This window comes from Mirounga leonina, unplaced genomic scaffold, assembly GCF_011800145.1.
Source record: "Mirounga leonina isolate KUSES-001 unplaced genomic scaffold, KU_Mleo_1.0 Mir_129, whole genome shotgun sequence".
Taxonomy (NCBI): domain Eukaryota; kingdom Metazoa; phylum Chordata; class Mammalia; order Carnivora; family Phocidae; genus Mirounga; species Mirounga leonina.
Window position 1 is genome coordinate 10564771 of NW_023270323.1, and position 144179 is coordinate 10708949.

A 144179-nucleotide genomic window follows, 5' to 3' on the forward strand; every position below is an offset into this window, starting at 1 on the left:
TTTATAATTACTTGTTTGGAGGGGCACCTATAATTACTTGGTTGGAGGGGCACCTGGGCGGCTCAGCCTGTTAAGCATCTGACTCTCAATTTCAGCTCAGTTCATGACCTTGGGGTTGTGAAATAGAGCCCTGCATTGGGCTCTGCACTGGCCATGGAGGCTGCTTAAGATTCTCTCTGCCTTTCCTTCTGCCCCCCGACTCTGGTGTGTGCATTCTCTCTCTAACTCTCTTAACTTTTTGCATACACAAAAAATAATAATTACTTGGTTGGAAATTTGATTTAATTGGCACTATACTTCTTATTTCTATTATATTTTAACAATCCTTAGAGGTTAGTATACTTGACACTTCCTTGGCTGGGCCTCTACTAGTCCTTCTCAACCGTACATTAGAACTACCAATGGAGCTTTTTAAATGTATACATGCCATTGTCCCATCCCTGGAAGTTCTAATTCAGGAGGCCAGGGGTATGGCCTGAGGGTGTATCTTTTTTTTTTTTAATTGCGATACAGTTGACACATAAAGTTACATTAGTTTCAGGTGTGCAATAGAGGGATTCAACAAGTCTATATGTTACCATTCTGCTCACCACAAGTGTAGCTACCATCTGTCACCATACAGCGCTATTACAATACCATTGACTATATTCCTTACACTGTATCTTTTATCCCTGTGACTTATTCGTTCCATAACTGGAGGCCTGTATCTCCCACCCTCCTTCACCCATTTTGCCCATCTCCCCACCCCCTCCACTCTGGCAACCATCAGTTCTCTATCCTGCTTTTTGTTTGTTCATTTGTTTTGTTTTTTAGATTCCGCATATAAGTGAAACCATACAGTATCTTTTTAAAGCTTCACAGGTGATGCTGATGCCCTACCAGGGTTGAGAACCATCCTACAGTCTTATTAAATGGTTTCTCTAATCCCCCAGCTCTGACATTATTTGTTTATATTACTACTCTGGCTATTTTCTAAAAGTGTGTTTTGCTTTGTTTTTTACAGAAGACATAGATGAAAATCTCCTGTTTTGAATTATGATTTGAAAGAACTCATACATTCCAGCATCCTCCTGTGTTTCTGACCACTCCTGAAATTATATGCAGCCACAATACTTGTAGATTTATATTTAGTAAAATGTTTGCATGTCTGAGAAGACAATGAGAGTAATTGCTTGCTAACAGTTTATGCTTGCTAACAGTGTATGCACCAAGCATTTAACATTAACTTCGGTAATAAAAGTTTAAATAAAGTCAACATATGCAAAATACTGTGTACTATTTGTGAACAGGAGTTTAACTCATCACTCTCTGCATCCATTTATGAGATACTAATTATAAAACTTGAAGAAAATACTACATTTTGTTCATATTATCATGTACACTTCAAGAAGATGGAATAATGCTCTTTTGTTGTTAATGTGTATTATTTTCAGTATCTTAACGTCCTAATAAAAATCTAAATGCTTACTCAAGCTTATTTCCAGTCATTTATTTAAACAACTGTATGTGAAAGACCAACTCAGGATTCACGCTTCAAATCAAATTATAATTGTGCTTCCTAGATCCTACTACTTTTAAAAAGAAAAAAAAAAGTGTGAGTGTGGTTGGGGAAGATGTTTCCTATGGGAAACAAATATTCAGTTGCTAAATAGTAGATGCTTATTAATGTCCTTTGTCGTAATGTAAATTTAAACAGAAAAAATAAATAAATTCAAGTGCTTTCTACTAAATTCAATTTAATATATGGATGACTATGCACTCCTCAATACAACTAATTCTAATTGTTGTGCAGCTGTCCATGTGTGTTGGGAGAAGGGGGGCCTTGCAAAATTTCTACACATTTTACGTCCTCAAAATAAAAGTAATGTAAAGATAACATAGACAGTAGAAAGCTCTGAAGTGCCTTAATGTCCAAGGTGGTCAGAGATAAATATTACTACTGTAAATTGATAGCAAGAAATCAGTCATAAGAGAAAATTTGTGTTTTCATTTGAACTCTTTCTTCTTTGATAACAATACAGTAAAGGCTAGATTGCAAAAATAATAAGAAACCATAATAGAGCTTTTTCCAAGGTCTGAACTAAGGCATAAAAGAACCTGGCACCTTCTATATTCTATTTAATAATATTTAAAAGAAAATAAAATGTTTTTGTTACGTATTTTCCTATCTGAAAGATATCAATGCAATTATCTTTATTTTTTCAAATAATCAAAAATGTATTGTTGTGTTAAGAGCTTTGTCTGTTGTAGTCACTGAGAGAATGTGCCCCCAAAGAATTTCATCTAAAGGAACTTATGGAAAAGTGTGCTTTTTATCAGAATAATTTTCTCTGATTAACTTCAAAATTGTATTACCTATTTTCTTAGCTCTGTGAGTCACTTCTTAACCAGATCATATCACACCAGTCATTTCTAAATAATTAAGTTCAATTTGAATAATCAAAATCTAAGTATTATATATAATTTTTTCCAACTAGGGAAATGATTTTAGAAATTAATCCAAAATTCAGAATGTTTTTATTTGTAGCTGCAAAGAAATGTCATGAGAAGTCTTAACTAATTAGTTATAAATTTATGAATTTGTTAGGAACAGTGAAATTATATTTGGAGGTATTAATTAGAACTAAATTACCATTTTAAATGTTTTAGAATAGTGAAAAGTGATTTTAATTATAAAGACACTACCTGTTTATTAAAATGTTTTATTTGAAAATAAGTTCATTTTGGAATGATAAATATTATTTAATAATAGAAAATTTTAGAACCTTAAATTTTCTGTCCACTAAGTCTCCCTTGTATATTGCTGCCCTAGATGATATATTGTGGATGTACTTTAATATTCTTGGTAGTCACAATTTTTAATTGTGGTTTGTTTGTAATAAAGACATTGCTCTAATCCCAACCAAGGAGATGAAGTTATTTTCTCAGTCATCAGTCTTTAAGCCCTATCTCTGTGTGAGATACTTTAGAAAAAGTTCGACTTCTAGTCTGAAACCATTTATTCAGTTTAGCTTTAAATCTTGTGACTCATACTGCCCATGACCATAAAGGCATTAGTAATATGGCTTAAATACTAGATAGGCGTACAGATTCTAGAAGATCACACTGCTCCTTGACTTCTTTGCTCCGAGGGCCATTTGAAGCAAAGGTAATTAAAAAGACATACGGTATATTCTGGGCTGATTCTATTGCACTAGGTAAAAGAAGGTAAAATTTTCTCGTGTTGGGTAATTTATGATTTCTAGCAAGCCCACTTATCAAAGAAGAAAATTCAAGGGTTTCGATCCTGAAGGAAGAAAAGTCCAAAGGAGAAACCTGAAAAAGAAGAGAAAGGTAGGTGAGTTGCCTAATTCAGGCAAAGTAAAATAGCATGAAGATAAGTCATAGTTGAGTTTAAAATATATATAAAATAGTTGAAGAGTGACTTTTATAAAGAGATTATACCTTGCTTCAGATGCTGGTGACAAGTCTTATGAAGAATGTGATGAATTTGATTTTCTTTCAAAATTCAATTCCAGAGTACAGTGGTTTGGTTTGAAACCCACATGGTAAGTTAATTTGAATTAAATGTGATTTAAGACCATAAAAATGCTTGCTTTCAGAATCTGCTGGCCAGTAAAGACCACGCTGATTTCCTTTCTTGAATTTACTCATATTTACTAGTATTGTGCTATTCTCTACCAATCCACTGTGCCTTACAAGATTTTTCCCCTATCGTTTTCTTCTTGAGAAATTATAATTGTCAGTAACAGCATCCAGACTATGTGAAAGTCTAGTAAGTCTCATGTGGGTAGAAGCTTGAGGTGGATTTATTTGTATATTATATAAGAAATCTCATTTGAGGGGTACCTGGGTTAAGCATCTGCCTTCGGCCCAGGACATGATCCCAGGGTCCTGGGTTCGAGCCCTGTATCAGGCTTTCTGCTCAGTGGGGAATCTGCTTCTCTCTCTCTCTCTCTTTCTCTCCCTCTCTCTCTCCCTCCCTCCCCACTGCTCGTTTTCTCTCAAATAAATAAAATATTAAATAAAAAAAAAAAGAAATCTTGGGGCACCTGGGTGGCTCAGTCGTTAAGCGTCTGCCTTCGGCTCAGATCATGATCCCCCGGTCCTGGGATCGAGCCCCACATCGGGCTCCCTGCTCCGCGGGAAGCCTTCTTCTCCCTCTCCCACTCCCCCTGCTTGTGTTCCCTCTCTCGCTGTGTCTCTCTCTGTCAAATAAATAAATAAAATCTTTAAAAAAAAAAAAAAATCTCATTTGAGCCAGTGGTGGTATGTCTGCAATACTAAGCATGATGCAACACTGGTGTTTAAAGATTGGTGGGTAGAGGTCACAAATTCAAATAACTTCAGGGACCAAACAGCTATAGGTTAAACTGTGAGATTATATATATTTTTTTAAAGATTTTATTTATTTATTTATTTGAGAGAGAGAGAATGAGAGACAGAGAGCATGAGAAGGAGGAAGGTCAGAGGGAGAAGCAGACTCCCTGCCGAGCAGGGAGCCCGATGCGGGACTCGATCCCGGGACTCCAGGATCATGACCTGAGCCGAAGGCAGTCGCCTAACCAACTGAGCCATCCAGGCGCCCTAAACTGTGAGATTATAAGGAAGAGTAGGAATTGTATGCAATGTTATGAGCCCAAGAATGTATGTCTTGTCTGAAGGCATTCAAAGTTTTTTAAAGCACTGTTCTAGGCTTACAAAACCTAAATCTGGAGGCAGAATTTAGCTTGACCACTATTTCAACAGCTCTAAGTAAACAGCCTATTTACAACAGAAATAGGACTTAGAAAAAACTAAAAATGATCTTCTAACCCTTCAATTCCAGACTCTTCCTTCAGAATGCAATTTCTCATCTTGGCTGGCCTTTTGAGCATTGCCACTGCTCTGCCGATCCCTGTGAGTACACCTCCTCCATTGTCCACTCCATTTCCATTCTGGAGACAGTATTTCTGGGCTAGGAAGCCTTTCCTGTATCTTTTCATTTCACAAAAGAGAAAGGTAGAGTCCAGGAAAGTTGTAGAATCAGGAATTTATCACTTGTCCTCACCCAGTAGTCTTCCCAGGACCAATCTCAGTCCCACGTGCCATCTGCTAACTGGGTGACCTTGAGCAAGGAGCTGACCCATGGCTTCTCAGTCTGTAAAATGAGTCATAAGAATGATCTCAGAGTAGTGCAAAGATAACAAAAATACATCTGAAGCACATAAGAGTCCTGACTGGAAAATAGGAAGCTCTCAAGTAAATTTAGCCAGATGGAACCCTATTCCACAGTGACCTAAGTCTTAAGTATGCAGTTTTTTGTTGTTGTTGTTGTTGTTTTTAAAGATTTTATTTATTTATTTGAGACAGAGAGAATGAGAGACAGAGAGCATGGGAGGGAGGAGGGTCAGAGGGAGAAGCAGACTCCCTGCCAAGCAGGGAGCCCGATGCGGGACTCGATCCCAGGACTCCAGGATCATGACCTGAGCCGAAGGCAGTCGCTTAACCAACTGAGCCACCCAGGCGCCCTAAGTATGCAGTTTGAATTGAGTTTCATTTATGATATCTTTACCCCAGTCCATCTCACGTTGACTACAGCCATGCCTTCCGCATCTATACCAATGAGATCTAGGAGTGTCATCTGTATCAGCTACAATCTGAATAAGTAGGACACCCAGTAGACAAGAAATCCTCTTTCCTGCACGTTTTGTAACCAAGGAGCTTTCAAAGTGAGGGAGCTTTCAAAATTTGTGTTTGGGGATACAAAATTTAAATTTACAGTACTATACTCCCTTCACTTTGAACTTCTAAACACTGAGAACTAAATTGAGAACACTGTTGATTCGAAGATAAAGAGGCATGCAACATGTAATTACTCTTAAGAAACGTAAATGAAAACATTCCGAAGTAAGTTTAAAGGCAAAAAGTACACCTTCTAAATCACTGAACAAAATTAATTCGACATTTCCCCATTAGATAGGCAACGCTTTTCATTTCAGAAGTGAAGGTACAGGGGCGCCTGGGTGGCTCAGTCATTAAGCTTCTGCCTTCGGCTCAGGTCATGGTCCCAGGGAACTGGGATCGAGCCCCGCATCAGGCTCTCTGCTTGGCGGGGACCCTGCTTCTCCCTCTCCCACTGCCCCTGCTTGTGTTCCCTCTCTCGCTGTCTCTCTCTATGTCAAATAAATAAATAAAATCTTAAAAAAGAAGAAGAAGAAGAAGTGAAGGTGCACCACTGGTGGGCATACTGCCGAATAGTGGCCTGTTACCTATTCTCATAAAATCTCTTTGTAACGAATACTGTATTGGCATATGTTGCTTCACCTTGTTGCTGTTGTTGTTTTACAAGCTTGAACAATTTGGAGGAAGTACCAGTGAACAGGTAAACTTCTCGTATTTTCAAATACGGTGCTCATCATTTTTAAAGTTTACAGTTGTCTGAAATAACTGACATCATGTTTCTTTTTACAGAGATTTGGCTTTTACCCACCACCAGGACCACCATTTTTTCCTCAGATCCTGTTTCCCCCACCTCTGCCTCCCCAACTGCCCTTGGTAAACATGGGTTTGAGGAATCTCAAATTACAAAACATATGTATTACTTAGATGATGGCTATTAAATTTCCCAGATTTTCATACCCAAATATGAGGCTTTAAGAGCTTGCCAGGCATCAGCTCTTCACACCCCCGCCCCGCACAGCCTGTGGTGGAATGTGACAAGTGGCCAGAGGATGTCCCCCTCTGAATCATCAGTGACTTCTTCCAGTTGCCATCAAAAAGGTGTTCATACTGAATTCCTTTGACTGTGGTGAGCCTAGGTGCTCTTCATGAAGAAAATACCTCTTTCAATACCTTTTTCCAAATCATCTTGCTGCTTTTTTTTTTTTTTCCCAGCTCTCTGTAACTTTTTCTCAGAGGTGAAACAATATAATTAGTTTACTCTTCCTGTTAGTTCCTCTCCAATGTCTTCTAATATCTAGAATCTTGTAACATTTGTAAATAAAGGCCAGAAGAGTGCTAAATACATAATAGAATTTCCTTCACTCTCTATGTAATACTTACACTCATACAGACAGGTAACATTCATTCGATTAATATTTACTGTCTACTGCATGGTAGGGTCTCTAGTGAGGGCTGGAAATACAAAAACTGTAAGTTCACAATTGGATGAGAGAGAAATCTGTAAATGTAAAAATATAAGTTGATAAGTGCTTCTAGATGTAAATACATAGTTGACTTGGGCCGTGATCAAAGACTTCATTCACAGAGGAGAAGTGATCGGAGCCCGGTCCCAAGGGCTGAGGAGTGGGCGGGGCGCTGCGGGCAGAGGGAACTGCAAGTGTGTGGGATGGACCTGAGAACGACAGGACAATCTGGGCGAAGGATCAGGACAATGAGGCTGTAACACAGACTGGAGATGTGTTACATTTGGACAGTATTTAAGCAATGATATTTTGAAAAGTTCACACACATTTTAAAATAGAATCTTGCTTGGGGCGCCTGGGTGGCTCAGTCGGTTAAGCGGCTGCCGTCGGCTCAGGTCATGATCCTGGAGTCCCGGGATCGAGCCCCGCATCGGGTTCCCTGCTCGGCGGGGAGTCTGCTTCTCCCTCTCCCTCTGCCTACTTGTGTTCTCTCTCTATCTCTCTGTCAAATAAATAAATAAAATCTTAAAAATAAATAAATAAAATAAAATAGAATTTTGCTTAACTTGTCTACCACCTACTTTGAAAACAAACATGGTTTTGTATGATTTTTGTTTTATATCTAAATGTAATAAACACCTTTTTGCTTGTATTTAATTTCAAACTGTTTATATCACAACTTTAAGTAGGCTTTTGGAAATTTGTCACTGAAGTTACAGTACTCAATGGAACAGTCTTTAATGTTTTCACATATCCTGAATTTCTAAGTACTTGCATTTATCATTAATTGCTAATTAATTGCTAATTTTGGTTCTAGTCAAGGCTAGAGCATTGTTTCCCTTTCGTTTTCTGGCTGAAATTCAGTTAAGATTTAAGTTTCTCTGTTAACATCTTATGTAAATCCGTATGGCAACAAAGAATCACTAGTATTTGAAATGGAAACTTCCTTCCACCAGATGGCAGAGTAGTATTAAAATCAAATAAACCACTATAGAGAAATTGGCAGATTCACAAGAACTATCAAGCCCATAAGACAGATTCCTTGGCTTTCGATTTGACTAATTAAGCCAAAAAAAAAAAAAAAAGGCATACCTCTCAAGAGAAAAAAAATAATTTAAAATCCCTTAGAATCTAAGCTCCACCAAGTAGAAAGTGGGCTCCTTTAAGAGCATATAATTGTTCAATAAGTACTGGATGGATGGATGGATGGATGGATGGATGGATGGATGGATGAGTTAATGAGAAAAAAAGCTAAAACAAAATTTTGTTTTATTCACAATTCACTTTCCCCCCTCTTTTTTTGTAGATTCCAATTCCTCTTCCTTTTCCTTTTCCTTTTGATCCAAATCAGGTAAGTATACTTAAAATGTCATTAAGAAAGTATTTAAATGAATACAAAACAAAAAATTGAAAATTCTTTAGATTTAATTGGAGAGAAACTTGATACCAAGGATTAATAGTCATCATTCTCTTTTGGACCTTCAGTTATTGGTATTTTATCTGGTTTGAGTAATTTAATGTACAAATCTCACATACCCTTGCAAACTGAACTACCTAAGACCTGAAACTTTCCTTGATCGTGTGGAAGGAACCCAGGAAACCAGTAGAAAAAGCATTTGAAGTCAAATAATCTAGGGATGCAAACTCTGCCATTTCATACTTTGGAGTGATCTTGAATTCCTTTGAGTCTTACTTTCTTCTAGATTATAAAATAATGAAAATGAATGATTTATAAAGTCCATTTCACCTCTAAAATCATATGCTTATATCTGCCATTAATGAGAGAAAAATGCATTCTTATTGAAATGGAATCCTTTGAACTGGATTTAAGATTATGGTCATGTTATAAAAGGATTATTTAAATTTTACTTTTGACAGGATTTTGCTGAATGGGAGGACAATTACATGTGATGAGATTGATTGAGTCACAAACCAAAAAATAAGTTGTGTATTTTATAGCATATTAAAACTAAATTTTTTAATGATACTCCTATTACAATGATAGGAAATGACATTATTAAGGTTTTCTTTCATAAAGAAGTGATCCTAAAATATAGTCTTTTTTCCAACCTAGTAGGCATAAGTTTAATGACCTTTTCAAAAAGTCCCTGCTGTGTTTGGATACCACAAAAGAAAATGTGGACTATATGCTTCCAGAGATAGTAGGTTGGGAGGGGGGGGAAGGGGGAGTTACTTAAAATATTAGTGAATATGATTCTTAATGACATAATTTTAGAAATGTAAGAATTCTAAAAAGCATGTTTTCATTAATCAAGCTAATATAAAATGTATAACATAGACAAGATAAACAAAATGCTGAATTACAACTCCTTATTTTATTACATTTTATTCTAGGTCCTGACACTTAATGATCTTATAATGGTAAATATATCTGCCCTGTTAATGTATAAAGTTCATAAAAATGTTACATGGAACTCCTTATATAAGATAGGCCAGTTCATCATGAAAATTACTATCTTCATGCTTTTTTTTTTTAAGATTTTATTTGACAGAGAGACACAGTGAGAGAGGGAACACAAGCAGGGGGGAGTGGGAGAGGGAAAAGCAGGCTTCCCACGGAGCACGGAGCCTGATGCAGGGCTCGATCCCAGTACCCTGAGATCATGACCTGAGCCTAAGGCAGACGCTTAGTGACTGAGCACCCAAGCGCTCCGAAAATTACTATCTTTATTAGTCTAATTCATTTGGAAACAAAATAAAGCACAGCTGTTAAATTCAAAGCCAAAAAACAATCTCAATGCACGTGGACAGTTCTACATTCATTATTGAATTCATCCAAACTATGTATTGACAAAACCACCTCTTCCATCACTGATGAGGGTGAAAGTGAAGAGTTGAAAGACTTACAGAATAAACTGCTTTAGGAGAAATGAAATAGACTTGATTATTGCTTCACTAACAAGGCATTAGTATAAACACATAATACATTAAAAATTATCAAATCTAAATTCCAACAGATAATGCTTTTTTAACTGAAATGCATGAATTCAACTTTTTAATGATGCCCTTCATTGATACAGTAAGTTAGTCAGGATCTTAGTTTATGAAAACTCAGGAGAAATACTTGAGTGGACTTACAAAAGAAAACACTAAAAAATTCCATTTCCTCTAAAAACATACTTTTCATACTTAAACATTTTCTGAAATCAAGACAAAACTCACAACAGATACATATATTTATTCTAAGGGGATCTCCTTTTTCTTTAAAATGCAATCATTAACTAAGTGGTACATTTTACAGTTGGTGGTATCTTAGAACCAAGGACATGCATATTTTGTACAAATGTCAGAAACTTAGACCTAAATCATCTGTGTGTCTGAGGTAAAAATTTTCGGATTCGAGACTATTTAAAGCCAACCATCTTGAGCAATATTTATGCGTCCCAGAACCTTGAGATCAAATAGCTTCTGAGTCTAATCAATAAGAACTTAAGTCTCTTGAGTTGAAGTGCTAGTGCTCTCCCCACAATCCACTCTGTTTAAGCAACATTATAGTCCATTTCCAAAGGGCAAACAATAAAAATTCTTGCATATTTCTAACTAAAAATGTTTTAGGAAACTATCTTCCATGATTAATTACTGATGATTACAAAAATAGCAAGTTCACCTCTACATCAAAACATGGCTGAAAGACCACCAGCCTGCAGTTGGAAAGCTTAGATTCTCATCTTACTTTTACAATTAAATTAGCTGTGTGACCATGGGAAAAAGTATAGTTTATCTCCAAAGTCTCTTCCAGTGAAAATACTGACTCCTCAGACACAGGACTCATTCAGGTTACCAGATCTGAACACTTAATACCTATTTATACTTTCTTTTATTGAACTTTTTAAAAGTATTATTGGCTGAGGCATCTGGCTGGCTCAGTCAGTAGAGCGTGTGACTCTTGATCTCGGGGTCATGAGTTCGAACTCCACGTTGAGTGGCGAGATCACTTAATAAAATCTTAAAAAAAAAAAAAAGTGCTGTTGGCCGCAACCCATCGTGGGAAGAATTCTGACTGAATAACTTATAGAATTGCATCATCTTCATAGTCATAAGAATTTTTTTCTCCCAGTGATCCTAGTTAAGTCAGAAAGCAGGAAGAGGCCCCCTAAGAGAACAAACACTACCTCAGGTATCGCTCTTGCCTAAGAGAAAATTGGGACAGTGTTTAGCTTACATGTTCTTGCATATGTGCCGGGGTGGACAGCTCTGCAAATAGAGGGATTCGCCTTCTTTCAGTGGTCAATTCCTTGAGCAAGCTGCCAGTCTGTTAAAACATAAGGACCTGTGGAAGCTACAAAGCAGGACTTTTCCAGTGAAACGGGTTGTCTAAGCAGACCCTCAAAGCAAAGTAGTCATAGTTGTCCTACAATTTTGGTTCAAGTATCATTCACATAGGGAGCTTGCATAATTTAAGAAACATAGCACTTGCCTGGATATGTACACAGCGAGTTTCTTAACCATTCACATCAAGTTCCTATCTTTCAGATATAGTGAATATAGTTACAAGAAAATAGTTACAAGGGAATAGTTTTTTGAATTAAGGAAATTTAAATCTAGATAGTGTATATTCATTTTAAAATCTTACATCATATAAATAAAGCACTAAAAATGGAATTTTTCAACAAAAAGAAAGATTTTCATATAGAAAATATTTTAGCTTATATGTGGACTAAGTTAAAAAAATAAACCCACTGAGAGCTCTAGCACTGATCATTGACTTTTCTTCTTTCATAGTTAATCACTTCTATTTTGAACCAACTTGGGGTAAGTTCATATTAATTTTTAAGCTATTATAAACTACAAACCTATTTAATGGACTGATGAGTTTTTTTGGTTTTGTTTTTTTTTTTTTTTAGGGTTTCATTGGGGTAAGACTTTATTTCTATGATTCTATTGATAAAAGCAAGTGACATTTAATCTCAGGAAAGGTAAGGATAATTCTCCTGAACCATAAAAACATATGGCAGAGTCAAACCCAACTGACTTACCCAAATTAGAGCTCCTTAGTATCAGGCCATCAAAGGCCAGATGGGAGAAGTTAAGCGCTTTGTTGCAGAAAACCCAGTTGAAGATAAAATTTATCAGCACTTCCGGTGTAACAGAACCACATTATTTTCTACCTCCCAGTACACATGATTATACCAATACTAATCCATCAGCAGTAAAATAACCATAGGATGGGAGACATGAGTGGAAGCAAAGAAGAAATTATGGCAAAAATACCTTCATATAGTAACTATAATCTGTATTGTTTATTTTGGCAGAAATAAATCTCTCACTACTATGTCAGAAGTTATATACGGTGAGTAAAATCCCCACATATCTTTCAAGCACTATTATACATTTTAAAAATATTTTTATCTTAGGAGTTTAATAGTCTCAGGTCATGTCCATATTGATAAATTAATAGTTCGATGAAAGTGTACTGATGAAAGCAGGTAATTAATTAACCTACTTAAATGCTTTCTTCAAAGGATGTATTTTTAAATCAGTTTATTAAAACTTCACAAATATGTTAGAGTATAATACCAACCACCATTTCTTATACTGTAAGAAAATAGAGCATTTAACCTCTAAAAGTGGTTAGAATTTTCAAGTGCCCTCTTTAGCTACCAAATATTTAGGTTTTAGATAATTATGGTCTTATTATGTAAGTTCAGCATATGCTTCTGTTTGAGTTTGAAATGCTTTCAAAAGCTTAAGAACACCTGCTAGCAAGAAAAATATTGGTTGCTGTCACTTAGCCTTAAGATATTACCAAATAAACTGTCTGAGCCAAAATTTCAATTTCAACAATGCTAGCTACATCACACGTGGCCCTAAAGTCAAGTCGTAAACTCTAACTATATCACTATGGATAATGTGGGTACTCCTTAAGTAATATATATTCTTCCAAACAGCATGCTTAAAGTAACAAATCGTAAAAGCTTCATCACCTTAGTAAGGAACACAATACAGAACAGATTTAGGAACAAGGCAGACCAGGATTCAAATCCCAGCTCTGGCCCTTTCTGAATTAACCTTGGGACAATCTTTCTAAATATCATTTTCATCTGTGAAATGGAAATAATACCACCTAACTTCATAGGATTGTTGTTGAGGATTGAGTGATATCATGTAGATACTCAGTAAATGGATGTTATTACTATTTTGCTAAATATCTCCTTTAGACAAAAGTATTCCAAGAGTATTCCTGATACCTAAAATATAAGAAAAGCAAATATGGAGGTAATATCACCTAGTAATATAGGAGCAGATATTCCTCCAGAAATGTCTTAAACTAAAATTTTAATCTGGTTTTTCTTATTATAGATGATGCTGGATATTTAAAACACTTATCAGAAGATTATCTACTTCTATCCTTCTATAGTTTATAGTAGTTTTATAATTCTGCATACTTTGTATATGTTCCAGAGAAAACTCCAAAATGCCATGAAGAATTTATTATCTATAGATCATGTGCTTTAGTCATTCTTTAAATAAAATGTATTATCTAATATCTTTTCTAATGTCAATGCAAATATTTCAACACTATTAGACATAAGTAAATGTTGACCTTCAGGGAATTGCTCAAACTTTCTCAAGAGCTTTAGTAAGCAGCTTCAATTTAAAGAATTCTATTCAGTGCCAGGAAAACGCAATCTCTTCCTGCCAAAGAGTAAAAGTAGAATCCAAATCATTCATTCTAGGAGAAGGTCATCCTACCTATCACCTAATGAGCAGGTCATCCTGGTCAGCACAAGTCCCTTATTACATATCCAGGGACCAGGATTTTATGGATTTTAGAAAATTAGTACATTTAAACCTTGTAACTCTTCCAGAAGGGTCTGAAACATCCTGAAATCAAACATTCTAATGTTTCTCAGCAAAATTTACAGTCACAAGAATGGAGAGAAAGCTTCCTGTCAGTTCAGCTCAGGTTTACCACCAAAGTAGTTTTGACACTAATCTGGGGTGGGGGTGGGGGGGGGAACCTTTTGATTTACCTTAGCCCAAGTTCTGTCCTCAAGCTACAGAGTAAACCTAATACCCTTCTCAAATATGTGAAGAAAGGGAAACACCATGTCTCTATCCCCTAACCTTCCTTTTCTTCAGATGCCCCATCTGTAGTCCAGCTGGAATGAAGGAATTATGATCGTCCATACGTTAGGTTGACAGGACTAAATACCATGGGACTTTCCCAATAGATATCTTACAGCCAGAATGTGATACACATGCCCACTCAGACAAGTATTCTTTTCCTTCCTCTTCCCTGCTTCCAGAAGCACCTAGAACATCAACAACTCTTTCCTTTCCTCTGGGAATTATAATGTTAACAGTGGGCCTCTCAAAAACCTATTCCAATCCTTAACGTTCCCTTCCAAAAAAAAAAAAAAACTTTAACTCTCAAAGACCTCCCTGTCTCTCTCATTTCAATTCCTTTCTGAACATCTATTATGATACATGCAGTTACAGTAGTGAAATAAACAATCAATTTACTAATTTCCTGAACATATTTTAAATTCAGAATTTTTGAAAAGTGAGAACATGAGCTCTTGTTCATTCATCTTGATCTTTATTGACTAAAAGAGTGACTGAGGGGCGCCTGGGTGCCTCAGTTGTTAAGCGTCTGCCTTCGGCTCAGGTCATGATCCCAGGGTCCTGGGATCGAGTCCCACATCGGGCTCCCTGCTCGGTGGGAAGCCTGCTTCTCCCTCTCCCACTCCCCCTGCTTGCGTTCCCTCTCTCGCTGTGTCTCTCTCTGTCAAATAAATAAATAAAATCTTTAAAAAAAAAGTGACTGAAATTTCCTCAAAACACTGATGACTCTAAAGTCAAGAATACATAAGGTTTCCATTTTGAAATCAGCTTCAGCAAGATCACATAAAACAAAATATGAAGCAAATAATTTAAAGATAAATTAGACAATGGTGGTGCTCCTCCTAAAGGAGCCTGATGTGGCAGGAACATCCTTCAGACACCAGTAGATCAATAGAAAAAAAAAGAACAGAACTGAAAAATAAGAACTAGATGGAAAACAGAAGTTATGGGTGACCATAAATTTATCTTTATTCAGATTATGATTCTTCAAAGATCACCAGTTGTTTAGACTTGGTTTAAGCTCTGCTTAAATAGAATACATACAAAATGATTGTTTATATTTCTTTCGATCAGAAAGCAGAAAATTCTGTGTTGAATTTCACCATATTTACTAATTTTATTCTGATGCGAATAGAATAAATGCAAATAGCTTTGAAAGTGAATAAAATAATTTCCAAGTGACCGACCCTGCCCTCCTGTAGGATGAGCTCTGTGATACCGCCTTCTTTTCAGCACACGCCCCTTTGCTGGCCTGTAGCTCCCACAGCAATGTGGGCTACAACCCGCAGCACTCAGTTTCAGAGTCCTCACTCCAGTGTGCATCTCGCTTCTCGGCCACGAGTTTGATAAATTGAGAGTGACTGGCATAAAGCTGGAGTTGATCACTGATGTCCACCCATTTCACTCTTCCAGCATCGTCTCCAGCTTCTAGGGTAAGGTTATCCATTATCTCACCTGTTACCAAAGAAAAAACATCACCAAGAAAAAGTAATCCATTTATTTATTTATTTTTCAACATAATTCTATAGATTCAAGTATTCCTATTAAAAATAGTCTTAAATCATCATTGTATTAGGTGGCCCAGTCAATTAAAAACTAGAATGTTCCAAATTTTTCCAGATGCCCAAATTTTAACCAAGTTCCTAATTTTTTTTAAAAAAAGATTTTATTTATTATTTATTTGAGAGAGAGAGAGAGCACAAGCAGGAGGGAGGGCAGAGGGACAAGCACACTCCGTGCTGAGTGCTGAGCCCAACGTCAGGCTCGATCCTAGGACCCTGAAATCATGACCTGAGGTGAAGTCAGACACTTAACTTAGCTACCCAGGCACCCCCAAGTTCCTAAATTTTAAGTAGAGGTACCAATAAGGGAACTTTTCCCTTTAAGAAGAATATTAGCCTTAAAAAAAAAAAAAAAAGTTCATATTAAATAAGTATGAAAACTTATGTCAAAATAAATTCTAAGGGCTCCTGGGTGGCCCAGTCATTAAGCGTCTGCCTTCAGCTCAGGTCATGATCCCAGGTCCTGGGATCGAGCCCCTCATCGGGCTCCCTGCTCCACAGGAAGCCTGCTTCTCCCTCTCCCATGCCCCCTGCTTGTGTTCCCTCTCTCACTGTTTCTCTCTCTGTCAAAAAATAAATTTAAAAAATCTTTAAAAATAAATAAATAAATTCTAGAGGGATTAGAGATTTAAATGTAAAAAAAATAAAACCATCATTGGCAACTCATTTTACACTCTTAAGGTAAGTGGATCTTTCTAAGCATGACCCCAAACCAGAAACCATAAATGAAAATATTTATAATTATATTTACAGATAAATAAAAATATATTTATTAAAATAATTATAACTATCAAAAAATTAAAAGTAACGCTCTCAATCACTATTGGGAATGAAAATGGCATATTTCTGGAAGACAATTTGGCCAAGCTATCAAGAGTTTTGAAAAAGCAAATTCTCTTTGATGAGCAGTCATTCCACAAATATCAGAGTGCCTTTTATCCAGTCGGTTTAATAAACATAAGTCAGCTTACCTGTTTCATCATGGTAGTTCACAGCTTCTGTCTCCATCCATGCATTATCAGTGTTTCGAGGATCATCAACATATCCCTTATATATCTATTTTTAAAAGGAGGCAGAAAAAAAGTGTAGAATGAACACAAATGGGTAGAGCAGATGGATGTTACCTTCATTAGAATCAGAAATGTAAATATCCTGTTGCAAAACAGTGTGCATATAATTAACATTACTTAACTGTACATTAAAAATAGTTAAAATGGTAAATTATATGTTACTTATTTTTTACCACAGTAAGAAAAAAGTGCCAAGCTCAAATTGTCAGGAGGCAATAATTAAGCATTTACTTAGGATCAAAGAACTGCAATTCAGAGTATACAGATTTGGGTAGCAACCCAGTGTCCCACTAGGGAACAAAGTCAGGAGTTTTTATTTTTTTATTTTTTTATTTTTAAAGATTTTATTTATTTATTTGACAGAGAGAGAGACAGTGAGAGAGGGAACACAAGCAGGGGCAGAGGGAGACAGAGAGGCAGACTCTCTGCAGAGCAGGGAGCCTGATGCGGGGCTTGATCCCAGGAGCCTGAGATCATGACCCGAGCCGAAGGCAGATGCTTAACGACTGAGCCACCCAGGTGCTCCAAGTCAGGGTTTTTTTAAAGACAGAAAGAGAATGCTTGTAGAAGTTGTCTACAAGGAATTTTGACTGGCGTTGGTACAGAAAACCAATCGTGGCTGAATATAATTGGTTGCTAAGGCTATCACTAAGCAAGTCTGTTCTTTAGCAAGTTGCAGGAATTTGTGTAGTCTTTGGAGTATTTGTGGTTTGGCCCAATTTAAAAGTTCAGGGCTCCACCTGGTGAGGAAATGTATAAGGCCCACCTCCCTAAAGGCCTCTTAGCTCCATTTTAAAACCCCTTGACATAACTGACTCCATTATTTCACCTTTCATAGAAGAAATGTAAACATCATAGAACCTTTTTCATGTAGCATTCCATATGCTTGTTTTAAATTTCCCAGGAAACAATACTGTCCAGAACCACTTGAGTCAGCTTTAAAATTCACAAAACCCTCAGAGTGCCTGGGTGGCTCAGTTGGTTAAGCGTCTGACTTTTTTTTTTTTTTTTTAAGGTTTTATTTATTTATTTGACAGAGACAGAGAGAGAGACAGCACAGCAGGGGGAGCAGCAGACAGAGGGAGAAGCAGGCTTCCCACGGAGCAGGGAGCCCGATGCGGGGCTCCATCCCAGGACCCCGGGACCCGACCCGAGCCGAAAGCAGACACTCAACGACTTAGCCACCCAGGCACCCCATGCGTCTGACTCTTGATTTCAGCTCCGGTCATGATCTCAGGGTTGTGGGACTGAGCCCTGTGTTGGGCTCCACGCAAAGCGTGGAACCTGCTTATGATTCTCTCTCTCCCTCTGCCCCTTCTCCCACCCCCTCGTGTGAAAATAAAAAATTCACAAAACCCTCAACTCCACAGACTTTAATTTCATAATTTGGGAACAGTCATATTTGGGCCATATGACTTTTTAAAAGGCTCTATAAGTACATTTCTGTTTTAGTAATTTCTGTAATTATGATTTCAGACATACAAATATTCTTTTAGTTATAAAGAGATCTATAAATAAATTTAGTAAAGACTAATATTTAAGCTATTAATACATGAAAAGATTTGGATCTAGCCATCTAACACAAATGTGACCAAAAACCTAAACATAAATAAGAAATCCTAATTCTAGAAAGAAAACAAAGCAAGTGGAACATAAGCCAGCATAAAAGACAAGAAACTCCGTCCTTTTTCTTATCATCAGTATACATATACCTTATAAGGTGATTTTTTAAATCACAAAGGGTGTGTAGACAAAACAGACATAAGACTTAAATGGTTATCAACCAGAGAAACTCTGAATAACATAACTTAAAATATAAGTGTCCTTGCAAAGAGCTAAATTCATGTAATTTTTTTTTTTAAAGGTTTTGTGATGGATGGGTAAACTCAGGGTCACATTAGCTCACATCTAGTCCAAAGAAAAACTCAGAGGATAAAAATGTATTCTAATGTAACTGACCTAAAGTTGGGCTATAAAACTTTAAATAGAACTCTATTTACAGTGAAGATCTACTAGAACTTAAGTTGTTTTTATTTTTTTTTAAAGATTTTATTTATTTATTTGACAGAGAAAAACACAGCGAAGAGAGGGAACACAAGCAGGGGGAGTGGGAGAGGGAGAAGCAGGCTTCCCACTGAGCAGGGAGCCCGATGCGGGGCTCGATCCCAGGACCCTGAGATCATGACCTGAGCCGAAGGCAGACACTTAACAACTGAGCCACCCAGACGCCCCTAGAATTTAAATTGTTTTCATGAATATGTATTTCAAATACACAGGTAGTTCACTTTATTCAGAGAATAATCTACCAGATATCCAGGTGAACTTTTAAATAATTTTCACTAATCCATGGGGCTAAATCCTTCAGAGGAACCACCGTTTCTTACCACTAGATGTTCCTGGCTGAAGAGTTTGTGCAACTGTTCCTCTAATTCTCTCTTTTCCGCACTGGATTTCTGTAAGGAGTTGAGAGCTTCTTCACCAAACTCTCTTTTAAGTGTAGCACTAATCTTCTCTCCTGGATCCACCATCCCCTAACAGTCACATTTTTGTTTAAGAAAAAGAAAAAGTAATATGCTTTAACTCATGCAACAAATATTTACTGGGTGATACAGTACACATTTATTGTTCTATCTGCCCATAATCATGATCCCCATTCTCCTGTGGTATGTTCTTCTGTAAACCATTTGATTCTAGTAGAAGCAGCCAGTCAGGGTATTTCATGTATTTGATCACAGTAATTGGTCCAAGGTTAGCCTATGGTAAACTGAGCCATTCAGACTCCTTTCCTGATACCTTCCAAACTCCAGCTAAGGAAGGAAGGCCTGGAGGCAAGAAAGAATACAGCAAGCTAATACTTCCTCATTGCTCATTCCAATCCATTTTTATCCTACAAAGAAAAAAACCATTCTTGCAGATAGCAGTATATGTATAAAAGTCATCTTCTTATCAAACTATCTCCATTTCATATGGCATAAAATAGGAAACCCTCTGTTGCTAAAAAATTTTAAAAATTAAAAAAAAAAAAAAACCCTCTGTTGGGGGCGCCTGGGCGGCTCAGTTGGTTTAAGCATCTGCCTTCAGCCCAGGTCATGATCCCGGGGTCCTGGAATAGAGCCCCGTGTAGGGCTCCTTGCTCAGCGGGGAGTCTGCTTCTCCCTCTGCCCCTGTCTCTCTTGCTCTCTCTCTCTGTCAAATAAATAAATAAGGGGCACCTGGGTGGCTCAGTCATTAAGCATCTGCCTTCAGCTCAGGTCATGATCCCAGGGTCCTGGGATCGAGCCCTGCATCGGGCTCCCTGCTCCGCGGGAAGCCTGCTTCTCCCTCTCCCACTGCCCTTGCTTGTGTTCCCTCTCTCGCTGTGTCTCTCTCAAATAAATAAATAAAAATCTTAAAAATAAACAAAATCTTAAAAAGCAAAACAAAATTTAAAAAACCTCTGTTGCACAAACACCCATTTTAAAATGCCACTTCAAATATACACTCACATGAATGCAAAAACAGTCCACTATTCCTGATATTATGGAAACTTTTAAAACTACAAGGAACAGTAAGTAATAAAAGCTATCTTTTTTTATGTCTAAAGTTATCAGAATTCAAAAAAACAATGCTAACAGTTTTACTCTGGATTTGGAGTAGAGGTTGAAGTCTGAAATGGGATCCAACATTTATGAGGTGCTTTATATGCTATTGCTAGTAATCCTATGAAGCAGATACCATTATCTTTATCTTAAAGAGATAAAGCTATCTTAACAACTGAGCCACCCAGCGCCCAAGATAAAGATTTCTTAAAGAGAAGAATCTGAACTCCAAATCTTCAGCTCAAAGTGCAAAAGCCAGGATACAAATCTATGCCTAACTCCAAAGTCCATGTTCTTTTCCAAGGGTTTTATAATTAGACTCAAAGTCTAACAACTTTGATGCATTACCTTACACTTGCTATTGACAATGAGACTTCATTACAGTGATGAATGACAAAAGAATTACTAATTGAAGTGGAGAGGAATGTTAAATAAATGAAGGATAAAGATCCACACACAATAAATAATCTTGCAGCAAATGAAGCAACTAAGAAGGACTTAAAACATTAATTTGATTTTATTTTAGTTCTTTTCTTACCCCTGGGATTGCCCATTCTCCACAGTCTTTCCTTTTTATTGCCACAAACTGTAAGATGTTTTTCCCAGAAACGGGGTGGGTGATTTTATTTCCACTTCCATCCCTTTTCCACCTGTAAATAGTAATATAAAATCATAACTGATTTAGAACAAAGAAAAGGACCTGTCTCAAGTTTAAGACAAAGTTACAAAGATGTATTTTTCTTTATAACAAGATTATATATAAGTTTACCTCAAATCAGCTAGTTTTACCAGAAAAATATTTTGTAATAGAAACATTTGGTATTTAGCACTATTACAAACCAAGTCAGGTATCTACTTTCTATAAAAGATACTGTATTCTCTGTAATAAAAATTCAGAATATAAATAGTTTTTACTACTTAAAGTACTGTCAAAAAAAGAAGTTTAAAAGCCAAACAGAATTTAGAGACAGGGGTGTAAACTTAAGAAACAGTCCAAGGACCTTTTTTAAGAATCACAACTAGTGTAGGGGCACCTGGGTGGCTCAGTCAGTTAAGTGTCCGACTCTCGATTTCAGCTCAGGTCATGATCTCAGGGTCCTGGGATCAAGCCCTGCATTGGGCCCGCACTCAGCGCAGAGTCTGCTTGTCCCTCTCCCTCTGCCCCTTCTCCCCGACTCTTGCTCACTCTCTCAAATGAATAAAATCTTCAAAAAAATTTTTTTTAAATAAATAAATATCAAGGTGATGGTTCCTTTCAGAATGCACTTCTTCTAACCATATCCTCTTTCCCAGATGCTGATACATCTCCCCTTTCCCTTCTCTACCCCCACCATAGCCACCCCAACACCCAATTTTAAGAATTGTTCTAATACTATCTTAGGCAAAGATAAAGACTTTGAACTTCCAGTACTAAACCAAAAAAGAAAGCCTAGTACCTAATCACTGCTTTGCATCAGATTCAATGAAATAAATGAGGGTTTTTTTTTTTAAGATTTTATTTATTTATTTGAGAGAGAGAGACAGATAGTGACAGAGATAGAACACAATCAGGGAGGAGAGGGAGAAGCAGGCTCCTGCTGAGCAGGGAGCCTGATGTGGGGCTCAATCCCAGGACCCCCGAGCCAAAGGCAGATGCTTAACCGACTAAGCCACCCAGATGCCCCTAAATAAATGAGTTTAAATAGGAGTTTCCAAATTTCTTTATATAGTGGCTGACTACCAGTTCTATCCCATAATTCCTGCCCTGAATGTGCTCAGTCTAGTAGTGGAGCTAGACATGTAAGTGAATGAATTATAAGAGAGAATGACAGTTTGAGGAGTACAATAACTAGAAATGAAAGAATAATTAGTACAAGAAGACAGCATCGGTTTTTTTTTTTTTTTAAAGATTTTATTTATTTATTTGAGACAGAGAGAATGAGAGACAGAGAGCATGAGAGGGAGGAGGGTCAGAGGAAGAAGCAGACTCCCTGCCGATCAGGGAGCCCGATGCGGGACTCGATCCCGGGACTCCAGGATCATGACCTGAGCCGAAGGCAGTTGCTCAACCAACTGAGCCACCCAGGCGCCCGACAGCATCGGTTTTTAAAGATGCCAGACATAGGTATAACATGAGGAAAAAACAAAGGTATAAAATAATATGTTCAAGAAACTGAATGTATAGGTGGGGTCTGGCCCCATGGGCATCAGTGGGGGCAAGAGGTGTGATGAAGCTGGAGGAGTAGGCGAAGAATTCATCAAAGTCAGCTGCTTAGAGAGCCAGAGAATGTGTTTAAGCAGGGCAAAGCCATAAGCACCTGGTATTTTAGAACGCTCACTCACTTTGACAAAAGTATGGAGGCTGGTTTGGAGGGAAGCAAGACTGGAGGCTAGAAAACTGTTACCATGATCCATGTACAAGATGATGAGGACAGGACTGAAGGCAAACAGGGTAAGAATAGAGACAGCATGCCTTTTACTTTTATTTCTTAAAAGCCATTTATATAGCACTTATTACGTACCCGATAACTGCTTTAAGTCTTTAATGTATTTATCCATTTAAATCTCAAAACAACCCTATAAAGTAGTTGCATTATTACCTTTACTTTACAGACAGATATGGAAAATGAGGCACAGAGAAGTAGATTAAACTTGCCCAAGATTGCAGAGCTTGTAAGTGGTATAAACCAGGATTTGAACCCAGGCAATCTGCTTCCAGAATCTGTTCTCTTAAACACAACATTTACACTAATTAGATAAAAGGAGGTAATAAGGTGAGTGATGATGCTGTTCACTCACAAACATTTACTAGCACCTACTACACATCACATTCAAGGAGCTGGGAAAACAAAGACCAACACAGTCCCCTGCTGCTCAGCCAGCCAGCCAGTCCTGGCTCCAGCACAGGGAAGAGAAGCAGAACAGAGGAAGAGATGCTGCCTGCCGGGCAAGGCAGGACCAGCCAGAGACTGAACAGCATGCACATCATGTTTACATTCTCAGATTTTATCCTGAAGGCACTCACTTAAGGATTTTAAGCAAGTAGTTTCTTGCTTTGTTCTTTATTACTACCTAATACATTATTACCAAATTTAAAACAAAATTTGATATAATGGGAATAATGTATCATTTTAATTAATGAATCTCATTAACATTTCTTCAATACCAATGATATTTCTATATACTATTGACATTCCCTCCCCACTTCTGATGGCCCACACCTTCCTGTCTCACCAAAACTAGAAAGAAAATGTTAACACCATTAACTTTTGATCTGATTTTATTCATAATAATATTTAACACTTCCCATTACATTTTCATTTTAAAGGATCTAAAGGAATATCAGATAGTTGTACACATAGAATCTCTGGGAGAGGCATCTGGGAAGAGAAAAATTTAACATTTGCCTGGAGAGTATGGACAAGAACATTTGTGAAATTCTATACTATACAATACTGTTCCTGAATCATGAAGTACTTGAAAGAAGAGGGAATGGAATCTTTTCTTTAAAAGTGACTAGGTGAAAAACTGGTATAAAAGAGAAAAAGCACAATATCTGAAGCCAAATATCCCCAATTCAAATTTCAGATCTACAAGATTTAGGCGAGTCACTTAACCTCAGTGAGTCTTCATTTTCAGATCGATAAAATAGAAAGGTTAATACCTACTTTGAGGAGTTTTGTGAGAAACAAATGGACAAACTAACATCTTATATTCTTCTCTTCCCTCCATTTCTACTGCCACTCATCTATTTAAAGGGACTCATTGGTTAATAGATCCATTACTGAGGTAGCAAAGAGCATCAATCTAACAGCACAGCTGAAAGCTAGACTCTGCCACCTGTGGGCTCTTTCATAGCCTTGGACCATCTCAAAGCCTTCAGATGTCTCATTTGTATAATGACAGAATTAAGCTCAAAATGTCTATTATTTTGAAACAGTGCAACACAATCACCATATACACTCCCATATATTTGGTCCACCAGAGAAAAAAATAAGCTAACAAGAAGCTAACTTTCAAGACTCTAGCTTCCCTTTTCTTCTTGGCCCCTTATCAGCATTCCTACTTCAAATGTTTCACACCTTCCGGATTTTAGCCAGCCTCAGCAAAACTGGAAAGAAACTGATACTGTCATTAGTATTTTTTACTTAGATTCATTAATAAAAATATATTAACTCTTCCCATTTCATTTAAACCATGAAGCTTCTAAAGGAATTTGAAACTGATAGGTAGGTTGGTAGGTAGATACGTAGGTAGGTAGACAGGGAGGGAGGTGGACTGGTAGGTGGGTAGATGGATGAAAGATAAATCTGGGATGGGGTGTGGGGTAAAGATCTCCTTTGGCGGGAGAACTGAAAGGGCAAGTAGGAGAATAAGATGGGACAAATATCGGTGCCTCTTCCAGGAACTTGAAAATAAGGGAAATAAGCTGCTTTCCTAGAATTAAACTATGAAATCATATTTATATCTCAAATCAGAGAAAAACAAAGTCTCATGAAAGAATGAAAGGGCCTCAAAATATCAAAACACAAGAAGTAAAAATATTGGGGCACCTGGGTGGCTCAGGCGTTAAGCGTCTGCCTTCGGCTCAGGTCATGGTCCCAGGGTCCTGGGATCAAGCCCCGCATCGGGCTCCCCGCTCCGCGGGAAGCCTGCTTCTCCCTCTCCCAGCCCCTCTGCTTGTGTTCCCTCTCTCGCTGTGTCTCTCTCTCTGTCAAATAAATAAATAAAATCTTAAAAAAAAAAAAGTAAAAATATTGAAGGTATTTGCATTATTTAAAGGAGAGTGACAATTACATGTGAGAAGGGAGTTGAGAAGTGAAGAAATCCTAAAAATAAAAAAATTAAAAGGATGACAGAGATGACAGAATATTCCAGATGTATTGGAAAGATGATCCCTGTGGAGATGGTCAAGTACATCTAAACACTGGATTCACCTACCTTCTTTATTCTGATTCATGCTCACCAAGGGGCCTTCTGAATACTTGGCTTACCAGATAGACCTGCCTCAGGAAGAGAATGCCTGTCCCCTGTTCGGAAACCTTCACTGGCTCCAGTTCACACTCCTTAACTTTGGCATTTAATATTCTCCACAATAAAATTGCACAAAAATTAACTAAGTTTGATTACCCGCTATTCTCCTATAAAAATCTTCTGCTTCAACCAAGGTGGTCTTTTCACTGGCCCTCAGTACTCAGATATTACTACAAGCCTTTTTCTTAGGCCTCCTACTGTCCCCCTATCTAAGCTTCAAGTTCGGCTCAAGTCTGCCTCCTTAATAATGCCTTTCTTGGGTGCTCCAGCTTACCATCATCATGACCAACATCTAATCTAATTTGGGGGGGGGGGGCGGTAGGAGGAGAGGGAGAGAGAAAAATTTAAGCAGACTCCATGCCCAGCATGGAGCCCAATGCAGGGCTTGATCTCACGACCTGAAATCATGACTGAGCCAAAATCGAGTCAGACGCTTAACCTAATGAGCCACCCAGGGGCCCCTCATCTAATTTTCTAAAGCATCCTGTACACCCATGTTACCTGACATGTTTTTTTTTTTAACCTTGACATGTTTTCTTATTTCATATTTTTCATCTTGCAAATGAAGCCATAGCTCTTCTGTGACAGGGAGCTGAAACTTAGGATTCTTTTATTTTTTATATCCTCCAAAGCACCTACTCAATTCTGTGAACAAACATATGTTCAGTAAATACCAGGTGAGTTAACTTTGTTCAGATAATGCCTAGTCTACTCATATAACATAAAACTACAGCTTTAATATGAAAAGACACTTCTCTGAAGAAGACATACAAATGGCTAACAGACACATGAAAAAATGTTCATTATCATTAGCCATCAGGGAAACCCAAATCAAAACCATACCAAGATACCACCTTACACCAGTTAGAATGGCAAAAATGGACAGGGAAAGAAACAACAAATGTTGGAGAGGTTGTGGAGAAAGGGGAACCCTCTTACACTGTTGGTGGGAATGCAAGTTGGTACAGCCACTTTGGAAAACAGTGCGGAGGTTCCTCAAAAATTTAAAAATAGAGCCACCCTATGACCCAGCAATTGCACTACTGGGTATTTACCCCAAAGACACAGATGTAGTGAAAAGAAGGGCCATATGCACCCCAATGTTCATAGCAGCAATGTCCACAATAGCCAAACTGTGGAAAGAGCCAAGATGCCCTTCAACAGATGAATGGATAAAGAAGATGTGGTCCATATATACAATGGAATATTACTCAGCCATCAGAAAGGATGAATATCCAACTTTTACATTAACATGGATGGGACTGGAGGAGATTATGCTAAGTGAAAGAAGTCAAGCAGAGAAAGTCAATTATCATATGGTTTCACTTATTTGTGGAACATAAGGAATAACATGGAGGACATTAGGAGAAGGAAGGGAAAAATGGCAGGGGGGGCGGAATTGGAGGGAGAGATGAACCATGAGAGACTATGAACCTGAGAAACAAACAGGGTTTTAGAGGGGAGGTGGGAGGGGGGATTGGTTAGCCCGGTGATGGGTATTAAGGAGGGCACGTACTGCACGGAGCACTGGGTGTTATACGAAAACAATGGATCGTGGATCACTACATCAAAAACTAATGATGTATTGTATGGTGACTAACATAACATAATAAAATTAAAAAAAAAAACAACTACAGCTTTACACTTATATCAGTATGATTTCACATAAAGTTCCTTTAAAATATAGAGTTCACAAGGATACTTATATACATACACATGTATATATACCACCACATATACATTATATATGCATATGTTATATATACACAAACATACATACGTGTGTATATAAACACAGGTTACAGTCCGTATTTCTCAATCGCTTGGCTCTCTGCTGCTGAAATGTTTTTTTCATTCTTACCTGGTTATGATGGGATCTGCAGCATGATTTGGGCCCCATCGCCCCAAAAGCCCCCGGCCAACCAGTCCTGTCCGTCCTGCAGGATTTCTGGGACAAAAAAATGTAAAATCAATTGAATGTGTTCATCATTTTTAACCCAATTTGATAGAGCCCAAAAGAAGGCAGTCAGTACAATAAGAGGGAAATAGTATCTCATCCCAAATCCACTAGCATTGTCACATATCTGGCACTAAAATCTCCTATTTCCTTACACTGTTATTTAACATTTCTTTTGTGCATGTCTTAAGCTTTGGGCCTGATCCAGGAAGATCTCATTCTCAAAGTTGTTCTCAATATGAGAATTTTTTCTGTTTTCATCTATACTCCTAAATTCAAACCAGAACTTTACTGAACTCTTACAACAGGGCAGATGAATGGTCTGCACCTAATCATCATCTATCTCTACAAAAGTGATGATTTATCATTCAAGATAACCACACTTGTCTTCACTTTCTCACCATTTCCTTTTCTTACTACCATTTCATACAACCCTTCTCATGAAAGTATTTTTGTTACTTTTTTAAAGTTTATTTAAGTAATCTCTATACCCAATGTGAGGCTCAAACCCATAACCCCAAGATCAAGAGTCACACACTCTTCCAACTGAGCCAGCCAGGTGCCCCTATTTTTGTTACTTTTAAAAGTCCATTTATTCTCAGTGGGTTCTGGATGTTTATTACCAATAATATATATTTTGTAGCATATAATGAGCTAGTAGTATTACTCAGGATTTCAAGATTTTTTTTTTTAAAGATTTTATTTATTTATTTGACAGAGGGAGACACAGCGAGAGAGGGAACACAAGCAGAGGGGGTGGGAGAGGGAGAAGCAGGCTTCCCGTGGAGCAGGGAGCCTGATGCGGGGCTCGAACCCAGGACCCTGGGACCATGACCTGAGCCGAAGGCAGATGCTTACCGACTGAGCCACTCAGGCGCCCAGGATTTCAAGATTTTTAAAGAAAGCAATATTATAAAAATGCCAACTTACTGTGTAACCAAATAGCATAACCCAACAAAAAGTCTGTCAGGTAAACATAGCAACATTCATGCGTAATTCTCTTCCAGTCAATATTCCTTAAATGTTCAACTTTCATTATGTACCAGTAAAATACTGTAACCTACAGTCCTACCTTATTAAGATTTTATCTTTTGTCCTCTCAATACATGAAAGTAAATAAACAAATAGCCAAAATTTTCTCTGTCAGCCATCTCTTTTTATTCTGGTCTTTCCTGTGACTGTTATTCAGGCTCAATGAGTTTTGCTATTGTTTTTGTATTGGGCTCAGAAATATTTCAGCAAGATTTATAAATAAAGACAAGACACATGGCCAGGTGACAATAATTTTACTTTTCAAGTTCACAGGAAGAGGGGCAAGGCGGCCAACAACTATGTTTATTCCATGTAACCACCCACTCCTGAATATAAATGATCAAAACCAATATTAAGGGTTGCCTGGGTGTCTCAGTCGTTAAGTGTCTGCCTTTGGCTCAGATCATGATCTCAGGGTCCTGGGATAGAGCCCCACATCTGGCTCCCTGCTCTGCAGGAAGCCTCCTTCTCCCCCTCTCACTACCCCTGCTTGTGTTCCCTCTCTCGCTGTGTCTCTCTCTGTCAAATAAATAAATAAAATCTTAAAAAAAAAATATTAAGAGAGAATGTTAGTTTTTAATAGATGACCAAGCCTCTAACTTGTACATTAGAAACTATGGAAAAGACACATAGCCTATCTTGTAGCTTGAGAAGCAGAGAAAGTTGTTTGCAGTGAAAGAGAAATAAAAGCACCATGTAAAAAAAGCAGAGATGGATTTTCAATTCTACTCTTCCTCAAGTTAGTTGCACTTATGCTTTGGGCTCCTTGAGATGATCCTATAACCCTAAAGTTCACTTTTTACTCAGGCAAGCTAGAGTTGTTTCTATTAGTCAGACTCTTGGCTAAAACAACATGCTATCTTGCCTTTGCTGCCTATCCTTTTACATGGGTACATATCCTTTAATATATTTTATCCAGAAATGAACCAAAGGAATAAGTCAAATGCAAGGAGGGTCTGACTTAAAAAGATCCAACAACACAGAAAGGTGAAGTTATGACCAAAAGCTGAATTTAGCAAAACTGAAGGACCAGGTTATGGTGAGAGGAGTACAACCACTGCCTTGTCCTTGAGCAACTAAGAATACAAATCACAACATTTTTTCAAGGTAAGAACTATGACTACAGACAGATCCCTGATCTTTCTTTGTTTTATTTGAGGCATGCTAATTTTTACATTTCTTCCTAACTTTTATAATGTCTTGTTAAGGAAAATGGAAATTTTTGGAGTTGTGTATAAAAATCATTTTTAGAAGTATAGAAAGAAACTTCATGTTAAGTTACTGGATTATTTTTATTTTTACTCTTACATTTGGGTAAATTCTTACCTTTAGACATCAATTTAATAAATTTAATAAACTACTGAATGTACAATTTTCAATCCTGTTTTTTTTTTACGTAATACCTACACCCAACGTGGGTCTCCAATTCACAACCCCCAAATCAAGAGTCAGATTCTCTACTGACTGAGCCAGCCAGGCGCCCCTCCTTTCTCTGTTCATTTACTCAATTCATTATTTCTACCTACAAGGTGGAGTTACAAAAAAGTGCATTCAAATCCTTCCTCTCCCACTTACTGTATGCGAATTGCTTACCTTCTCTCTCCTCATCTGTAAATGGAACTAAAAATATCCACTCGTGGGGTTATTGTAATGTTTTAATTAGATCACACATATAAATTCTTTTGTATATTGTCTGGCATATACAAACACTCAATAAATGTTAATTGGGTTTTCTACATTCTTACATTCTCCCATCCCCAGTACCTACCTGGGTCTTCCATTTTCAATCTCATACAAACCATTCTGGCTCTTTCTCTCAACATGCCCATCCTTTTCATTAAACTTAGGAGAGAAGTTACTTTCACTGTAATTAGAATACCAAAGCAAAATAAGAATAATGGCCTAATACTACCAAGAGCTCACTAATGCCAGTCAATCTGTTATTATAATAAAGTATCCATGAAACTTAATTAAGAGTCAGTTTTCATTTACAAATCCATCTTACTCCTTCAAAACAGTTTCTTAAAAAAGTGTTAACCAAAACACCTTATAATACAAGTATGTGTATTGTAACCCCTCTGGGAAGGACTATGCAGAAAATCTGCAGCTCCTCCCACATGCTACAAAAAAGTCTACATTACTATTAGCAAGGAGGAATTGTCTGTGGGCACAATATGGAAATTAGTGGTTCCTTTGTGGTCCCCAAAATAAGATCCTTTCTGATATCTTGATGTTTTTACTGTCTCAAAGTAACTTTAATTTCCTCAAATGTACACTAGCTAATATTTTCATCAAAGTAAACCCACAAAACAATGAATTTACCCCCAAACTTCATACTAACTATAATGTAGACTAAAATAAATATTATATGTTAGAAGTGTTCTAAATCTTGATCTCAATGGTAGTTAGAGCCGTATAAACATAAAATCGTTCTGAGCTATAGAAACACACCTAAGAAATGTGCATTCTACTGTATTTGTCATTCCTCAATAAAAATATTTTCAAAGTAAATATAAATAAACTACTTTCCTCACCATTATGAAACCACTGACATAACTGCATTGATAGTGAATTGTTCATAGGCAGTTCTGACGTAAGTTTTGTTTTTTTTCTTGCTTTAATTTCAATAAGTGAGCATCGAAGTATTTGTGCTCTATTTTGGAAATAAGTTCCAATTTGAATGATTCAGACATTCTTTCAAGACTTCTAACCAATCTTCTACCTAACACACAAATAAAAAGAATTAAATGGTAAAAATCATGAAATTATAAAACCAGTGTTACAATGCTTTTGGGACTCTAGAAATTCACCAATGGGGAAAAAAAGCATGAACCTAACCATAATTGAAATATTAATGTTAGTAATAAAGCTTGACTTAGATGGCGATATAAATTCAACTCTTAAAAAATAAACTGAATGAAAAATAAGAAAACGTTCCTCTGTTTACACTATATAGCACCCTTGCCAACACCATTAATTTTAATTGTCTATGATGTATACGTAAAATACTCTAAAATGAGGGGAAGTAGAATTCACTGAAGCTACTAATTTCTCCACAGGTTAGCTTCATAATTAATAATCCAAGTACTATCACAAAAAAATAAGAAATAAAAGTTCAAGTACTATCAGATAAAATAAGAAAACCGTAGGTCAAAATCAAGTCACAGCATAAGACCATGGTAAAGTTTAACCTAATGAACTAATACTGGATCTAACTAGCAACATTTTTTACTTACCTGACTAAATAATCCCTTGGGAAGCATTTATAATAAATTGGCCCATTAAATCTAACTTTTATAAGTTCAGTTATAAAGTTTTATAACTGTTCTAAAACCACGGAGCAGTTTAGCAGAGTAGTTAAGAGCATGAATTATAGGAGTCAGATTGAGTTCAAGTCCAAGCTTCACCATCTATTGGCTCTGTGACCAGAGGTAAAGGGCAACCTTTCTTTGCTTCCGTTTTTTGTGTTTTTTCTATAAAGTAGAAATAACAACCCTGTCTTCCAGAAGAGGTATAAGAATAAAATAATGCTTATAAAACACTTAGTATAACACCTAGTTTGTAGTTAGTACATTAAAAAACCCTATCATTATATTCATTAAAAGGAACATAAATATAAAATGTGAACTGATGTATTTCTATGAATTTAGTCAAAGGATTTTTGCTTGAGTGTTTATTTTCTTTTCTCTCCTTTATCTATCCCTTTTCTATTTTTTTCCCACTGCTCTAATTTTATCATCCTCCTGTTCTTAGTAATCTGAAAAAATTCTGAAAAATATGTTCACTACTTCAAATACAAGTCTAGCAGTGGTGGAAAATAACCACAAAAGATGTTCTACTGATAACCTAAACAGAACAAATGAAAATAAATACCACCACTTGCCATTCTATAAAACTCCACAGTAAAACAGATTTACTTTTTTGGAAGGATCATCATAAAACGCCCAAAAGAACAAGCAAACATGGATTGTCTAGCTTTTGCAAGAATTCAAGCCAATGTGGAAACTGAGTTCTGACAAAATCAAACACCAGATAAAAATATTTTTTCAGCTGTCAAAATGGTAATTTACAAATACAACCATTCTCGTCACCGTCCTACATCCAGCTACCAGCTAATGCCAGCTGATTTGCTCACCTGATCTGAGGATCTGCCCACCTTGGTCCTGCCAAGACAGAGACTGCAGTGTATTCCACAGGATTATAGTCTTGCCACTCAACAAACCAGCTTACTTTCTCATTAGGAACCTGGCTGCGTTGGACTTTTGAACCCGGGTAAGGAGATGTCCGAGCCTTTTTGTGGGAATTCTCTTTGGCACCATTAGAACTAGACATGATGTTTGAGCTAAGATGAAACCCACAGGATGAAAATGTGTTTCTGGAGAGAAAAAAAAGAAAAAGGAAAAATGTTTTACATAAATGCCAAAAAAATTAAAAATAAAGAACCCAATTCAAAGACCCAAAAACATACATTTCAATTTCAAAGTATAAAAGTCTAACATCAATGAGAAAATTATTTTCAAATATGAAAAATTTTAAAATATTGCCAAATCTTATTACTTGGAACCTACTCACTGAATTTCTTTTAGTTGAGAAAAAGGGACAGAAGTTTACTTTTGTTAGCACAAAAGTTGAGGAAGTTTTTTATGAAAATTCAACCATAAAAACAAATATAAAAGAAGAGACTTTTTTTAAAAAATGGTCTATGGTCTAACACACGTGTAAAATGTATGCCAAGAATGGCACAAAAGAAGAACAAGAAAATGGAAATATCTGTTGTAAGTTCTTACATTGTACAAGAATTAACGTAATACTACTGAAAGTCAGACTATGATAAACATATGAATTCTAAACTGATGACAGCATCCCTGCTCTGCTCTCACAGTATCAGTGATCAAACGCCAACTTGTTAGGGTGGTGAAATAAGTCAACATCCTGTGCCTCCTGATATCATACACTGAGAAGTACAGTGATCATTTCTGAGGTATTCCTTACAAGAATGTATGACCAGAATCGAAAACATAAAGACATACAGAATAGAACCAGGTCAAGGGACAGCTTGCAAAATAAATGTGTGTACTCTTTCAACTGGTAACATCATGAAAGACAGAGTAACTCTTTCAGATAGATGCAGACTAAAGAGACATGAAAACTAAATGCAATCAATGATTTGAATTGGTTCCTGAACCAAAAAAGAAAAAAAAATTTTTTTTTGCAGGACAAGTGGTGAAATTTGAATGGGGTTATATAAATAATTTTATTTTTTAAAAGATTTTATTTATTGGGGCACCTGGGTGGCTCAGTTGGTTAAGCGTCTGCCTTCGGCTCAGGTCATGATCCCGGGGTCCTGGGATCGAGCCCCGCATCGGGCTCCCTGCTTGGTGGGGAGCCTGCTTCTCCCTCTCCCACGTCCCCTGCTTGTGTTCCTGCTCTCACTCTCTCTCTCTCTGTCAAAAATAAATAAAATCTTTTATTTTTTTTTTAAGATTTTTTTTTTTTTTTTTAAGATTTTATTTATTTGATAGAGAGAGACAGTGAGAGCAGGAACACAAGCAGGGGGAGCAGGAGAGGGAGAAGCAGGCTTCTCACCAAGCAAGGAGCCCGATGCGGGGCTTGATCCCAGGACCCCGGGATCATGACCTGAGCCGAAGGCAGACGCTAAACAACTGAGCCACCCAGGCGCCCCTTAAGATTTTATTTATTTGACAGAGAGACACAGTGAGAGAGGGAACACAAGCAAGGGGTGCGGGAGAGGGAGAAGCAGGCTCCCCACCGAGCAGGGAGCCTGATGGGGGGTTTGCCCAGGACCCTTGGGATCATGACCTGAGCCGAAGGCAGATGCTTAACGACTGAGCCACCCAGGCACCCCTATAAATAATTTTAAAAGGTGATGCAAAACCGTATTTATTTACTCCTGACAAAGAAACACTTGGGAGACAACAGCTTCACTGGTGAATTCTATGAAACATTTAAAGAATTGACACCAATCCTCCTCAAACTCTTCAAAAAAACTGAAGAATGAATATATCCAAAATTTTTTTTATGAGGCCAGCATTATTACCCTGATACCAAAGCCAGACAAAGGCACTACTAGAAAACTATAGACCAATATCCCTGATGCATATTGATGCAAAAATCCTCAACAAAAAAGCAGCAAACAGAATTCAACAGCACATTTAAAGGATTATACACCATGACCATGTGAGATTTACTGGAATGCAAGGATGTTTAAACATACAAATATCAATCAATGTAATACACATTAACAGAATGAAGGAAAAAAACACATGATCATCCCAACTGATACAGAAAAAGTCGGTCATAATCCAATAAATAAAATTCACAATAAAAACATTCAACAAACTAGGAATAGAAGAAAAAGAAGAAAACTACCTCAACATAGTAAAGGCCATATACAAAAGCCCAATTTTTGGTGTGATAGTGAATAGTGAAAGACTGAAAACTTTCTAAGACCACAAACAAGGGACCCCAAACAGTCCCTTGAAAACAATCTTGAAAAAGAAAAAGTTGGAGGTGTCACACTACCTAATTTCAAAACTTACTACAAAGCTATAGTAATCATAACAGTATAATACTGGCATAAAGACAGATATATAGACCAATGGGATAGAATGGAGAGCCCACACAGGATGAAAAGACCCTATACTCCGAGGCAACAAGTTTATTTGTAAAACTGGATCCTAAAAAAAGTCTGACATAAAAGAGCTTCTGGTGCATTCTACACCAATCTGCACTCCTTCCCTCCAGAAGAAGCTGTTGTCTCCAGTTCTGCTCTACTTACCTACTTTTGAGTCCCCCAGAGGGTGAAGCCCGCTAACACTGATATTCCTCAACAAATCTTCAGAATACAACCCCAGGAGCTCTATTTCCACCTTCTAAACTCTTTAACACAGAAGGACTCCGTGTGACGGTATCAGCAATTCTTTGTGTCTCCTTAGAATAAGTTTCTGGTTCTCCTAAATTTGAATGGGCTCCTTAAGTTTGCACAAGCATGATATCTGCCCCATTGCAGACTGAAGAAAAAATTCATATTGAAACTCTTACCACAAACTTGAAAATGCCAGAAAACCAAAGGAAGGAGTGTGTGTGTGTGTGTGTGTGTGTGTTATAAAGCGGGGAAGTCGGAGGGGGAGATGAACCACGAGAGACTATGGACTCTGAGAAACAAACTGAGGGTTCTAGAGGGGAGGGGGTGGGGGGATGGGTTAGCCTGGTGATGGGTATTAAAGAGGGCACGTATTGAATGGAGCACTGGGTGTTATACGCAAACAATGAATCATGGAACACTACATCAAAAAAGAAAAAAGGAAGGAAGAAAGAAAGAATAAAGCTAACTTTATTGTATCCAAACAAATGGTTCTGGCCATGGTAGGAAGTACAACTAGTTCCTATAGGAATGAATGAATACCTCAGATCTGGATCCTAGGGATTAAACAACAGGACCATTTTTAACAACAACAACAAAGAATGGAGAGCCCACACATAAACCCTCACATAGATGGTCAAATGATTTTTGACAAGACTATTCAAAAGGAAAGGACAGTCTTTTCAACAAATGGGCCTGGGAAAATTAGATATCCACATGCAAATGAAGATGGTCCCTTACTTTATAGCATATGCAAATACTAATGCAAATGAATCAAAGACCCAAACACAGACCTAAAACTATAAAACTCTTAGAAGAAAACATACAGGGAAAATTTCCTGTCACTAAACTTGACAATGATTTCTTGGATATAACCAAAAGCACAGGCAACAAAGAAAAACAGATAAATTGGACTACATCAAAGTTAAAAATTTCTGGGCATCAATAAGCAGTCACTGGTTTTAGATATATCCTCATTTCACCCAGGGTTCCTAGCATTATAAAAATGAAGAGTAACTGTGGTGCCTGGGTAGCTCAGTTAAGCGTCAAGACTCTTTAACTTCAGCTCAGGTCATGATCTCAGGGTCCTGGGATGCAGCCCCTCCTCCAGCTCTGTGCTCAGTGAGACTCTTACTTCAGCTCAGGTCATGATCTCAGGGTCCTGGGATGGAGCCCCTCCTCCGGCTCTGTGCTCAGTGGGGAGTTGGCTTGAAGATTTCTCTTTCTCCCTCTCCCTCTGCCCCTCCCCCCATTCACACGCACTCTAAATCTAAAATAAATAAATCTTAAAAAAAAAAGTAACTGGCAAGCAACTTTTTTTTTTTTTTAAGATTTTATTTATTTATTTGAGAGAGAGAGAATGAGAGAGAGCACACGAGAGGGGGTAGGGTCAGAGGGAGAAGCAGACTCCCCGCCGAACAGGGAGCCCGATGCGGGACTTGATCCCGGGACTCCAGGATCATGACCTGAGCCGAAGGCAGTCGCCTAACCAACTGAGCCACCCAGGCGCCCACTGGCAAGCAACTTTACACTGTTCTAGTAGCATCTATGAAAAAAAAGCATTCATAACTTCCAAAGAACATAGTTTGATTTTGTCTTTAACTTGGAATATTTTATAATTTTATTAAATTTTACGTTAATTGGAATTTGGTTGACACACGATGTTATATTATAAAAAGCATGGACTTTTATTCCTTCCCTCCCCAAATCCCACTGAAAAGAGAGAAAGATGGGGTGCCTGGGTGGCTTAGTTGTTAAGCGTCTGCCTTCGGCTCAGGTCAGGGTCCCTGGGTCCTGGGATCGAGCCCTGCATCAGGCTCCCTGCTTAGCGGAAGCCTGCTTCTCCCTCTCCCACTCCCCCTGTTTGTGTTCCTTCTCTCACTCTGTCTCTGTCAAATATATAAATAAAAAAAATCTTAAAAAAGAAAAAGAAAAGAGATAAAGATGTACAAAAGGCAACAAAATCCACAGCAGGAGAGAGACTAGAACACCACCACTGAATAAGAGATTGTAACCAATTTCAGGTAGAAAGTGGATGGACTCATAGTGACTTACAAACCAAAATACAACAAATTATATTTGAGAATATGCACAAAAAAGTGAGTGAGAGATGCTATGCCTACAAGAGGAGGCCTGAGAGCTTTCAAGCTTAAAATAGTGGGCCCAATTGTCCTAAGTGGGCAGTGGGGCAATAATTATGGAACTCGGTCGTCCTCCTTCCCCAAATAAAAAGTTGCCATTGGTTATGTTTGCCCCTGGGATAAAGCCAAAAACTTAAAATGAAGACTAGAACCTCTATTGCGAATATTGGTGTTAGAGAATACAGCAGCAATTCAGACTTAGTATCACCACAGTTCACACTAACACCAGGAAATAAAGTTAACGCACCTATGCTCAGCAGAGAACTTGCTCCACTAGTGCAAAACCTGGAAGAAAGGGGGAAGGGGAGGGTTCCCAGCCTGTCTACAGACTCCCTGCTCACACACACTCAACTGAAACCTTCCAGTCTACGTGCCCTGGTATATGAGGCCAATGTTCTAACAGTCCTCCCATTTAGAGAAAACAATGTCTATTACTTACATTAATCAAAATATAAATGGATAACCGGTGTCCACCAAATGTTCGAGAACAGAAGGAAAAATGACTGAAAAGTAACAGAACCATTGACCCATTAACAGATAATTCACGAAATAGAAGATAATTTTTTATTTTAATTATCATTTTTACAGATTCAAGGTTTTTATATCCATAAGAAAAGGCTGCTATTAAGAAGAGCAACTAGAGAAAAAAAAGTTCTTGTCAAAATTTACAATTTAATAGAAGTGATGACACAATGGACTGAAGTCTGAATTAGTAATCTGGAAGATAAATCTGAGTAAAATCTCTAAGAACATTATACAAAAAAGACAAACGAATGGAAAATGAGAGAAAAAGAGAAGCAAGAAGTTCAATCCAGAAGGTCCAACAGCTATCACAAGAGTTCCAGGGAAAAAGAAAAAAGAAAAAAAAAAGGACAAGACAAAAATGGAGAGAGGGCGAATAGAAGAAAATTTCCTTTTACCCAAATAAACATGACACGCCAAACAAGAATTTTTTCAAAACCACTCCTAGAGACAGAAAACTCGTTCCTTACTCTGTGCCTAGCATATCTAGGACATCGTGTTTACTGAACAATGAATTAAGAGAAAAAAAAAACAGAATAAAAGTAGGAGGCAGTATGAGATACCATAAATCCCTGTATTTATCCAGGGGTAAAGAGGTAGATGATAAATATATCATCTACACTTAAAAGTAGAGGTGGTGGGGAGGAATGACGACTTACACTTTTCATTTTACACCATTTATACTGTTCACATCTTTAAACTATATGCATGTATTAATTTTTACCATAATGTTTTAAGCATCAACCAGGAAAAAAAAAAAAATGACACGGGACAACACCACACATCCAAACAAGTGCTATTTAAACTCTGGGAAGACAATAATATTGGTGACTTATGGAGGATGGCAAATTTCAGTATCAGAGACCAAGAAAGATTTACTACCACCAGTTTTCCTCAAAAGGCAGATAAAACATTTTGGAGCCTTTTTGAAAACGTGCATACGGCTATAAAAACCCGGGATGCAAGCAAAGCCTACAGAATCCGCGGGACCGGACGCTGGCTCCACCCACAACCCCAGGACCCAGGAGAAGGCAGCACTAGGAAATACCTGCACGCCGGAATGCTGCAACAGCCTGAGGACTTGACAGTCACAGAGGCCAAGGCCACAGAGAGAGACACTGTGGCTAAAGCCTTTCCCAGGATGCGTTCGGCCATCAGCTGCCCGCGGGCGCTTCGCGGAGCGAGGTCACGCTTAGCCGGGGCCACAGCCTCGGTGCGCCCCACAGCCCTAGGTATCTAGCGGGCACTAGGACCGGGCCGCCCTCCCGTCCCGGGGAAGGAGTATTTACGTCTTTCACAGAAACACACAAGACCGGGAGCTCTCCCCAAATAATCTCCCGCTTGCACCAGTGAGACGAAGGGAACCAGATCTGCGACGGACGCGGACGTTATCAGCGCCTGCTGCCGCGGAACAGCAACGCGGACCCCGTGACCTCACACGTCCGTGACAGCGCTTTACAGCCGCGCCGTAAAGCAAAAACAGCGCCGGCTTCGCAGCGTTCACCTTTTTCGACCTCCCAGTATGCGCAGGCGTACTTGGGGTGGAGTGGTGCGAACTCTACCGAGAAAGCGCCCGAAAAAAAGGAGAAGTGCCACAACATGGGGAGCTGGAAGGGGGGAAGTGGGGAAAGAAAGAAAAGGGATTGAGAGAAAGTTGTGTACCTGTTTTTATTTTTATCGGCAGGAAGGAGTTACACGCCCCTCAGGTAGTGAACAGTGGGCGTCCTAATCCTATCTGAGGAAGTGGTTGCAGGAAAAGGAGGTACTTTAGAGATTTGCAATGCATTTAAGGCTTTTCTCTTCCTCTTTTACCAAGCTGTTCACTATAGCTGCTAAATTTGACAGAGCTTTGCCGGATGTGGCCTTGGCAAACCAGTGGAGGAGCAAACCAGCTGTGAGTCGGCTACGCAGCTTGGAGCAGGAATACAGACCAACACCCAAGACAAAACAAGGGGCAAAAATTAGCCAAACCGCCGGACTGAAGATTGGTAATTCAGACTGAACAAAACAGTTTGTAACCTGGCTTTCATTTTTTTATATTCATTATCTTACTAATGTGGCAAATACTTAACTTTTAAGTACGAAGTCCACTGTTTTTGATGATGTGGTATAGATACAGACATTATAAAATTTTGACTATCTCAAAAGCCTGATTAATCAAACTTTGACAAGTATTGTCCTGAAGACTGAAGAATGCAGAACTTTTGGCATATAACAGCTCCATCACAACCTCTACACTAAGACACTTGACGAAACTAGTATGGCTTCTAGCAGTTTAAGGCCTTGTCCCTAGAATAATCGGAGACCCCCTTAAAATGCGTTGGTGGAAAAGCTAACAGTGCAGGAGAATTGACTATTCCAGGCAAAACCTCGTGATAGGTAGATAGTACCTACACCCCTCTCTTAGAGCAGTTTCTTTCAAAAGTTTGCAATTATAAATCCTTTCTCTGCCCTTTGTGCTAAAAATCTATCCAGAACTCTTTTCACAAGGACCTGAGAGCCCCTCACTTTGAAATGCAATCTTCAGGGAGATAACTCCGTTCTATCTCCCAGTCCTTGTAGGCCTAACTTCAATGGACACCTTTCTTCAACTTGGACTGCTGCCTCTTGTCATAAAGATAGAAGTTTCTTCTCTGACAGGCACCAGTTGACAAACCCAGATGGCCTACTCATGTGAAGCACCAACTCACCCCCTTAACACCCCTCAGTGCCTTTCCCTTAGCACCCTGCAGGCTTTAAAAAGTCTCCAGCCTTCTGTTTCAGGGAGGTTGAGTTCATTCACACAATAGTATTACTGAATAAAATGTGTCCTTACCACTTTACCTAGTATCCAGGTCTGTTTATTTTTGGCAGTTCTTCCAGATAGTAAAGTACTATTATTAAAAAATAAATTTCTGGCTTTGGCTTCCTCTGGTCAAATAAACTTTGCCCTAATTGTTGACAGCCATTAACCTCTGCTTAAACTGGAAATATAATTAGGCAGGCTCTGTTTAAAATGTTTAGTTCCTCTGAAGTGTGCTGACAAATCGGTCATTAGGAAGAAGAGAAGTAAGGCAGTGAGCCACAAAACGTTTGACCAGGAACAGGAGAGAGAAAGGCATTCTCATAGAAAGTTCCTCGAGCTCTAGTTTTCTAACTACATTCCTTAAAGAGAGATTGGAATGGACTTAGCTCAAAGAACTACAGAACTATGCAAACAAAACCAACTCCTCAGTACTAGGACTATACCACCGTTAGCTCAGACAGAGGGTCTCCAGGGTTCCACCCTTCGGGGACATCTACTAGATCTACTAGAGTGTTGTGAGCATGTGCTATAGCCCACTCTTGGGCAGAACCGAAATGCCATCTCAGATATTTACTGTTTTATACTACCATCCATTTATCCAGATTCCAAATTAAATGGATATCATTAGAACTTAAGTAGAGAGAAGTGAGGGCTTATATTTTTTATTTAATTTTTTTAGTTAGTAACCACATACCAACTTTAAGTGCTTCTTACAATAGTTAGTGAGACAGGCAAAAGATGCTGAATAATTAATGTTTTTCAATAGGAAAGCAATGTATGTGATTACCGGAATTGATTTTAGGTATACTAAAAATAAGAGTGATTAATAATTCCAACTGTTTCACCCTTGTTCTATTCATTTCATTACATAGCAAATATTTATGGATTACTTACTATTTACCAAGCACTGCCCTAAGTGCCAGGAATAAAGTCATGAACAAGACAAACAAGGTCCTGCTCTCATGAAACTTACTTTCTAGGGGAGGTAAATGAACTCTAAATAAACAAACTAGGAATTGCATATTAGGAAAAGTGCTATGAAGGAAGTAGACAACTTGCTACATAAAAGAATAATTGAAACGGGAGTAACTATATTACAGGAGAAGAGTGTCAGCAAAGACTTCTCTGAGGAGATCACTCTTGAGAAATACTTAAGGATATGAAGCTACCAGGCACTGGAAAAGCTGGGGAAAGTATTCCAAGCAGAGAGGACTGTAAGTACAAAACCTTTAAGGTAGATAAGAGCTTCGCCATAATCAAGGAACAGAAAGGTCAATGTGCTAAAGCATAGTAGTAAACCAGAAAGTGTGATCTGGAATGAAGCCAGAGAGGTGGCCAGTATGGTGGACACAGCTCTCTGTTACCCAATACCCATTTATTCATTCTCCCTTCTTCCATGTCATATGTAGAAATATGTCCAGTTGGGGCGCCTGGGTGGCTCAGTTGGTTAAGCGTCTGCGTTCGGCCAGGTCATGATCCCAGAATCCTGGGATCGAGCCCCGCATCGGGCTCCCTGCTCAGCGGGAAGCCTGCTTCTCCGTCTCTCTCTGCCCGCCCCCACTCACGTTCTCTCTCTCTGTTGAATAAATAAATAAAATCTTTTTTTAAAAAAAATCTTTAAAAAAACAAGAAAGAAAGAAATGTGTCCAGGTAAAAACTTACCCCCTATGCTCCCTGCTTCTAAGGGGGCCACGTGACCCTTTCCTGGCCAATGAGATGAACATGGTAGCCTACTGTGTGGGTTTTCTGGGAAGGCTGTTATTTTCCTGGGCAAAAGAGACTGGCTGATTTAGCAGGAACTATTAACCTTTTGCAATTTCCCCTCCCTCTTGTATTCCTGCTTGAAAGGAGGGCACATTTCCTAGAGTAGGAGAAGCCATCTTGAGATCCTAATGACAAAAGCCACACACATGGATGACAGGATAGGGTACAAGAAGGAACCTGAGGGTTTGTTGGTTTTTTTGTTTTTGTTTTTTTACTTCCTCAAATAGTTGCACCATTGCACCTGTCCTACCTAGACTGCTTCTGGACTAATAAGGAAAATAAACCCCTATTTGACTAAGCTACTATGGGTTTATTTATGTAAAAATCTTGACCCAAAAGCCAAATCATATAAGGTCGTATAGGCTATGATAAGGAATTAGCAGTTTATCCCAAGTACAATGGAAAGCCATTAACACTGTACCAAATTTTGTTTGTGTGGGACTCCATCCCAGAACCCTGGGATCATGACCTGAGCTGAAGGCAGATGTTTAACCGACTGAGCCATCCAGGCACCCCTTGTTGAACTATTTTTAAACCAGATATATTCATTACTTTGAATGCATAGATTCATTACTTTAAAAAAAAATGTGGTTGGACAAGCTAACATTTAACTCCTTCCAGCTCTAAAATTCAGACTTCAGAGCCAAGTATGAAGGCGTCTATCCCAGAATGACTGAAAAACTATTGGAAGTACCTTCTTTAGCACAGTCTGGCAATCATTTCTGAATGTTCTTCCTCAGGGTTCTTTAAAGTAACGGGGAAAAGAAAAGAGACTGTTTTTTATTGGCCTATGTAATTGCAAAGTATGGTGGCCTTTCCTTCTGAATCCACTAGGACTCTACAGAGCCAGCCTTGCAAACATAAACCTCTTAACTGATGACTGGTTAAAATACAGTAGTAGCTATCATTCATTAAGTGTATTTGTATGTAAGATGTCAGCTCTGCTTTTTAAATATCTCATTTACTCAACCAAGCTGCTATTATATCCATTTTACAGATGAAGTAACTGAGACCTCAGGAAAAGGTAAGTAATTAGCCAGATATCACATAGCTGATAAAAAGTTGGCAGGAATTCAAAATCCTAGTTTTAGGCGTGCCTGTGTGGCTCAGTCAGTTGAGCGTCCAACTCTATTTCAGCTCAGTTCATGATCTCAGGGTCCTGAGACTGAGCCCCATGTCAGGCTCTGCACTTGGGATTCTCTCTCTCCCTCACCCACCACAACACACACACACACCACACACACACGCGCGCGCTCATGTGCTCACACCCTCTCTCTCTAAAAAACAACAAACAAAATCTTTCTTTTAATAGCTGCACTCTATGACCTGTTAATTAAGGATTAAGCCACCTAATGCTATGAGGGGGAGGTGTTATAAATGCTATAGGAGTTATGAATAACGGGAGGTATTATGAGTAATAGTTTTTATCCTTTTGAATTTTTCCAAGTGATTTAGGAATGGCTTAGCTTTTCTTCTTTGCCCTAAGAAAAAAGGCAACATAGAGTAGTGATAATGGCCTAGATCTAAATTCAACTCTACCATTTATACTATGACCTCAGGTGATTTGCTTATTTCTCTTAATCTTTTATTTCTTTATTCATGTAATAGACATCTCATTGAACCTACTTCTTAAGACTGTTGAGAGGGTAAAATAAACTGTGTCTATATGTGAGGCACTCAGCATAATGCCTAGTCATAGTAAGTGCTCAAATCATCATTGAAGGGCTCCTTATCCTTACTTTTTGTTGCCCCCCCCCCCTTTTTAATGCTACCTCAGCAGCTGGGAGGGCAGCATGAAATTAAGGTTCTCCACATAGAAAACATTTTATTTTTTTTAAAGATTTATTTATTTATTTATTTGACAGAGAGAGACACAGAAAGGGAACACAAGCAGGGGGAGCGGGAGAGAGAGAAGCAGACTCCCCACCGAGCAGGGAGCCCGATGCAGGGCTCGATCCCAGGACCCTGGGACCATGACCTGAGCCGAAGGCCTAACTACTGAGCCACCCAGGCACCCACAGAAAACATTTTAAACTGTCCCAATGAGGCGCCTGGGTGGCTCAGCCGTTGAGCGTCTGCCTTCAGCTCAGGATTCACAAGAATCCTGTAGGGTATCTATTAATAACATCCCAGTTGTACAAATTAGGAAACATTCTCAGGGAGGTGAAGTCACATACACATATAGGATTCAGGTATGACTGTTTTCAAACATTGGGTTCTTTTCCTAGACCAGGGGAACTCTAGCTGGCTTATTGGATCAAAACTACGTAGTTCTCTTTGCATACAATTGTTTTTCTTTTTTCTTAAAGATTTTATTTTTTTAAGTGATCGCTACACCCAACATGGGGCTTGAACTCACGAGTCTCATGCTCTCCCAACCGAGCCAGTCAGGTACCTCAAATATAATTTTCTTAATAGAAAATATTAGAAACAGAGCCAACATATATGAAAGCATACACATGTAAGATGTGCTTTCTTCCTACAGGTATTGGGCAAAAAAATTTGACAGTTAATGCATTTATTTGCTGTGGGAGCTTTAAAAAGTTAATCTAACTGATCTATTCATTTATAAAATAGGGAAATAGTTTTCTTTTCTACTTCCTAAGAAGCTTGTTAAAAATCTAATGAGATTGGGGTGCCTGGGTGGCTCAGTGGTTAAGCGTCTGCCTTCAGCTCAGGTCATGATCCCAGCGTCCTGGGATTGAGCCCTGCATCCGGCTCCCTGCTCCGCGGGGCCCCTGCTTCTCCCTCTCCCGCTCTCCCTGCTTATGTTTCCTCTCTCGCGGTGTCTCTCTCTGTCAAATAAATAAATAAAATCTTAAAAAAAAAAAATCTAATGAGATAGGGGCGTCTGGGTGGCTTAGTCATTAAGCGTCTGCCTTCAGCTCAGGTCATGATCCCAGGGTCCTGGGATCAAGCCCCGCCTCGGGCTTCCTGCTTGGCAGGGAGCCTGCTTTTCCCTCTCCCACTCCCCCTGCTTGTGTTCCCTCTCTCGCTGTCTCTCTCTGTCAAATAAATAAATAAAATATTTTTTAAAAATTATAAAAATCTAATGAGATAATATATGTGGAAAAAAGCTCTGGAAACTGGAAAATTTCTTTTCTTTTTTTTTAATGTTTTAACAGCTAAATTTTCTTTTTTTTTAATTAACATATAATGTATTATTTGTTTCAGGGGTACAGGTCTGTGATTCATCAGTCAGGAAACTTTCTATGCAAGTATTTGTACTATTGTAAACTTGGATTTGAGAGCCATAACAAAAAGTTGCAGATGATAGAGAGATGTATGAATTCTTCGTGAACTTCCAATTTTTTGTGATCTTCCTGCCTCTTAAATATAAAGTGACCATCAGTCACCCACTGACAGAAGTCTCTTTCCAAATACTGTAGTGTCTCACAAAAAGCCCCATTTCAATTACTATCAAGAACTGAACTGGAAAAAAAACGAAAACAAAAAACATGTAACAAACAATGATTAAGCTCTTCCTGCACACAAACCCAGAATTGGGTCTTTTTCTTTTCAGTAACCAATACTTATATAAATAGGCTACTAAACTAAAAATTACATAGGTAATCTTTATGCAAGGTGATTTTCTTTCTATTTTATGATTCATTCTGGAAGCCGTTATTTATTAACCTGGAGAAAGATACGATTACTTAAGTGTAATATGTTTTTTTCACAAGGTCCAACAGGTTGAGCGAAAAAGGTTATCTAAATACACTGCTCTTCCTTGTGGATACAATCCCTTATGATATGATACGATTTTTCCTGGGCCTTGATTATCGCTGCCCCTGAAAGGACATTTTCTCTGCCCTCCAGAAATCGCGCTTAGTTCAAACCAGAATGTGAGATAGCATAATTTCTCGTGATGGGGGGGGTGGGGGGCTTGCGGAACAATTGACCTTCTCCCCACGTCCCTTTTAAGATAGGAAACTACATCTGCATCCCTTCACTGGTGGTGAGATCAAGTTTCAAAGAAGCATCTGGACTGCGGACACTGTCAGTGATCTTTGTAACTTGGAGAGGAATGACCATATTTAGGAAAACAAGCGGCAGCTAAGCCTCCAAGGTCGGCTCGCAGGACCCGGAGGTAGTGGGTCAAAGACGAGCGGACTGGGAAGCCTTGCCCTCCTCTGGACTTTGTCCCTCCCAGATTTCTGAGCTGGCGAGCAGCCGCTCCGCACTGCAGCCCGAACCAATTGTGAAAGACCTAACCAAGCCCAGCCCAGCGGAAGGAACGGTTTCAGAGTTGTTTCTCTTTGATAAAAGGAGCCCTTCCTGGCTTTTGCTTTTACTCTCTCCGGTGTTGGACGGGATCGCCCTCCAGAAGCAATTTAGAGTGACTGGCGAAAGGCAGATACACCGAAAGCTCACGGCAACGACCAGGATGAAATTCTTTCTGCAGTGCCTCCAGCTTCTGCCCTTGCTGATCATCTTCACCCTAGAGTCTCTCCTGAAGCTTTTTATTCCTAAGAAGAGAAAATCAGTTACTGGAGAAATCGTCCTGATTACTGGAGCTGGACACGGAATTGGGAGACTAACTGCCTATGAATTTGCCAAACTTAAAAGCACACTGGTTCTGTGGGATATAAATAAGGTAATAGTGCTTCCTATGTTTTACTTTCTGGCACCTTTAATCGTAGTCATGGATGCATTCTTCAGGCAACAACCCTGTACAGCATCTCTATAAAGTAGGGAGAAAAAAATTACTATTGGCATTTTATAGTTCCATTAATGTTTATGATTACAGGATAAATGGACCTAGAGGATATAAGATTCCCAGTTACTACCCATCACTAATTTTGCATTGTAAATGTATCCTTACTTTTGCCCTGAAAAGAATCTGTGGTCTCCTCCAGAGCCTGATTTCACTGATCCCTCTATCTTAAACAAATGGAAAGAGTAATGGTTTTAAGCTAGTCTATTAAGAGGTTTGCACCTATTAAGAAAAAAGTCCTACTTGCCATTACTGAGATAAGTGGTTTTAAAAGATACCCAACAGAAAGCAATATTACTGTATCATAGCAATTGCCAAAAATAATTTTAAAAATCATCTTTTAGTTAAAAACAATATAAAAGAAAAAACTCTTCGGGGTACCTGGCTGGCTCAGTCAGTAGAGCATGCGACTCCTATCTCGGGGTTGAGTTCAAGCCCCATGTCGGGCCTCGAGTTTACTTAAAAAAGCAAAATTAAACAAAAAATTTTAAATAAAAATAAAAGAAAAAACTCTTCAATATACATAATGATTTACAAGAATAGGTGTAGGCTTAAAGGAAGAGAGGAGGACTTAGAACCTAACCTTTTATATGGCCAGTGGTAGATGGACAGAGAGTTTTCTGCAAGGCACCTGAGGGCCTGAAAAGCCATCCCTTACACATTAGTCAACATCCAGCGCTGTAGCTGTAAACAAAAATTCAGGGAATGTGAAGTTAGATAATAGTTCTCCAGTGAGTGGATGGTTGAGATAGCAATCAACAAGTACTTATTGAGTATCTGTTACATGGATAGTAAGAACACAGTGGCGAATAGGTGAGTAATCTTGTAGGGAAAATAGACTTTAAATAATTATACATGCATTGAAAGATACAAACTAGTCCCACTCTAATCTGATGTCAGACATGGCGGTAGAGTCAAACTCAGTGGAGCTCTCCACCTCTTCATGAGCTACCTCCTAACTTCCTAGAGCTTTAGAATCCTTTTTGGCAAAATGGATAAAATAACAGTACTTACCTTAAAGGACTGGGAGGATTATACCAAATAGTGCCCACAAAGCATTTAACAGTGTCTGGCATACGGTAAACACACATTAGTTATTATCCATTCACAAAGTGAAGTTTAAGCCAACATTAGAGGATTTAGGGCTAAGAATTAGGTTACACATCTGTGTTAATGGCTCCCAATGCCTTATGCTCGTTCGTACAAAATTTTCTCTGATTCGGAGTGGAGTGTATTTATCCAGCAAATAGTTATTGAGTGCCTACTATCTGCCAGGCACTGTTGTAATACAGAACTGAGGACACAGCAGTAAGAAAAGTACAAAGTTGGGGCGCCTGGGTGGCTCAGTCGTTAAGCGTCTGCCTTCGGCTCGGGTCATGATCCCGGGGTCCTGGGATCCAGTCCCGCATCGGGCTCCGTGCTCCGCGGGAAGCCTGCTTCTCCCTCTCCCACTCCCCCTGCTTGTGTTCCCTCTCTCGCTGTGTCTCTCTCTGTCATATAAATAAATAAAATCTTTAAAAAAAATTAAAAAAAAAAAGAAAAGCACAAAGTTCATGAACAAGGGACGGTAAACAAGATATGGTGTATAATAAATTATGTGATTGCTAGAAGGTGATAAGTATAAAGAAAAGTAAAATATGAAAGGGGATAGAGACTCTTATGGTGGGAAGGGCAGGGATGAACGTGTTGATCTTACACAGAAAGCCTCCTGAGATGGAGATAGTTGAGTCAAGATCAGAAGAGGCAGAGGATACAGTCAGCCCCTCCCATATCTTTGCAGAGAGGGATCAGCAAATGCAAAGCATGGCACAGAGTGAGGGAAGGGAGAGAAGTAAAAGAAAAGTCTAGATCTGTGCTTTCCAACACAATGGTTGTTGAGCATTTGAAATGTGGCTCATCTGAATTGAGATGTGCTGTTGGTGTAATTACACACAGGATTTCAAAGAGTATGAAAAGAGGAATGTTGAATATCTTACTAACAACTTTTATATAGACTACATGTTGAAATACAATATTTCATAATAACAAATATTCCAAAATAATATTTTGGATATATTAAGTTGAATAAAATATACTGCTAAATTAAATTTTATTTTTTCCAGCGTGACCATTAGAAAAATTAAAATTAGGTACGTGGCTCGCATTATATTTTATGAGACAGCGCTGGTCTAGAAACCCAAGTAGCAGCAGCTCCAGATCATCAAGTTTCCCATAAGCTATTGTTTGTGCTTCGGCTTTTCCTGGGGAAGCCAGTGGAGGGTTTTGAGCCAGATTCTAGGCTGTTGGGTTGCAGGGAGAGCAGTTAGCAGACTAGTGGTAATCCAGGCAAGAGATGATGCTGGTTTTGTAGACCAGGGAGATAGTAGCGGAAGTGGTCAGAAAATTAAAGACAATGTAGTAAGTATTTATTATGTTAAATTCATTAAATTTAAATAAACCATCTGTTGTTTTAAGGTTATATCTTTCCCACTTTTTTTTGTGGATGAAACATACATATATATTTAATGAAATTACAATGATAGTGGACTGATAGTTTTTGTGTTGGTTTTAATGTCCTTATACGACCAAATAAAAGATTGGCAGTCCTAGTTCAGTATATACACTGCAGTCCACTTTTCTTGAAATTTTACAGGTTTTAAAATTATGAAAGTCTGAGAACCACTAAACCTGACTGGGGAGGGAGGGTAGGGTGGAAATTTCAAGGAGTCCAGGCAGCAGAACCTAGAGATGTAAAACTTTTGGGCTGGTGGCTATATAGAGAATGAGTGAAGAAGAGGAGAGTTTCAGATTGTTTTCAGACCAAGCTGGAAGGGCAGGGAGGGGCCAGATCAAATTCTTTCCCCCCAGGGTTCAAAGACAAATTGTCCCCAAAGACAAATTTTTCAGATTAAGTCAAGCAGCAAGGATAGCAATGTCCAAAGATATCCTTCTCAGGATGTTGTGGACAGACATCTTCCTACTCATCATGAAGTCCACAGAAAAGGAGCATGAATTTAGGGAGGGATTAGTGGTGGCTTCAGCTTTGTTATTCTACTGAGACAGATGCCATGAATTTTTTATTGTTTTATGTAGATAATCACATTTCTTGACCAGTGTCACCCCCATGCCTCATTAGATAAGTTTGTGATGATAAATTTATTTTTTAACTTTAATTTTTTAAAGATTTTATTTGTCAGAGAGAGAGAGCACAAGCAGGGGCAGGCAGAGGCAGAGGGAGAAGCAGGCTCCCCGCTGAGCAAGGAGCCCGATGCGGGACTGGATCCCAGGACCCTGGGATCATGACCTGAGCCCAAGGCAGCAGCTTAACTGATTGAGCCACCCAGGCATCCCTGTGAAGATAAATTTATAGCAAGTACTGAGCACCTAATATATACTCAAAGACTGTTTATCAAATGTTAAAGTGAATTAATGAATGGAAAAAAACATGGAAAGAATCAGAAAAACATGTAGATGTTTAGTAGTCTAGGTAATGGGCAAAAAGCTTTGGTTGTGGGGATAGAGGCAAAGAATGATAAGTAAAGTCTTAAAGGAGAGCCCAGGATTAAAAATTGAGAACTGAGGGGCGCCTGGGTGGCTCAGTCGGCTGGGCGTCTGTCTTCCGCTTGGGTCATGATACCGTCATCCTGGGATCGAGCCCCACATCAGGCTCCTGGCTCAGCGGGGAGTCTGCTTCTCCCTCTCCCTCTGCCCCCTCTCCTGCTCATGCTCTTGCGCACGTGTGCGTGCATGCTCGCTCTCAAATAAATAAATAAAATCTTAAAACAAATAAAAATAATAATAAAAAATGAAAATTGAGAACTGAATCCAGCACATTAGGAAAAAGGTTAACAAGGGAAATGTTGAAGAATGATGAGCAGTTCCACTGTGCTGAGAAAAATTTTAAAGGTCTGTTTATTTTTTATTTCTTACCAGATGAATATGGAGACTGTCTAAGATTTTTCCTGGCAGTATTTCCAACTTAAATTTGTTGCATAGCTCAGGAGGTGTGGAGTACATACCTTGGCCCTAAGTGGGGAAGACCAGGGAAATAGGGAAAGCATGATTGCAGACATAAAGGAAGGGCATGTTTGTCACTTCACACTCTGTCCATTGATGGAGAAAGCTAACCAGTACTAAGCAAATCTCCACAAATGGAATAAAGGGCAAATGGAGTTTTATTGTAGAATTTGTTCTAAATAAGAACTGAATTTTGTGAATACCCAAAGAATCAGTACCATATACTTTTTAAAACTTTCTTTATTGTGGTAAAATATGTATTACATAAAAATTTCCATTTTAACCATTTTTAAGCGTTCAGTTTGTTGTGTTGAGTACATTCACATTGTTATGAAATGACCTCTACTATCCATCTCCAGAACTTTTTCGTCATCCCCAAATGGAACTTTGCACCCATTAAACAATTAGTCCCCAGCCCCCTCTCCTCCAGCCCCTGGCAACCACCATTCTGCTTTCTGTCTCCGTGTATTTGACTATGCTAGGTATCTCATATAACTAGAATTATGCAATATTTGTCCTTTTGTATCTGACTTGTTTCACTAAGCTTGATATCATCAAGGTTCATCCATGCTGTAGAATGTGTCAGAATTTTATTCCTTTTGAAGGCTGAATAATATTCTATTGTATGTATATACTACATTAATGAAATATACTTTTAAAGGAAGGGGCCCAAAGCTGCCTGTTAGGTACAGGAGGGCAGCATAAGGTTTACTTGAGACATTTTGATGCCCCTTGGGGAATAAGGGCTCCTCATCAGAGGACAAACAACAGTTTGTGTGAGAGATTTCAGCAAAAGGGAAACACCCTATTTCTTTTACTGTCACAGTAAGTTCACTGGGAGAACTGCGAATTCTTTCCATAGCTGTCCAGATTTGGGTTTTCTGCAAGAGGAATTACAGATTACCAGCAAGTTCACACACTAGCGTTCTGCTCTACCGTTCTCTCTGTGGGTAAATGTAGTAAGTCCACCCACTTGTGCATTAGCTGACAATAATTTCTTGGCTTGCAGAGTTCACAGACTAACCCTCAATCCAAGGTATGGTTTGAGACATTCTTTACAGTGAAAAAGCTACAAAATCGGTAAAGACAAACCAACAAACAAGCAAAAATGGAAACAAAAAAAAGGAAAACAAAAACAGAACCCTATGGTCTGATCATGAATTTAAGGTGACAAAATCAACACTCCAGACTGGGCTCATCATTCCTTCTCTCAAATTCCACTCTCCTTGTGACTTCCATCTGACTTGTTGCAACACTGTGTTGCCAGTTCCTTAAACTAAAAAAGGAAGGACGTCGCTTCGATTCTTCCCACCTTCCTCATGTCCCCAAGCCCTGCTGATTTTGCCTCCTAAAGATATGTTTTAAGGCTCATTCTCTTCTCTACATTCTTTATAGTCGTGCCACAGTTCAAGCTTGTATCATCTGTTGGCTGAATCATTGTCAACTGCCTACTGATGTTTCTCTCTTCCTGCAGTATTGGCCCCTAAAGTCTGTTCTCCATACTTTAGCAAGAGTAATCAGTATAATACACAAATCTGATTCTGTAATTTAATCAGTGCTCCCCTCCTAACTTTTTGGATAAAACTTAGTATGACACACAATGCCCTTTATTTTTTTAAGATTTTATTTATTTATCTGACAAAGAGAGACACAGCGAGAGAGGGAACACAAGCAGGGGGAGTGGGAGAGGGAGAAGCAGGCCTCCCACAAGCAGGGAGCCTGATGTGGGGCTCGATTCCAGGACCCTAGGATCATGACCTGAGCCGAAGGCAGACGGTTAACGACTGAGCCACCCAGGCGCCCCACACAATGCCCTTTAATCTGGACTCTTACCAGCCTTGAGCTTTATGACCCAGCAACGCCAATCTGTTAATATTTTCCTACTGACCTTTCTCCTACCCATCCCTTTGTTTACACTCTGCCTGCCTGTCCTTTCCCCTCTCTTTACCTGTCTGTTCTACTCACCCTTAAGACCCTACTCTGGTACCTTTTCTTTTTTTTATTTTTTTAAAAGATTTTATTTCTTTATTTGACAGAGACACAACGAGAGAGGGAACACAAGCAGGGGGAGCGGGAGAGGGAGAAGCAGGCTTCCCGCCAAGCAGGGAACCCAACTCGGAGCTCAATCCCAGGACCCTGGGATTCTGACCCAAAGGCAGACGCTTAACGACTGAGCCACCCAGGTGCCCCTGGTACCTTTTCTTCTAGAACTCTATTTCATGCCCCTCCTCTGTGTTCCCATAACTTTCTGTATATTTTTCTGTTGTTATACTTACCACAACGTGTTAGTTTGAACCATGTGAAACTGCCAATATTCAATCCTTTATTCTGACACAATAACAATTTCATATGTCCTACCTAAATCTTATACTTACTTTTTGTTTCTTTCTACTAGACTGTGAGCTTGCTGAGGTCAGTACCCTGTCTCATTCATATTTCTATCTGTAAGGTTCTTCTAAGCACCGTGACTATGACCTACACATTAAAATGTTAAAAGAATGAGTGAATGAATGAATGAATGTAATTAACCCCTTATTTATTTATTTATTTAGCTAGAAAATTGATGTATGTGGATAGTTTTTAGTGACAGAAAGAAAAAGCTAAATATTATTTTTTTAAATCTTGATATGGAATACACACACACATTCACAAAGTATGTAAAATTCATGAATACAGAACTAGTATTTTAAGATTTTTATGTTCTTTAAAAAGCTTGCTTTAAGTTTGGTTCCAAATAAAAGAATCTTCAAAGTACTAAGAGCAAAGTGTACCTATATCCCTGACAAAAATGTGTCCAGTTAAATTCCTGCCTAACGCTAGTTCAAACAATCTGACTATTCTTAATTATTTTCAGCTGTTGATATAATATATTCATGTCATTTATTTCATTCTCTTTATCAAACTTTTTGTTGCCTTTCTAGCACGGAATTGAGGACACAGCTGCTGAATGCAAGAGACTGGGTGCGAAGGCTTATGCCTTTGTGGTAGACTGCAGTAACCGAGAAGATATTTACAGCTATGCGAAGAAGGTGAAATTTTTTTTTTTTAATTCTTTTTTTTAAATTTATTTGCGAGAGAGAGAATGAGAGACAGCATGAGAGGGAGGAGGGTCAGAGGGAGAAGCAGACTCCCTGCCGAGCAGGGAGCCCGATGCAGGACTCGATCCCGAGACTCCAGGATCATGACCTGAGCCGAAGGCAGTCGCTTAACCAACTGAGCCACCCAGGCGCCCCAAGAAGGTGAAATTTTGCATTGGTTAGGATCGGGTCATGTCAGAGTCTGGAGGGATCCTGGAGATGACACTGTCAGGATGCAGACAAAGTAGCAGAAGTTTTGTGATTTGCCTAAGGTTGTGCAGCCAGCTAGTGGCAGACCCAGAACTAGAACCTAGAACTGAGTTTCCCAGACTTCAGTGTGTTCTAGAATCTTCCAGAGAGCTTTTAAAAAATGACACGCCTGAGATTTGCTTTCAGTGGATCGGGGGCTAGGCCCAGGAATCTGCCCGTTTAGTACCCCACATACCCACCCACGCCTCACCCATGTGATTCTGCTACAAGTAAATTCTTGGATGACACTGCAGATCACTGACGGGGTCTTCAGATGCCCAGTCAAAGAACTGGGTTAAGGAGTTAGGATAAATTTAACTGTTTATCAGACTTTCATCATAGATTTATCTCTATAAAGCAGTATTTGCCTCTTCTATATACAACTGAAATATGCTATGTGTATATAATGGAGCTTCACTCCGAATGCATTTATACATATACTTGTTAACGAAATGCTACAATAGTAAGAAAGTCAGTAGAATTATCTGGGCAAATTCCTTAAAATACACATTCCTGGACCTTACCCCTGGATAATCTGATCCAGCACAGTATAAAGATTCTGATTCAACCAGCCTTGAGAACTTCCTTGTTTAGGGAATTTTAGATTTGAGGACATTTTTAACTTCTGTTTTTGAATTGTAAACTTTTATTTCGAGCTAATGCCTCTATTACTGGTGAGGCCTGAGCTAAGTCAAAAGAATAAGTAGAAATTGGGGCAGCTGGGTGTCTCAGGTGACTGACTTGATATCAGCTCAGGTCATGATCTCAGGGTCGTGAGATCGAGCCCCATGTATGGCTCTGTGCTGGGTGTGGAGCCTGCTTGGGATTCTCTCTCTTCCCCTCTCCCTCTGCCCTCTCCCACACTCCACCCCCCCCACCCTTCGTTCCCTCCCTCTCTTGAAAAAAAACAAAACAAAAAACCAACTAAGTAGAAATTACCCAGGCTAGTGGTGGGAAATAGCTTTCCTGGAAGGGAGGGGTACAGTAAGAGCAAGGCCTGTAGACAAGAAACCTCTGCATTTAACAGTTACTATTTTACTTAAATTAACAGTGATTTTCCTTTAGAGAGATGTACACTCTTCCAGTTACCACTGGCTCTATCACTGCAGTTACTTAACCTCTCTGTGCCTAAGTTTCCCCAGTTATAATACGGGGATCACAGCGGTACCCACCTCAGGGTTGTTAGGAGGATTAAGTGAATTAATGATGTAAAGTCTTTGGATCAGTCCCTGGCACACAGTGATCGTGTCTAGATTCATCTGGGAATAGGCTGTTCTGGAAAAGGTAATTTCATTATTTGAACCTATTCCATGGGTTTTAACCTTAGTGTTTTTACTGAAATTGCTCAAGGATAAACAATATGCTTAACAGAATATGCACAATGACATGTGATAATCAGATATTTTGAAGTTATTTTAATGTGGTTACTTTAATATCAGGACATTTTGTGTCACCTAAGCATTTAAACTCATGGCTTGCTTTCACTATTGAGAAATGTGCAGAGCAGACATTCACAGTGTGGAGAGACAATAGGTGATGATGGGGAGCCCAAGGATGAAGGAAGGGACAAGTGTGTCTGGGCAAATTCTTTGGCAGCATAAAAGAGCGATTTGTGTTTTAAGTCACGCTAGTTTGGAGGCGTTACAGCACCTTCGTCATTTCAACCACACACCCTGTCCTGTTCTTCTCAGTAACTGAGGGGCATTATTCTGAACGACAGTTTTCATATCATGCTAGAGATGTGGCTATAGGTACAAATAGTGTTGACCAAGGGCCCAGTATCTTAGCTTGACTCTTTCATACTTTAAATACGACCTGATGAAGTTCATTTCTGGCTGACAAGCCTTCAGCTGTTGGCACACTGGTGTCCTACTGGGTCGCTGATGGGTATCCCACCTCCTGGCTTCCTTTTTGTTTGAGCTTAGAGGTTTGTCTTGGGCTCTGAGGTCAGAAGGTCTGGGAGAGTCTCAGCTCCATGTGACCTTGAATAGTCACATGACCTTGAGCAAGAAACAGCCATTCTGTGTTTCACGTTTCTCATCTCTAAAGTGAGCATACCAAGAGTTGCCAGCTCATGGAATTATTTTGAGAATTAAATGAGATAAATAATGAAATTTTGCAAAATGCATAGCACAATGAAAGCCTTTAACAGGCTAATTGCCACCTCCCCCTCAGTCCCCCAGCACACTGTAGCACTATCTAAATATGATAACTCTTAACAGAAGTTAGCTTTTATTTGGAACACAATGTGTAACAGAATGCATTGTAACTCTAGGGTCTATCCACCAAGAAGCTTAGTTACTCAAAGAACTGTAAAAATATCAGATAAGATATTCTGGCTTTGCCAGCCCTTAGGCCAACTGTCACCTGCAGGGGGAAGGTTGGTGAGCAACAAAATAAATAGTTTGTACTACAAAAATAAAGAAATAGAAGATGTGACCAGCTTAATGGTATAATCAGTTTTACATAGATTCCCAGATGGTCCCTGCATTTGCCAATTAATTAAAAAAATTTTTTTTGCTTACCTTTTGAAGTAGTATTTAAAAAATAAATGCCGGGGTTTTTTTTATTTTTTTTTTTTATTTTTTTGTCTTTTGCCACTGGTTATGTTTTTATTAGCCAGATGCCTCTCAGAGTAAAATCAATAGAGCAAAAGTCAAAAGACTAAACTGCAAGAGAAAACTTCTACTTAACCAGACTTATAGGTAGAGCTGTTTTGAAATTAAGTACCTAAGATTAAAAGGTTCTTTTTTCCATATTGGCACATAGATTACAAAACTACTTTTCCCCCCACATCTAATAGAGGAACACATAGTTCTTTAATAATCCTTGCATGCAAACCTTCCTTCATAACTCTTAATGATACAGATATTTGTCTTATTTTTAAAGGTGAAAGAAGAAATTGGAGATGTTAGTATTTTAGTAAATAATGCTGGTGTAGTCTACACATCGGATTTGTTTGCAACACAAGACACTCAGATTGAAAAGACTTTTGAAGTTAATGTACTTGCACATTTCTGGGTAGGTATGACTTCTTTTATGAAAACATTACCTTTTGTAAAACCCAAAGACTTTGTTTAAAGTGGAGATTTCAGGACACCTGGGTGACTCAGTTAAGTGTCTGCCTTTGGCTCAGGTCATGATCCCAGGGTCCTGGGATCAAGTCCCGCATCAGGCTCCTTGCTCAGCAGGGAGCCTACTTCTACCTCTGCCTGATGCTCCCCCTGCTTATGTTCTCTCTCTCTCTGACAAATAAGTAAATAAAATCTTAAAGTGGAGATTTCAGCAGACATAAAAATGTATCAAATTAATACTGAAGTTTTCTGTAGGTACTAAGGATAATATACGAAGAGGTCATTTTTCAGGGCTCCTGGCTGGCTCATTTGGAAGAGCATGAGACTCATGATCTTTGGGTCATGAGTTTGAGCCCCACGTTGGGTTGAGATTATTAAAAAAAATAAATAGACTTTAAAAAAAAAAGAAGTCATTTTTCATGCTCTGACCAAATCTCATCAACCATTCTTCCTCCCCCCTTAATAATATTAATACTAATAATTAATTAATAATAAACTTCAGGTGTTATATATGTTTTAATTTTAAACTAGATTCTCACATCTATGTGACATTGTTTATGAAGAAAGGGATTAGGGGTCACCTGAGTCCCTTTGTGTGGTTCTTTTAAGAGTAAGCCCAGTTTGCTTTCGGATTCTCATGAGACTCAGGCCTTGAGTATTTTCTGGCCCCAAAGTTGCCAACTTTATCATAAACCTCACCATTCAAGGTCTATAGATTCAGATATATATATATGTATATATATATCTGTAATATATATCTATATGTGCATATACATATATATGTGTATATATATACACACAGATACAGATATATATATATACAGTTGCAATATATACAGATACAGAGATATATATATCTGTGTGTATATATATATATATATATGAGAAAGAGAGTTGCTAAAGAGGCTAAAAATTGCCCAAATAGCCAGTTACTGAAAGGGTCCCTCAAAGTTTTCTTGGATGTGAGTTTGGGATACATAATCTCTAAAGAATATTAGAATTAGTGAAAATGCAGTATTATTTTATGTCAGTATTCCCAAGTTATTGGCATCTGTCTTTGTATCTGCATTACAACTGATGAATTTGCCTGTCTTTCTGCCTTTATTAGAACATAGGGCATTGTCTTAATGTTTTTGAATCCCCATCACATAGTAGGTGCTCAGTAAATATTTATTGCATGAATCATTCAGTGACTACTGGAAGATAGCTATTCATTTCAGTATTTTGCTGACATAACCAAATTATTTTCTAACATTTTCACATTACATATAAATTCTTTTGATAACTCTAGATTATTATATCTATTCAATACATGAAATGATAGAAAACATCAATGACAAAAGGGGTAGAGGATCAGGGGATATTAGAAGTTCATAATTTAAATGAAATGGATTCTCAAAGTTTTCAGTATCCATTGCTTTGCATAGTTTTTCCAATCTATGCATCCTATCCAGTCGCCTTAATTTGTCACATTTGGCAATTAATTGGGTTTTTCCCTTTATTCTAGGAAAAATGTTAACAAAATATAGCTTTGTTTGGAAATATTCCCAATGGGTCTGCAAATCAGAAATAACAATATATCTTTTTCTCTTAATAAACACTATGTCTAGACTACAAAAGCATTTCTTCCAGTGATGATGGAGAATAATCATGGCCATATTGTCACTCTGGCTTCAGCAGCTGGGCATACTGGGGTCCCCTTCTTACTTGCTTATTGGTAAGTGAGCATGTATTTCCTTAATTTGTTTCTATGTTTAACTTGTGTGTGATTTCTTACCCTGTCTAATGAAAACTACCATTAATGATGATAAACTTGAAGTTGCCCAAATAGAAAGTTGCACAAAGTCTCTTGTACAACAGTATTATCAACCATTAACCCCCTCCAGGCTGACCATTCTAGAGGTCTAGAGGTGGCTGCAGGGAAATTATCAAATTAGAAGCCAGCTCTTTTTTTTTTTTTAAAGATTTTATTTACTTGTTTGAGAAAGAGAGAGCACTAGAGAGAGAGAGCAAGCACAAGAGGGAGAAGCAGGCTCCCCACTGAGGAGGGAGCCCGATGCAGGGCTCGATCCCAGGACCCTGGGATAGTGACCTGAGCCGAAGGCAGACGCTCAATGACTGAGCCACCCAGGCGCCCCTAGAAGCCAGCTCTCAAAGCATTTCTCATCCCTTTTAGCAGCAAGAAATTACAAAACAAGAGTAATATTTTTGTACCATGAATAAAAGTTAATAATAAATTTTAATAATTTTGTGGAAACAAAATGGTGTAAAGAGAAAGAGTATAATCTAGGATTCTAAACACTAAAAGCATCCAAACAGTGGAATTGTAAAAAAAATTATAATAGTTATACATTTAAAAAGCCATGCCATTATAATACCTGAAGAACTTACTGTAGCAAGCAGGGCACAGTAATGGTATGCTCCACTGTATACTGTAAAGAATTGATTAGTGAGGCCACCATACCCCAGGGGATCCTACTGGTTGCACATACCCCAACAGTGCTTGGCCATTTCTATATTTTAGCAAGTAGTAACTCTTAAGATGTTGAATTATTGTGTAAATAATATGTATTGTCAAATAAATACACATACACATATGCTCAAATTTGTTTTCTACCATCATGCTCTTTTGGAATTAAGTATCTAAGTTCTAGAAACAACCCAAACAACATATAGTTGTATGGGTGTAAATATATAAACATTGGCGTGGGTGGGTATCTTATTTTTATATAATATATACATATGTATATATATACATATATAAAAGATCTATATCTTGCATTTTACAAGTTCCCAAGGATATATACCAAGCCGTTTTGCTCTAACCACACCTAGAGAGTGGTTATTCTTTGATAATGACAAGTAATTTTATTTTGTTCCTTTTATTCATCTCTATTTTCTTTCTTAACGTATATTTGTTTTCTAATAGCTTTTAAAATCAACACAGACTTGGATTGAGGTTTTTTTTCTAAAAGATGAAAGGACTGCTGAGGAGGTCACAGTGCAGACCCATGGCCCAGAGCCAGTAGAAGTTTGGTGATTGTCCCCTGGCCACCTGAGACTGATCCAATTTGGCCTTCCTTAACTTGATGAAAGATAGCTGCAGGTGTTGCTTCTCAGGTACTACATGGCATCCTGTTCCGCTGCCAGGTTCTTAGCCCCAGGTACCCAGATAAGCCAAGAGGATCTGAGTCCAGCAGGGCTGGGAAAGCTATCATGCCTCCTCCTTCTCTTTGCCATAGTAAATGCTGTAGCTCTTTTGATTCGGATTTGATTCTCTTCCATTAAATGTCCAGAAGTGAAAATCAAGAGAGAACATGTTTTGCGTGAGAAACAAATTTATTTTGATCACCACTGATAGTGCTTTCAGCAGAAGTAAAAGATCTCACCGAGTCTTGTCAAAGCAGGAACGACACACACAGTTGTGTGGATTGTAGACTACACAATTCTAGGCTGCACTGTTCATATTCAGTTCCCTTTAAACTCGATTTTCCGGGAGATGGCTGTAAAGTCGCTTGAGAGGAGATGTAGGTTTTTCTTCTTCACACAAAGGCACCGTTTGGGCTGAAAGGTAGGGTCGCAAGCACACAAGTGGTTTGTGCGCTTCTGGCTTTGGGATGGAGCGGCGGCTTGCTTGCCCCTGTAGGACTCTTCTTTGGATCCTCAGCTGCACATGGCCTGAGCTGCTGCAGTCTATGATCCTAGTGACCATAACTGTCTTGGATTCAGTTGACTCTGGTTTTTGCTCAGCATCTGATCAATGATGGAGCTTTCACAGAGACACACTGAAGGACTTCTCCTAGCAGAAAGCAGTGTTTATCAGTGGTTGTTACTAACAACTGGGCAATGCAACTGAGATGCTGCTTTTTAAAACATAAACTTTTTTATTGAAGTATAACATACATTGGTAAAAACGCAGAAATCATAAATGTGCAGCTCAATGAGCTACTGTAAATGGACACATCTATTTAACCACCAAGCAGGTCAAAAAATAGGACAAGACCTTAGAAGCACTTTTTAGAACTCTTCCCAACCAGCAATCCCTCTTTCCTTCTCGAGGGTAATCCCTGTATTGACTTGTAACACCACAGATTAATTTTGCCTATCTTTGATCTTTATATACACAGAATCATGCTATGTTTGTGAGGTGTATCCTTGCTATTGTTGGTAGCTACAGCTTCATCTTTTTCTTGCCTGCATAGTATTGCATGATGTGACTAGACAGCTGTTTATTTATCCATACTACTGTTTACAAACATTTGGGTTGTTTTCAGGATGGGACTATTGTGAATCATATGGTATGAATCTTGACTTAATCACTTACGAACATTATGTGACCTTTGGCAAGTTACTTGACTCCTCTGTGGTTCATTTTCTTCACCCATACGAGAGGCTAATCATAGCAACTAACTAAATCATCAAGATGCTGTAAAGTTTAAATCGTATAATATAATGCACTTAGTATAGAATCTGGAGTCCTCTAAGCGTTCAATAACAGGAGGGTACCTGTTGATGTTACATTCCAATTCTACTTTCCAGTAATCACACAAAATAGCAAAGTCCTGCCTGTCATTTTAGCTTCCAGAATGCTTTGCCTCAGTGGAACTAATCCCATATGCTCCGGCTCCCCAATGTTGAAATGAAATGAGAGGGGGTCTGGAATTACCCGGTTCTTTTCTGTGTAATCAAACCTTTATCTGCCACTGGCCTGAGTTGCTAAGCCACAGCAAAAGAATTTATTAGAGCTCCAGTCACCTATATTGGAAAAAAATGTTTCAATTTATTTTGAAGTTACAGTTCACCAGTTTTAAATGATTAATGTGAAAAATCCAAGATCAAAGAACTGGATTCACGGTGAGAGATGTTCACCTTTTAATTCTATTCTAAAATGATTTTTGCTGCTTGCTAAGTATTTTGTCCAAAAGTATCTTGATTTTTTTTTTTAAGATTTTATTTATTTATTTGTCAGAGAGAGAGAGAGAGGCAGGCAGAGGTAGATGCAGGCTCCCTGCTGAGCAAGGAGCCTGATGCAAGACTTGATCCCAGGACCCTGGGATCATGACCTGAGCCGAAGGCAGACGCTTAACCAACTGAGCCACCCAGGCATCCCCAAAAGTATCTTGGTTTTTAAAAGAAAATATTTAAAAGTACCATGAAACTCTGGCTAATATCTCTTGTCAACTTGAAGAGCCAATTTATAAGCATGAAAGTCACCAGTATGGGAAGACGTGGCAAAATCAAGTCCTGATCTTTACTAGCTTATAATGAAATGTTATTTAAAAGAATGATTGGGGGGCGCCTGGGTGGCTCAGTTGGTTGGGCGACTGCTTTCGGCTCAGGTCATGATCCTGGAGTCCCTGGATCGAGTCCCGCATCGGGCTCCCTGCTCGGCGGGGAGCCTGCTTCTCCCTCTGACCCTCCCCCCTCTCATGTGCTCTCTCTCTCATTCTCTCTGTCTCAAATAAATAAATAAAATCTAAAAAAAAAAAAGAATGATTGGGATAAGAAATATTAATTCATGTTACTAATAATAAGAAATTTGATGTAATGTTACAAAGTGCAGGAAAAAAATCCACTCACTTTTAGCTTTCATTTATACATAGGTCTAAAAATAAATTTACCCTGAAGTTCAAAAACAGAGTTCTTTTAATACATTCAACATTATTAACTCTGAGCTTTAATATATTTGTGTACTTTTGGTTCACTTAAGAAAAATCAGAAAATACAGTTTAGTAAAAGAAAAAAAAATTACCGATAATCTTACCATGCAGAAATACTCGTGGTTAGCATTTGTTATAATTTAGGACACTTTCAGTACAGTTATATAGTCAAGCATTGAAAAAAATCTGCCTACATAATCTTGGCTTTTTAAAATTTTAAATGAACATTTTGCACGTTAATACATATATGCGCAATATCATTTTCATTTTTTGCATGGTATGCCGCGGCACATGTGCCACCGTTTATGCAATTTATCCATTATTTTTGCACAGTTCATTTGTCAGGACTCTTTCGGCTGCAAGGAACACGACACTTAAACTGCCTGGGACCAAAAGAGGAATTGTTTAGCTCTGTAGTTAAAACTCTCAGGCAGGCTCTTTGCCTCTGTCTGTTGGTGAGGTAGCTACCAGCAGTTCCCGAGTAATGTCCCCCAATAACCAGCAGGTAGGGGAAAAGCCATGATTTTCCAGTACTGCCTTCAAACGCTCTATCTAGCTCCAGAGGTCACTCCAACTAGCTGGACCCAGCCACTGTACAGGGTGCCACCTGCGTGACGTCACCAGAATAAGGAAATAGGAAGGCCAAAGGGCAAAAACAACAGCTGTCCACTCCAGGCATTTAAAATTGTTTCCAACTATTGGCCTTCATTGGGCTAACCTTGAATATAAGTCTTTAGAAACATGATTGATTATTTCTTTGGGATAAATACTTATAAGAGGAATGACTGGATCTAAGAGCATGGCATATTTTGAATGAATTTGATACCTTTTGCCAAATTGCCTTCCAGAAAACGCTGCCAATTAACCTGTGCTTTGGAAACTAGTAAGCTGTGGAAAGTTCTCTCTCATTCTTTTTTTTTTTTTTTAAGCTTAGACATATATTGAAGGCTTAAAGAGAAAAGATTCCCAGTTCAGTGATTTAAAATGAAAACATTCTGTACGTTGAAAAGCAACTCAAATAAAAATTTCCTCATATCCTCACCATTATTGCTAAGCAAAAATTCCATCTTGTTTTAGTTTGTATTTATTTTATTCCTGGAATAACACATTTTTGGATGCATATACCCATTGGTATTTTTATATTGTGAATTTTCTGCTAATATCCTTTAGCCATTTCTCCATTGGAGTATTGTCTTATTTATTTAAAAAAGTTGCCCTATACGCCTGAGTGGCTCAGTCGTTAAGCGTCTGCCTTCGGCTCAGGTCATGATCCTGGGGTCCTGGGATCACGCCCCGCATTGGGCTCCCTGCTTGGCGGGAAGCCTGCTTCTCCCTCTCCCACTCCCCCTGCTTGTGTTCCCTCTCTCGCTGTGTCTCTCTCTGTCAAATTAAAATCTTTAAAAAAAAAAAAGTTGCCCTATATTAATGCCTACCCACGGCTTAAATATTGCAACTGCTTTACCAGTTTGTCATTTGCCTCTCAACTTGGTTGGGAGCAAATAAAGTTTAGAGTATACCATATAGAAGCCTGGTTTATTGCCCTAATTTAAAGCCTGATTCTACCACTTCGTTTTGTGTGTCTGGGCAAGCCCTATAACTCTGTAGGGGGAAGGCATCCAGAAGACATGACCTGTGAGCTGGACCTAGGCAATTGGAGGCTCCTCCCCACTGCCCTGTCCTTGGAATGTGGTATCTGACTGCCTTCCCCATTCCCAAAAGCTCCCCCAGGGACACAGCCTTGATATAGAAATGTGGTGTCGAGGGATGCCTGGGTGGCTCAGTTGGTTAAGCGCCTGCCTTTGGCTCAGGTCCTGGGATCCTGAGATCCTGGGATCGAGCCCTGCATCGGGCTCCTTGCTCAGTGGGGAGCCTGCTTCTCCCTCTGCTGGGTGCTTCCCCTGCTTGTGCTCTTGCTCTCTCTCTCTGTCTTTCTCACTCACTGGCAAATAAATAAATAAAATCTTTTTTTTTTAAGATTTTATTTATTTATTTATTAGAGAGAGAGCGAGAAACAGCATGAGGGGATAGGGTCAGAGGGAGAAGCAGGCTCCCCGCTGAGCCGGGAGCCCGATGCGGGACTCAATCCCAGGACTCCGGGATCATGACCTGAGCCGAAGGCAGTCGCTTAACCAACTGAGCCACCCAGGTGCCCTAAATAAATAAAATCTTAAAAAAAAAAAAAAAGAAATGTGGTGTCAAGACTATCTGGATGGTATATGTGACTGAACCCAATTAAGGCCTCTATATAAACTTTTTAAGATTCTGGCAGGTGGGTGTGGAGATCTACTCACCTTATGTCTGCCCAAGACAAGCCTCCCAAGTTCCCTTGCTTATTAAACCTGCCACCTACCAATCTTGAGTGGTCTGTGTTTCTTTGGCCTCCCTGCCCTGTATGTGCAGCAGGGGGCAGCTTTAGATTATACCCAGCAAGCTCCCAAGGAGATTGTAAACCAACTGCCCCCACCCCAGTGCCTCAGTGTCCTTTTGGTAAGTGGGGATCATAGTAACATCTATTGCAGAGTCGTTGTGAGGATTAAATGCAATAATACATCTGAATAACTGAGGACAGTGTCTGACATGTAGTGATCAATTTTACATATGATTATTTTTGTGTCATTTTTCAAGGTAAGATTTACATTTTACGTAAGTAAATTTAGCAATCTTTTAAGCCTTCAGTGTATGTGTAAGCTTTAAAAAAAAAAAGTTGAGAGAACTTTCCACAGGTTTGTATTTTCCAAAGCACAGGTTAATTGGCAAGAATTTACAACTACTTTGTATAATTGCTAATAAATACAGACTTAAAGAAAAATAATCTGGTAATTAATGGCACCGAACTGCACACTTAAAAATGGTTAAAATGGCAAATTTTGTTATAAATATTCTCACACAATTTTTAAAAATTAATAATGTAATATTCCAAAAATCATTGACTTGTACACTTCAAATGGGTGAATTATGACACATGAATTTATTTATCAATAAAGGTATTTTTTTAAATACCTAATTAGAAAAATAATATCTGCTTAGAATATGATTTTCCTTCTCTTGCCAAATGAAGGAGCTGTGACAATAAGAATAGTTATGCATTTTGATTCATTCATTTGACAAATATTGAGCAGCTATTATAAGCCAAGCACTGCTAGGCCCTTGGGATTTACTGGAAACCAAAATAGTCACAAAACTTATAGTAAAAGTATGAGGGACAGATGTAAAAAAAAAAAAAAAAATCACCCCAATGAATATTTAATCACAAATCCTAAACAGGCTATCATGAAAAACTGAAGATTACTATATAATGGGGAAATAGTTTAGACTAGGGGTCAGGGGAGTCCTCTTTGAGGAAATGAAGCTGAGACTTAAAGGGAAAAATAGGACTTGTCCAGGAGAATTTTCCCAGGAATTCCTGGATATATTAGATAGTTAACAGGCTCTAGTGACATTAAATCTTACGGAAACAACAACAGCAAAAACAAACACGTCGCCAAATTTTTTTTTTTAAGATTTTTTTTTTTTAAAGATTTTATTTATTTATTTGACAGAGAGAGACACAGTGAGAGAGGGAACACAAGCAGGGGGAGTGGGAGAGGGAGAAGCAGGCTTCCTGCCGAGCAGGGAGCCCGATGTGGGGCTCGATCCCAGGACCCTGGGACCATGACCTGAGCCGAAGGCAGGCGCCTAACGACTGAGCCACCCAGGCGCCCCAAGATTTTATTTATTTATTTGACAGAGAGAGAGAGAGATCACAGTAGGCAGACAGACAGGTAGGCAGAAGGAGAGGGAGAAGCAGGCTCCCCGCTGAGCAGGGAGCCTGACTTGGGGCTAGGTCCCAGGACCCTGGGATCATGACCTGAGCCGAAGGCAGATGCTTAACCGACTGAGCCACCCAGGCGCCCCATTGGCCAATTTTCCTAGCAAGACCTTTGAACCTACTCAGTTCTCACTTTAGTAGGTGATGTTGGGATGTAGTAAGTGTTCTGTGCCAATGCTTCTCAAACTTTAAGGATAGATTTATTTTTGAGACAGAGAGAGATCACTCGTGCTTGCACACAAGCAGGGAGGGACAGAGGGAGAGGGAAAGGGAGTACCCCAAGCAAGCTCCCCACTGAGCACAGAGCCCTACCTGGGCTTGATCTCCTGACCCTGAGATCATGACCTGAGCCAAAATCAAGAGACGGATGCTTAACCGACTAAGCCACCCAGGCACCCTGCTTCTTAGACTTTAATGCCTATGAATTTACCTGAGGGTCTATAATGCACATTCTGATTCAATAGGTCTGGGCTGGACCCTGAGACTCATCTGATGGCCATGAGGCTCGGCACAGGACCACACTTAAGTAGGGAAAACAGACATCTGAAATAAGCAGATGCAGCAGCTTTCTGGAATTACTTTGTGACCTCTCTCTGTTTATTTTCAGTTCAAGCAAGTTTGCTGCTGTTGGATTTCATAAAGCTTTAACTGAAGAACTGGCTGCCTTAGAAAGAACTGGCATCAAAACAACATGTGTCTGCCCTAATTTCATAAACACTGGCTTCATCAAAAACCCAAGCACTGCGTAAGTTGAGACAGAAAGGAAGACAAAAGGGTTGGTGATTACTATGAATATCAGCCATTCTGTGGCTGATAAAAAAAAAAACTATTTTTCTTAAATAGTTTAATCCTTCAAACACCTGATATTCAATGCCCTTAGCTCATCTCAATTTCAGCTCCTGTGGAGTGTGGGGAAACAGGTGGAGAGACAAAGAATGGGAAAGAATGTATATAAACATAAATATGAGTTAACTCAGGTGAACTTGCTAATCCTCCTTTCTTTCCTTTTCCTGGGCCATGGTTCTCTGACTTAAGTATACATACATTTCATCAGGAGTGCTTGGGAACCACGTAGGGGTCCCACCCAGAGATGTTGATTGTTTGGGTCTGGCCGGGATAGGGTGGTGGTGGGGGAAGGGGCCTTGGGGCTCTGTTTAACAAGCACCATTGGCAGTTCAGATACAGATAACCCAGGACCACAGTGTGAAAAACACCTTCCTTTGGTAATCTAGAGGTTATCCCCCAAAATGAGTACCAGTCTTTACTTGGTTAAAAAACAAAAGTAAAGGGGCACCTGGGTGGCTCAGTCGGTTAAGCGTCTGACTCTTGAATTCAGCTCAGGTCATGATCTCAGGGTTGTGGGATCGAGCCCTGCATGGGGCTCTGAGCTGGGCATGGAACCTGCTTAGGATTCTGTCTCCCTCTGCCTCTGCCCCTCCCCCAACACCTCTCCCTCTCTAAAAAATAAATAAATAAATACAACTATCAAGGATCAGTTCTGAGGTTAACTTTTAACGTTTCTTCTTTTTGAGAATAATTTTAATGTCTTTGTAAACACGATACATACTTTTTGAAAAATTCCAATATATAGAAAATTACAAATAAGTAAGAAAGTTTCTTTTTGAGTTTCCTTGAAACCCTCTATCCAATGCAGACTACTCTTAACATTTTGATGAACATTGTTCAAGACATCTCTCTGTGTACTGCTTAAATGTCTGAATTTTATGTAACTGGCATATATAACACCTGGGGTTCTGGAGGCTGTAAGTCAGGTACTTATTTCGCTCAGTATTATGTTGTGGACATCATTTCCTGTCAGTAAATAGAGTTTTATCATAAATTCTATTAATTACTTAGTCTGAACAGTTGTGTCTACTGGCACAACTTTTTTTTTTCCCTGGCACAGCTGTAATGAACATCCTAGTGCACACACATTTTCACATTTTGGTACCATCTCCTTCAGGTAGATTTTATTTTATTTTATTTTATTTTATTATTATTATTTTTAAAGATTTTATTTATTTATTTGACAGAGAGAGACACAGTGAGAGAGGGAACACAAGCAGGGGGAGTGGGAGAGGGAGAGGGAGAAGCAGGCTCCCCGCTGAGCAGGGAGCCTGATGCGGGGTTTGATCCCAGGACCCTGGGACCATGACCTGAGCCGAAGGCAGACACTTATTTTCTGATGACCCAGTAGCTAGATCAAAGTGTTTTCTTATGTTTTGGGGTAGTTTGACTTCTTTTGTGAATTGCCTGTTTCATGGCCTCTGCTCATCTTTTCTACTGAGCTATCGAGTTTTAAAATTGGTATCTAGGTGTTCGTTGTATGTTTAAGACACCCTTTTATATGTCATAGATGTTGCATATATTTTTCCCCAGCTGACTATTTGCTGTTAAACTTATTTTTATTTAGTTTTACATTAAAATTTCTCATTTTTTTTCCCTTCATGGCCTTGAGTTTCTGCGAGGTTTTTTTGAAGGTCTTTTTCACCCCAAGCTTATGAAAGTATCTACCTATATTGTTTTTCTAGTACTTTTATGGTTGCATTTCACATTTAGATTTAATTTACTTTAAGAAATAAGGTCCGGTAGGGTGCCTGGGTGGCTCAGTTGGTTAAGCGACTGCCTTCGGCTCAGGTCATGATCCTGGAGTCCCTGGATTGAGTCCCGCATCGGGCTCCCTGCTCGGCAGGGAGTCTGCTTCTCCCTCTGACCCTCCCCCCTCTCATGTGCTCTCTCTCATTCTCTCTCTCTCAAATAAATAAATAAAATCTTTAAAAAAAAAAAAAAAGAAAGAAAGAAGGTCCGGTAATGCTTAATTGTTTTCCCCAAATAGTTAATAAGTTATTTTGCATTATTTATTAAATAGTACATCATTTCCTTCACTGCTTTGAAATGTCATCTTTATAATCTGCATATTTACTTGGATTTACTTTTGGATTATCTATTACACTGTTAAGATTCAATTTTTAAGTTTTATTCTGTCTCCTCAAATTTTCTCCCTCTTTTCCCCCATTTATCTGCCTTTGGTGAAAATATATTTTATGTTAATAAAGAATATTCATTGTGGCCCTTTGGGAAAATAGCAGATTCTATTTAAATACATCTTAACCTAAATATGTCTACCCACAGGTCGACAGAGTAGAAAGCCAACATCAGGTAGAAATTTGGTAGCTGTCCAAAGATCTCAAGCCCCCTGAAGAATCTATCAAATTGTCCAAGAGCCTATTTTTTTTTTTAATTTATCTATTTATTTTAGAGAGCACACAGGGGGAGGGGCAGCGGGAGAAGGAGAGAGAAACCCAAGCAGACTCCAGGCTGAGTGCAGAGCCCAACTCGGGGCTTGATCCCATGACCCTGAGATCACAACCTGAGCCAAAACCAAGAGTTGGACGCCCAACTGACTGTGCCACTCAGGTGCCCAAGAGCCTATTTTTAAGATACAATTTTGTTAGAAAACAGAAGCGGACATATTTACTTTAGAAGGCCAGTGTTTTAATTCATCTGTATTAATCAAGTAAACCCTAATTGAACCCTGAAGAGAGAACACAAAGGACAAATTAATTTGGGGGCCTGAGTAGTAGAGCTGACCAGGAGGAGTAGGAAGAGGATAAAACTTCACTAACCTGTCAAAACAAGTACTATATGATCTCACTTATGTGGGGAATCTGAAAAAGCTGGACTGATAAAAACACAGAGTAGAATGGTAGTTACCAGAGGTCGGGGATGGGAGCACTGGGGAGATAGTCATTTCAGGGCATGAACTTGCAACCAGTGGATAAATAACTTCTGGAGTTCTAATATGCAGCATAGTGATTGTAGACAGCAGTACTATATTATAAACATCAAAGTTGCTAAGAGGCTAGATCTTAATTGTTCCTATCACACATACACACACACACACACACACACAGTCATGTGGTAGAGGTGTTAGCTCATTCCATGGTAATCATATCGCAATATATAAATGTATCAAATCAGCACATCATACACCTTAAACTTACATGTGTTAGGTGATGTGTTGATTATATCTCAATAAAAAAATATATATATATTTTTAAAGAGTCCATTAAAATTAAAAGGAAGTGTCAAAGGAAGAGGTGAGTTCCATCCTCAAGGATAAGATTTGCCAATTTCCTCCCATTATTTTCAGGAGGAAAACCCTCACTGGACCCTGATATAATATATTTGAGTCAGTTTTTTCACCCAGACTCTCTTTTAGCAGTTAAAAACAGACACCGTATTTTTTAAAAATTCTAATTGAATTTTTTTTTAAGATTTTATTTATTTATTTGACAGAGAGACACAGAGAGAGAGGGAACACAAGCAGGGGGAGTGGGAGAGGGAGAGGCAGGCTTCCCACGGAAAAGGGAGCCTGATGCAGGGCTCGATCCCAGGACCCTGGGACCATGACCCAAGCTGAGGGCAGACGCTTAACCGACTGAGCCACCCAGGCACCCTGTACTTGAATTTTTTAACCTTGCCCCCAGGACAAGGCTGCACAAACTAACCTTCCTTGTGGGCAAGAGTGCCCTCTTCTGGCAAAGCTCTGCTAGTGACAATTAAAAAATAATTGGGGTGCTTGTGTATATATGTGTATGTGCATATGTATCTTTGCTCACTTTTCTAACCATTTTGTTATGATTTTTTTTTGAAATGGAATTGCTGGATAGAAGAGTAGGAACTTAATTACTTTTGAAAGATTTATTAGATTGCCCTCCAGAAGGATTGTCCTGATTTATCCTGCCAACCAGTGGAGTATAAAGTACCCATTCCCCTTACCTTTGCCAGCTTTGAATAGTAGCACACGTTTAATCTTTGTCAATATGATGGGGGGGAAAAGTACTGTGTTATATTAATATATTTTTGATTATTAGAAAGGCTGACAATAATCTTTTCATATTTAATAAGTCCTGTTATTTTCTTTACTCCACTCTGCTTATAGAAATCAAGCTACATCATACAAGTGCTTGTGAAATCAGCTTAAGGAAGTTCCCTCCTGTTCCGAGTTTGTTGAGTGCTTTTTTTTTTTCCCCATGAAAGTATGTTGGGTTGTGTCAAATGCTTTCTCTGTGCCTATTGAGATGGTCATGTGGGGCTTTTCACAGGATATATTATAATGATTGATTATATGGTAAACCACTTAGCATTCTTGGAGGTTTTTTTGTGTGTTCTTTTTATTTATTTGTTTTATTTGAGAGAGAGAGAGAGAGGAGCAGGGGGGAGGGGCAGAGGGAGAGGGAGAGAATCTCAAGCAGACTCCTCACCAAGCCCGATGAGGGGTGTAATCTCACAACCCTGAGATCATGAGCTCAGCTGAAACCAAGAATTGGATGCTTAACCAACCAAGCCACCCAGATGCCCCCCACCTTGCATTCTTGCAATAAATCTCACTTGTCCATTGTATATAATCCTTTTTTTTTTTTTTTTTTTTACTGATTTTATTTATTTGAGAGGGAATGAGCCAGAGAGAGAACACAAGCAGGGAGGGGCAGAGTGAAAGGGAGAAGCAGACTCCCCACTGAGCAGGGAGCCTGACATGGGGATTGATCCTGGGACTCCAGGATTATGACCTGAGCTGAAGGCAGACGCTTAACCGACTGAGCCACCCAGGCACCCTTATAATCCTTTTACTATTATGCTGCATTTGGTTTGATGCTGGATTTTGTTGAGGATATTTATATCTATATTCATAAGAGATATTGTTATTTAGTTTTCTAGTGATATCTTAGTCCGGCTTTAGTTACAGGGTAATTCTGGCTTGTGGACTGAGCTAGGAAGAGTTGTATTTTTTAAAGAACTTTAAGAAGGACTGGTGTTAATTCTTTAAACATTGAGTAGTTTTTCATGAAGCCATCTGGTCCTGGGTTTTTCTTTGCTGGGATTTTTGGTTACTGATTCAATCGGTTGTTAAAGGTCTACTCAGATTTTATATTTTTTCTTGAAATCAGTTTTATTGCTTCGTGTGTTTCTAGGAATTTGTACACTTCTTCTAGGTCATCTAATTGTTGGCATATAGTTGTTCATAGTATTCTTTTATAACCCCTTTATGTCTGTAAGGTTGGCAGCAATGTCCTCATTTTCATAATTTGTCTTCTCTCTTGGTCATTCTGGCTAAAAGTTTGTCAATTTTGTTGATCTTTTCAAAGAGCCAACTTTTGGCTTCATTGATTTTTTTTCTTTTTTTCTTTATTTATTTTAAGATTTTATTTATTTATTTGACAGAGAGAGACACAGCAAGAGAGGGAACACAAGCAGGGGGAGTGGGAGAGGGAGAAGCAGGCTTCCCTGCCAAGCAGGGAGCCTGATGCAGGGCTCGATCCCAGGACCCTGAGATCATGACCTGAGCCGAAGGCAGACACTTAACCAACTGAACCACCCAGGCGCCCCTTCATTGATTCTTTCCTATTGTAATCTGTTCTCCATGTCATTTATCTTTGCTCTAATCATGATTTCTTTCATTTTGCTTACTTTACATTTAGTTCTTCTTTTTTTAGTTTATTAAGGTGAAAAGTTAGGTTATGGATTTGAGATCTTGGGGTTTTTTTAAATATAGGAATTTATAACTGTAAATTTCCCTCTGAGCATTGCTTTTGCTGCATCCCATAAATTTTGGCATGTTGTGTTTTTTCATTCATCTCAAAGTATTTCCTAATTTTCTGTGATTTCTTCCTTGTCCCTTTGGTTAATTTCCATATATTTATGAATTTTCCCAGTTTTTCTTCTGTTATTGATTTCTGATTTTATTCCATTGTGTTTGGAGAACATATTTTGTACGATTTTAGTCTTTTTTTAATTTCACAAGACTTGTTTTGTGGTTTCACATATAGTCTGACCTTGATAATGTTCTTTGTGCCCTTGAGAGGAATATGAATTCTGCTGTTGTTGGATGAAGAGTTCTATAGATGCTGTTGGTCCATTTGGCTTATACTGTCGTTCAAGTCCTCTGTTTCTTTGCTAATATGTCTAGTTGTTCAATTCATTGTTGAAAGTAAGGTTAATGTCTCCAATTCTTATTTTTAAACTGTGTCTTCCTTCAATTCTGTCAATTTTTGCCTCATGTTTTTGGAGCTCTCTTGTTAGGTATATCAACAATTTTTAATTAAATATTCTTCCCTCACATAAGTTCTCTCTTTCCATTTCCAACAATGTAGCATAATCTGAATTTATTAGATTAAGTGTAATTGGATGTCCTGACTAAATTTTTTGGACAGCCAAGAATTTTTGTTCAATATCCTTTTAAAATATCTACCCTCCTACATGAAATATACATAAAAAATTTTCTTTACAACTATGTGTATGGAACTAGAGGGTATTATGCTAAGCGAAATAAGTCAATCAGAGAAAGGTAAGTATCATATGATCTCACTGATACGAGGAATTTGAGAAACAAGACAGAGGATCATAGGGGAAGGGAGGAAAAAATGAAACAAGATGAAACCAGAGAGGGAGACAAACCATAAGAGACTCTTAATCTCAGGAAACAAACTGAGGGTTGCTGGAGGGGAGGGGGGTGGGAGGGATGGAGAGGCTGGGTGATAGACACTGGGGTGGGTATGTGCTCTGGTGAGCACTGTGAATTGTGTAAGACTGTTGAATCACAGACCTGTACCCCTGAAACAAGTAACACATTATATGTTAATAAAAAAAATTTTTTAAATTTCCTTTAAAAGTTTAGTTTTCATGTGTGCTACAGAAAGATATTAGTTTCGTTGGCTAGTACTATAAAAAAGAAAATGTTATATAAGAAGGTAACCAGTAACATTTGTATCGTATGACTGTGTAAAGTACTTCCATGCACATTACCAGTGGAATGCAGGAGCCGGCTTATACTCATTCAGCAACACTGTTTTGAGAGCTTGAAATCCACAATGGTGAGAGTATATACACCACAGAAATGAAATGCTACAAAACAGGTGCTAGAGAGCCAGTTGTGAAACATTCACTAGCATACCACTGCATTAACCCCATTTTTCAGATTAAATACAAAAACAAAAACCTCTAAACTTTAAAGAGTAGAAATACCTTCCCCAAAGTTCCTCAGTTACTTAAGTGGTCACTAGATAATCAAACATAGTTCTTCTACCTGAAAATACTCTTTGTCCCTAAGTATTCCTATGCCCCCACATGCATTCTCCTTCCCCACACCAACAGATAGGCCTGAAGTATTTGGGGACAGTTTCTACAAAATCCATCATGAGCATTTATTTAATAGGATTTGCAACTCTTATTAACACTAGACTGTCAGGAATAGGGCAGTGATATTTTAATGACTAAGATTTCATTCTGCCAAGATATTATTTTGTGGAAATCTTTTCTTTTTAGCCTTTTAAAAATCTTGGTATTGGCCAGCCATTAAATTTAATGAAAATTTCTTGGCAGAGGCTAAGTTTTTGGGTAAAGAGATCAAGTACACTAAGAAAAGTTTAGTCAGTGCAACACTGTTTGATCAGTAGGTTCACAAGGCCACAGTGTGGATGCAGAAGTATGCTATACTGTTTACACAGGTGTTTGTGTGCTTTCCTGAAGCTTGGGAATAGTGAAGTCTGGGAGCAATGTGCTAGAAGGTGAATTTCCTCCTGAACACTTCAAGGCACAAGCATCTTTCAGTTTCTAGGCTCATCCTCCTTGGTGCTCTGCTTATGTCACTGGCTACATGAGGGCTTAGTCTTCTTCAAGCTTCGATTGCCTTTCATTTTTACCTCCTCTGGGCCAAAAGCTATCATCTTTATTATTATATTTCCTTTTCTGTTGCATCTCCACATTTTTTCTATATAATACTTCAGGGTCCCGGGAGAGCACAGTAGTTTCAGAAATGACTGCCCTATGCTGAGAATGAAAGATCGTATCATATATATTTTAAACTCTGCTCTCCTTCATATATTCAATTACCAGGCTCACTTTTTTAAATTTAAATTCAGTTAGCCAACATATAGCAGATCATTAGTTTTTGGTGTAGCGTTCAATGATTCATTAGTTGCGTATAACACCCAGTGCTCATCACATCACATGCCCTGCTCAATGCCCATCACCCAGTTACCCCATCCTCCTACCCACCTCCCTTTCCACAACCCTCAGTTTGTTTCCTAGAGTCAAAAAGTCTCTCATGGTTTGTCTCCCTCTCAGATTTCTTCCCATTCAGTTTTCCCTCCCTTCCCCTATGATCCTCTGTACTGTTTCTTATATTCCACATATGAATCATGCTCAGTTTTAAGTACAACACTACACTTCTCAACTGTCCTAATTTTACTTTACTGCATTTTTTTTCTTTCTGAATGAACTATTCTATATTTGTTCCTAATGAATCTCATCCAATTCTTTTTGTCTCACTTCTCTTAACTAATCACACACATTTAAAATCTGCCTCCCCAAAATGTTACTCAAATATTTGGTGATGTTGGCAGATTTCATGAGTGTATTTAATTATGTACCTTTTTTTTTAAGTTATCAATAAAATGTTAAAAACTGAGGACCAATTCTTGCGTAACACCATCCTAAGTGCACGTGTTCTAACACGCAGATAGCAAAGGCCATCTTTTAGAGATCTCATGCTACTCCACAGTGCATATGCCAGGGTGAGGATGCAACATAGAACTAGTAACAAGGCTGAAAATTAAATCAAGACCTAGTAAATATAAGGGTTTCCTATGGAGATGAAGGACCTAAAGCCTGGCACATTTTTTTGGTTTTGTTTTTTTAATATTTTTATTTTATTTTATTTTTAACTTAAATTCGATTAACATATAATGTATTATTTGTTTCAGGGGTACAGGTCTGTGATTCATCAGTCTTACACAATTCACAGCACTCCCCATAGCACTTACCCTCCCCAGTGTCCATCACCCAGTTACCCCATCCCCCCACCCCTCTCCCCTCCAGCAACCCTCAGGTTGTTTCCTAAGATTAAGAGTCTCTTGTGGTTTGTCTCCCTCTCTGGTTTCATCTTGTTTCACTTTTTCCTCTCTTCCCCTATGATCCTCTGCCTTGCTTCTTAAATTCCATGTATCAGTGAGATCATATAATAATTGTCTTTCTCTGATTGACTTATTTCGCTTAGCATAATACCCTCTAGTTCAGCCACATCATTGCAAATGGCAAGATTTCATTTTTTGATGGCTGCATAATATTCCACTGTGTGTGTGTGTATGTGTGTGTATATACACCACATCTTCTTTATCCATTCATCTGTTGATGGACATATGGGCTCTTTCCATAGTTTGGCTCTTGTGGACATTGCTGCTATAAACATTGGGGTGCAGCTGCCCCTTCAGATCACTACCTTTGTATCTTTGGGGTAAATACCCAGTAGTGCAATTGCTGAGTTGTAGGGTAGCTCTATTTTCAACTTTTTGAGGAACCTCCATACTGTTTTCTAGAATGGCTGCACCAGCTTGCATTCCCACCAAAAGTGTAGGAGGGTTCCCCTCTCTCCACATCTTCACCAACATCTGTCATTCCCTGACTTGTTAATTTTAGCCATTCTGAACTGGTGTGAGGTGGTATCTCATTGAGGTTTTGATTTCTATTTCCCTGATGCCAAGTGGTGTTGAGCAGTTTTTCATGTGTCTGTTGGCCATTTGGTTATCTTCTTGGGAGAAATATCTGTTCATGTCTTCTGCCCATTTGTTGATTGGATTATTTGTTCTTTTGGTTTTGAGTTTGATAAGTTCTTTATAGATTTTGGGTACTAGGAGCCAGGCACATTTTTATATTTTAGTTTTCTCTAACACTTTAGAAATTGTTCGCTGAAGAGACTTAGTATATAATAAAATCTGTATAATGGTATTTGACTTTTCCCCCAAGACTTCTAAAGATTGTTTTTAAGATTTTATTTATTTATTTATTTATTTAAGAGCGAGCACAAGTGGGAGGAGGGGCAGAGGGAGAGGGAGAAGCAGACGCCCCCGCTGAGCAGGGAACCCACCAATGTGGGGCTCCATCCCAGGACTCTGGGACCATGACCTGAGCTGAATACAGATGCCCAATTGACTGAGCCACCCAGGCGCCCCAAGACTTCTAAAGACTTAAAAGTGAATTTGTCAGGGGCGCCTGGGTGGCTCAGTTGGTTAAGCGACTGCCTTCGGCTCAAGTCATGATCCTGGAGTCCCGGGATCGAGTCCCGCGTCGGGCTCCCTGCTTGGCAGGGAGTCTGCTTCTCCCTCTGACCCTCCCCCCCTCTCATGTGCTGTCTCTCATTCTCTCTCTTTCAAATAAATAAATAAAATCTTTAAAAAAAAAAAAAGTGAATTTGTCAGTCCTAATCTAGCTCAATTATTTTTTATTCCTGGCTACATCTATAATTCTCATTTGCAAAATAGGGACTGTAGTCTCTCTGTCACAGGCTGTCGCAAGACTGCAGTGAGATGGCCTATGGAGTGTGTTTAGCACAGTGCACAGTATGTGATAAGCACTAAATAAGTGGTTGTTGTTATTATTCATGCTAACGCAGCTACTATTTGGGGGCACTTATAATGGGCCAGATACTACAAGTCCGTTATGTTATGATTCCTATGGTAATTTAACTTCTTTGTTTAGCACCTAACTAAAACAGAAGCTTCCGTGAAATGTTTTGTTGCTAAAGACTGCTTCTGATTTCAGTTTGGGACCCACCCTGGAACCTGAGGAAGTGGTAAAAAAGCTAATGAATGGGATCCTGACTGAGCAGAAAATGATTTTTATTCCATTTTCTGTAAGCTTTTTAACAGTGGTGGAAAAGTAAGTGATATTTACATTTATTAGCATTATAAATAAAGATTTACGTATTACATGTTTTTACTCAGATTTCAAACCAGACATTTGATAAAGTACAATTGAATGGAATTAAGGTATATAAAAACGATAGGCTTCAATAATCCATCAGTTTTTAATACCACATTTGTTAATCCTTGGAACAACGTTTGTATAGCAGTCATTTACTGAACTGAATAATTTCCACAAGTTTTTAAGTTTTCTTTTTAGAGAAAGAGAAGTGTATATTTCTGAAAGTCTTGTCTCATAGATGAATGACTATAAAGGATAGTTTTTAAGCATCACTACATAATGGAATCACAGAACAATAATATTGGAGGAGACTATAGTTAGGTGTTAGATATTCATCTAAATATACAAAGATAACCATCAAGCTCTTATTTTGTGCAAAATCATATCAAAGCATAGGAATAGTTAAATAATCTTCTATGATTTTAGAGATCCTTGAGCCTTACTACTTGCACGGACCAGTGGCATGAGCATCACCTGGGAGTTTGTTAGAAAAACAGAATCTCTTTATGTCCTGAATAGAATTTGCATTCTTGTAGGATCCACAGGTGATTTGAATGCATATTCAAATTTGAGAAGCATTTCTTTAGAGTAGTAGCTCTCAGCTTTGTTCATAGTGGAATTCACTTGGGAGTTTTCAAAATACTAACTCCTGGGACCTACTCCCCAAGACTGTTGGAATTGGCCTGAGGTGTGGGCTGGTCTCTGAGAGATACAACTTTCCGAGTGATTCTGATGTACAGCCAAGATTGGAAACCACTGGCTTAACCACCTTCCTGATAGCACATTGCCTCATTATTCATATGAGAACACTGTGTAGCAGTGAGGCTGGTCCAGGTCATGAGGGGAATGTGAAGAGGTGGCTTAGGTTAAAAGAGGGAGGGAAGGAAGGAAGGGAGGGAGGGAGGGAAGAAGGAAGGGAGGGAGGGAGGAAGGGAGGGGGGAAGGAAAGAAGGGAGGGAGGAAGGGAGGGGGGAAGGAAAGAAGGAAGGGAGAAAGGAAGGAACAAAGGAAGGGAGGGAGGAAGGAAGGGAGGGAGGGAGGAAAGGAGGGAGGGAAGAAGGAAGGAAGGGAGAGAGGGAGAACGGAAAAAACGGGAGGGAAGGAGGGAGGAAGGAAGGGAGGGAGGTAGGGAGAAAAGAAAGAAGGAAGGGAGGTAGGGAGGAAGAAAGGAAGGGAGGGAGGGAGGAAGGGAGGGAGGGAGGGAGGGAGGGAGGAAGGAAGGGAGGGAGGGAGGGAGAAAGGAAAAAAGGAAGGAAGGGAGGGAGGGAGGAAGGAAGGAAGGGAGGGAGGGAGGAAAGAAGGAAGCCAGCCAGCCTCTTGTTCTCTGTCCCTACATGGTGGGGTATCAGGATCACTTGGGGAGATAATTTTTAAAAATAGATTCTTGAATCTCACCTCTAGAGGTTTTAATATAGGATATTTTGGTTGGGACCCAGACATCTGTATTTTAACAGGCAGTTGCCACAGGCAGTTGGTTCAAGATTATACTTTGAGAATTACTGACCTAGGAACTGAAAAAACTTCAAAAGATCAAAAGCATGTCAGGCTTTTTAGCCCCTTTTTAGCTCATTCTGCAAGGAACTATGGTTGAACATACCTTAGAAGTTTAGGTAGTAAAACTCAAGGATTTCCTGGGTGAATAACCAAGTTAAAACGTGTAATGTATTTAGCATTATTCTTGTTACATTTCATAAGTAAGCACTCTGACTACAGTCCCTTAGAATGTAAGTCTATGAGGGAAGGAAGGTCGCCTGTTTTCATCACTGTATGTAATGCTTGTACTTCGAAGAGTTGATAGACACATGGGGGGGGCACCAAAATGTTTGTTGATTTAATAAATTAATTCTATTTCCTAGACCTTTAGCATAGAGACTCAAAGTTTGTGCTTTGGAGTTAGATGAAGCTGTGTTTGTGACTTGCTCACCACATGAACATAAGATGAGTTGTTTAACTTCTTTGAAGCTCAGTGTCTTCATCTGTCACCTGGAGACAATAAGACATTATAGGACTGTGAGGAATAAATAAAATGATGCATTTAGAGTATTTAGTATACTATAGATACTCAATAAATGTTATATACAGCTATTATTATTATAATTAACGCTATTATTAGCATTGCCCTGATTTTTCTGACTGTGAATGTTTGGTGCTCAATTGCCAAGCCTTATTTTAATGCCATCTGGTCAGATGTCTGTATATGCAGTTGACCCTGAACAGCATGGCTTTGAACTGCAGAGGTCCACTTAGAGGTGGATTTTTTTTTTTTTACAAAGTACAGTACTTTAAATGTATTTTCTCATCCTTATGATTTTCTTAATAACATTTTCTTTTCTCTAGTTTACTTTATTATAAGAATATAATATTTAATACATATAACATATAAAACATGTGTTAATTGACTATATAAGTTATCAGGCTTCCAGTCAACAGTAGGCTTTTAGTAGTTAAGTTTTTGGAGTGTCAAAAGATATATGTGTGTTGTGCATGTTGTGCAAGGGTCAACTATGGTTACCCCGACTTAGATAATCTGTTTAGATTCTCTCAGTCTCATTGGAATGTGACAAATTCCTCAATATTCTTAAGTACAGGCATACGTCATTCTATTGCCCTCCATCTCACCGTACTCTCAGATACTGGGTTTTTTACAAACTGAAGGTTTGTGATAACCTTATCAAGCAACTCTACTGGTGTCATTTTTCCAACACCATTTTCTCACTTCATGTGTCTGTCACATTTTGTTAACTCTTACACTATTTCACACTTTTTCACGATTGTATTTGTTACGGTGATCTGTGATCGGTGATTACAGCTCACTGAAATCTCAGATGATGGTTAGCATGTTTTTAGCAATAAAGTATTTTTTAATTAAGGTCTATAAAATTTTTTTAGACATAATGCTATTGCACACTTAATAGACTACAGTATAGTGTAAACATAATTTTTATATGCACTGGGAAACCAAAACATTCATTTGACCTGCTTTATTGTGATATTCTCTTTATTGCAGTAGTTTGGCACCAAACCTGCAGTATCTCTGAGGTTTGTCCATTTAGGGTGGGGAGAAAAAAAATGTTAGACCTACTACATGTCCGTCGTGTACAAAATAAAATGTTTAAAGCATTTTATATTAACACATGGATTCTTCACAAGAGCACTGTGGAGTAGGTGTTGATTTTTCCAATTTCATGTGGGGAGTTTAAACTCAAAAGTTAAATAACTTGTTCAGCATTATACTCAAAACCAAGTGCTTTATCTACATTTTCATTTAGTAGTTCTGTCTCCTCAGTCTCTCAGTGGAACATTTTTAATAATATTTTGGATTATCAAGTACAAAATTAGTTCCTTTTCTCACTTCCTTTCCAATGTCATGGTTCTTATTTTATTTTATTAAGATTTTTATTTATTTATTTGACAGAGAGAGACACAGCGAGAGAGGGAACACAAGCAGGGGGAGTGGGAGAGGGAGAAGCAGGCTTCCCGTGGAGCAGGGAGCCCGATGTGGGGCTCGATTCCAGGGTCCTGGGATCATGACGTGAGCCAAAGGCAGACAGACACTTGGTGTGCCGGGTGGCTCAGCTGTTAGGCGTCTGCCTTTGGCTCAGGTCATGATCCCAGGGTCCTGGGATCAAGCCCCACATCGGGCTCCCTGCTCAGCAGGAAGCCTGCTTCTCCCTCTCCCACTCCCCCCCGCTTGTGTTCCTTCTCTCGCTGTGTCTCTGCCTGTCAAATAAATAAACAAAATCTTAAAAAAAAAAAAAAAAAAAGGCAGATGCTTAACAACTGAGCCACCCAGGCACCCCATGTTTCTTGTTTTAAAAGCCTTTAGCCTCTCAACTCTTCAGTTCTAGACACCTCCTCTCTTAGATCTTTGGAGAAACATAGGCATAAATATATTTCGAAAACTAAATATTTCAAGTCACTCCTACCCTAAAGGAGGTGAAGCCTCCTTCCTTTTCCTTTTGAAAACAAAATGGATTTAATTGGAAAGAACATAGAGTAGTGACTCAGAGTTAAAACTCCTAATTTTAAGGGCGCCTGGGTGGCTCAGTTGGTTAAGCGACTGCCTTCGGCTCAGGTCATGATCCTGGAGTCCTGGGATCGAGTCCCGCATCGGGCTCCCTGCTTGGCAGGGAGTCTGCTTCTCCCTCTGACCCTCCTCCCTCTCATGCTCTCTGTCTCTCATTCTCTCTGTCTCAAATAAATAAATAAAATCTTTAAAAAAAAAAAAAACCTCCTAATTTTAAGACTAATCTTGTTTAAGATGATACCTGATAAGGGATACACCTAAACCACAGATTAGAGATATGTATTATCTCTATTGATTGAGAAACTACTGATGACAAGAAGTTGCTATGAATTTTTTTTATGTTAGCTGTCACAGCAGCACTTACGTCCATTAGGAAATAGTGCAGGGAAGTAAGAGACACATCATGCCTTCGTTTTTATACAAGACTAATAGCACATACTCATCCAAGGCTCTCCATAGACCGTAGGATGGAAAGCTCCATCCTACAGGCATTTCCATAGCCAGCCGTGGATGAGAAAACAGCATTATAATGGGGAGACTTTACAAATACCCATTGTTAAGTGGGGACTAGGGCAATAAGGCTGAAGTCTGGTTTTTTAAGAAATATCCAAAAAACTTCCTTATCCTTAAAGGAAAGAGAGAAAGAAAGAAAAAAGAAAGAGAAAGGAAGTAAGTCCAACAAATAGTTTCCATCTTGTATGTGCCTGTTCCTTCCTCTAATTGGATGTGGTTGTATTCCAGTATTTGATTTATATGTTACGTATAGCTGCCTCATATGTAGAATAGAAATTAAAAAGTTCCTTTCCTCATGCAAAAAAAGATGATACATGATAAATGTAAGTATTTTAAAAGAAGATATTTTACAAATACACTTAATATTAATTTCCTAATTATTTTCATGTATCTTTTTTTTTTTTAGGATCCTTCCTGAGCGTTTCCTGGTATTTTTAAAACGAATGATCAATGTTAACTTTGATGCAGTTATTGGATATAAAACTAAAGAACAATAAGTCGTACATAGACTACATTCCACATTTAGTTGATGTGAATACATATCTTCAAAAATACCTGCTTTCCAAAACATCATTATATTTAGGTAGCATAACTTAAATTCTTCTTCATACATTAGCTATAAATAAATAGGACTGGTTTACCAGGGTTAAGTTGATTTCATCTAATATTAATCAGAACTTTAATGTTTAGACTTCTGCTTTTCCTAATTATCTTTTTTTTCTTCAGTGTCATCTTTTGAGGCCCTGGCAGTCCTCATTTATTATCACTTGTCCTTTATCTGAAAGCTGATTTCATATAATACAAAGAGGGGACAATCTTAGGAATTGACCTTATAGAAAATAGAGAAAAGGAACAAAAATAATTTTATAATAATTTCTAAGATTTTGTGGCTTGTGAAGTCTTTGCAAAATTTGTACTATAAATGTATAAGATATATTTTTATTTCTAATTGCATTTAAATTTATATAATTCACATGTTTCCTTTTCTAATCTCCATAAAAACAAAAGCTTCAGACTCTCTAAATACAATGAAGGACTGAATCTAGTGGCCTTTCAGAATGAGTTTCATGTGATGTAAGAAATATCACTGAAACATTTCATCTTACACATTACCACTCTGTTTCCTGAAAGATGCCTCACGTTTCAAAGCCAAACATTTCAGCTCAAAGAAACTAGAGATTTACACGTGTTACACATATATAAAAGCATCATTGGAATTTGAGGTAGAGAATTAGGAGAATGTACCCACAGTGGCAACAATAAACAGATCACACTTAAACTTTTGTCTCCATCTTTTCATCTTGAACAGAACTTGGCTTAACCTTCAAATTCAAGGAAAATGGATTATGTAATCAAAGATCTTTTTTTTTTTTAATACTCAGAAATTTCTTGGATGTGAGGGATGCTCAGTGAGATAGAGAATATAAGATCCGACCTATAAATTGAAAAAATAAGCAGGTTTGTTGGATTTCTTTTTTTTAAGATTTTATTTATTTATTTTGAGAGAGAGAGTGAGCCAGCGTGCATAAGCAGGGGGAGTGGCAGGCAGAGGGAGAAGCAGGCTCCCTGCTTATATCAGAAGGTTCATACTCAGAAAACATATAAATCAGAATACTGACCCTTATGAAATGGAGCAAATGAGTCACATTAGGTACCTAAACTTCAGGGTAAAAGATCTTAAATCTGTTTCTCCACAGAAACATATTTATTTAATATTTATTTATTTACCTCCAGCAATTCTTTGTAGCAGGCGATGTTGAAGGCATTGGTGAAATTCCCATAGGGAGCAGGAACCCAGAAGAACCTTAGAGGCTGCAGCCCCAGGTCTGCTGAGAGGTTAATGAATACTGTAGAGGTTCTGGGCTTTTATTCTCTGCCCTTTAAAAAAAAAAAAAAAGTTTGCTCTGATTCACTAACATCAGGCAATTACTGTGTGTTTTAGCAAGTGTCCAAGCTAAAAACTTGCTGTTGACTTGAAGGTCTGAAAACTTTTTTTTTTTTAATTTCAGATATTTAAAGGTCTGAAAACTTTTAACTTATTTGAGTGAATGAATTCTAACTCTGAACCCACTTCTGTACAATTCAGTGGGAAAATTCATCTCAGCCATCAATAATAGGGCTGCTTCTGAGAGTCACACAAAAATCAAAGAGGCTTATGTTGTCTTGGGGTAAACGGGAAAGATTTCTCTAATTGTCACCTGTCATGGTATTCTGTGGTCCTAAACTAAGACCTTGATAACAGACAGCCCTCTCTTTTGTGCGGTAGGGAAATTCTGACCATTGGCAAGGAACCAGCTCTCCCTGGACACACCAAAGTCTTTCTGAACCCTTGCTATCATCCTGTGGGCCCTGCCATGGGATAACTAGGACTCACTGACCTTTCCTATTCCCTTTGAGAATGTTCCCATACTTGCCTTCAGAAACACTCTTCCCCACCCCTTTTCCCATGCCACCATTCTCACTTGCCAGAAATCTATTCTTTATAATGGAAATGAGGATTAGAAAGAGTGAGGAATCAGGTCAAGGAAAAGGGTTAAAATTGACCCTTATGTTGTCAACACCAACTTGGCTAGTGTGTAAATAGCTAGTAAGGATTTTGCTGTGGGGAAGGGAGCAATTATTAGGAGTTTCCTCTCCCAGGCTGGGTGATAGATTTACTCCTTTGAAGAATTCTGTGTGGGAGACATCATTCTTCCCATTTTATAGATGGGGTAGCCCAAAGAGATTCAACATATTTAACCTAAAATCACACAGCTACTCAGAAGTCAAGATAAGGATTTGAACGCATGTTTGCTGACCTCACTATCCTACAGCCTCAGTGAAATTCTTGGAAAGTCAAACCATCACCCTAAACACCCTCTGCTTCCTTTTACCAAGCTTTCCTTGGTATTCAAACAATATTCCATAATTAGCCAATGATAATCTCTGATTGGAGCTCTTTCATCTACGAATTATTTTAAGGTGGAACAAAATGCTACATGCAGATGCCCAAGTATTCTACCTGAAAAAAGTCTAGCTTGGACTGACCCAATATCACGACAGTCTAAAGTTTCCTGAAATTAAAATGCTGAGCCTGAAAACACTGGGATAGTCTTGATCTACACTGAACATCACATCCTTCTCCAAAATACATAGGAATTCCCACTTGACCTTAGAGCCAATCTGACCACTCAAGTTTTTTTTTTCTTTTTCTCTTTAATTTCCTCTTTTTTTTTTTTTTTTTTAATTGGTGTAGGGATGACTGGACAATCTTGGGATGAGAGAGATGTGCCTTTTACTTTCATAGTCTTCCCTATAATTACAAGTGGCCAAGTATGGCAAAAAGAGCACTGGGCAATCTAACTCAAGCTAGCTGTGCTGGAACCTCCATTTCCTCATCTGTAAAAGGACTGAATTAGACTGTGTAATCTCCTCTATTATCTCCAGTTCCAGTTCCATAAATGTCTTATAATCAATACATGCAAAATCTAGCGTCTTCTCTACACCATCTGTGTTCCCTAACAGAGAATGGCGTGTCTACCAAGTGTCCAAGCTAAAAACTTAGAATTACACCTGCCTCCTTCCTTCTGCTCACCCTCATCCCTCACTTCACCAAAATCCTCTAACCTCTGGCACACACATTCAATATTGGTCACCATTCCCACATTTATATTTCCAGCCTGAATCTCTCCTCTGAATGTCACACACATATGCAACCGCCTTCTTGATGTCTCTGCCAGTATGACCGGCAGGCATCTCACCCTAAGATTTCTGAAAATGAGCTTGTGATGTTGTCCCAAACCTGTTCCAAACCCCATTATTCCAGTTGCTCAGGCCAAAAAACTTAGTGTCACCCTTGATTCCTCCCACATTCATTACAAAAGCAATTCTGTTTGCTCTACCTTGAGAATATATCCAGAATTCTGTCACCTCTTATCACCCCCCTACCACCACCCTGATGCCACCCTGCCACCATCATCTCTTGTTCCCCTCAGCACAGCAGCCAGAATGAGTCTTTTATATATATATATATATATATTTTTTTTTTTTTTTAAGTAGGTTTTATGCCCAGCATGGAGCCCAATGTGGGGCCTGAACTCAGGACCTTGAGATCAAGACCTGAGCTGAGATCAGGAGTCAGACACTTAACTGACTGAGCCACCTAGGCACCCCCCAGAACGAGTCTTTAAAATATGAGATCACGTCATGCTTTAGCTCAAAATCCCCCATTAGCTTCTCACCTAAAACTTAAAACTGAAGTCCTTACCATGACCTAGAAGGCCATACGTAATCCAGTCTTCTTACCCACTACCTTATTACCTATATTAGAGTTCTCCAGAGAAATAGAACCAGTAGGAGATTTTATATACATACATACATACATACAAGGAGAGATGTATTTCAAGGAATTGAGGAATTGGCTCACATTATTGTGGGAGGGTAGCAACTCTGAAATCTGTAGGGGAGGCTGGCAGGCTGGAAACTCTTGGGCAGAGGTTGATGATACAGTCTTGAGGCAGAATTTCTGCTGACTCACCGTGTCTTAGTTCAGGCTGTTACAGCACAATACCAAAGGCCAGTGGATTATAAGCAACCGAAATTTTTCCTCCCAGTTCTAGAGACCACCACCAGGTGGTCAAGCCAAATCAAGCCACCAGGACTTAGTGTCTGGTGAAAGCCTGCCTTCTGGTTCACGGCCAACCAGCCTGTCTTCTTGCTGTGTCTTCACATGGCAGAAGGGGCAAGGGAGCTCTCTGGTATCTCTTTTACAAGAATACTAATCCCATTCATGAGGGCCCCATCCTCATGAACTCATCATCTTCCAGAGGCCCCACCTCCGCATACCATTACTTTGAGGATTAGGTTTCAACATAGGAACTTTGTGGAAGGGGGGACACAAACATTCAGTCTATAGCACAGAGAAAGCTCAGTTTTGTTTTCAAGGCCTTCTAACTGATTGAATAAGGCCCATACATAGCATTAAGAATAATTTTGTCTTATTTTTTTTTTTAAGATTTTATTTATTTATTTGACAGAGAGAGACACAGCGAGAGAGGGAACACAAGCAGGGGGAGTGGGAGAGGGAGAAGCAGGCTTCCCGCAGAGCAGGGAGCCCGATGTGGGGCTCGATCCCAGAACCCTGGGATCATGACCTGAGCCAAAGGCAGATGCTTAATGACTGAGCCACCCAGGCGCCCCTAATTTTGTCTTATTTAAAGACTATTCATTATAGATGTTAACTACAAAATGCCTTCACAGCAATACCTAGATTAGTGTTTGAAAAGTTGAAAACTATAGCTTAGTCACGTTGACCTGTAAAACTCTCACACTACCTTCACAATCTTTTCAGTTCACTCCAGCCATACCAGTCCCCTTGATGATCCTCAACCCACCAGACATGTTCCTATCTGAAGACTTTTGTACCTTACTGTTTCCTCTCCAGAATGCTCTTCTACAGACAGCCACATGGCTACCTCTATCTTCCCTTTAAGTCTTTTTCCTTAGGTCTTTTCAGAACTTCTCACTCCATATCTAAAATGGCAAACCTTCCTACACAGCCATGCCCTATAAGATTCCACTTCTCCCTCTGTCCTCTATTTTTCTCCTAATCCTTACTATTGTGAAGCATACTATATATTTTGCTTATTTATCTTCCTTATTGTCTACATTGCCCCTAGAGCAAAGCTTCTTAAGGGAAGTGATTTGTTTTTATATATTTTGTTCAATGCTGTATCCCCAATGCCTGGAATAGTCCCTAAGACAAAGGGTTTGATATGTATTTGTTAAATGAATGCCCATTTATTCTATTATTCCCTCTCCCAAATATCTCTTTGCCAACATGTTCATTCAGGCCACCACCATTTCTGGCCTGGGTTACTGAGCAGCCATCCAACTGGTCTCCCTCCATCTATTCTTCCCCTTCTTCCAATGCATTCTCCATCCTACAGCATTTCTAAATCTGATGATAGCAATCCCCTGCTCAAAACCTTTCACAAGTCCTCCTTGATGCTGAGACTCTGAGTGACTGAGCTTCTGATAAGTTCTCTACCTTCTCTCTGCTCCACACTCTGGAATCCAAGATGGACCTTCCTAGTCCTTGAAGTCATGATCTCTCACCTCCCAGTGCCTCTACACATGGTTTCCTATATCTAGAACATTCTTCACCTTGTGGCCAACCCCTGCTCGCCCTTTAGGTCCCATTTATGGCTCACCTTCCCCACCCCCCCCATCTTCAGATCTGGTGATGCTCACATAGCTCCTTATATTTAGGATCATCATTGCACTTTGCACCAGGTGAAGAGTAAAAGGGCAAGAGATTTCTATTCCCCCAAGGAAATGGGTAGCCAGAAAACAGAGGTAATCACTGTATAATACTTTGACAGTAAGATATGAAAGATGGGATAGCAAACAGGCGTGGGGTGGAAAAATATTTCACAGAATATTTTTACAATGGTAGAGAACAGAAAGGAGTTGAAAGCAAAAGAGACAGGTTCTGTAGGCAGGAAGAAGTTAGAATTAATAGGGAAAGAATAACTAGAGGAACGAGGAAAGAAATATTGAGAAGTAGATCAAGACCCTCTCTTTGCTACTATAAGGAAAGAAGTTGGATTGATATGCAGAGATGAAGCAAGGGGTTTCATAAACCAAAAATATGCTGAGACCTCTATAAGATGTGAACTTGGGGATTGTTTGGATAAAAACTAGGTTTCAGGGCACCTGGGTGGCTCAGTAAGTTAAGCATCTGCCTTCGGCTCAGGTCATGATCCCAGGGTCCTGGGATTGAGCCCCACATCGGGCTTCCTGCTCAGTGGGGAGCTTGCTTTTCTCTGTCCCTCTGCCCCTCACCCCTGCTTGTGCACTCTCTCTCTCTCTCAAATAAATAAATAAAATCTTAAAAAAACAAACAAACCTAGGTTTAGGAGCCTCAAGAAGTTTACAAGATATTTAAGACTACCTAACACTGCTTTATCAGTTTGGCAGTACACAGAACATTTGACGATGTACTAATGAACTCTCCAGAAAGGAGGGGAAAAGTATTTATTTGAAGAGATTATATTCCTCAACTTGTACTTGGCAGATTACTGTAGCTAGATTAAACAAACAGTGGGTTATAGTAATGTACATAAATCCTATAACTTTATCATTTCATGGTCTCCAAAGAGTGGTATTTCCTGATAACCAAGGTTTCTCTTGAGCATATTTTTCTTGTACTGTTATTTGTAAACACTATATTAGCTACTCAAAACTGAAATAACTGAAATTTTGTATCATTTCCCCTAAACTTGTGAATTCTGGTAAGGCCATGAAAATATACACAGAAAAATATACTCTGTCCCTGTGTATTTGACTAATTTAGGTCATTTAAGTGGAGTCATGCAATATTTGTCCTTTTGTGGCCCTAATTTCACCTAGCATAATGTTTGTACGGTTCATGCATGTTGTAGCATGTATCAGAATTGCATACATTTAAAAAAAGGAATAATATGGCCTTGTATGTATATATTACATTTTGTGTATCCATTCATCTGTTCATGGACACTTGAGTTGTTTCTACTTTGGAGGTGTTGGAAGTCGCACCACTTTTATTAGCCCTTTGGCTAAGATCAAGTGGAAATCGCATCACTTTTAAGTGGAGACTTGGCTCCTGATCTAATGCTAATTCCCATAGTATCACAGAGGGAATTGCTTGCTTTATATAACCTCGAATCTCCTCCAAACTTATGAGGTTTTCAGGGAAATGGGCATCTCCTGTAAAATAATTAGTTCACTGAAATATTGATGCTGAGCTTTCATGAATAAATGAATCACACTAAGGTTGGTTGGTCCATACTTTAAGTCTCCTGAAGATAGTATCTCTTTCTCCTTTTCCTTCAATTAAACACACACACACACACACACACACAGTGGTTTACAGGGAGATACCAAGAGACTACCAAAAGCTGATGCACTCTCTTTAGAATTATTTCTAGAGGTGAAACTTCACTGTGCAACACAGCACAGAACTGCTTCTCGGTAAGGAAGTCCACAGAGCACTTTCTCCAGGATTCCATTGTCCCTGTGCCAAGCTTTGGGTAGCAATTGCATCACTTCCAAACTCAGGTGTTTCCAACCTACTAGAACACGTGGACAAAGCCTGCGGCAAATCTGGCTTCTGCCAGTCCCATCCACACTTGGAGCGCAGCTCTTTCCGGGATCTCTGTGCAGAGGGTGGCTGGCATTAGACAAGGACTGAGCCAGAGAAGAATACAGAGCAGAGCCATGAATATCATCTTCGGTCTCCTCCTGCTTCTGTTCACCATCATCTACTCCTACTTGGAGGCACTGGTGAAGGTTTTCTTTCCCCGAAGGAGAAAATCTGTGGCGGGGGAGGTTGTTCTCATTACAGGAGCCGGGCATGGAATAGGCAGGTGGACTGCCTATGAATTTGCAAAACGGAAGAGCCGACTGGTTCTGTGGGATATTAATAAGGTAATGCATTCACTTGCCCATCTTTTAAAGTCACAAGTAAGACATGTTGTAAAAATTATTTGACTTAGCAGCTGCTTACCTTTGTATTTTTCTTTTTCAATGTTTCATAAACTCTCCAGTGCCATATTTTACATATGCATTGGGATGGTTTGACAAAGGGAACATAACTGAGAACTAAGCAGTGATTTTTTTTTTTTTTTTATGCCATCATATGCAGGTTGAGAACACAGACTCGGAGCCAGGCTACTTCCAAGCTTCCCGTTTCCTTATCTTTTTGAAAAAATATTTTATTTATTTATTAGAGAGAGAGAGATAGCAAGAGAAAGCACTAAGTGGGGGGGAAGGGTGGGGAGAGGGAGAAGCAGGCTCCGCGCTGAGCAAGGAGCTCAGTGCGGGACTCGATCCCAGGACCCTGGGACCATGACCTGAGCCAAAGGCAGGTACTTAACTGACTGAGCTACCCAGGCGCCCACTGTTTCCTTATCTTTGAAATGGAAATAATACCTCACAGAATGGGCAAGAACAGGGGTCAGCAAACTACAGCTACGGGGCCAAACCTGGTCCTTGGGCAGGGTGTTGAGCGAGGAATGTTTTTTATATTGTTAAAAGCATGTCAAAGCAAAACCAGATAAAAAACCAAAAAGAACATAAGACAGAACTTCTTAGTGCCTCCCCTCACATCCACACAATCCTAAAATATTTACTCTCTGGCAATTTACAGAATAGTTTGTGGACTCCTGGGCAAGAGGATTAAACAAGTGAATATTTTAAGTGCTTAGAACAATGCCTGGCCATAGTAAACATTAGTCATGTTAAATAAAACCCACAAGCAGTGGGTCAGGCTTTCTCTTGAGCATTCATATTTTTCTTGTACTGTTATTTATAAACACTATATTAGCTACTCAAAACTGAAATAACTGAAATTTTGTATCATTTCCCCTAAACTTGTGAATTCTGGTAAGGCCATGAAAATATACACAGAAAAATGTTACAGGATTTTAAGATTGGAAAAACTGTAAAGTTTTAGGAATCAGGTTTTCCACAAATCACAGTGAGATCTTAATTGCCATTATATTACTACTCTCTGATGTTCTTTGCTATCACATCCAGTTGGCCCCTATTTCTTAAAGCCTTCAAAAACGTCATTTGGGGGCACCTGGCTGGCTCAGTTGGTGGACCATGTGACTCTTGATCTTGGGGTTATAAATCCGAGCCCCACATTGAGTGTAGAGATTACTTAAAAGTAAAATCTTTAAAAAGAAATGTCACCTGAACTTAGAAAAGTAGTTCTTCTCTGGTTCTTTCCAGACAGTAAAGAATACTATACAAGGAAAAGTTGATACATTTCCATGTAACAGACACAGGCATTTAATAGATGAGTTGATATACATGAAAGTGATTTGGCATCGGCTTGGTCCTTGAAGAGATTCCAAAGCATTTTTTAGAAGAGGACAAGAATTTACCAATTGAGACAACTGTTGTCTGCTGTTCTCAAGCATTCATCAAAAAGATAGAAATAAGTATAGATCCATGAAAAAGACTTGATAAAATCTAACCTTTGGATCTTTCCAGATGTGTGTTTTTGGGGAGAGGATTATACTTACTACATTTTTTAAAGTTCCAGTGACAAGGAATAAAAATGACTTATTTAAGATTATGCCTGAAGGATAAGTCACCTAACTTCACAGGATTTCTTTGAATCCTTGGATTTTATGGTTAAACATTAAAGGTATTAAATGATTCACTCTAAGGCTGCAAATATAGCTCAGATCTCCTTTACCTGTGGAAGGTGCCAACTCCCTTTTTGTTAAGGCTGGCTTCTTTTGCCTTACCTAAGGAATCATGCTAGTGGTTTGCCCTCACTCAATCTAAACTGTTGCTTTAGGAAAACTGAAAAGTGGAGTAAACAATGCAAGCCGGAGTTGAAGCTAAAGCAACTATTTTGCTTACAAAAAGACAAGGCATTACATTTTGCAGTTCTGTAGCTCGGTTATAAGACTGACACATTTTTGATTCTTCAAAGCCTCTGACAAAAGCTCTGGTTACTAATGCTCTCTACTGACCATGAATCGAGAGACAAAAGAATGCATGGTGGGTCTTGTAATCTGACAATGAGCAAGCTACCAGGTGAAGCCTAAATTGGTGAAAGAGCTCCTGTCCTCCCTCCACACTCTTCTGCAAGCCCCAAAAGGCTATGAGGGGACACTGACTCTGTGACTACATGTCCTAATTTCTGTTCGTGTCTATTCTTTGGGATTTCAGGCTTCTGCTCCGGGGCTTAGCCTGAGGTAGTGGGATATGGAGGACACAAGGGAGGTGGTGTGCTGGCTAAGGGAACCCCCCTGCCACTCATTCAGGGATTGTCCCAAGCAACAGCCACACAACTAACATCCCAGTGTTAGAAAAGGGCTTGCAGCTGTCCTTGCCTCTTTATCACAGAGAAGAGTCTATAAATTGTGAGAGGAAAAAGTGGAATTTTATTGAGATAAATCCACAGAGGTCAAAAAAAATTAACAGAGGTCAAAACTTGAAAAGAATTCTCATTTTCCAGAAATGCAGGTCAAGAAACATCAGGACGATTTTACCTTAGGAAAAAAGGTCTTTGAATTTAGGCTGAAAAGTTTCTCCATCGCCATGTCCTGGAGTTGTTACAAAGTTACTATAGTTATTATTATACTTGCGAAATAGTTACATAGATAAGACTCCATCCAGTGGCCCTTCCCCATTTTACTCCAGAACACTTGCACACAAGATTATATCCCCAAGAGTAGTTTGTCTCCCTATGAAAGTCTTCCTCAAATAAGGATCCCTCTTTCACCTTCCCTCCTAGAGGGTTACATTAGAATCATCGAGAAACCTATGACAGGCAGAGGCAAAGAGTTTAAAATTACCACTCGTTTAGAGTTGCTTTACTACCTATTACATGGTTGGTGCTCAACAAATATACGTTAAATGAAAAACTGAGTTTTCTCTTCTTTGTCCTCAAACATTTCCATGACCCCACAAAGAGCAACATCTTTCAAGCACGTTCTAGCTGTGAGAGCAGCCTGCTTTAGAAAAACTGCCTCCTGGAGAACCCTCTCACCCAAGATAAAAAGCTAGCGAAACATGAAGGACTTTTTGTTTGTTTGTTTCCGCTTTGACTCAGAATGGCTGTTGAGAATGAAGCCAAACAAGGTGAAGACACGTGACCGGTAGGCGCCCTCACCGGCAGAAAAGCCAGGTAAAAGCTCTTGGCCCATTACGCAAGCAGCGCCTCTCGTGAAACTTCGTACAAACAAGGAGGGCACTTTGGACATGAATTTTAATCTTTAAAGAAACTTCTTCTCCAGTTCTTTCTCTCCCACTCTTGTCCCCTAACTGACCTACCTCCTTTTGCATTTGTCTTTCCCAATTACAGCGCGGTGTTGAGGAAACGGCAGCCGAATGCAGGAACCTGGGGGGCACTGCGCACGCCTATGTGGTGGACTGCGGTAACCGAGAAGACATTTATAACTCTGTAAAGCAGGTGAGACTTCAGAATACAAATTTCTTCAGATAATTTTGTATCCATTGACATAGAAAATGTAAAGGTTCTTTTTGGCTGCCTGATTTGGATTGGAACTGAGGAAGTTGTATGAAGAAGGAAGGGCATTTATTTTTTCCTTGCATAGAATCCACTCAACTCTGCCTATTCTTACTGTTTCATGTTATCGGTCAATTTCTTTCTGATCAGAAGTTTGAGCAGTGGTACGGAGTGACAGAGAAGAGATTTAGTCCCAGGAGAAAGGATCACTTTCTAGTTTCAATTTAGTCCTATTACTTTTGCAGTAATGCCTTTTTTATCTGTAATTTTTTTTTCCCTAGGGGATTTTATGTTGCTGCTAATCTAGTCTTCTACAGAAAATGAATTGTTAATAGTTATTATAACAGTTTTTAGAAGAGTAGATATCAAATACAGTGAACCAAGCACTCTGATAAACGACTGCATCCTTGGATCTCTACAATAACCCTATTGACCTCATTTGCCAGATAAGCAAACGGAGGTTGAGAGGGCTTAGCCAGTCCATGGTCACATGGCTGGTAGGTGGTAGAACGAAGATGACTCAGCACTAAGAACATATTTGGTCAGGACTGATAATATCAATTAATCGACACAAATATTAATTTCACTTTATAGACAAGTTTTTTTCCTGCCTGAACTCTGAGAGCTCTCATCAAGTGGATTAAAGAATCTAATCCCTGGGTGACATAAGCCCCAAAACTTTGAGTTTCTTTTCTTTTTTTTTCCCCCAAAACTTTGAGTTTCTATAACACATCCAGTGAATGTGTTTTTTTTCCATTTCAAAGGTAAAGAAAGAAGTGGGAGATGTAACCATCCTGGTGAATAATGCTGGGACAATATATCCAGCTGACCTTCTTAGTACCAAGGATGATGAGATTACCAAAACTTTTGAGGTCAACATCCTAGGACACTTTTGGGTGAGTGTGAGAAACATTTCTGGTTTGTGCATATCTCACACCTCCCCCTAAGGTACATGAAGTTTGTAGTTAAGTTCACACCTTTATATTTGCCTTAAATCAAGAATCACCAAATTAATTTGAGTGGGGGAGTCTCTGAGAGAAGGGCACAGAGTTTGAAAGGACACAACTCACCAGAATGTAGGCTCGTTGGTCTCTCTTATCCAGGAATCTAACACAAAACATGGCCTGGATGGACCAAGTGCTCAATATATTTGTGGAGCTATGCTAAGGGTATCAGTGTACATCTTTTCAGGGCTTTAGAGGAAATATATACAATATACATTCACTTGTGACCTCGTACCATGGAATTTTAGAACGGAAAGGACAACATAAATCACTACTTGAATGTATATCGGGGTTAGGAACTTTTCTGCATGGGACTCAGATAAGCTCTAGGTCCATGCCTGAACTTAGATATATGGCTCTACAGACCTCTTATAATTGGTTATCAGAAAACTGAAATATGACTCTGTAGAAAGCATTTATATGGATTAATCTTCCAGTGCCTCAATATTAGGTATAGAACCTAGAGCAAATCCGGACTCTGGAAGAGAAGAAAAAGATATGTGTCCCCCCGCACCTGCCCCAACCACTCACACATGCTAATGAGGATTGATTATTATGCCCACCAAACTACATAGAGACCTCATGTGTTGGTTATCTATAGCTGCATAACAAATTATATCAAAATTTAGTGGCTGAAAGCAACAATAAGTGTTTGTTTTCCTTTCAGAGTTTCTGTGGATCAGAAATTTAGGAGTGGCTTAGTTTGGCAGTTCTGGCTCTGTGGATTTGTATAGGGTCCATAGGGTGTGTTCATAAAATTCTCATAAAATATTGATATTTCTCTCAAAACAGTGAAAGCTTTTTGGAGATAAAGAATGACTTTTTGTTTCCTGTAACATCAATATATAATACACAATGTTACAAATAGGGAGATACTAAATCTAATCATGATGGATAATGATTGTGGATCAGGATAAAACCCAGCTTTTCCTACTTACCTTGATATAGTTACACAAGATTTCAATTCTTCTCATTAGAATTATAAAGCCCCAAACCAAAAAAAATTACATGATACCAGATTACCATAGGGGATCTTTTCGGTTCTGAAAACACTGAATTTTTCCCTTGATATTATTGCGATGATATATCCATAAAGGAGATATTTGATTCCTTCTGAAGGGAAGATGGGGGAATTTTTTTTTAAGATTTAATTATTGGGGCACCTGTGTGGCTCAGTTGATTAAGTGTCTGCCTTTGGCTCAGGTCATGATCCTAAGGTCCCAGGATTGAGCCCCGCATCGGGCTCCCTGCTCAGCAGGGAGTCTGCTTCTCCCTCTGTCCCTCACCCTGCTCATGCTCTCTCTCTCAAATAAATAAATAAAACCTTAAAAAAAAGATTTTTAAATTAAGTAACTTAGAGAGAGGGAGAGAGAGAGCACATGAGTAGGGGGAGAGGGAGAGAAAGAATCGCAAGCAGACTCTGCACCAAGCGCGGAACCCAACATGGGGCTCAATCTCATGACCCTGAGATCATGACCTGAGCCAAAATCAAGAGTCAGACCCTGAACTGACCGAGCCACCCAGGCGCCCCAGGAAGGAAGGGGAAATATTAAGATGAGTTCTTAGCATATGATACTTAGTACACAGCCCTCAATGCCACCTTAAACAAATACATTTCAATCTTTTTCATTTCTGTCATTTATATGGAAGTAATCATGGAATATTGACACGTTTCATTTCATCTTAGAAGTCTCAAATGCTATTTTTTCTTAAAAAGAGAACTACCTAATTTAGAAACCTAACACCTGTGCGGTTTTTTTTTTCTTTCTGCAATGATCTTTAAGATCACAAAAGCACTTCTTCCATCCATGATGAAGAGAAATCATGGCCACATTGTCACAGTGGCTTCAGTGTGTGGCCATGGAGTGATTCCTTATCTTATTCCATATTGGTAAGTATTATTTTCCAGCAATGATATAACTATATATTCTTTCAAGGGTTTATTAGACCTTAGATTCCAATCCTCGTGGCAGGGTTATTTACAGAATTTACATAGTAGTCTAGAATAAACTTTTACAAAATGACTTCTCCTAAAACAATGAAACTGGTTGTAATTGTTAAAATATTTTTAGATTTCTGAAAGCTCCTCTATAGAGCAATGAAATGTAATGCCAAGTATGTTTCCATCGTATCCTGGAATGAGTACATGTTGATAAAAGAAACAGGGAACCACAGACTAAGAAGTAAAACAGACAGAAGTCCAAATGAACATAAACGTATGCATCACCTGCATACCCAAGATTAGCTAACCAGAGTGAGCCCTGCCCCAAAACATTTTCCACTGTGCTCATGCCATGAAAGATGGTGTGTGTTGAGAGAGAGAGATTGAGAGAAAGCCTCTAGCTGATTAAAAGATATAGAGAGTACACTCCATGATCTACCAAGGACACAAAGAGAAAAGGTTGGGAGCCCTGAGGATACACTATTTGCAAAATCTCTTTGCCTTGTAAACTCCTTCAATGGCATCTCATTTGCTTACTTCAGCTTCATATCAACCTCATAGAAAATTTAACTTGGTAACATTTGGTCAGTTCTTTTTCTATTTTTTTTTAAAGATTTTATTTATTTATTTGACAGAGAGAGACACAGCGAGAGAGAGAACACAAGCGGGGGGAGTGGGAGAGGGAGAAGCAGGCTTCCCACTGAGCAGGGAGCCCAATGGGGGGCTCGATCCCAGGACTCTGGGATCATGACCTGAGCCGAAGGCAGGCGCCTAACGACTGAGCCACCCAGGTGCCCCTCATTTGGTCCAGTTCTTTTTGTAACAGCCAACACATGAGTATCAGTGGAAAGGTGTGGGTAATTAATAGATTTATTATGTACTTATACATCATATTCAAGGTTAAACTGAGTCATGGACAAAATTACTTCTGACGCTGAATGTGGTCACTCTAGTTCAATTTCAGCGTCAGTTAGGGGTCATTGCACACACATGGTTGTTTCAAACGGCCTCTACCATCTTAAAACACAAGTAAGAATGTCACAGATTAAACATTTGCTATTGTTTTAATGTCTAGAAATGTAGAAACCCAATGTAATACTTTTCCTTTTTTGCTTCTCCCTTAAGAAAGCAGCTGGCCTTTAATTTCACTGTTTTTATTGTCACCTGGGTCAAAAATACAATGAACATTTATATAGATTCTTATAGGTAATGAAGTTATAAGGCATATGCTATACAATTTAATTCTCAAAACAGCCCTATATTTTATAACCTGCATTTAAAAGTGAGAAAATCAGGGCGCCTGGGTGGCTCAGTTGGTTAAGCAACTGCCTTCGGCTCAGGTCATGATCCTGGAGTCCCGGGATCGAGTCCCGCATCGGGCTCCCTGCTCAGCAGGGAGTCTGCTTCTCCCTCTGACCCTCCTCCCTCTCATGCTCTCTATCTCTCATTCTCTCTCTCTCAAATAAAATAAATAAAAATCTTAAAAATAAATAAATAAATAAATAAAATAAAAGTGAGAAAATCAAAGAAGATAAAGTGATATGCTAAAGGCACACCCATACCACCTAAAGTCTTTTTACTCCAGATTTTGACAATGAAATTAAGAAGTCAAAGCGGCCTCCAGGATAAAGAGAGAAACTAGGAACTCACTTAACAAGAAAGAGAGGAGAAATGTGGAGAGTCCCGCAGAAGTTTCAGTGTAGATACTATTACATAGTTTTTCTACATATGTTTTACCTGTTTCATATTTTTTAAAATAAAAATAGCAATTAAAACTAATTAGAAAACAGTTTGAAGATTGAATGGAAAACCTTACACTAGGGTGGAAAAGCGAGCAGTAAGGCAGTTAATATATTACTAGGATTCGTTCTATTGCTATCATTGCTAAGTAAGAAATCGGTACGTTCAGAATTCTGTAAAATCATGTAAGAAAATGTAAATGAAAATCGATGACCAAGTGGAAGATTTGGGACGTTGGCTTCTACTTGTTCTCAAACCAAGTCAGCATTGCCTTCTTACAGAAATCTAGCAATGATGGTGGGTAATTCTCTTACAGTTCCAGCAAATTTGCTGCTGTCGGCTTCCACAGAGCTCTGACATTAGAACTTGAAACCTTGGGGAAAACTGGAATCAAAACTTCGTGTCTCTGCCCAGTTTTTGTAAATACTGGGTTCACCAAAAACCCAAGCACAAGGTGAGGTCAAAGTCAAGTTAGGATGAAAATATGGCATGAGAAATTGATATGAAATCTGTACAAGAAATTTTTAGGTGGATCAACTGAGAAAATAGGAAAAAGAATGAAAAAGGAAAAATGTTTCGTCTTAATGTTGTGCTGCCTTTAAATTTTCACTTTGAAATTAGACGAACAAAGGGGGAAAATGCATTGATGACTGGCAGGAGTGACCAACTGCCAACAAGTTAGGCAATTGGGTGTTTATTTTTGTCCAGGTGAAAGGTTCAACACACTCGGGTGCCAAGAGGGAATGAGAGGGGGTGGGACAGGCTGGAGAGGTGTGCTCAGGGATGTCAAGAGTGTCCTCTCTTAGAAACCCCACTCCAAAAATGAATGTTACATAACATCCCCCTCGCCCATTCATGGTTCATTCTCCTCAGAGTATGGAAAGGTACAAATATATGCCCCTTTTCCATCTTCCACGGTACTAGCAGGAAGTACTCCAACATTTTTCAAACTTGTCTGGTCCTAAGAATCATCACCTGTGATTCCATAGAAAATAAACACTCTATGGGTCTTCCTTAGAGATTAGACTGAGATGAGCTCCAAGAATGAGATGTTTTGTTTTGCTTTGCTTTGCTTTGCAAGCATACCTGCCAGGTAAGTCTGGAGACAGGTTTGGAAAACATTGATGTATTAAATATAATCCCAGCATTTGATGACCATTACCTCCTTGTCCTCCGTAAATATGTAGATGCTTTTAGGAGCAGCAATAAGTTGAGCCCCTAACCCTTTAATCAAGAGGAATTTCTATGAGAACTTTGTCTCTGGTAAGGGAGGATTTGAAACCATAAGAGAGGGGCTCCGGGGTGGCTCAGTTGGTTAAGCAACTGCCTTCGGCGCAGATCATGATCCTGGAGTCCCGGGATCGAGTCCCGCATCGGGCTCTCTGCTCGGCGGGGAGTCTGCTTCTCCCTCTGACCCTCCCCCCTCTCATGCTCTCTCTCTCTCTCATTCTCTCTCTCAAATAAATAAATAAAATCTTTAAAAAAAAGAATTAAAAAAAAAATAGAAACCATAAGAGAGGAGAAATTGGTCCTGAAAGGAGAGGAAAAAAAGCAGAGAGGTGAGGAGATGGGCCCTAAAATTCAGACACCTTCACAAATTTGCCTCAATTCTGGTATATATTCTGCTGCAGGTTAACAAAATACACTAAGCTTGCTCATCTGAAGCCAATTTATTACTAAAGGGGAATTAGTCCAAATATATTCATTCAAAAGAGCTAACAAATTCTCCTTTAAACTTAGCCTCATTTGAAGCTACTGACTCTGAACTCTAAATTAGCTGTGTGGTCTCTGGAGCTGTGGTCACTCCCTGGCAGTGGAGTTTTTAATAGTGCTAGATCATAGGCACTTAACAAGTACACAATATTTAAGTAAATACTGTGGTATGACTGGACTCTGGATTCAGTTTTCTTAAACAGCAAATTGGGCCTAGTAAAACCTTCTTGGTAAGCATTCAGGCTTAGTATGGGCCAAGCGTACCAGGTCCACTGGGTGGGGAAGACACAAGAGATGAGAAGAGTAAGTCTAGTGTGATCCCAGGTAATGTGGATGCCTGGGGGTGACTCTAGGGGCTGACAGGCAAAGCTGAAGATTGACCCAGACTGCTGGATTCTGAATCCTGTTGGCAAAGGCTAAAATATTCATATACTAATGTTAGGCTTGGCTCAGATACTGGGTTGAAGAAACCAGGTAGGAAAAATCAGGGAGGGAAAAGGCAGAACCCAATAATTTAGAAAGGTATTGATTTATATTACTCTCTGCTGGTTTGCTACTCAATGCCATGAAAACCTAAATCACAAAATAATCTGTAGTAAATCACAGAACATGTCAGGGAAGGAAGTTATAACTTAACTCTTCTATGCAACCTTTTTCCATTCAACCCGTGCCCAGACTTCTTAGTTTTGATGTAACATTTTCAATCCATTTACATTTTAATTTCTTCTCATCATCTTGCACTAGTGGTAATTCTACACTGAGCCTGTGGTTATAAATGCTTCTCAAGAACTCACATACACAGTCTTCGGTATATGCAAGGTCACGCCTCTGGAATGCAATACTCCCTGTGCATATCTTGAACTCTCATTAAATTGTAGCATAGGCAATTCAGAGATGGACCTCAAGAATTAAATGCCTTCAAAACAATCCAGCTTTGGGACACTTGGGTGGCTCAGTCGATAAGCATCGGCCTTCAGTTCAGGTCATGATCCCAGGGTCCTGGGATCAAGCCCCGAGTCGGGCTTCCTGCTCAGCAGGGAGCCTACTTCTCCCTCTGCCTGCTCAGCCTGCTGCTCCCCCTGCTTGTGCATGCTTGCTCTCTCTCTCTGACAAATGAATAAAATCTTCAAAAACAACAACAACAACAATCCAGCTTTATGGGATAACTCCAGAAGAAAGAAAGTATGCTTGGCAATAGCTTTGTATCCCACAAGCCCTGACGAAAGATGTCAGATGTTCCCTTTCTGTCCATGAATAATCCCACCTGCTACTCTTCTTGCCTGGAGCCTCTTCACCTGTATCTCCAATTCCTCTCCACCCTTTTGATATATTTTTTATTTTTTTAAACTTTATTTAAAGATTTTATTTATTTATTTGACAGAGAGAGACACAGCGAGAGAGGGAACACAAGCAGGGGGAGTGGGAGAGGGAGAAGCAGGCTTCCTGCAGAGCAGGGAGCCCGATGCGGGGCTCGATCCCAGAACCCTGGGATCATGACCTGAGCCAAAGGCAGATGCTTAATGACTGAGCTACCCAGGCGCCCCGATATATTTTTTAAAGATTTATTTATTTATTTATTTTAGAGAGAAAGAGAGCACGAACAGGAGGAGGGCAGAGGGAGAGAGAATCCTCAAATAGGCTCCCCAGGGAACCTGTCTTGGGGCTTCATCCCAGGACCCTGAGATCATGACCTGAGCAGAAATCAAGACTCAGATGCTTAACCAACTGAGCCAGCCAGGCACCCCTTCACCCTTTTGATATTTTAACTGAGTGAGCCATAAAACATGCCCACTGGATGTGAAAGTTTAAGATTGTGATAACAAAACATCCCCATGGAATGTGTGGGGTGGGGGGAGCAGGTGACATTTGTTCAGTGAATCCTGGAACCTTTTAAATCCTAATTTGGTGACAGGATAAGGTAATTTTCCTGCCTTTAATAATTAAAACACCAACAACAATAAGAACCAAACTTTTTTCTTCTTAATCACAGACTATGGCCTCTTTTGGAGACAGATGCAGTTGCAAGAAGCTTGATAGATGGAATACTTACCAATAAGAAGATGATTTTTGTTCCATCATATTTCAATATCTATATAATACTAGACAAGTAAGTACAGCACAAAACATCTAAAATGCTAAAACAGCAGTAGAGCTTTCATTATAATGAAGAGTCTTTCAGCTGTGAAAGTTGCTGTGGAACCCCCACCCCCCCGCCCACCCCGTGCCTGGGGAGAACAGTTACGTTTTCTCTGTTACTGTGTTTTTCAGTCTATAAAAAAAAGAATGATTCATTTTCTCTACCACATCTACCATCTCAGTTTAATCTTTGCTAGAGACCATTCCAACTGAAGGAAAGGCAGTTTAAAGAGAACACGATGTAATTAAAAATAAAGGGTCTATTTAAAAGCCTGCTGGAGGGGCACCTGGGTGGCTCAGTTGGTTAAGCGACTGCCTTCGGCTCAGGTCATGATCCTGGAGTCCCGGGATCGAGTCCTGCATCGGGCTCCCTGCTTGGCGGGGAGTCTGCTTCTCCCTCTGACCCTCCTCCCTCTCATGCTCTCTGTCTCTCATTCTCTCTCTCTCAAATAAATAAATAAAATCTTTAAAAAAATCAAATAAATAAAATAAAAGCCTGCTGGAATTTTGATGGAAATTGCATTGAATCTATTGATCAACTGGGAGAGAATTGACATTAACAACATTGAGTCTTCCAACCCAAGAAAACAAAGAACATAAAATACCTTTCCTTTTTTTTCTCTTCTTTAATATCTCTACACAACATTTTATAGTTTTCAGCATACAGTCTTACACACCTTTTATCAAATGTATCCCCAAGTATTTCATGGTTTTGATGCTGTTGCAAATGGCATTCAGAAAATGTTTTCTATTTCCCATTGTTTGTTACTAGTATGTGTTTGATTTTTGCATTTTGATCTTGTATTTAGCACCCTTGCTAAATTCATTTCTAGTAGTTTTTTGTAGATTCTAACAGATTTTTTTATAGATTATTTCAGATGATCATATTGTCTGCAAATAAAGACACTTTTACTTCTTTTTTTCCAATCTGTATGGTTTTTTTTTTTTTTTCTTACCTTATTGCACTGGCTAGAACTTTCCATGCAATGTTAGATAGGATTGGTGAAAGCATACATCCAAGTATTCCTCTTAAGCTTAAGAGAAGAGTATTAAATATTTCACAATTAAGTATAATGTTAGCTGTAGATGTTTTTTCATAGATGCTTTTTATCATGTTGAGGAAGTTCCCTTCTATTACTATTTTGATGAGAGATTTATCAAATGCTTTTACTAACTGTGTTAAGAAAATCATATTTTTTTTCATTTTCACTTCCATTTGTTGATATGATGTATTATCCTGATTAATTTGATTAATTTTATTTATTTTTTTAAGATTTTATTTATTTATTTGACAGAGCTATAGCGAGAGAGGGAACACAAGCAGGGGGAGTGGTTGAGGGAGAAGCAGGCTTCCTGCCAAGCAGGGAGCCCGATGCGGGGCTTGATCCCAGGACCCTGGGATTATGACCTGAGCTGAAGGCAGACGCTTAATGACTGAGCCACCCAGGCACCACTATACTGATTAATTTTAAAGAATAAGCTACCCCTGCATTGTAATGTCTTTGTCTGATTTTCATAGAATAAGTTGGAAAGTATGCCCTCCTCTTTTCCAGAAGAGCTTGTGTGGGATTGGCATTTTTTCTTTAAACATTTGGTAGAATTCACCAGTGAAGCCATCTGGGCCTGTTGTTTTCTTTATAGACAAGTTTTAACTAAAAATCTAGTTTCTTTAAAACCTATAGGGCTATTCAGGCTACTTATTTGTTCTTGGTAATGTGTGTCCTTCAGGGAATGTGTCCATTTCATCTAAATTGTCAAATTTATTGGCATAAATTTATTCATAATCTTCCCTTATTGTACTTGTAATATCTTTAGGATATCTCATTCCTGGTAGTGGCAATTTGTATTTTTTGATTTTTTACTCTCTTCAGTCTATCTAGAGGTTTATCAGTTGATTGATTTTTTTCCAAAGAACTAGCATTTGGTTTATTTTATTTTTCATGTATTTTTTTTATTTTTCATGTGTTCTACTTCACTAATTTCTTTTCTGATCTTTATTATTTATTTTATTCTGACTATTTTTCATTTAATTTTCCCTTCTTTTTCTAGTTTGTTAATGTGGAAACTGAGTCCGTTGATTTTTTTTTTCTAGCATAGGCACTTAATACTATAAAATTTCCCTGTGTACTGTTTTCAGTTCTGTCTCTCAAATTCTAACATGTTATGTTTTCATTTCTATTCTGTTCAAAATACTTCCTAATTTCCCTTTTGTAACCTGGGTTACTTAGAAATGCATTTTTTAATTTCTAGCTTTTTGGAGATTTTCTGGAGATTTTTCTGTTTTCTAATTTAATTACTTCGTATGACTTTAATATTTTAAATTTATTGAGACATGTTTAAGCTTGGAATATGTTTATCTTGATAAGTGTTCCATATGCACCCAAAAAGAATGAGAAGAGTATTCTGTATTGTTGAGTGTTCTGTAAATGTCAGCTTAGGTCAAATTGGTTGATAGTGTTGTTCAAATCTTCTGTGTTTTTACTGATTTTCTGACTATTTGTTTTATCAGTTATTGAAAGGAGTCTCAAAATCTCTAGCTATAATTGTGAATTTGTCTATTTTCTTTACTTTTCTTTCCATTTTTGCTTCACATATTTTGAAGCCCTGTTATTATGTGCATAGCAATTAGGATTATTGTGTCCTCTAGATGAATTAACTACTCTGTCGTGTTGGAAATAACCTTGTTTATCCCTGGAAACATACTTCGCTGTAAAATATACTGATATTAATATAGCCACTTCAGGGGCACCTGGGTGGCTCAGTCGTTAAGCGTCTGCCTTCGGCTCAGGTCATGATCCCAGAGTCCTGGGATCGAGCCCCACATCGGGCTCCCTGCTCAGTGGGAAGCCTGCTTCTCCCTCTCCCACTCCCCCTGCTTGTGTTCCCTCTCTCGCTGTGTCTCTCTCTGTCAAATAAATAAATAAAATCTTTAAAAAAAAAAAAATATAGCCACTTCAGCTTCTTTAGATTAATGTTATCTTAGTATATCCTATTCTGTTCTTTTACTCTGAACCTGTTTCCTTATATTTGAAATGTGTTTTTGTAGGTAGTATATAGCTTGTTCTTTTTTTTTAAAATCCAATTTTATAAAACCCCTTTTAATTGGGGGTTTTTAGACTCTTTACATTTATTTATTTATTTATTTAGATTTCATTTATTTATTTATTTGACAGAGAGAGAGAGCCAGAGAGCACAAGCAGAGGGAATGGCAGAGGGAGAGGGAGAGGGAGAAGCAGGCTCTGCACTGAACAGGGAGTCCAATGCGGGACTCGATCCCAGGACCCTGGGATCATGACCTGAGCTGAAGGCAGATGCTTAATCATCTGAGCCACCCAGGCACCCCTAGGCTCTTTACATTTAATATGATTGTTGACATAGTTAAATTTAAAGCTAAGTTTAAAGCTTGCTATTTGTTTTCTATTTGTTCCATTTATTTTTGGTTCCTTTTTTCTCTTTTTCTGCCTCCTTTTGGTTTAATTGAATATTTTCATGTTTCCATTTTATTTCCTTTTTTGGATTACTAGCTATAATTCTCTGTTTTGTTACTTTAGTTATTGCTTTAGGATTCATAGTATGTGTCTTTAACTTATCATAGTCAACCTTCAAATGATATTATACCACTTCATGTATAGTCTAAGAACCTTACAATGATATACTTCTATCTCTCCCCTCTGATTTACACTATGATTGTCATACATTTTACTTCTACATATGTTAAAAAAAAAACACACATTACAGTTTTTGTTTGTTTGCTTAAACAGCGAATACTTTTTTAAAGATCTTTAAATAACGAGGTAAATTCTTAAGTGCTTACGCATGTGGTTAACATTTCTGGTGCTTTTTATTCATTTGTGTAGATCCAGACTTCTGTGTGGTATCATTTTCCCTCTGCCTGAAGAGTATCCTTTAACATTTTCTCAGAGAAGTTCTGCTGGTTGTGAATTCTTTCGCCTCGTGGATGTTTAACAAATTCTTTATTTTGCCCTAAGCTTTGAAAGATATGTTCACTGGATATAGAACTCTAGGTTGATAGTTTTTTGTTTTTCAGTACTTATATGATATTCTCTGCCACCTCTATGATTTCCATATCATCTCTGCTGGAGGCTGTTCTAACTGAAGCAAAGATTGTTTTTAAAGAAACACGATATGATAAAGTGATTAAGGATGAAGGCTCCACCTAAGATGAAAAACCACTTTACCACTTAGTAGTTCTTTAACCATGGATGAGTTATTTAACCTCTGTGGCCTCAGATTTTCCATATATAAAATGGAGGTGGTGCTAATACCTCCTTTCTAAGCTTACCATAAAAATAAGATAATGCAAGTAAGGCCCCTGCCATTAAAAAAGCACAGAAGTCAGATATTAAAGATTTAGGAAACAGAACTTACATTGAATTCTAGGAAAAAGAGCATCTGGCTGGCTCAGTCTGTAGAGCATGCAACTCTTGATCTCGAGGTTGTGAATTCAAGCCCCATGCAGGGTGTAGAGATTATTTAAAAATAAAAAAAAAATTTTTTTTTAAATGCTAAGGAGATAGGATTATTTACCCAGAGGACATAATCTCAGCTTTCTTCTGAGGGACAGTTTATGATAGATTAAAATTGTATCAATGAGAAGATAACTATAATAACTTCACAAGACCTTGGGTCATTTTGAAACCAATCCACATAAACTGTGCTACCTTGGAATAGAACAATTCAAGAACAGGGGACAAGCTGCATCACTGCATCAATTTCAGTCTTCCATTTTAGCTTCAGTAGACTAACTTAAGTTAGCATAACCTCGACCTCATGGCAACATCATCTCAAGAGTTGACTAAATGTCTTACTGCTAAGCAACTGTAGGAAAGGAGTTTCATGGGATTCCTCCTCAATTAGGGCTCAAAACACGTCATATTAATATTGAAAAAATAAAAATCATAGCATATTTGCTTATGAACAAGATACTAAGCATAGTCATACTGTCAGAGTTAGAGAATAGGTATGTCTGTACATAAACAAGAGTCTCAAAATATTTGGTATTATTGTGGAGCTGTCATGATGGTTTGTTACTCAACAATAGGCACTTACTGTTAATCTTCTTCACATATAATTCCTTTTATAGAGATAGACAATTTTGTGAGCAGATGCAGTTACTAGTATGGAGGTTTCTTTGTAAGGATAGTTAAAAAGCCCATACAGGTTCTCTTATACTTGTCTTTCTCCCTGCCCCTTTGCTTATTCATCCATCTTCTACCCGACCTGAGGCAAGGATGTAAATCTTGCATTAGTCAACAACACCAAAGTGGTTTTCAATATGATTTTCTTTGCAGAATGTGTTACATCTGCCTTCTTATATTCACACATACGCTCTTCCTTTCATCTGCCTACTCAAATCTTACCTGTCCTTGAACACTTTTGAAGTTCTCCTTCACTATTCCAGCCCACACGAATCCTCCTCACAGTTATAGCCCTTAGTTAGAGAAGGCTGATATTTCTCATCCATTGTTCCAAGACAACCTCTCCTCTCCTCTTAGTCTCTCAGCTCAACAGTAAGCTGCTCAGGCCGTGGCTGTTTTTTGAGTACTTTTGTCTATCTTCTCATTGATACAATTTTAATCTATCATAAACTGTCCCTCAGAAGAAAGCTGAGATTATGTCCTCTGGGTAAATAATCCTATCTCCTTAGCATTTTTTAAAAGATTTTTTTTTATTTTTAAGTAATCTCTACACCCTGCATGGGGCTTACAAGGTATATAATAGGTGTATTATAAGGTGTATAATAGATATTCTGGTGGTGTCTTTCTGTGAATGCTTCCTATCAGGATTCATTGACAGTTTCAGCAATAAGTCCAGACCTTCAGTTTCAGATCTTTATCATATGAAATCTCCTATAAGATTTCACTAATATGAGAAGGTTTGAAGAATGGTTTATATCAGTGTTTTCTTTATATGTCCACAGTATTTGAACTATAATATTAAAAGACACACACACACACACACACACGAGAGAGGGGTAGATGTGAAAGAAGAAAGGAGGAACACAGGAAGATTAAATGCAAACCAGATAACTCTCTGTATTTTAAAGGACAACAAAAAAGAACTCTCGTGTCAAAAATTTTTCATTGAGAATTTTTAATCTTTTTTTTATACAGATTTCTTCCTGAACGTGCCTTGGCAGCTATAAATCACTTACAGAACATTCAGTTTGAAGCAGTGATTGGCCACAAAACCAAAATGAAATGAATAATGGAGCTCCAGCCAGAGATGTCTGCACCTTAATGATGTAAATCTAAGTTTAGAATCAATGCTTCAAAGCTTAATTTCACATTTTTCAATACTGTTAATATAAAAAAAACACATTAGTTTGACATCAGCAGCAAAGGAACAAGACTAATTACCTGTCTATCTCAAGAATATTAATGTAGCTTTAACAGTCAGATCCAGTTTCATTCCATGCCCCTTAAAAACTTCTGTGCTTATGTAAACATACTCAGAAGGCCTCTTTTCTTCAGATATTTTACTTTTTTTTCTTTCTGCTTCAATGGGAACAAAGCCACCTCCCGGAGAGTAAATGCAAAGAGAAGTTACTTACACAGGGAAGGTTGAAGACCTTGTCAACATGTACGCCATGTGAGCTAGCAGTTAGAGACGAGGTTTAAGCAGGCTGCAGTGCTCCGAGGGACAAAGAGGTTACTTCTGTGAAATTCAACATCTGGAAGCTTTCACTGGCTTCTCCCTTTTCAGCAGCCCAAAACAGTGCAACGGTATTCTGTAGTTTCTTGCTTGATTCTGTCCTTTGTATCGCTCTTATATCCACCAAGAGTGGACACTATACGTTCTGCCCTTTTCATAACCTCTTAAAATACTATGACCTTATAAAACCTGACTTTCCTTGAATCTCAGAATATCTGAAAATTTTTTTTTTTTTAAGATTTTATTTATTTATTTGAGAGAGAGCATGAGAGGGGGGAGGGTCAGAGGGAGAAGCAGACTCCCTGCCGAGCAGGGAGCCCGATGCGGGACTCGATCCTGGGACTCCAGGATCATGACCTGAGCTGAAGGCAGTCGCTTAACCAACTGAGCCACTCAGGCGCCCCGAATATCTGAAATTTTAACCCCAGGATAAACCCCTCTTTATTTGTAGTTTATGCTTTCACATATCATTGGTACCAGAGATGTTTAGATAGTTTTGAGCTTCAAAAATGAAAACTAACACAGAAAAAAGAATTAGGCTGACTACCCAATACTAGACAGTAGATCTAAGAGATAAAAGAGTGTTCTCTTTAAAGATCTGATTCCCGGGGCGCCTGGGTGGCTCAGACGTTAAGCGTCTGCCTTCGGCTCGGGTCATGATCTCAGGGTCCTGGGATCCAGTCCCACATTGGGCTCCCTGCTCTGCGGGAAGCCTGCTTCTCCCTCTCCCACTCCCCCTGCTTGTGTTCCTGCTCTCGCTATCTCTCTCTCTGTCAAATAAATAAATAAAATCTTAAAAAAAAAAAAAAGAAATTAAAGATCTGATTCCCACTACATCAAGTAGTAATTAATCAATTACTTGATGAGTAATTACTCATCAAGAGTAATCTTGTTTTTGTGTTTTTCTCATATATAATAGACTGCTTTTCCATCAACTATTTGCCTGTTTTTATTAAAAATGAATGATTAAACACAAATCATTAATAAAAATTTCTTAAAAACAAATGATAAATATGTTGTGCTTTTAAAAAAATAACCTCTTGTGGTTATAAAATAGAGCTTTGATTTTTAATCTCTCAGTCTCAATGAATCTCCTTCAGGAAGCAAGGATCTGGATGGTAATAGCTAGAACTAGCAGGTATTAAGGGTCCCAGGGTTCTCTCAACTTTGGCTTCTTTGACAGTAGAAGTGTTGGTTTATCAAATGACTTACTAAATTCTTTCTGTGTGTGGCACTGAGCAGAGTTTTATTGTTTTGAGATTTGTTTTTTCCTAGATATTTTGGCAATAATTTTTATTCATGATGACATTTTATTTTTATTTTTTTAAAGATTTTATTTATTTATTTATTTGTCAGAGAGAGAGACGTCCCCATGATGACATTTTAATTCCTTGCTTTAAAACTAAGAACTGGGGTGCCTGGGTGGCTCAGTTGGTTAAGCGACTGCCTTCAGCTCAGGTCATGATCCCAGGGTCCTGGGATCGAGTCCTGCATCGGGCTCCCTGCTCTGCGGGGAGCCTGCTTCTCCCTCTCCCACTCCCCCTGCTTGTGTTCCCTCTCTCGCTGTGTCTCTCTCTGTCAAATAAATAAATAAAATCTTTAAAAAAAAAAAAAAAAGAAAGAAAAAAAAATAAAACTAAGAACTGTAGGGACACCTGGATGGCTCTGTCAGTTGATTGTCTGCCTTCAGCTGGGGGTCATGATCCCAGGGCCCTGGGATCCAGCCCCACATAGGGCTCCCTGCTCATCAGGGAGTCTGCTTCTCCCTCTGCCTGCCGCTCCCCCTGCTTGTACTCTCTCTCGCTTGCTCTCTTTCTGACAAATGAATAAATAAAATCTTTAAAAAAATAAATAAAACTAAGAACTGTATAAGTGAAGCTTAAAATGTGTTATTTTAAAAGTGTGATTACAAAACTTCGAAAGAGAAATATGTAAAGTAGAAAATATAAGCCTACCTCCCACAATCCCATTCCCCAGCGGTCAAGTTATTAATGCACAACCTTCTGGTCATTTTCTAATGCATATATAAGCATATATATGATAAATACATTACATTCCTTTATTGTATGTTTTACCATTTGTATTACATAATAGTTTGATAACATGCATTATATTCTGTAACTTGTTTTTTTACCTTACCAATGTATCACAAACAGCCTTTTCTTTCAGTAGAGTTTAACCTCATCCTTTTTCTTGGGCTCATAGTACTAAATGATTATAATTAACAATTCCTTTGTAATAGACATTTTGGATGTTTCCAATTTCTTTTTTTTATTTTTTTTAATTCTTTTTTTAATTCTTTTTAAGATTTTATTTATTTATTTGAGAGAGAATGAGAGAGAGAGAACACATGAGAGGGGGTAGGGTCAGAGGACAAAGCAGACTCCCCGCCAAGCAGGGAGCCCGATGCGGGACTCGATCCCGGGACTCCAGGATCATGACCTGAGCCGAAGGCAGTCGCTTAACCAACTGAGCCACCCAGGTGCCCTGGATGTTTCCAATTTCTTATGACTCAACAAATCCAAAATGGTTGAAATCATATCATGTGTATTTTCCAACCACAACAGTATTAAACTAGAAATCAATCACAGGAAAAAATCTGGAAAGAATACATATACATGGAGGCTAAGTAACATGGTACCAAACAATGAATAGGTCAACCAAGAAACCAAAGAGGAAATCAAAAAATACATGGAGACAGGGGCACCTGGATGACTCACTCAGTTGAGCATCCAGTTCTCGATTTTGGCTCAGGTCATGATCTTGGGGTCGTAAGATTGAGCCCTGTGTCAGGCTCTGCATTCAGCCTGGAGTCTGCTTGAGATTCTCTCTCCCTCTGCCCCTCCCCCCAACTCTCACATTCTCTCTCTCAAATAAATAAAATATTTTTAAAAAATACATGAGGGACGCCTGGGTGGCTCAGTCAGTTAAGCATCTGCCTTCGGCTCAGGTCATGATCCCAGGGTCCTGGGATCGAGTCCCGCATCAGGCTCCCTGCTCCGCGGGGAAACTGCTTCTCCCTCTGCCTCTGTCTCTCTCTCTGTCTCTCATGAATAAATAAATAAAATCTTTTAAAAAAAAATACATGAGACAAATGAAAAGGAAAACACAATGGTCCCAAATCTTTGGATGCAGCAAAAGATGTTTGAAGAGGGAAGATTATAGCAATACAGGCCTACCTCAAGAAGCAAGAAAAATCTCAAACAACCTAACCTTACACCCAGAGGAACTAGAAAAAGAAGAAAAAACAAAATCAAAAGCCAGTAGAAGAAAGGAAATGATAAAGATTAGAGCAGAAATAAATGAAATGGAGACTAAAAAAACAAAGTCGAAGAGGTCAAGAAAACCAAGAGCTAGTTCTTTAAAAAGATCAAGAAAACTGATAAACGTTTAGCCAGACTCATGAAGTGTGTGTGAGGGGTGGGAATCAAATAAAATCAGAAATGAAAGAGGAGAAATAGCAACCAATACCACAGAAATACAAAGGATCATCAGAGTATTATGAACAGTATATGCCAACAAATTGGGACAACCTAAAAGTAATGGATAAATTCCTAGAGATATATGACATTCCAAAACTGAATCAGAAAGAAATAGAAAATTTGAACAAACTGATTACAGTTTGTTCAAATGAAATTGAATCAGTAATCAAAAACTCCCAACAATAACAAACTCCCAACAAACAAAAGTCCAGGACCAGATAGATGGACTCACAGGTGAAACTACCAAAATTTTTTTTTTAAGATTTTATTTATTTATTTGACAGAGACAGAGTGAGAGCTCAAGCTGGGGGACAGGGGGAGAGGGAGAAGCAGGCTCCCCGCTGAGCAGGGAGCCCCATGTGGGACTTGATCCCAGGACCCTGAGATCACAACCTGAGCAGAAGGCAGATGCTTAACCAACTGAGCCACTCAAGCGTCCCTGAAACTACCAAATATTTAAAGAAGAGTTAATATCTATTCTTCTCAAATTATTCCAAAAAACAGAAGAGGAATAAAAGCTCCAAAATTTATTCTGAATCCAGGATTGCCATGGACACCAAAGCCAGATAAAGACACTACAAAAAAAGAAAACTATAGCCCAATATCTCTGATGAACATAGATGTAAAAATCCTCAACAAAATATTAGCAAAGTAAAAACAATATATTTTTAAAAATTATTTAGCACAATCAAGTAGGGTATATTCTCAGGATGCAAGGGTGGTTCAATATTCAATCAATCAACGTGATGCATCACATCAACAATAGAAAGGATAAAAACCCTATGATCATTTCAATAGATGCAGAAAATGCATTTGACAAGATTCAACATCCATTCAAGATAAAAACTCTCAAAAAAATGGGGTTAGAGGGAATATACCTCAACATAATAAAGGTTGTATTTTTTTTAAAAAAAAACCCATAGCTAACATTATAATCAATGAAAAAAACTGAGAGCCTTTCTTCTAAGATCAGGAACAAGACAAGGATGTCCACTCTCACCACTTTTATTCAAAATAGTACTGGAAGTCCTAGCTGCAGCAGTCAGGCAAAAAAAAGGGGGGGGTGGATAAAGGTATCCAAATTAGTAAGGAAGAAGTTAAACTGTCACTATTTGCAGATGACATGATACTATTTATAGAAAAGTTAAAAGACTCCACCAAAAAACTACTAGAACTGAAAAAAAAAATTCAGTAAAGTCACAGGATATAAAAATATACAGAAATCTATTGCATTTCTATACACTAAAAATGAAGTAGCAGAAAGAGAAATTAAGAAAGCAATCTCATTTACAATTGCACCAAAAAGAATAAAACACCTAGAAAGAAACTTAACCAAGACCTACACTTTGAAAACTATAAAGCTTTGATGAAAGAAATTGAAGATGACCCAACCAAATGGAAGGATATTCCATGCTCATGGATTGGAAGAACCAATATTGTTAAAATGTCCATACTACCCAAAGCAATCTTCAGATCTAATGCAATCCTTATTAAAATACCAACAGCATTTTTCATAGAACTAGAACAAATAATCCTAAAATGTGTATGGAACCACAAAAGACCCAAATATCCAAAGCAATCTTGAAAAAGAAGAACAAAGCTGGAGGCATCACAATCCCAGGTTTCAAGATATGTTACAAAGCTGTAGTAATCAAAACAGTATGGTATTAGCACAAAAATAGACACATAGGTCAGTAGAACACAATAGAGTCCAGAAATAAATCCATGCTTATATGGTCAATTAATCTACAACAAAGGAGGCAAGAATATGCAATGGGAAAAGATAGTCTCTTCAACAAAAGGTGTTGAGAAAACTGGACAACCACATGCAAAAGAATGAAATTGGACTGTTTTCTTAGACCATACACAAAAATAAACTCAAAATGGATTAAAGACCTGGAACCGTAAAACTCCTAGAAGGAAACATAGGCAGTAATTTCTTTGACATTGGTCATAGAAACATTTTGCTACGTGTATCTCCTGAGGCAAGGGAAACAAAGGCAATATTAAACTATTGGGACTAGACCAAAATAAAAATTTTGCACAGTGAAGGAAATCATCAACAAAACAAAAAGGCAATTTACCAAATGGGAACAGATATTTGCAATTGATACATACAATAAGGGGTTAATATCTAAAACATAGAACTGATACAACTTAACACCAAAAAAACCCCCACAAATAATCCAATGAAAAAAATGGGCAAAAAACATGAGTAGACATTTTTCCAAAGAAGATATGCAGATGACCAACAGACACATGAAAAGATGCTCAACATCACTTATCATGAGGGAAATGCAAATCAAAATCACAATGAGCTCTCACCTCATACCTGTCAGAATGGCTAAAATAAAAAAGACAAAAATCAACAGGTGTTGGTGAGGATGGGGAGAAAAGGAACCCTTGTGCTCTGTTGGTGGGAATGTAAATTGGTGCAGCCAGTGTGGAAAACAGCATGGAGGTTCCTCAAAAAGTTAAAAATAGAATTGCCATATGATCCAGTAATTCCACTACTCTGTATTTACCCAAAGAAAATAAAAACACTAATTCAAAAAGACATGTGCATCCCTATGTTTACTGCAGCATTCTTTACAATAGCCAAGATATGGAAGCAGCCCAAGTGTCCATTGATAGATGAATGGTTAAAGAAGCCAAGATGTGATATATATATTTCCTGCTTTAATGAAACTCGCATTCTAGTAGGGGGGGCAAACAATAGATGACAAATATTATAAGAGAGTATTTAAAATAGTAGAGTCAGGGAAGAACTCTCTGAGAAGCAACATTTTGGGGCAGAAATATGTATGAAGGCATGGCCCCTGCAAATACCTAGGGTAAAGAACATGCACATTCTGACAAAAAAGCAAACTTCTATGAAGCGCTGTATGAGGCCAGAGGGGCAGCGCAAGTGGGCAGAACTGTAGGTGATGCACTAAGAGAGGTAGGCAGCGACCAGATTACTGGGGATCACGCAGGACACAGTAAGAAGTTTTGATTTTTCTGAGTGTGAGAGGAAGGATCTGAGAAACTTGAGTGGGGATAGACCCAAATAAATAAAATCCCAGTGTTTGTTGCAAAGAAGAAAACTTTCCTTTTTAATTCCACTTTTGGCTTTAATCCTTTGTGAGGGAAACTTAGAGAAATGCCTGGATGCACAAATCTTTGCCAATTTTCCTGCATATTTTGAGTGCAGACTCCTTCCTTATAAGTTCCAACTGAGTTTCTAAATGCTTTACCAAGACAGGCTCCATCTCATGATTCTCCCAAAGGGTTCTTACTCCCACTAAAATCCCATTTCCAGGGCTATTTCTAGGGTGTGCAGGTCCCTGGGACAATATTCCTTCTGGACTCCTGTCTATAAAAATAAGTTGATTTAAAAATATAAGGGGCGCCTGAGTGGCTTAATCAGTGAAGCATCAGACTCTTGATTTCGGCTCAGGTCATGACCTCAGGGTCCCAGGACTGAGCCCTGGGTTGGGCTCCCTGCCCAGAGCGGAGTCTGCTTGTCTCCTTCTCCCTCTGCCCCTCCCCCCTCAAATAAATAAATAAATCTTTAAAAATATATATATGTATATATTATAAAAGGGTGCCTGGCTGGCTCAGATGGTAGAGCATGCAACTCTGTCTAGGGTCATAAGTTCGAGCCCCACATTGGGGGTACAGGTTAATACTTAAAAATTTTTTAAATATATATATTATAAAATTCCTAAGTCTATGTGAAGTATAGTGACTTATTGATGAAGATTTAGAATAATAGGAAGATTTATTTATTTATTCTCCAGTCAGTGCATGTAAAGATTCTTCTTGGTATCCAGCTACCATCTCTTCTCGTGTGGTCCAGGAATCATTCCTTTCTTTTTTATTATCAAATGAGCTATTTCTTGCTAATTTCATATCTTTTGCCACAAGAAAAGGTAGCAATGCTGTTACTACTCATAATGCCATGGCGCTTGTAACATGTTTGTATTGAAATGATACGAGTCTCCTAGCCTCTACAAGACCCTACTACCATTTATTTAATGTTAGTTGCATCATTACCTTTGACTCTGCATCATCCATTGTGCTACCTGTAAATTCTGGCTTCAGTCACTCAAAGATTGCTATGGCACTTCTTTGATAATAATCACAAATTCATGTCTGACCCAGAGTGTACAGGAACACGTGAATAATTTGTTTTCTGGTCATGTTGAATTTATTACTTGAAATGCTATAGCACAGCTTGGAACAACCGTCTTCCAACTGTGTTTTTTCTTAAACTCTTCAGGCTTCCATTTCTGGAATGTAATCTTTTTCAATAATAACTCTAGAGGGGGGAAGTGTGTATATATAAATACATAATCTTGTATATACAATGTGTAGTTGCTACTTTATAGATCTATTTTGAAAGACTTTTTTTTTAAGATTTTATTTTATTTTTAAGTGATTTCTATATCCAACATGGGGCTTGAACTCACAACCTGGAGATCAAGAGTTGCATGCTCCACCACCTGAGCCAGCCAGATGCCCTGAAAGACTTTCTTGATAACAAGAAAGGAGTCGGGGTGCCTGGGTGGTTCAGTTGTTAAGCATCTGCCTTTGGCTCAGGTCATGATCCCAGGTCATGATCCCAGCCCCCCATCGGGCTCCCTGCTCCGCGGGAAGCCTGCTTCTCCCTCTCCCACTCCCTCTGCTTGTGTTTCCTCTCTCGCTTTGTCTCCCTCTGTCAAATAAATAAAATCTTTAAAAAAAAAAAAACAACAAACAAGAAAGGAGTCATTTCCCATATAGTGTAAGTATAAGTTCTTTTTATCTGACAGCAACAAATGATATATTTTTTAAATTTTTTGTTTAAAAATTCTGGAAGGATATACACCGAAATCCTTCCAGTGGATGGTAGGATTTGAGATGATTTTTAATTTTTTTCTATTGTTGTCTCTATTTTCAAGGTCTTTCCAGCCTTTGTCTGGGTTAGGACTTTTTTTTTCTCTTTCATTTTGACAATTAACATTTAAAATATAAAATTTTCATAAGAGAAAAGCTTTTTCATTTCAGATAAAGAGTGCTGTGGGATTAGAAATTATGTTAAGAAGGGGTGCCTGGGTGGTTCAGTCGTTAAGCGTCTGCCTTCAGCTCAGGTCATGATCCCAGGGTCCTGGGATTGAGCCCCACATTGGGCTCCCTGCTGAGCAGGGAGTCTATTTGCCCCTCTCCCTCTGCCCCTCCCTCCATTCATGCTTTCTCTTTCTCAAATAAATAAATAAAATCTTTTTTAAAAAAAACACATAACATTAAGTTTTCCTCCTTAACCGTTTATAAGTGTACAGTTCAGTAATGTTAAGAGTATTCACATTATCATGCAACAGATTTCTAGAACTTTTTCATCTTGCAAAACTGAAACTCTATACTTTTTTAAACTCTTTATCATCAAATAATTATTTCCTTTCTCCTCCTGCCCCCAACCTTTCTACCTCTTGTTTCTGTGCTTTTGAGTACCTTAAATACTTCATATGTGTGGAATCATATGGTGGAATCATATCCATTTCACTTAGCATAATGTCCTCAAAGTTCATCCATGTGGTAGCATGTGACCAGATTTCCTTCTTTTTTAAGGTTGCATAATATTCTATTGTACCTATGTACCACATTTTCTTTGTCTATTTGTCTGTCAGTGGGGGATATTTGGATTGCTTCCACCTCTTTCTTCTATTATTTTTAAGCAAATCCTATATATCATATTTTTGGAAATATTCTTTATTTCATATTAATCCAATCCAAATTATGTCATTTCGTATTAAGTAAGTTAAGCCCCTAATACAATATTATATACATCTGGATGATAATTATGTTACAAGATATATATTTGGGCAAAGGACATAATAAAAGAAGAGAAAGAGCTTATCAGTGAGTAAAATGTTCAATTTTTTAAAATTTAGGGACTTGTATTGATATTGAAGTTCACCAATTTATCTTTCCAGAGTTAGGACAAAACAAATGTCCCGTTCAAGCACTAAAACTGGATAATTTATATAGAGATTGCCTTAATATGATAACTTCAGATTTTCACCAATATCGGTGTTTGCTCTAAGACTACAAACAACTCAGATGGTAAACACGTTTTAGGGAAAAATTCTTAAATCAAAAAACTATGTTATCAGCTATATCTTACTAAAACTCAATTCTGGCATTTAAAATTTTTTTTCAAGTGTAGTTAACTTCAGTATTATATTAATTTTAGGTGAACAATGTAATGATTCAACAATTCTATACATTATTCAGTGGTCATTATGCTAAGTGTACTCTTAGTCACCTTCATCTGTTTCACCCCCTCACCCCCCAGCTCCCTTCTGGCAACCACCAGGTTGTTTTCCTGTAGTTTGAACATTTTATTTCATTTTTTAAGATTTTATTTTTAAGTAATCTCTACACCCAATGTGGGACGAGAACTCATAACCCCGAGAACAAGAGTCGCACACTCCACTGACTGAGCCAGCCAGGTGCCCGTATAGTTTGAACATTTTAAAATCAGTGAGATAACTGGCAAAATTTGAATAAAATTATAACAGTGCTGATTTCCCAGTTTTAATAATCATACTCTGGTTTATGTAAGATATTAACATTTTGAGAAACTGGTTGAAGGTTATACTTGTACTATTTTTATCACCATTATGTAAATCTAAAATTATTTCAAAATGAAAAAGGTTTTGAGTGCTAGTTTCTCTATATGTAACTGGCATCTTCTGAGTAAAACTTAGATTTGCCCTTTTAAAATTCTGAGCTTGATGGTTAGAGATTGAGAAATGCACACTGTGAGAAGGTAAAGATAAAAGGATGATGGTCTTGGTCATACTATATCCGAGCAAGCAGCAGGGAACTTGCCGAGAGCTTCCTGCCCAGAGACCCAGTTACCTTTCTGATGTGTAAAGGAGGGCCAAGTGCCAATAACCAAGCAGAGACACCCACCAAGTTCTTAATCTTCGACTTTTTATATAAAATGGAATTTTCTCAGAGTGCCTAGGTCGCTCAGTTGGTTAAGCATCGGCCTTCAGCTCAGATCATGATCCCGGGGTCCTGGGATCAAGCCCCAGTGTTGGGCTCCCTGCTCACTGGGGAGTCTGCTTCTCCCTCTCCCTCTGCCCCTTCCCCCCTCCCGCTCATGCCCCTTCCCTCAAATAAAGAAATAAAATCTTTTTAAACAATAACAACAACAAAAACACAGAATTTGCATCTGCAAAAAGACAAACTAGGGCACCTGGGTGGTTCAGTCATTGAGCATCTGCCTTTGGCTCAGGTCATGATCCCGGGGTCCATATCGAGCTCCCTGCTCCACAGGGAGTCTGCTTCTCCCTCTGCCCCTCCTCCCACTCCCACTCATTCTCTCAATCTCTCTCCCTCTCTCTCTCTCAAATAATAAGTAAAATTAAAAAAAAAAAAAAGACAAACTAAATATGAAACTTAGAGACATCCAGAATACAGGAGAAAGGGGACTTAGAGTCATTTTAATTTATTATCATTAGCGTAAAGGAAAATAATACAAGTTAAATAAACTATACCTGTTTCCCTAATAACTGGAATAATTATGTTTTTATGAATTTCTTCTTCATGCTTCCTTCCTGTGTGTCTGCATGAGCTTATCACAAGGTCTCCCTGTGTTTGATAAATTTGAGCTGACGCCTGACCCTTTATTGTGCAATTAATACCATCTTTGAGCCTTAAAACTACGAGTAGCTATTAATTTCATAGTAGTTGTTGTCCGGTAAGCAAACACAAGTCTTATCTTAAAGATAAAGCTCTAGGTAGTAGAGCCAGGTATGAAAGAAAACTGAGCTAAATTGATATAACACAAGGCAAATAGATGGTCTAAGAAAAATTCAAAGCAACCATTTCACTTAAATGGTGCCAAAGATGCAGTTTCAGTCAATCAGATGTTTTTTTATCATATAGACACTACTTGAATGTTAGTTCCTTTTCTAGGTTTCTAGTCACGCCAATATGTTGAAAACAAGATGAGCTTCATGTAAATGAAATCTGCAGCCACTCAGGGCCCTGTGCTCGGAACGGCCCCACGATTGTTTTCATACTCTGCTGCCGCCATCTTGAAAGTCATAATAACTTAGGAACAGGGGATCCCACATTTTTGTTTTGTGCAGGGCCCTGCAAATTGTGGCTGGCTGAAGGTGCCTCGAACTACCAACCAGCTCTCATCCAGGACAAGATTTTGTGGACATCATGGCCTTTAGTGCCTAAAGCCCAGCCCCAACCCCTGTCCCATCAAGCTGAAAAGTAAGATTCCAGCCTTAAGGTTGTTATCATTTACCTAAAAGGTACTCAGTGAATGTTAATTTCCATCCCTGTCCCTCTCTCCTTCGCATTCTTCCTTTCCTCTCTCCCTCTTCCTCACTTTATTCTCCTTTTCTCCTTCCATTTCTTCCCCTCCTGATTCACCCACCACCTTACCAATTCTTCCTCCTTCATTCGCCTCTTCCCTCCCATTTCTGATGCTTCACATTCCCACTCCTCTCTCCCCCTTTCCTTTCTATCGAATCCTCTCCCACCCCCATTCCCCATTCAGGGTGAGACCTTCAAGAGCTTGTACCCCGGGAGCCAGCATGGCCGGGAACAACCAGGCTTAGCGTTTCCTCTAACGCCGGCTCTGCACTCTCAGAGTGACTGTGCTCTCAGGTCCTTTCAACCGGGCAGAGATGGAGTCAACTACTGACCCTTGCCTTTTCCAATGCACATTTAAAATTTGTATCCCCCGCTTTCTAATTTTTCCAGACTGAATGCCAGGAAAATCCACTTCTCAGTTAAAGGATATGTCGGAAAACAAGTTGCTCTTTGGAAGGACCTGAAGATGAATCTGAGGGAGGCGAGGTAGACCAGACACCTGGAGGGCTCCCAGAATCTTGGAAATCTGGGTAAGCCAGTCTGCCTGTAGTCACTCTTGTCAGCATGGAAACTGTTAATGTGTTTTATTCACACTTAGTAACCTGTCACCAGATGGGGTTAAGATCAGTCTGTATGTGCTTCACAGAAGGAGCTGCCCTCTTTTTTTAAAACCTTGCTAAATATGAGAAAGGTAAGCTTTATACATTTTGGCTGGCAGAGCTTAAACAAACCCATCTGGGGATGGTGCCAACACAGATGGCAGAAGTTGCTCTTGATTTGCCAGGACCCCTGCCAAGTGAAGGCCTGACGATTTTGGTCTGAAGGACTTTGTGCAGTTTCATAAAAGAAAATTCATTATTTGAACTGAAACGTGATCCAGGGTCACACAGAGGAGTATCTTATCTTAGTTCAGTCAAGGTAAGAGATGCATTAATCTTGAGTAGGTTTGGGAAAAGAAGTCATAATTCTTACTCTTACTGATGGGGGCAAAGTACAAAGAGCCCCTTCAATATTGCTTGCTTTTTTATTAAGGGACTGTGGTTTTCTTTTTTCTTTTTTTTTTAAGGATTTATTTATTTATTTGAGAGAGAGAGAGAATGAGTGAGGAGATGGGCAGAGGGAGAGGGAGAAGCAGACTCCTCGCTGAGCAGGGAGCCCAGTGTGGGGCTCGATCCCAGGACCCTGAGATCATGGCCTGAGCCAAAGTGAGATGCTTAACCAACTGAGCCACCGAGGAGCCCCAGGACTGTGGTTTTCTAGAAGCAGAGACATTGTGGTAGTAGATAGAGGGGAAAAAATTTTTTGTGGTTCAGTGACCAAAACGTATTTTGTCAAGCCAATAGGCAGTATGAATAGTGTGCAGTAACACAAGATATTGTAGCAAATAAACTCCACATTTCCAGTGGTTAATTAATACAATGAAAATGTGTTTCGGGCACCTGGGTGGCTCAGTTGGTTAAGCGACTGCCTTCGGCTCAGGTCATGATCCTGGAGTCCTGGGATCGAGTCCCACGTCGGACTCCCTGCTCAGCAGGTTGTCTGCTTCTCCCTCTGACCCTCTTCCCTCTCGTGCTCTCTATCTCTCATTCTCTCTCTCTCAAATAATTAAATAAAATCTTAAAAAAAAAAAAAGAAAATGTGTTTCTTTTTTTCTTTTTTTTTTTTAAGATTTTATTTATTTATTTGACAGAGAGATAGAGAACACAAGTAGGCAGAGTGGCAGGCAGAGGGAGAGAGAGAAGCAGGTTCTCCGCTGAGCAGGGAGCCAGACGTGGGGCTCGATCCCAAGACCCCAGGATCATGACCCAAGCCAAAGGCAGCCACTTAACCAACTGAGCCACCCAGGCACCCCAAAATGTGTTTCTTACTCGTCTAAAGGACCCAGGCAGGTATGCCTAGTCAGAGGGCAGTTTTTCCAGGGTGCGATTTCCTTCCTTCTTGAAGTTCATCTGTTTTCCAAGATCTCAGGGCTTCCTAAACTGGATGGTGTAAGAGAGAATGGAGAAGCCTCATCCACTTCTTAAGATCCCGTAACCCAGCCAAATCTATCAACAGATGAATGGATAAACAAAATGGTAGATGCACACAATGGAATATTATCCCGCCTTTAAAAGGAAGGAAATTCTGACACATGCTACAACATGGGTGAATTTTGAAGACATCATGCTAAGTGAAGTTGGTCAGGGACAAAAGGACAAATATTATAATTCCAGTTATATGAGGTACCTAGACTAGTCAAATATGTGTAGACAGGGGCACCTGGGTGGCCCCTTTCATGACCACCCCATCTACATCAACCTCTTCATCCTGCCAGTATTCACTCTATCATATTTCTTTCCTAGCACCTCCTACTATCTGACTCCTGTTTACTATTTATTTGCTTACTCATTTAGTGGTTGTCTCCCTTCCATGAGAATGTAAGCTCCAAGAGAGCAAGCACCTTACCAGTCTTATTTACTACTGTATCTCAATGAGTTGATACAGTGGCTGCTTTTTATTAGGTGTTAAATGTTTCTTTTTTTTTTAAGATTTTATTTATTTATTTATTTATTTATTTATTTATTTATTTATTTACTTACTTACTTATTTGACAGAGAGAGACACAGTGAGTGAGGAAGCACAAGCAGGGGGAGTGGGAGAGGGAGAAGCAGGCCTCCTGAGGAGCAGGGAGCCCGATGTGGGGCTGGATCCCAGGACCCTGGGATCATGACCTGAGCAGAAGGCAGACACTTAACAACTGAGCCACCCAGGCGCCCCAGGTGTTAAATATTTCTTAAATAAATGAATGTGCAAGGGGTGTCTGGCTGGCTTGGTCAGCGGAGCCTGTGACTCTTGATCTTGATCAAATCCCACATTGGGTGTAAAAATTACTTAAAATAAATAAGCTTGAAAAAAAATAAAATAAATGAAGGGGCAAGATCGTTTCATGAAGAAGTGTATCCATTAACGTAACAGTAACCACTGTAACAGATAAATCCCCAAATTACAGTGGCTTGTAGAATAGAATTTTATTTATTATTTAAATGAAGTCCATTCAGGAGACCAAGCTATTTTTTGTGTGTGTGGTTCTTTTCTCCTAGTGGGCTTTCATGTCCTCTGCATTCAGTCAGCAGAGGGAATAAAAGGATGGTGAATCACCAGTGAAAGTTTTTGTAGACTAGAAGTGACATATATTACCTCCTCTTGATTTATTTTGGCTGGCACTCATTCATATGGCTACTTCCTTCAAAATCTGTAAGTTTGAAGTCTGTTCCAAAATTTCTGATTTGAGGGGCAACTGGCTGGCTCAGTCAGTGAGCATGTAACTCTTGCTCTTTAGGTCATGAGTTCAAGTTCCATGTTGGGCATAAAGCTTACTTTAAAAAAATTTTTTTTAAATGTGAAGCTGTCATTGATTAAGGAATGAATCAAGTTGGTCACAGAAGCACTAAAATGTCTCCTCTTGTCCCGATGTTCCCGAAGATAGTAAAAAGGTCAAACATGAAAACCTAAAGAAAAATTGTTTGTGTAAAATGCATTCATTTGTAACAGAATATCATAAATTTAAAGGAAAATAAAATTATAAAGTTAACTTTTGGTAAATACAGCAATTATAAGTGAAAACATTATATTTTTTTCCAATAAGCTATGGTCAGGATATTTTTCTTGGGTGTCCCTAGTGAGGTCATATTGTCTTCCTCTTCTCTGTGACCTTCTATAGAACAATCTCTATATAATCAGTTTCTCCATTTATAACACATGTCTTCCTCCTCGGGCAAACAGTATTATAATTTAAACTTAAATACTGCATTTACAAGATGATTTTTTGGGAAGAAACCAAATAATTAATCCCAGAAAACTAAGAAAAGGGAAATGAAGCTCATGGGAGGGAAGGCAAGAGAACACAACTTTGATCTAATGAGTAGCACGGGAAATGGGACGGGAGGTAGGTGTGTGTGTAGCTTTGCATATCTGAGTTGGAGATGTGGTAGTGTTTAATCACTTCTAGACAAAGTCACGTATACCGTGTCAGGGCTCTTAGAGCAATCTGCACTGCCTTCTCATAACCTCTCTACACTGGATTACATCTGTCTATTGCTCTCTGGCTTCTCCACTGGATCAAGCTCCTTGAGTATAGGAACCTTGTCCTTCCTTCTTCAGATTCCCAGCTCTTCTGTGGTGCCTCTGCACAGTAAGGCCTCAATTAATGTTTGGATGAAATTCTATGATAAGACTGTTGAAACAATGTTGAGAGAGGAATGCTTCCCACATCCTCCTCCAGAATGCCAGTAGACAGATTTATATCCCCCAGGCAAGAGATTGGCGGCTATGTCTTTAAGAAACTGAATCACACAAGAGGGAAGGTCTATAGATTCTGACACTGGGGGTCCAAAATGGAAACATCGAATGGTCCTCCGAAAAAAACTACAGTGAACCAGCCCATGTCTCCAGAATTTGTTTGATTTTTTAGAACTGGAAACCCAGTATTGCCAGGTATTTGAAAAAATATGCCTCCAACATAACAGATAAAGATCATAAACAATTTTTTAAAGACTAAGAATAAACAATAAAGAGAGGAAAATAAAAACTTAAACTTTAATTGATTTTGTCAGAGAGATATGAAAAGATATTGCATACAAGAAACAAAGAGGATATTATTAAAAGGAAACGAGACAACAAAATAGAGTTCTTGACAATTGCAGATTAGATAGCAGACATAAAAAAATTCTGTGAAAACTTTGGCAGGTGAAATTGAGGAAATAATCTAGAAAGAGGAACAAAAAGAGGGAAAAAATGGAAAACAAGGGGAAGGTTTTTTTTTTTTTTTTAGTCTATCCAGCATGCCCAATATCTGTCTAATAGGAAGGCCAGAAAAATAAAGATATAATTAAAAATAAGAAAGGGAGGAAATTTCAATAAAACCAAAGAAGAAAGGTAACTAGAATTGATGGAAATAATTGTCTAAATTGAAAGGGCAACTTATATGTGAGTGTCCAGATGGAAAGATTGCTACTAACAGTGAATAAGAAAATATTTACACCAAAGTGCATGATCATGAAATTGCAAACAACTAAGGACAGAGCTGATCCTAAACACTCATGGAAAGAAAAAAAACTTCACATTGAAAAGTTTGAGGAGAGGGCGCCTGGGTGGCTCAGATGGTTAAGCGTCTGCCTTCGGCTCAGGTCATGATCCCAGGGTCCTGGGATTGAGCCCCGCATCGGGCTCCCTGCTCAGCGGGGAGCCTGCTTCTTCCTCTGCTTCTCTCTCTCTCTGTCTCTCATGAATAAATAAGTAAAATCTTTAAAAAAAAAAAAAAAAAGGTCAGAAAAGTTTGAGGAGATGGGGCGCCCAGGTGGCTCAATTGGTTAAGCATCTAACTCTTGGTTTTGGTTCAAGCCATGATCTCAGGGTCATGGGATTGAGCCGCACATTGGGCTCCGTGCTCAGTGCAGAGTCTGCTTGTCCCTCTCTCTCTGCTCCTCCTCATGCTCTCTCTCTCTCAAAAATAAATAAATAAAACCTTTAAAAAAAGTTTGAGGAGATAATGGTATCACACTTCTCAACAGTAACATTAGGAAGCTAAAAGCCTAGGGAGCGAAGCCTACAAAATTCTGAGGAGACATAACTTTAAAACTTTAAAATTTTTTAGGGCACCTGGGTGCTCAGTTGGTTAAGCAACTGCCTTCGGCTCAGGTCATGATCCTGGAGTCCCGGGATCGAGTCCCGCATCGGGCTCCCTGCTCAGCGGGGGGTCTGCTTCTCCCTCTGCCCTCTTCCCTCTCATGCTCTTTGTCTCTCATTCTCTCTCTCTCTCTCAAATAAATAAATAAAATCTTAAAAAAAAAAACTTTAAAATTTTAAAGAGTTCTATAAGAAAATTATCAAGAAAATATAGGGTAGAGGGAGACATTCTCAGAGATGCAAGTTTGAAAATGTAAATGCAAGAATTGAAAGCTTGTCAACCTGCTATATGGCCTTTCTCAGGCAGTAACCAGAAGATATGCTTCATCAAAATGACCAGATAAACTCCGATAATACCTATTGCAAGAATTAGAAGAAAACCAGGGAAATACAAGAGAGCTGAAGTTACAGCAAGCCTCCCGAATGACAAGTCCAGATCGGAGCAGGAGGCAGAGGATTTCGAGGAAGGCTACCTCTGTAACGTGCTGGAGCCAACTTGTAAAGGCTCACAGGAATACACTGTGTGCTTCTCTTTGCAACCCTGCCTTCAGTGACATCACGACCGGCAGCTTGAAATGGGTCATGTGTAAATCTGTATTTACACAATGGAAGGGGAAAAGCTAAACTTCAGAGTTCTGGTGCCCCAACCCCCCAAGGATAGCTAGTTGTTCATCATTTACCAGCCCACTCCTGAACTTAGTAGATTCGCTGTTAAGTTTGACTATGTGGAAATTTATAGTAAGAGGTATTTTACAAAGCTATCGGGAATGTGGGAAACTTTAGCCAAAATTTCAAAACTAAACAAGTGGAGAAAAAATGAGGTAGTTACTATCTCTAGGAAAAACAAAAAGTACACAGTAAAAATACTATAATTATAACACATTATCTGGCTCAGCTATGAGCAAATTTTACATAATCATAATAATGAAAACCCTGAATATGGATGTAATCAAAATTGGAGTATCATTAGATTGGAGAGAAGAAAAGAGGGGAAAAGGTCTGTGAAAGGGAGCAAAAATCTTCACCTGTCATACTGGAACTGGAAGCAGGCATGAGAATGTCCCTTCTCAGATTTCTAACTGCAGGGAACAAACTTATCAGTCCAATGGGCCCAGTCGCTGCACTTTGAAATCCATCACTACATTTATGTGGAATCCATACTTCTCATGGGCTGCTCCCAGCAGGGACTGAGAGAGAAAGGGATATTAAGGTAAACTGGTTTCTGGGAGATAGGGGATTTCTCCAAGGGGTGACTATGATTCGAGGAGTCCCCAAGGGCCTTGCTGACCTTCCTTTGAATTGCTCTGCGTTATAAAGTGATCCTACCCAGACTTACTCCTTTCCCTCTCTCTGACTTAGTAAGACCCACAGAGCAGTCTGATAGCACTTCAGTTTTCCCTTGGTTCTCTCTCCATTTTTCCTTAGAGGCATTTCCCTAATAAATTCCCCATTTTTGTGTCTGCCTCTTGGAGGGTCTGGACTAACACAGAAGTCAATTAATAGTACCTAAATTAGGGGCGCCTGGGTGGCTCAGTTGGTTAAGCGACTGCCTTCGGCTCAGGTCATGATCCTGGAGTCCCGGGATCGAGTCCCACATCGGGCTCCCTGCTCGGCAGGGAGTCTGCTTCTCCCTCTGACCCTCCTCCCTCTCATGCTCTCTGTCTCTCATTCTCTCTCTCTCAAATAAAAAAAAAAAAAAAAGTACCTAAATTAATCAAAATATGGCTGTATATACATTATTTTCCTAGAATATGCATATATATACACGTATATTTAAAAAATCGAGTAGTGCTGAAGAGTTCTAAAAATATATGCCCCTTTATCATTTCTTTTAGCTATTTTTTTTACGTTTACATGCATATTTTTAAGTAAATTGTTTTTAAAATGACAGACCACTGCTGTAGACATTGCTTCCTTTAGATTATTGAGGGAAACCAAGATTTTATCTTGATTTTATAAGCTGTACTTCTAGGAGATGATCAGTCCATACAATGACTCCTTGCACTTTCGTTTGGGCATCAGTGGTTTCAGGCTGATTCATTAAACTCCTTGCAGACAGCTCCACCAAGAGGGAGCAAAATAATCAGCCATCAAAGGGCCTATGCTGAAATGAAAGCACTATTTGCAATGTCCTTGGGTCGTTGTTTCTATGTTTAATATATGTGGAAGAATAACTTTTAGAGATGTTATTTTTTCCCTTCTATCCTCCCCAATTTGGGTAGGACACGTGCTTTGTATTACTTTGCCTTAGAATTTTTGCAAAGGCCATCAAAAGTGGTATAAATCCTCAAAAAGTTCACTAGAACTTTCAAATAAAATCCAGGAGAGTAACTTTTCACACTTACAAAAAATGTCTTATATGCTACGACTGTTTATTAATACATTATATTTTATTATCTAAAAACAATAATAGGAGCACCTGGGTAGCTCAGTCATTAAGCGTCTGCCTTCGGCTCAGGTCATGATCCCAGGGTCCTGGGATCGAGCCCCGCATCGGGCTCCCTGCTTCTCCCTCTCCCACTCCCTCTGCTTGTGTTCCCACTCTCGCTGTCTCTCTCTCTGTCAAATAAATAAATAAATAATCTTAAAAAAAAAAGTAAAACCAATAATAACCCATTCACCATCTTCATGATCAAGATTATTTTCCCATGCTGTGCTCAAGTCTTTATAAAAAAAGTTACCTAACCCTAATCCTTTAAGGTTTTCACTGAAAATGTAGTGGGAAATTCTAGTTAAATTGGTAGATTGAGACCTAAACTTACCGCATTCCTTTTCATAATTTCTCTAAAATAGCAATTAAGGAATCTTTAGAAAGTATAGAAGGACAGAATGTAAAAAAAAAAAAGACTACAACAGGGGCACCTGGGTGGCTCAGTCATTAAGCGCCTGCCTTGGGCTCAGGTCACGATCTGGGGGTCCTGGGATCGAGCCCCGCATCAGGCTCCCTGCTCCACGGGAGGCCTGCTTCTCCCTCTCCCACTCCCCCTGCCTGTGTTCCCTCTCTCGCTGTCTCTCTCTGTCAAATAAATAAATAAAATCTTTAAAAAAAAAAGACTACAACACAGAAGAGAATGTAGAAAGCAGATGGATGTGTGCTAAGTAATTTAGCAGAACAGAAAAAAGCTGAACCTAAACCCCAGAGACCAAAAAGAAACAAACTAATCTTTGCACATAACTTTTGAGTAAATTAAAGTAAAACAAGCAAAGAAATGTGATATCCTCAAGTTTTAAGGTACTGCATAGGACATACGATATTCTTAGAATAAGAAAAATGCGCTATTTTATAAAAGGAACATTTTGAGGAGCGCCTGGGTGGCTCAGTAGGTTAAGCATCTGACTTCAGCTCAGGTTGTGATCTTGAGGTCCTAGGATCTAGCCCCAAGTCAGGTTTGGCGCTCAGCGGGGAGTCTACTTGTCCCTCCCCCTCTTCCTCTGCCCCTCCCCCGCTTATGCTCTCTTTCTCTCTCTTTTTTTTCTCTCTCAAATAAATGAATAAAATCTTTTTTTTAAATTTATTTACGAGAAAGAGAGAGAAAGAGAGAGAGAGCGTTCATGAGCAGAGGGGGAGGGAGAAACAGACTCCTCATGAAGTGTGAAGCCCCATGTGGGGCTCTATCCCAGGACCCCGAGATCATGACCCCAGTAGAAGGCAGAGGCCCAACCAACTGAGTCACCCAGGCACCCCTGAATAAAATCTTAAAAAAAAAAAAAAAGAACATTTTGAAAACAAAAGGGAAAATCTTGGAGTTTAAATATATTATGCACATTAGAAAGGCAAAAAAAGAAGGGAGGGCGCCTGGGTGACTCCTCCCTGCTCAGCGAGGAGCTTACTTCTCCCTTTCCCCCTACCACTCCCCCTGCTTTTGCTCTTGCTCACTCACTTGCTCTCTATCTCAAATAAATAAATAAAATCTTAAAACACACACACACGCACACACAAGTTTTAGAAGGTAAAGCCAAGGAAATTTCACAGAAATTAAAACAAAGAGATTTAAAATAAAAAGAAAGACAGATAAAAAAACAAGAGAACCAGAAGAGTTCTAGATAATAAAAGAAAGAGAGGGAGGAAATTAACAAAAAATTATTACCAAAAAATTCCCCTATTCATTTAGTCATGAATTTATTCATTTCCTTTAATGAGTACCTACTATGTTCCAGACCCTGTGCTAGATGATGAGAACTCAGCGGTCAACAGTAAAGCAGTAAAATTCCTGATTTCATGGAGCTCACTCAGAAATGAAAGTTATAACTCTTCAGATAGAGCCCATTGAATATCATAGGCAATAAATTTAAAAATATTGGCAGTAAAGCACATCAACATGAATTTTCAGAACACCAGGATGATGAAAATCTCCTAAAATTTTCCACAAAGAGAAAAAAGTTTATATACAAAATCTTGTGAATAAAAAAATAGGCTTCTCAACATACACACAGGAACTAGGAGACAATGGAACAATGTCTTCATAATCCCAGAAGAAATTATTTTCTACTCAAAATTAAATTCCCAGCCAAATCAACATGAGGGTAGAATATAGTCATCTTCAAATGTTCCAAGTTTTCAAACTTTAATTTATCATGTAGCTTTTATTGGGAAGCTACTTAGAAGAGGTTCTCCACACAATGGAAAGGTAACTAAAAAAGATGTAGGATCTAGGGAATAGGGAATCCAACACAAGAAAGGCAAAGGAAGTTCCAGGATGATAGTTGTGCATCAGACCTAGAGAGCAACCAATCCCAACTGGAACAGAAGGCCACAGAGCTCCAGGGAGTAGCTGTTTGCAGAAAGAGTGAGAGCAAGTGAATGGGGTTTCAGGGAGTAGATTACCCGATACATATGTATAACTTAAGAGGATATTTATCCTGCCATCAAGTATTATGAATGAATGAATAAAGGATGGGTGAATAAAATAAGAATACGCTAAAAGCAAAAAAGGCAATTTTTTGGAGGCGTAAGATAACTAATTTGTTGAAAGTAATTAAGAATATGTAAAATAGGGGTGCCTGAGTTGCTTAGTTGGTTGTGTGTCTGACTCTTGATTTCAGCTCAGGGTCATGAGATGGAGCCCCATGTTGGGCTCCGTTCTGAGCATGGAACCTGCTTGAGATTCTCTCTCTTTCTCTCTGTCTCTCTCTCTCTCCCACAGCCCCTCCCCTCCTTCATACTCATGCTCTCACTCTCTAAAAAAATAAAAAAAGAATATGTAAAATTGGAGAAAAATAGTAGAGTGAACATGTTATTTATCAGGAAATAAATAACTGTCAGCCAGTTAAATTAAGCAGACTGGTTTTTTTGCCCTTGTTTCCCTTGCCTCAGGGGATGTGCCTAGAAAAATTTTGCTATGGCCAATGTCAGAGACATTACTGCCTGTGCTCTCTTCTAGGATTTTATGGCTTCAGGTCTCATATTTAGGTCCTTAATCCATTTTGAGGTTTTTTTAAAGATTTTATTTATTTATTTATCAGAGATTGAGAGAGAGAGAGAGAGAGAGAGAGAGCACAAGCAGGGAGAGCTGGAGAGGGAAAAGCTGGCTCCCCGCTGAGCAGGGAGCCCAATGCGGGTCTCGATCCCAGGACCCTGGGATCATGACCTGAGCTGAAGGCAGACGCTTAACCAACTGAGCCACCCAGGCGTCCCCATTTTGAGTTTATTTCTGTGTGTGGTGTAAGAAAGTGACCCAGTTTCCCAACACCATTTGTTGAAGGGACTGTCTTTTTTCCATTGCATATTCTTGCCTCTTCTGTACTGGGACGACATCAAAATAAAAAGCTTCTGCACAGCAAAGGAAATAGTCAACAAAACTAAGAGACAACCTACTGAATGGAAGAAGATATTTGCAAATGACGTATCCAATGAAGGGTTAATATCCAATATAGAGGATGTTGGATATTAATATAGAGAACTTGTACAACTCGACACCAAAAAACCTAGATAATCCAATTAAAAATGGGCAGAAGACATGAACAGACATTTCTCCAAAGGCATACGGATGGCCAACAGACACATGAAAAACTACTCAACATGGCTCATTATCAGGGAAATGTAAATCAACAATGAGATGTCACCTCACAGCTCTCAGAATGGCTAAAATAAAAAACACAAAAAACAACAAGTATTGGTGAGGATGTAAAGAAAAAGGAACCCTCATGCACTGTTGGTGGGAATGCAAACTGGTACAGCCACGTGGGAAACAGTATGGAGATTCCTCAAAAAGTTAAAAATAGAGCTATCCTAAGATTCAGTAATCACTCTACTGGGAATTTACTCAAAAAAACAAAAACACTAATTCGAAGGGATCCATGCACCCCTATGTTTATTGTAGCCCTATTTACAATAGCCAAATTATGGAAGCAGCCCACGTGTCCCTCAATAGATGAATGGATAAAGAAGATGTGGTATATGTATACAATGGAATATTATTCAGCCAGAAAAAAAAGGAATGAAATGTTGCCATTTGCAACGACGTGGGTGAAGCTAGAGAGTATAATGCTAAGTGAAATAAGTCAGTCAGAGAAAAACAACTATCATATGATCTCACTCATTTGTGGAATTTAAGAAACAACAAATGAACAAAGTGGGTGGGGGGACAGACAAACCAAAAACAGACTCTTAACATAGAGAATAGTTACCTGAGGGGAGGTGGCGGGGATATGGGAGAAATAGATGAAAAGGATTAAGACTACACTTATTAGGATGAGCACTGAGTAATGTGTAGAATTGTTGAATCACTATATTGCACACCTGAAACTAATATAACACTGTATGTTAACCATGCTGGAATTAAAAAACAAACAAAAGAAATAAAAAACAAAACCAAAAAAATCCTCATAGATACACACAGACTAGTGGGGATGATTATGGTAGTGAGGGCAGGAGAGGCGGAGGACTTGGACTTTTTTTTTTTTAGTTTTTCTGCTAATTCCAACAGTTTACACATCTTGAGGTCAGTTTCTATTAATTCCTGTTTTTCTTGATTTTGTGTTCACTCTTTCCTGCTTCTTGGTATGTCTAGAAAAGTTTTAGTTTTGTGCAGAACATTGTGAATAATACATTGTTTAAAAATAAGTAAATATTTCTTCTGGTGAGAAGGATGATGGTGGGGATGAGTGTGGCAGAGGATACTGCTTTTCATTACAAGTCTTGTTAAAATCTGAATATATGTATTTCTCCAATAAAAATTTAAATTATAAAAATATAGCTAAAATTGATGCTACTTGAAGCAGTTGTCAAACAATGTATAATAAAATAGAAAAATGATTACTTGATAAATCTATTTTATTTCACAAATTTTTAAAAAGTGCTCTTTTTCTGGCTAGTTCAGGTACTCACTGAATTTGAAGAAAGAGCAAAGGAATTAAGTCATCCGTGAAAATAAGTCCTGGTCCATTACCCTAGAACAAAGAGAAATCAGGTAACTACACCTATTGTGTGAGCATTTCATAATGTGTAGAATTGTTGAATCACTATATCGTGCTCCTGAACCTAATATAGCATTGTCTGTCAACTATAATTCAATAGTAAAAAAATTTTTATTGATTTTCACTTATTTATTTTTAAGTAGGCTCCATGTCCAACATGGAGCCTAATACAAGGCTTGAACTCACAATCCTATTATCAAGAGCTGAGCTGAGATCAAGACCCGGATGCTTAATTCACTGAGCCACCCAGGTGCCCCAGTAGTAAAAAAAAAGAAAAAGAAATTTAAATCAGGAAAGGCCTAAAGCAATTTAGGCAGTGGGTCAACAATGGATCATTAAATAGGCAGAAGGTTCTGATCTGCCTTCTGCTCACCATCTCTCATTTTTCATGTAAGTCATGTTCGTAAGGGAACTCTGAGTCATTTTGCAGCAAGATTAGACTCATATTCTCCTTCCATCCTAAAAGGGAAGTGGTAATAAATTCTCAGTGTCAGAAGATGTAAGAGGAAAAAATGTTAAATATTTGTAAAGTATTAAACACAGGGAATAAAACTGGGAAAGAGAGAGAGAGCACAAGTGCGCTAAAGAAAATTTTATAACTTGCAATTTTTGTTATTATATAAACCTTGGGCAAATGACTCTGAAGTCTCATCCAAGATGGATTTAATACTGATCTAGGAAAATAACTCTGTAAATTCCCCACGCATTTAAAATAAAAGAAGTATTCTTTAAATTCTTTCAGTAAAGTTTAGCTAAATAAGTAAAACACAGAGGTTCTCCAAGAAAGAGAAATAATGGAATAAATAAAAGGACAAAAACTCCTATCCGCCCCTCGATGATTAATGATACAATAAAGATTAAAAAAATGCATTTCCCTATAATCCATTCTTGGTCATGTCCCATTAATAGTTTGTCCTCCCCTTCACCTACTAATATCATGCTTAATAATGTCTATCAAATGGACTGCAGACTGTCTTTATAGTACATAAGGGAAAACAGCAATGGTGATTAAAGTAGCCCTTCTCCTCCCTCCTTCCTTTTGTTCTTCCTCTTACTCTTCCTCCTTTTTTTCAAACAATCTGTTTAAATAAGGACAGGGCGCCTGGGTGGCTCAGATGGTTGAGCGTCTGCCTTCGGGTCAAGTCATGATCTCAGGGTCCTGGGATCGAGTCCCGCGTCAGGCTCCCTGCTCCTTGGGAGCCTGCTTCTCCCTCTGCACCACACCCCCCGTCTCTCATGAATGAATAAATAAAATCTTTAAAATAAATAAATAAATAAATAAATAAATAAGGACAAATGGTGAGGGACAAGGGCATGGAGTATATCAGCTTTGCTTTTCACAGCAATAAAGACAAATTCGTTAATTACACTAGCAGAGGTTCTGCATCCAATTAGAGTCTGAAGGAAAGGAGATGCAAACAGAAAGAATTACCAAATCAACAATATTTGGGTCAAAGGTGAAGTATTTCTCTGTCTATGGAGTCCGTAACAATTATTCCAGCTAGGGCTATTTGAAGCTATTTGGCAAAACCAACTAAAAAAAAATAGACTACAAAAGTAAAGATGAAATATTACTTCCTCCCAAAATATGGCACTAAGTAGTTCTGGCCTTAGCATGACCTTTCCAAATCTGTTTTTCTAGTGTGTTGAAGTGGAAAAATCGAATTTACCAGAATTCCCTTCAGGGAGAGGGCAAGCCTTGTCGAAACTGTGTATGTTGGAAGACAAGCCTTGTTGAATCTGTGTATGTTGGAAGCTCAGAAATGGAGAGCATCTGAATGTGGGTAAAATGTCCTATGTAGGACAAGGGGATGGATTGTGTGGTAGTTTCAGAAAAGGAAGAGCGAGAGACGGGGTAGAAGAAGGATAACGAAAGCCCATGATGTGACATCTCTTGAAGACAACCACCACCATTCTTCATGCAGATCTACTGGAAAAAATCATGAAAGTTTTGAGGTGAGTGAGTAGAAAGTGGTGAAGGTACAGATTTCATCTCCAGGATCTCGTGGGGGCTGATTGGAGATACATCTGAAGGGAAGAGGAATGGTGAAAGCAGAGGAAAACATGAGGCATCAAGAGGACATCAGACCCTCACAGACCATGATATTAGGGTTTTGAACCAAGCTTAGCCAACTCTTTGAGAGGCCAGGTGCCCAAATGACATAGAGGTAACACTTTATTTGTCGACTGAGAAAAGAGGCAGAGCAGAAATAAAACAAAAGCATTTATTTGGGGGTCTCAGAGTTGCAATTCAGGGAGCACAGACATGGGTAGCAATCCAAATTGTGTGCCCCTAGGGAACAAAAAGCAGGGGTTTTAGGGGCGCCTGGGTGGCTCAGTCGTTGAGCATCTGCCTTCGGCTCAGGTCATGCTCCCAGGGTCCTGGGATTGAGCCCTACGTCAGGCTCCCTGCTCCGCAGGAAGCCTGCTTCTCCCTCACCCACTCCCCCTGCTTGTGTTCACTCTCTGGCTGTGTCTCTCTGTCAAATAAATAAATAAAATCTTTAAAAAAAAAAAAAAAGGCAAGGGTTTTAAAAGACAAAAGAGAATGCTTGTATGGGTTGTTTATAAGTAATTTTGATTGGTGTTGGCCGCAGAAAATGAACCTTGGCTGAATATAATTGGTTGCTAAGCTATCACTAAGCAAAGCAGCAAATCACAGGTGTTTGTGCAGAGTCTTTGAAATATTTGTAGCTTGGACCAGCTCAGAAGTTGATGGTTCCATCCACTGAGGACATGCATAAGACCCACTTCTTTAATGGTCTCCTGGCTGCATGTTAAAACTCCTTGACATAAGTGACTCCATTTCATTTCACCTTTCACAGTTTTATTTTGTGCTTTTGCTTTACAGCTTATCCAGGCTGCTTTGAACAAAGGTGAAAAACCCAGTTTGATCTCAGTTGGAATCATCATTTTAGAACCAGGTATGCCCCTCACAGTTACTGCCAAACTATGAGACTCCTGTTGCAGGAAGGGGGCATGACCTGTAAGAGGTTTTGGAATTCAACCTGTGTTGCAGGGAAATTAAGGAGACTGCTGAGGTAATGATTACAGACTGGGATAGGGGAGTGAGAGTTAAGGGAGGTACAGTTTAAGTGAGAATATTTCAGACAGAGGCCCAGCCATACCCAGTGCCATAATGAGCCTCATGGAATGCAAAAGTCCAAGAAACTCTTATTGATCTAGGAGGTTGGGTTTGATATGCCCCCCCTCCCCCCGCCCAAGCCCTTATCTTACTTTACCTACCTAAAAAGGATTTTCAAAAGACTGAATGGCTTCTATGGAGTTGGTGATTAGGCACATATGGGGAACCCTGGTCTAGGCTCAGTTACTGGAGAGAATTTGGAAGAAAATGAGGATAGGACAGGAGGATTTGGAGTTCTAGGCAGAACATGGCTATTAATATAAAATGTGCAGGGTCCAGCACTGGGAATTGGCAGGGACTCAAAGGCATCAGCGCATTTATATTGGTGACAAAATGCTTGCCAAAGTTCAAGAGAAAATTGCTACAACTCGTATGCCAATTTGGGGGCTATGCACAAATGGGAATTTGGAAAGGTCTCTACATATGTGTCCATATTCAAAGGACTTTTGCTGTGAGAGATGGCAGGGAACATAATTTGGAAAACAGGGCCAGTTGGAAGGCATTGCTCTAATAGCGATTTAAGCAAAAAATTATTGTAAAAAGTCAAGTTCCAAGGATCTCCTTCCCTACCCCACCCAGGGTGAATTAGTATACGACTTCAGATTTGGAAGCGATATAGAGGTGACTCAATCCCCCTTGTTCACCCTGATGCCTGATAGCTAATTACACATCCATGCATTATATCCTCTCTAACCAATAAATGGTGTTCGTATATACAAGTCATTCACCTACGAAACCCCACATCTTCCCAGATTTGATTCTTGGCTATCTCTACATATTCAGCAAACAGAGTATGTGCTTACTTCCAGTCTCTCCTCTGGCACTCTGTCCTAGCACGAGGATATTGCTTCCTTTGTACAGCTCTCTGGCAGGAGCACAATTATTATCTTAGGTAAGGATTCCATACCCTTGTTCCTGGACCCAAGATATAAGGAGAGGGCATCCAGATGAAAATCAATCTTTATGGCCTTAGAGGCCCAAATAGCAACATTAAATAAACATAAGCAATATGCAAGTTAAACGTGTCTTTCTCCAAGGTTCCAACACCTAAAAAAAATAAAAATCCAAGGAATACACCTAAAACAAAAACGCAGGATACAAAATATTCTAGAATAGTCCCAACTTGTGCCTGGCAAGTGTATTACTTGAATCCCAGCCTCCCTAATTTTTTTCTGTCCTTGAAATAGTCTCAGGATCATTTCCAAAAAGTCCATGCTATGGCAGGCCAGATGGAAAAAAAAAAAAAGAAGAAGAAGAAGGAAGCTGCCTTCATAATGTAGATTACAAAACTGAATCAGCTGAAGAGCAGTGATCTGAAAATGTCCTAACTTGCCTGACAGTTTTATCATGTAAAGGAAGTGACCAGGGGAGTTGCTACTCTGTGGCAAACAATGATCAACAGGGAGGAATTTGTTGTTGAAGTGGAAATGACAAGAATTTCTGGAGAAAGTTATATGTCACTCAGGATTGGAAATATAGAGCATGAAGAAGCAGGGACTCATGAAGTGCACAACTGCTATCTTCAAGTATCTGAAAAGCATCCATGTGGAACAGAGACTCAGATTATTTTATTTATCCCTAAGAAGTAGAACTATGTCTGGGGCACCTGGGTGGCTCTGTCGGCTGAGTGCCCAACTCTTGGTTTCAGTTCAGGTCACGATCTCATGGGTCATGGGATCAAGCTCCAGGTTGGGCTCTGAGCTCAGGGGAAGTCCGCTTGAAGATTCTCTCCCTCTGCCCTCCCCTTGCACTCTCTCTCTCAAATAAATAAATAAATCTTAAAAAAAAGAAGAAGAAGTGGAACCAGGTCTAGTGAATAGAAACTACAGGGTAATAGATTTCAGTTATTACAAAGAAATAACTTTCAAATATACTCAGTGCTACTTAAAGATTTGATAACAATAACTACCAGAGCCACCTTTTTGGGGTTTTGTTTTGTTTTTAATCTCATATTACAGAAAAGTGGAGAAGATTATTATTAAAGGTGGGGAGTTCTCTGTTGCTAGGGGTGTCTCAGCCATGGCTGGAAAGCCCCTTGGTCAGAATTGGTCCTATAGGCACTGGGAAGAGTATCAGTTAGATATTGCTACAGAACAAACCACTCCAAAGTGTAATGGCTTAAAACAAAACTATTTAAATCTGGGCGTCAGCACTTTGAGGTAAGTTAGCTGGACAATTCTCCTGATCTTGGCTAAGTTCAGTCATATGTCTGCAGTCAACTGCTGGGTCAACTGGGAACTGGGACATTGTCTCCTGCGACATTGATCCTGAAGCTGGCTAGCTTCCCACGGCAGAAAGGAGGGTCCCAACAGAGTAAGAGGAAGTGTGCGAAGCCCTAGCATACCATCACTGCATCCTATTGGCCAAAGCAAGTCACAAGGTCAACCAAAATTCAAGAAGTGGGGAAAGAGACTTCACCTCTTCACAGGAGGAGATAAAAAGTCATATTGAAAATGGTTGAGGCACAGAGAGGAGTGAAGGATTGTAGTCATTTTTGCTATCTTGTATAGAAAGTCACTCAAGGATGTTTAGCAGAGGAATAATGTAATCGAGTAAGCATTCTAGAATGATCACCCTAACAGTATGTTGAGAGCCATTGCTTTAGCTTCCCTCAAATTATACTACAGAAAACACATGAGTTATATACAGTCCTCACTTTCCATGGTTCTGATATGCACAAAATTCAGTTACCATGGGTTTAAGTTAAATAGCATCATTCGCCAGCAACACAGTTCCAACCTCTGGTAGCAGGGTATAGTTACTGCGTGATTATATAAGGTATCAACTCTGCTTGTTCTTTAGTCCACAAATCACTATGTCAATAACAGATGCCCATCATGATCAGTGACCCATCACATCACTGAATTCAAAGTCTATCAGTGATCGGTCACTGCACATCTGTAATTCAGTTTGCACTCAGCCAGGAAAGCATGTAGTTGGGGAGACTTCTTGTCTCCCGGTGATAAACCCATGTGACATTTTACAAAAACAGATCATTGAAAGAGGGAATTGGCCAAGAAAGATGAAAGTACAACCAAGGAACAAAAAGTGGTCACATTAGATGTCAAACTCAAATTGAGCATAAGTGGAGCTATAAAGACATAGCTGATCGTGGGACTGGCGACATTACATATGCAGCCAGAGGAACCGAGAGACAGCAAACCTGCGGCCATAAGCGAAGAAAGCAGTTTTGACAAAAAGGATAAAGATGTCCCAGGGGAAATGACAACAGCAAAAAAAAGTTTACATTAAGGCAGTTCTCAGAACTATTTTACAACACTGAAAGCACTAAGGATAAAATGTTGATCCAAACTTAGAAAGGAGTGTGAGATTAGCCACGGTAGAGAACAGATGCTTGTTCCACATCACAAATTATACGACAAGAAGGCAAGTGCTAGTCAAACTCCTTGTGATAAGTTTTTTACAAACATTTTAATGCTCAATCTAAGGTTTTGTTTTGTTTTGTTTTAAAGATTTTATTTATTTATTCATGAGAGACAGAGAGAGAGAAGCAGAGGGAGAAGCAGGCTCCCAAGGAGCAGGGAGCCCGATGGGGGACTCGATCCCAGGACCCTGGGATCATGACCTGAGCCGAAGGCAGACGCTTAACCATCTGAGCCACCCAGGTGCCCTCAATCTAAGGTTTTAAATAACAGTGGACCAAATAGATATTAGTTTTACTATTTTTCTTCATTTCCTTATATTTATGACCACCAGTAAAAAGTTCTTAATGTTTTGAAAAAGGTTACAGAACAATTGTAATTCTTCCCGTTGATTATTAAGATTGCTTGGCACGGTTTCGGTTTGCATAGTCATTTTTATGGTCCCACAGTAGTGCGCAAAGACAGGTCTGCCTGTACAAGAAAGTTCCTTATAAGTCAATGAGATTGTTATTTATAGTTACCAAGTTTGGAATTGTTTTGGGTGTAGTAACTCTGTAATTAGTAAACAAAGAAAAAATTAGATGTTAGGAAAACAAATTGAGTTTTAGTAGTAAAAATATTTTTAATTAGAAGTAATGCCATGGGGGCACCTGGGTGGCTCAGTCCGTTAAGCATCCGACTCAGGTCATGATCTCGGGGTCATGAGATGGAGCCCTATAGCAGGCTCCATGCTCAGTGGGGAGTCTGCTTGAAGATTAGCTCCCTCTGCCCCTCCCCCTACTCGCACTCTCTCTCTCTCTCTCTCAAAATAAAATAAATATTAAAAAAAAAAAACAACTAATCCTATGCCTTTAAAAAAAGATTAAAGTGCTTTAAGATCTAGTAAACTACTCCCAGAAGGAAAACTGAGGATATGCTTTTCCCTAAACATTACTTCAGAGACACTGATAATGATGCATAATGAGCAACATGTAGATCTTTATCAAGGATCAAAGCTTTCTGCTTCAAAATAAAAATCTGTTACAGCCTCATCAAAATGATAGCTTCCAATTCTTTGGAAGCTGCCTGCGCTTTGGGGAATGGGGGCTCACTCCCAACCTTGGAACCAGCATACTCTCTTTGTATTGGTCCCTCTGATCATCTGAACTAGAGGAATAAATAAGAACACCTCAAAACCAACTCTCCCATTACTCTCCTATGCCCTTCTGGTCCGGTCCAAAAATGCCAGTTGTGAAAGCATGAAGGGTGAACAGCAAACTGTGTGCCCAACAAACCGAGCTCATGCACCCCAAAAAAGTTTTAAAAGATAAATGGTTAAATCGTGGCTTTCCTTTCTCCACAATTAAATGGATAAAAATAAATATCCCTTTTGAGAAAAAGAGGAAAAGAGGAGACAGCGAAAGGACAAACATGGGCCTTGTGTGTGTTACAGGTATTTCTTCTGAGAGTCTCTTCATAGTAAATCATCCTAGCCAACTAAATATGGACTTGTTTCAAAGTAATAAGAAAACAGCCATATTTGTTTGTTAAACAAACAGCTACACAGTGCCAGACACTGTCCTGAGCCCTTTGTGAAAATTCACTCAGGGAATCATATCAACAACTCTTTCAGCTATTCTTATTTATCCCACTTAATAGATGTAGAAAGTGAGGACCAGCGAGGTTAAGTAACTTGCCTGATAGCACATACCGAGTAAGTAGCAAAGCTGGAATTTGAACCCAGGCAGACTGGCCACAGCGTCTTGCTGGTTTTCACTGGACTATGACATGTCCACGCTTCCCACCCAGAAGTTTAGCTTGCTGTGTTTTTATTGTACCTTTCAGAGCCCTCCCACTGACTTCTGTTTGTTCTACTGAAACTTGGAAAACATGATCCTCTTTGCCCATGTATAAGAACTTGTGTCTGATGCCTAATCTGTGATTTTCATTCAGTTTAATGGCCCATGAACTTTCAGTGAGATCCCATTCCACATAAGGCAGATATGTGCCTTTGTTTCTTGAAGAAAGAGAGGCTTATTTTTATAAACTGACAGTCTTAGAAGAAATAGTTATCATTGGGGTGCCTGGGTGGTAGAGTTGTTGAACCCTGGACTCTTGG

The 144179-nt window shown here is 38.9% G+C and overlaps 4 protein-coding genes and 1 long non-coding RNA gene across 11 annotated transcripts in view; 4 read left to right on the forward strand and 1 right to left on the reverse strand.

Moving 5' to 3' along the window:
• The window catches only part of SPARCL1 (SPARC like 1), a 52408-nt gene extending 50936 nt beyond the window's left edge, over positions 1–1472 (forward strand). For all 5 annotated transcript variants that reach the window (XM_035004560.1, XM_035004556.1, XM_035004559.1 and 2 more), the window contains one exon: positions 1004–1472. In XM_035004560.1, coding sequence (XP_034860451.1) covers positions 1004–1032 — 29 coding nt within the window. In that variant the 3' untranslated portion in view covers positions 1033–1472. The remainder of the gene's footprint in view (positions 1–1003) is intronic.
• A 13688-nt stretch (positions 1473–15160) lies between these two features.
• NUDT9 (nudix hydrolase 9) lies at positions 15161–39429 on the reverse strand. Of its 2 annotated transcripts, XM_035004561.1 has the most exons (8): positions 39023–39428; positions 32564–32803; positions 30197–30292; positions 27301–27387; positions 20965–21076; positions 19233–19379; positions 16750–16834; positions 15161–15671 (listed from the first exon to the last, which is right to left on the reverse strand). In XM_035004561.1, the coding sequence occupies exons 1-8, from the start codon at positions 39127–39129 to the stop codon at positions 15493–15495; spliced, it is 1053 nt and encodes a 350-aa protein (XP_034860452.1). In that variant the 5' UTR covers positions 39130–39428; the 3' UTR covers positions 15161–15492. The 2 variants fall into 2 exon arrangements, with proteins under 2 accessions (XP_034860452.1, XP_034860453.1); XM_035004562.1 differs by lacking the exon at positions 19233–19379 and having other exon boundaries at positions 39023–39429.
• A 7018-nt stretch (positions 39430–46447) lies between these two features.
• On the forward strand, positions 46448–84683 carry HSD17B11 (hydroxysteroid 17-beta dehydrogenase 11). Of its 2 annotated transcripts, none has more exons than XM_035004565.1 (7): positions 46448–47120; positions 54161–54265; positions 57452–57583; positions 59247–59353; positions 67712–67849; positions 78703–78819; positions 83811–84683. In XM_035004565.1, the coding sequence occupies exons 1-7, from the start codon at positions 46911–46913 to the stop codon at positions 83899–83901; spliced, it is 900 nt and encodes a 299-aa protein (XP_034860456.1). In that variant the 5' UTR covers positions 46448–46910; the 3' UTR covers positions 83902–84683. The 2 variants fall into 2 exon arrangements, with proteins under 2 accessions (XP_034860456.1, XP_034860455.1); XM_035004564.1 differs by having other exon boundaries at positions 46452–47120; positions 54158–54265.
• A 5553-nt stretch (positions 84684–90236) lies between these two features.
• HSD17B13 (hydroxysteroid 17-beta dehydrogenase 13) lies at positions 90237–110905 on the forward strand. The gene is made up of 7 exons (XM_035004566.1): positions 90237–91852; positions 95253–95360; positions 96182–96313; positions 98206–98312; positions 100420–100557; positions 103807–103923; positions 110087–110905. The coding sequence occupies exons 1-7, from the start codon at positions 91643–91645 to the stop codon at positions 110175–110177; spliced, it is 903 nt and encodes a 300-aa protein (XP_034860457.1). The 5' UTR covers positions 90237–91642; the 3' UTR covers positions 110178–110905.
• Positions 110906–122519: 11614 nt separating this feature from the next.
• Positions 122520–138716, forward strand: LOC118010362. Its single transcript, XR_004679172.1, has 4 exons — positions 122520–123003; positions 135457–135546; positions 137196–137509; positions 138405–138716. It is a non-coding gene; the product is annotated as an uncharacterized LOC118010362 (long non-coding RNA).
• The last annotated feature ends 5463 nt before the right edge of the window (positions 138717–144179 follow it).

Coding starts and splice junctions, on each gene's coding strand:
- NUDT9 (XM_035004561.1), bottom strand. CDS start 39,129: ATGGCCGAACGCATCCTGGGAAAGGCTTTAGCCACAGTGTCTCTCTCT. Junction 16,835..19,232: donor TCAGCCAGGAACATCTAGTG/GTAAGAAACGGT, acceptor TTTTAAAAATAG/ATATATAAGGGATATGTTGA. Junction 15,672..16,749: donor GAACTACCATGATGAAACAG/GTAAGCTGACTT, acceptor CTTTGGTAACAG/GTGAGATAATGGATAACCTT.
- HSD17B11 (XM_035004564.1), top strand. CDS start 46,911: ATGAAATTCTTTCTGCAGTGCCTCCAGCTTCTGCCCTTGCTGATCATC. Junction 54,266..57,451: donor TTTACAGCTATGCGAAGAAG/GTGAAATTTTTT, acceptor TTATTTTTAAAG/GTGAAAGAAGAAATTGGAGA. Junction 67,850..78,702: donor ATCAAAAACCCAAGCACTGC/GTAAGTTGAGAC, acceptor TTCTGATTTCAG/TTTGGGACCCACCCTGGAAC.
- HSD17B13 (XM_035004566.1), top strand. CDS start 91,643: ATGAATATCATCTTCGGTCTCCTCCTGCTTCTGTTCACCATCATCTAC. Junction 91,853..95,252: donor TTCTGTGGGATATTAATAAG/GTAATGCATTCA, acceptor TCCCAATTACAG/CGCGGTGTTGAGGAAACGGC. Junction 103,924..110,086: donor ATCTATATAATACTAGACAA/GTAAGTACAGCA, acceptor TTTTTTATACAG/ATTTCTTCCTGAACGTGCCT.